Source organism: Stegostoma tigrinum, chromosome 24, assembly GCF_030684315.1.
Source record: "Stegostoma tigrinum isolate sSteTig4 chromosome 24, sSteTig4.hap1, whole genome shotgun sequence".
Lineage (NCBI taxonomy): Eukaryota > Metazoa > Chordata > Chondrichthyes > Orectolobiformes > Stegostomatidae > Stegostoma > Stegostoma tigrinum.
Window position 1 is genome coordinate 20583855 of NC_081377.1, and position 121896 is coordinate 20705750.

General features: G+C 40.0%; 1 protein-coding gene and 1 long non-coding RNA gene across 3 annotated transcripts; one reads left to right on the forward strand and one right to left on the reverse strand.

The window, feature by feature from the left end:
• Positions 1–36524: 36524 nt before the first annotated feature.
• LOC125464858 (uncharacterized) lies at positions 36525–43004 on the reverse strand. The gene is made up of 3 exons (XR_007250108.2): positions 42815–43004; positions 41615–41697; positions 36525–36681 (listed from the first exon to the last, which is right to left on the reverse strand). It is a non-coding gene; the product is annotated as an uncharacterized LOC125464858 (long non-coding RNA).
• LOC125464857 (bone morphogenetic protein 7-like) lies at positions 42232–117995 on the forward strand. Of its 2 annotated transcripts, none has more exons than XM_048557704.2 (7): positions 42232–43021; positions 89034–89226; positions 101189–101337; positions 108572–108769; positions 109822–109901; positions 114986–115096; positions 117347–117995. In XM_048557704.2, the coding sequence occupies exons 1-7, from the start codon at positions 42631–42633 to the stop codon at positions 117494–117496; spliced, it is 1272 nt and encodes a 423-aa protein (XP_048413661.2). In that variant the 5' UTR covers positions 42232–42630; the 3' UTR covers positions 117497–117995. The 2 variants fall into 2 exon arrangements, with proteins under 2 accessions (XP_048413661.2, XP_048413662.2); XM_048557705.2 differs by having other exon boundaries at positions 109825–109901.
• The last annotated feature ends 3901 nt before the right edge of the window (positions 117996–121896 follow it).

Here is a 121896-nt window from a genome sequence, read left to right on the forward strand (position 1 = left end):
TGCCTGCTGAAAGTTACGCAAATAATTATGACAAAAAGTGCACAAGCAAGTTGTAAAAGACGATTGTTATCTTGTAAGCAGTATAAAGGACACTTTAATAGCAGCTGATGATTATGTGGGCCACACCAGCAGTTGCTAGCAAGGCCTTTCTCTCTTTTTTACGCTGCTTTTGTTCATTTGAACTGACCACTGGGGCTACATGAGCAGCCATATTTATATTCTATTGGTATCTAGTCTGACCATGTCGCTGTGTGAATCTTCAACTGAAATTGTACCAATGAGTCAAATGTTCATTTTTTGTATTCAAAAGAAAATGTGCTTTCAGTAACTTAAAAAAATAAGTACTGCTTTTCTTGTCTGACTGGTAATTATTCAAGTGGAAGATTTTCCCTGCTTTGTAGACACCTTTTCTATTAAGTTTGGTGCTTACGACTTCTGATCAATTTCAGTTCCAACCGGTGCAAACTATTTCAACTTGTTGCTACTTGTAACTGTAAATGATTATATAATTGATCCTAGTGTAAACAGCCCCTATTACACGCACAATTTGATTTAAACCCATTTTACGTATCTTTATGAGGTGCAGTTAATGTTTAAAATGATATTACCGAAAAAGAAAATATTCTATAACAGTTGTCATCTCTGAATTGACAACTGCACCACATGTGGAGATGGATTGGGAGAATTGCCTGCAATCCAGTATCACTGACTGGGATTTTACCTTGGTTGTCTGAGATACTAAAAACTTCGCGCCCTCCTTCACGAAGGAGAACTTTGGTGTACTTTAGTTGCAAAGTAGTCTAGGGAATCAAACATAATTCTTATTCATCCTATTCAATATATCATGCCTTCAGCAGGAAGCAGAATAAACAATGTAGATGATGCCTTAAACTGCTGACCAGTTTAATGCAATAGTAAACGGGCCACTAAGTTGTGGCAATAATATTTAATTTTATAATCAATGCAGATTTGACTGTTTTGAAGAAAATAACAAGCAGTCACTCTACAACACTAAATTTCATTACATTGAGTCAGACATAGTTATGACTCAAAGACCATGATTATTGCTTCAATGGTAATTATTCAAGCAAATGAAGATTTTCCCTGATGTGTGTGATGATTTGCTGCTGATTATCCTCACATTCTGTTTAGACTATATTTATTACTTCAGATTGCTCATCTGGAACAAGAAGGGCTCGGAAGTACCTTGGAGTACAAGCATTAAAAATGTAGTTCCACTTGTATAATTCAGCTTCAGACTGGGGAACAACAAGGTAAGAGAGTGTGTTTGGCTCATGCATCAAAATTATATTTTTTTTAATGTTTTTGGAAGTTGGATCAGTTCTGGGTCTGTACATCAAACAAACAAGTTAAACCTCAAATAGCCCAGGACAAATATCCTTCCGGCCACTTTGCTAGTGTTGTGAGAGAGGGTTTAAATTTAACAAAGTGATGAGAACCAAGATGTAGCATTAGAAGAAGAAATAACATGCAAAAACATGAGAGACAGAAGACATCAAAGAAATAAGTTAGTTCTTGAGATCAGACTAAGTGAATCTAATTCAGGTTTGTAAATTATGTAAGTCAAAACATCAAGTTTTTTTTAAAACAGGGAAGGTGATTGGGCAGCCGGTGGAAATATGTACTTGGGAAATAATGCCATGGCAATAAAGGAGACCTCTGGAGTAATGAGATACTGTACATTTCTGGATACCAGATGTTTAGAAATGATGAGGAAAGAAAATAAGGGAGGAGAAGGGTAGTAATACTGATTTTAAGGAGAAGGTGACTGTGTTTAATAGAGAGAATATCCTAGAGGGGCCAAAACAGAATCTAATCGATTAGAGATAGAAACAATTGTTAAGTACCATTACATTATTAAGTATAGTCAATAGCCACCATCTTATGGGAAAGAAGCGGTAAAACAAACTTAAAGCAAAATGAACACAAGCTGACGAAACTCTGCAGGACTGGTAGCATCTGTGGGGAGAGAAACAATTGTTAAGTACCATTACATTATTAAGTATAGTCAATAGCCACCATCTTATGGGAAAGAAGCGGTAAAACAAACTTAAAGCAAAATGAACACAAGCTGACGAAACTCTGCAGGACTGGTAGCATCTGTGGGGAGAGAATCAGTGTTAGTGTCAAGTCTGGTATGACTCTTATTGAATTGAAGTAGCTTTGTTGTGGTTAGTTCGCTTGCTGAGCCGAGCTGGTTCATTGTTCCACAGACGTTTCATTACCCTGATGGATAACGTCATCAGTGCCTCCGACAAAGCGTGGTTGTGTTTACCCACCTGTCACTTAAACAGAGAAAAGACAGGCTTTAAGTGACAGGTGGGTAAACACAACTGCACTTTATCGGAGGCTGCGTTGATGTTACCCAGCAGGGTAATGAAACATCTGAGGAACAACAAACCAGCTCGGCCAGCCAGCCAGCCAACCAATCAACCACAACATCCACAATCTGCTACAAATCTACTGTAAAAAATTTTAGTGAAGTAGCTTTATTGTCACATACGTGGATGAGTACAGTGAAAAGTATATGTCACTACTTTAAAGCTCCATCTTAGGTACAAGGATACCTAGGTATATTTTGTTACAGAATGGAGAAATGAAGAACAAAAGGTTACATTACAGCTATACACAATATAACCATAGGTCAGAAAAACGAGAAGCAAGTTAAAAAGACAAATATCAGTGTCTCTCCAAAGGGTCTCCACAGCAGACCAACACGGAGCCTCTGCGTGATCTGACCACTGGCTGCCACCACGCTCCCCTCCGGCCAGCTGGTCACTAGTGTCCCTGCTTCAAACCTGTAGTGAACTTTGATAGAGATGAAAGAACTATTCGGTCATGGTAATGGGAGACTTGTATTAACCCAATCCATATGAGGTTAATTAGACAATGAAGGGCACAGAAAAAGCTTAATGAGGAAAAAGGTGTTCCTAAGGAATTACAAATGCAATAGCAAAACACAACAAAAAATATTAAAGGGAGGAAGTCAAATGTCTCATTTCCTTGATATTTCCAATGAGTTTATCCACATATTTTGTGTATTTCTGTCAAATTAAAAATTTCACAGCATCTTTGCTGAAGGGGTTTCTGAAACAATCCAAAGAACTCCAGTAGATCTCCTGAAAAAGTGATACTTTCCAGCCTTACATGTATCCTACTGGAACAGTCTGGGTTAGTGTTTTATTTTGCTGTTATTCGCTGGATTTTTGGCACAATTGATGGTTGTTCAAGGAAAGTGATGTTGCTCAGCTCTCCAGTACTGCTGGTAGTAGTGTTATATAATTGAGTGGTTTCTTGAGCCACATCAGAAAGAAGACTCAACAACTTTTGGCATAAGCCCTACTTAGTGAGCCAGGTGAGTTTGCATGACAACCCAGTAGGTTCATGGTTTTCTTCAGTTATTATGGTAACTCACTCTTGTATTGCTGGGCCTGTTATTGGTGACTTCATTGTAATTTGTGCACATATATTTAGGATTTTTAATTTTGTTTTGCATATGTTAGTCCTTGTTTAGTGAAAATAAATTCTTTAGGGAATAACTTTAAATAATCATCCACATGGGCTGCATAGGTGAGTCAGTTAAGATATTTACCCATGGAGATCACCAAACATACAATGTAAATCTGAGTTTTGGCATTATCTTTAAAGACAGTTTCTGTTCACCAAGCACAATTCCAGCATTAGAATCTTAGCACTTTTCACTTCAATCATGGCGCTGGCTTCTATATATTCTAATTCATAGCACTCTTGTACCACTCTTGAGTGTTTCGTATCACAAGACTAAGTTGTGTAATAATTCCTATAATTTCTTAATCTGTGTCACAAATTTGAAATCTTTGTATCACAAAAATGCTTTTGACTTTCTGAAGATTTTGACATGAATGGAAACATTAGGTCTGGAGGTTTGACCTCCCAACTGTAATGTAATGAACATTCAGAGAACAAACACTGCACGCCCTTTTTTCAGTGCCAATGCAGCTATTTCTAATTCCAGGCCTTCCAAAATAAAATGTTTGAATATCCTTGTTGTTGATAAATGGTGGAAGTTCTGACCATAAATGTTTTTTTTTGGGATTTCTAAACATTACCTACTTCCAGAAGTATAAAGTTTGACTCACAGTTTCCCACCTTCCCAATTAGTCATTCTGGGTCTGAAAATGATGAGTGATAGTCCTCTGATGATATAGTTTATTTCTAAGATCCAGACTTTGGTAAGAAATTGATCAGGCTTGGTTATCATTCTTTTTGTCATGTAGAAACAAAGAGCAAGAGTGGACCATTCATCTCTTTGGCAGGGTCAGGGTCAATGCGATCAATGCAATCCCTTTATCTCAGTGCTGAATTCTGCTTTCTCTCCTGACTTTAATATATTGTTTTTAAAAAATCAAACTCTCACCCAGCCTCTGGTGGTAGCAAATTACATAGGTTGACATTGAGTTTTTTTTTAATGCTTTCGCAATGTGGCCACTCCAGTATTTATTGCCCAGAGAGGAATCATGAGTCAAGCATATTGTTGTGGATCTGAAGTCACTTTAGGCTGGACCAGGTGGAGACAGCAGTTTCTGTCCCTAAAGGACATCAGTGAACCAGATGGATTTTTTACAACAGTTTCAATGATTTTATGATCAAGTTAAACTCTTAATTCTACTTTTTATTGAATTTAAATTCCATCATTTGCCATACCAGGATTCAAACCCAGGTTCCCAGAACATTACTTGGATTTTTAAATTAACACTTGGGCTATCACTTTCTTTCCCCCCCGCCCCCCCCCCCAAGAAGTAAAGAAAGGTTTCCTCATCTCGATCCCACATAGCCAACCCATATCCTTGACAGACTCCTGGTTCTAGACTCCAACCAGGGGAAACATTATCCCTGTATTTGCTTTTTAAAAAAAAATTACACATTTCAATTGGATCTGCTCTCATGCCCAATCAAACCAGTCTCTTTGCACAGCAGATCTCCTCGTATCAGCCTAGTGAGCCTTTTGTTGCACTTCCTCTATGGCAAGTTGGGAGAGGAAGATTGCACACAATTCTCTGCATTCTCACCATGGCCTGTATAACTGCAGTAAGACATTCCTATTTAAACTCTTTTTTTTTAATGACAATTTGTCTTCCTAATTGCTTTCTGAAGCTGTCTGTTTATTTTCATTAACTGGTGTAATAGGATAGCCAGATCCCTTTGTACATCCACATTTCTCAATATGTCACTACTTACATAATATTTAGCATAGTTTTTCACTCAAAACTATGTAACTTCACATTTATTCAGATTGAACAGAATCTGGCGTGTGTTTTCTCACACACTTAGTTTGTCACCTAGACCGTGACACGTCATTGCTTTCATTTTTGTACATTTCTAGTTTCTTATTGTATGTTTATCAAGATAAGCAATACCTGATGCACTGAATATTTCTTTCTTTGATCACTGTGTTTTCACAAATGACTAGTTACGTTAGGTACAACTCAAAGGAAGATGGTTGAGGTTATTGGTAGTCAATCATCTCAGTCCCAGAACCTCACCACAGGAGTTCTTTTGGGTTAGTATTCACCATCCCTCTATGATAAAGTCAGAAGTGGAATTGTTCACTGATTATGATTGTACCATGTTCTGCACCATTTGCAATGACTCACACAGTAATGGTCCATGTACATATGCAGCAAGACCTTGACAATTCTCAGGCTTGGACTACTGTGTGGTGTGTCTGACAATGGGTTTCTCTGACAAGATAATGTCCAACCATAACCCCTTGACAATCAATGATATTAACAGCATCAAAACTGCCCATTCACAATATCTTGGAAGTTAATGTGAATCCTAGAGGCTTTTCCTCTAAGTAGAAATGCTAATTGGCTACTTTTCTGAGCCCAACTTGCAATCATCTGGGACCTAAGTATATAATTTAAAGCACAACTGCTTAGAACTCAACACCTCAGGAGCTTTGGATACTCTAAATGCAAATACCTTCTTTCTAGTAAAATGGTCTAAGCTCTCAATGGATTTTTAACGATCAAACTACCTAAGCTTATGGCCCAGTAGATGCTAGAAGAGGTAATGGAACCCCTTCACTTTCTTTAAATGTTAAGACATTTAAATTTTTAAATTTCCCAATTGTAATACCAGGAATTGAACACATTGTTATTGAAACAAACAGAATGCTCAGAAATTAAATTGTTCAAAATCTCAGCTAAAATAACTACCAGACTTAAGCAGCTGATCGTCGTTATCCATCACAAAATATGGAATCTTTCTGAAATTAGACCACAAATGTAATTCTTTTTGCAGATTTAAGAGGACGCTATCTATTTACAAAGTGGTCAGGTGTTATTTTAAAAGGAAAACTGATCCAAAAATACCACTGACAGTACCCCCCCCCCCCCCCCCCAAACTACTTGGTCCTTTTGAAGACAGCTCACTAATTATCTCAAATATCTTGATGTATAAAAGAGAGAAGAAATAGTAGTGGCATAATGGTAATGTTACTGAACTAATGATGCAGAGACCTAGCATTCAGGGGACATGAGTTCATATTCCCACAGGAGCAGATAGTGAATCTTTAATTCACTACTCGTAAATCAGGAATTAGAAAGCTGGTCTAATGATGACTATGCAACCATTGTCAATTGTTGTAAAATAGCAAAATAAGATCTGGCTCACTAATGTCATTTAGGAAAGGAAATCTACCATCTGTACTTGATCTCATCTGTGGGTGACTCCAGGTCCACAATATTTAGCTGACTCTGCAGTACCCTCTGAAATGTCCTTGTGACCCACTGAGTTGTATCAAACCACTACAAAGTCTACAGATGGGAATGAAATTGGATAGAAAACCTGGCATTGACCCAGACACCAGGGCAAATGCAAATCTGACAACCATGCAAAGTTTTCCTTACCAAGAACTGAGTGCCTGCATCAAAAATTAAGCTAGCTGTCACACAAACTTGTCAAACAATAGCTTGACGGTCATACTCAAGAAATAGTACCCTTGTTGCTGAATTAATATTTCTCAATCTTGAACATGTACTGAGGGTGGCCAGACTGCAGATGGTACTCTTGGTAGAGAAGTTCAATATCTATCACCAAAGTGACTTGGTAGCACTATCACTGACTGAGCTGGCTGAGTCCTAAAGGACATAACTGCTGGATTGGAATTACAGCAGTGGTGAGAACATTTGAGAGAAAAATTTACTTGAACTCATCCTCCCTAATCTATCTGTTGTAGAAGCATCTGTCCATAACAATATCAGTAGGAGTAACCATCCCACCTTGTGGGAACAAAGTTCTATCTTGTTGAGGATATCATCCATTGTGGCATGTGGCACTACTATGCTAAATGGGACAGACTTGAGACAAGTCTAGAAATTCAAAGCCAGGCATGGATGAGACACGTTGGGGCATTAGTAGCAGTAGGATTGTACGTAATTACATCTTTCATCTTGCAGCCTTGCCTATATCCTCTACCATCACGCTCAAGCAGAAAATGATCATTCATTGATTCTGATTCAGTTAAGCATGTCAGCAGCACCATGAATATTTAACAAGGTGCTAAACTGGTGAAACTGCATCAGAGGACTATGGGCAAACCAAACAGCAAGAGCAGCATGTAAAAGACATTTAGCCAAGAGATACAAATTTAAGCTGTGCAGTCCTGTGACATCCAGTGATGAATGGTAGTGAACAATTAAACAGCAAGCCGGACCCCGACTCCTCCAATATGCTCATGCTCCCCATTGGCAATCAGTGAAAATTCCCTGCTGATGAAAGTTGTATTTAACACCAAAGGAAGAGGTTGTTGGTCATTTTTCTCAGACTCTGGACACCTTCAGGAGTTCCTCAGAATAGATATTTTGTCATCTGTTCACATATGTCATGACACCCCTGGAGCAAATGGGACTTCCACTTGGGCTCCTGGCTCAGAGGTATGGAAAAAGCCGCTGCACCACAAGACCCCATGAAGTTCCTCACGATACTGCCCTAGGCCCAACCATTTTTCAAATGTTTCCTCTATGATGTTTCACCTTAAATGTGGATGTTTGCTGATGACTTTACAATATTCAGTACTATTCATGATTACTCAGGTACTGAAACATTACATATCCAATGTAGCAAGATTCACGTTGTCATATGCAAAGGAAGCCTTCATAAGGCTCAGGCTTTTTATACATACCACAGTCTTCTTGGAGTCTGCCTGATGAGAGGGAACAGCTGGGGTTCAAAAATTTTCTTTGTGGTTCATTGCAAGGAATGAAGGAAAACTTGTGTTTGGATTATAAAACCAAATTCTTGGGGAGTTGAAACAAGGCTTGAAGAGTCACCCAGTTTGGCTAGATGGATAGTATGTGTGTAAAGGGAATCTCACTGTAAATAGCAATTCTGAGATTGCAAGTTACCAGGCTGCAAAAAGAAAAGAATAGCAATAAAGCTATACTAGCTATGAATCAATGGAGTTATTCTGAGGAAATTGAATGTCTTTGGAAAGGACAGCCTAAACTGTATCCGTGAAGAACAAGAAGATATTCTTTGGTTCAAAGTAGAATTGTCCAAAAAGATAGTGATTAGTTAATGGTCCAGAAATCTTAGAGTCATCCTTTTCAGGGAATAATTGGAAGTTCAAAGTTACTTTTGGATATTCAAGCTATAGTTCTAAATACAAGTTTTGTTTTCATCTATCAAAAGATGAAAGAGGTCACTGTCAAGGCCAGTATTTGCTGTACATTCATAATTGCTCTTGAACAGAGGTAGGTTGTCATATTCCTGTCGGTTCATCTGGAGTCACATAAATCAGACCAGGGAAGGACAGCAGTTTCCTTTTTCTAAAGCTTTTTCCAACATCATCAATAATTTCATCATTTCCATTGTTGAGACTAGTTTTCACTTCCATATTGTTAGATTAAATTCCACTAATTACCGTGTTGGAAATTATGCCCAGGACATTGTCTAGGCCACCAGTTTAACAGTCCAGTGACAATACCACTACACATTGTCACCCTAAAGTTATTGTTCATTTTGTTTTATAAATTCTGTTAGATGGCTGCTTAGAAATCTATTCTATATTATGTTACATCTCACTGGGATGGTGCATTAGAAATCAAGTTCCATTATTCTGGAAATTGTCATAAAAATGAAAAATTTTTAATCAAGGTTTCCAATTTACTCGTCTGATAGATACGGGTTAACAGAAAACATGAACCAGATTTTTGGACCTAACAAAAACAGTTTTACAAATACTGTGCCTGCAAATAGATTCTAACCACCAATAACAAGTTATTGCATTGACAGTTCACAATGTCAGCATGGAACATTGATATTATGGATACAGATTGAAAATACTGGGAAAATATTTCAATGATTCCAGTCCTCAGGATTTAATGGAATGTTCCTTTTATTTTCCTTGTCCTTTCATTCTCTGAGCTTTTCTTTCAGGTGTTTTACTTCTTTGCAGGAGACATACAGCGACTGATTCACAAATTGTAAACACTCTGACATATTGTTTGAAAGCAATAGCTTGCAGCAACTGCTTGGAGAAAACAACTGGCCTCTTTAGCTTCAAGTATTTTACTAGAGAAACAGACACCGATACACTACCTCCTGCTCCAAAGGTCTGCAAGATTATCCCTGTAACATTCACACCCACCAGCTTTTCAGCTACCCGAGAACCAGTCAGAGTGTATTGATCAAGCTGATGACCTTTGGCATCCACAGTTGGTCATAATGCCACAAACTAATCAATTACTGCTCCCAGCAGTATCTATCTTTGTACAAATTCTCCAGTGCTGTGTGTTATTTACACCTTTCCACTGCTCGCAATCCAACAGTGTAAACAATTCTCAGGGTAACTTGCTTTTTAAAAGCTCAATGCCTTTCTTAGTCCTTTATTGTAAAACAGTCCTTTTCCCAGTCCACAATCAAAGCTTTCTCCAGCAATCAGTGTTTACAATACTGTCTCTACATTATCAAATTTTGTCTTTTTTTGTGAACTTTTCAAGGTGAGCATGTCTATACATTGAATATTGGCTAAATAATGTGTTTAAGCCTTACATCAGATCATCCACTTATAAACAAACACAGAATAGCAGCTTTTTTTTATTCTCAATCATCAGATGAGATATTTGAAGCTACAAGCACAGTGCAGCATATTATTTGATAGGTTTAGTGATAGTCCAGTATCTTGTAGTGGTTCTGTTACAGCACAAATTCCATTTCTTCTAAATACCTTGTTTCTACTGCACAAATTTGTATAATTCATTAATTAAAATCTCAGTCTTGCATTCTTCATTTTATACTGTAACATAGATATATAATAACACATTATAATTACTATGGCACATTCATTTCTATTAATCTAAACAGTGAACCTAAATTTTTTGAACTTTTGCAACTTGTCAATTAAATGGCAATACTTTTCCAGTATAAGTCCCCTTATTATCAACTTCTCTCATTAAACTTAAATACATCAGTTTCAGTCACAAAGAAGGTCTCACTACATTTAGATTTATGTTGTCCAGAGCTGTGTATTAATTTTTTTTTGGTAAATTCCATACATATTAAGGGTTGTTTGGCTCAAGTTAAACACAATACACATGCTCAATAAAATTCCCTTTGTGATATTTTGCCAGGTCAACTGTGACCTCAAAAGATAACTATTAACTGCACCATGTGATTTTTTTTTTCCTCCATTTCCTTTAACTGTTCTCCTTGGGTGTGACAGTCATATTTTGTTATTTTATGGCAACTGTATGCTGTAAGCTGGTGACTGCTCAGATCTGAGGATTTCGGATCTAAGGGCCATGCTAGAAAAGAAAATAAATTCTTGACCCCTCAGTCTGAGTTAGTTTCAAACTTCACATAGAAAAATTAGTGTGTGCTCATTCAATTCCTTGTACTATCTCAAATTAATTTATTCACATAACTAATTAAACCTACATTTTATTCCAAGATACATTTTTTAAATCAGATTTATCATAGTTATGCAAACTTGGGTAATTTTTAAAGTTGTGTTGAATTCAAAGATTTGAATTCTAATTATTTCTAACAGCCTGCAGGCAATCTAAAAGAATAAAAATGGCAATGGGTATCCCACTATTGTTACATCTATATAATTAGTAAGTATCTTGCAGTTGTCAAATTTTCTATGAATATCATATCTTTAGTGTTGTGTGCAATATGGCTTTCTTTCAAATTTTTTTTCTTCAGGCATTATGCTTATTCCTACCTTTCATTGTCCAGGGAGGCCATGATGTACCCTGAACTTGGCCAGTAAACCTGAAGCTAATGCATTGTCTTCTTTTTAAGTTAAGATCATATACTATCTTGTACAAATTTCCAGATAAAGACCTGACGGATGTCAACTTTGCAATCTCTTTTCCATGCTGCACTTAATATTGAGTTGATGTGGGGAACAACGTCTGCTGCAGCACTATCAAATGGTAAATGTTTCTTAAACAGGAAGCTGCTTACTTGGATGGCCTGGCTATAATTAACTAATGTTGCTGTTATCTCCCACTCACAGATAATTTTATAGTGTTAGTCAACTTACCCTGAAGAACACTTAATTCTAAATCTAAGTACTGGTGCAAGATACAGGAGTTATTTGCTACAGATGTTGTTACTAAGGATTCTGGCGATTACCAGCATTCGCTTTGACATTAGTTATTTGACACTGTGCAGAGAAGCAAGGGAGAAAATGTTGATTCTTTTCAACTTCTTTCAGTGATTGCATCCTCCCAATAACTTTTAACTTCATGGTTTTTGTTTGGACGCCATATCCAGAAACAGATCCTTTAGTCCAACCAGTCTATGCCAATCATGATTCCAAATTAAACTACTCCCATTTTAATCGGTTTGTTTGCAAATGTTTTGTCACCCTGCTAAGTAACGTGGTCAGTGCACCTCCAGTGAAGCATTGGTGTTCTGTCCTGCTTGTTATTTATATGCTTTGTTTTGCTGGGCTAGTTGGCATCACTTCCAAGTTGTGATTCCAAGAAGTAATGCCAACCACCCCAGCAAACCAAGGCATATAAATAACAAGCGGGACAGAACACTGATACTTTGCTGGAGGGGCACTGACTATGTCACCTAGCAAGGTGACAAACCTTCCAGCTCAGCGAACAAACTCACATCCAGAACTAATTAGTAAATTTAGATCACATGGGATTCAGGGTGGAGCTTGCCAATTGGATACAAAATTGGCTTAACAGCAGCTTACAGTGATTGTGGAGGGTTGTTTTCAAACACACCAGCTTGGCAAGCCAGTTTACTACCTCATCCACAATCAGAGCTACAAATCATCTCAGAAAGCTTTAAACTAGTCCCGCTTGCCTGTGCTTTACCGTATCCCTCCAAACATTCCATGTACTTACCAAAATGCCTTTTAAAAGATGTAAATGTACCTGTATCCACCACTTTCTCTGGAAGTTCATTCCATGCACAAACCACCTTGTGTTTAAAAAAAACATGCTCCTGTCTTTTTTAAATCCTTCTCCTCTTACTGTAAAAATATGCCTCCCATTCTTGAAATTCCCCACCCTAGGAAAAATACTGTCTTGCCATTCATCTTATCTATACCTTTCATGAATCTATAAACTTGTATAAAGCCACACCTCAACCTCTCAAGCTCCAGTGGATAAGTCCCAGCCTATTCAACCTCTCCTTATAACTCAAACACTCCATTCCCAGCAACATCCCAGTAAATCCAGCTTGATAATATCCTTCCTAGGATGCCCAGAACTGAACACAGTACTCCAGAAGAGGTTACACTAATGTCCCCTACAACCTCGACATAATGTCACAACTTCTGTATTCAAAGATGCAGATGTCAAAGAATTATGCACCTGAACCCCTAGGTCTCCTGTTCTACAACACTTCCCAAGGCCCTACTTTTAATTGTATAAGACCCGCCCTTGTTTGTTTTACCAAAATGTAATACCTTACACTTATCCAAATTAAACCCCATCCGCCTCTCTTCAGCCCATTGACCTAATTGATCAAGATCTTTTTATAATCTTAGATAAACTTCTTCACCGTCCATTATACCATCAATCTTGGTGTCACCCACAAACTTACTAACCATGCCTTCTGTATTCTCATCTAAATCATTTATATAAATGACAAGTGGAAAGCTGCTGCTAACAGGTCTGTCCAAAAAACAACCCTCCACAATCACTGTAAGCTGCTGTTAAGCCAATTTTGTATCCAATTGGCAAGCTCCACCCTGAATCCCAAGTGATCTAAATTTACTAATTAGTTCTGGATGTGAGTTTGTTCGCTGAGCTGGAAGCTTAGTTTTCAGACGTTTCATCACCATTCTAGGTAACATCATCAGTGAGCCTCCGACGAAGCACTGGTGTTATGTCCCGCTTTCTATTTATCTGGTTAGGTTTCCTTGGGTTGGTAATGTCATCTCCTGTTCTTTTTCTCAGAGGATGGTAGATTAGCTCCAAATCAATGTGTTTGTTGATGGAGTTCCGGTTGGAATGCCATGCCTCTAGGAATTCTCGTGCATGTCTCTGTTTGGCTTGTCCTAGGATGGATGTGTTGTCCCAATCAAAGTGGTGTCCTTCCTTATCTGTATGTAAGGATACGAGTGATAGTGGGTCATGTCGTTTTGTGGCTAGTTGATGTTCATGTATCCTGGTGGCTAGCTTCCTGCCAGTTTGTCCAATGTAGTGTTTGTCACAGTTCTTGCAAGGTATTTTGTAGATGACGTTCGTTTTATTTGTTGTCTGTATAGGGTCTTTTAAGTTCATTAGCTGCTGTTTTAGTGTGTTGGTGGGTTTGTGGGCTACCCTGATGCCAAGGGGTCCGAGTAGTCTGGCAGTCATTTTGGAAATGTCTTCGATGTAGGGGAGAGTGGTTATGGTCAAACACTAAAATCTTCTCAAAACTCACTCGTATCCTTACATACAGATAAGGAAGGACACCACTTTGATTGGGACAACACGTCCATCCTAGGACAAGCCAAACAGAGACATGCACGAGAATTCCTAGAAGCATGGCATTCCAACCAGAACTCCATCAACAAACACATTGATTTGGAGCCAATCTACCATCCCCTGAGAAAAAGAACAGGAAATGACATCACCAACCCAAGGAAACCTAACCAGATAAATAGAAAGCGGGACATAACACCAGCGCTTCGTCGGAGGCTCACTGAAGATGTTACCTAGAATGGTGACGAAACGTCTGAAAACTAACCTTCCAGCTCAGCGAGCAAACTCACATCCAGAACCTCAACCTGAGCTACAAATCTTCTCAAAACTCGCTTACTAATTAGTCTGCCATGTGGAACGTTGGCAAAGGCATTAGTAAATTCCAAATAAACAAGGTCTAATGCTCTACCCTCATCAAACATCTTAGTTACTTCCTCAAAAAACTCAATCAACTTTGTGATACATGATTTCCCTCACGTAAAACCGTGCTGACTGTCCCTAATCATTCTTTGCCTCTCCAAATGCATATCAATCCTATCTTTCAGAATCCTCTCCAACAACTTGCCCACTATCGAAGTCAGACTCCCAGGTCTATAATTTCCAGGCTTCTGCTTACATCTTTTCTTGAACAAAGGCAAAACATTGGCCACTGCCCAGCCATCTGGCACCTCACCTGTAATTAGATAATATGAATATTTCTATAAGAGGCCCTGCAATTTCCTCCCTGTTGTTTTGAGGTTAAAAGGTTAAGTAGTTGTAAACGCAATGGACAGTGGCACACGCCAACATATTATTCAATACTCCTCGAAGGGAGCCATTGACATCAATGTGGACAACACACTTTGCTAAAGCCAAAGATGAGGCTTTGGATTAAGCAGGTTATCAAATAAGCCTAGTACCAATCCTTACCCTTGCACATTTAGAGCATAGAAATACCAAGTGCCTGCAAACTGTTGCACAAATGGATCCTTCAGCACACGAAAGCAAATATCTGTCATATGCTAATAAGGAAACTGAAGTTTGGAATAATGGCTACAGGAAAGTGGTAATGTGTGATTAGATGTTTGCTACAACATTGATACTTACAAGTCAAAAAGTAAACCCAAAAGCCTGGAAAGGAGATTAGATAGCTGTCATTTTCTAGCCTGTAAAGAAATTACATCAGGTACGAGCAATAAGCTAATAGTGCTTTGAGGTCTTGATGAGCTGATGGCTGATGCAGCTGCAAACATCTGATTCCCATTTGAAGTTGCAACTGAGGTGAGACTGAATTGAATACAAAAGTGGACAACATTTAGCCTGGTACTCTTTCTAATCACAAATATGAAATCTTGAACCAGAAACTTCTGTTTCTGGCCACATAATGTTTCCCTGACAAAAGAGTTAGAGGCTTGTTAAAAATAATTGCAACTTTCTGTAAGAATATGACAACGCCTCCTCCATTGGTTAAATCCAATTTCTACAAAGAAGTCACAAAATGAATAGCAGAACCAGCTTGGTTCAGTGATCTAAATGAAGTGGAACAGTTCTTCACTGAATCTGTTTTTCCCAAACCATTGCCAGCACCATTTCTAAACGCACAGCATCCGGGAGTCTTTCTGTGTCCCTGAAAAGTAGAGTTCCAATCCTCTAATACAGCATTGCTAGAAGGAGCCATGCGAGATTTGAATTGAGTGTTAAATATTTCATATTTTTATCTCTTAATGAAGGATGCTTGTTTATCGATGTTGGATTTTCTTTTTAAACAAAAATGCCAGTACCATTCCTCTCTTTTTTAAAAATAAAATTTCTCAGGATGTGGGCAATGTTGGTCAAGCTGCATTTGTTGCATATTCTTTGTTGCCTTGACAACAGCGTGGCTTCTAGGCCACTTCAGAGAATATTGTGAACTAACCACTTTACTGCAAAATTGGAGGCAAACATAGGCCAGACTCTAGGGTTGGCAGTTCCTTTCTTAGGAGGGCATCAATGAACTATTTGGGGTCTTTGAACATTTGGCTTTTAATGAGTATGCAAACATATTTATACATCGGAAGATCTCAAACATAAAGAGTCAATGCCTAGATTTTAGTTTTTTGATCTTGTTGTGAGCTATATTGCACCAGTCCCTAGACAAATTCCCTGTTCTCTTTCATGAGATTTTTCTTACATCTAAATGCAATAAAGGGATATCAATTTAGCATCTCATCCTAAAAGACAGCCGTCTCCAACAGTGCAGCTTCCCTCGGGTCTCTGCTGAAGTGGGTGGCTAAACTGTATTCAAACAGTGCAGGAAACCTCTGCCTCAGCGCTATGATATTGTGTGGTCATTCCATTCAGTACAACTATGGACAAGACAATAGACATAAAAATTTGAAAGGATGAAAAGAACTTTATACAACATTCTGATTTTGTGAGCATTATTTTTTTATTTAATTGGTCCTAATTTCCCCCTTGGTTCAAACTCACCTACATAGTCATAGACAGAAAATTGCTATCAAGGGCTTCTCCTCCCACTCCCACATCTGGCATCTCCCAAGAATCTGTCCATCCTGCTTCCTGTTTCTCATCTACAGGCGATATCCAAAAACATGTCTGTTTCCACTAGTATGCTGCTGGCACCCATCTCTAAATTGTCAGACTGTTTGTGTTGCTCACCCAGCAGGAATTTCTTTCAATGAAATACTAGGAGTACTGATGTATTGTTTTTAGTTCCCTGCATAAACTCTGTTCCCTATTCTCCAACTACACCCCTCTTCCCTCACATTAGATTAGATTCCCTACAGTGTGGAAACGACCCTTTGGCCCAACAAGTCCACACCACCCCTTGAAGCATTCCACCCAGACCCATCCTGCTGTAACACACACAGCCCTGAACACTACAGACAATTTAGCTTGGCCAATCCACCTAGCCTGCACATCTTTGGACTGTGGGAGGAAACCCACGCAGACACGGGGAGAATGTGCAAACTCCACACAGGCCAAGGCAGAAATCAAACCCGGGTCCCTGGCGCTGTGAGGCTGCAGTGATGCCCCAAATTCTGATTAACTTCTAAATCACCTTTTGTGGTCTCATTCCTTCCCATCTCTGTAACCTTCTACAAGATATCTCTGCTCTTTTTAATTATGGCCTGTTGTGGACCTCTGACTTTAACTGTTTACCATTGGTGACTCTGTCTTTCCCTGCCTGGTTCTAAGCCATAAGATCATAGAAAGTAGGAGTAGGTGTAGACCATTCAGCCCCACAATCCTGCTCCACCATTTTACAAGGGTTTGGCTGACCTGCTACAGTCCTCAACTCCTCTTGTGCCAGCTCATCATAATTCTCAACTCCCCACTGTTTCAAATATATATCTACCTCCACTTCCTTAAATTCTTGCAGTGATCTACCCTCCACAACTCTGAGGTATAGAATGTCAGGCATTCACTACCCTCTGAGAGAGGAAGTTTATTTCTATCTCAGTTTTAAATGAGTGTAACCTTATTCTGGAACTGAGCTTTGGAAATCCCTCCCTAAAGCTTCCACCTCAGTAACTTATGTTCTTTAAAATTCTTGTTAAAACTGAACACTTGGTCCAAACTTTTATCCATTTACCCTCTTATTCTATGGTTCAAGGGCAAGTTTATTTTTTTATTGCTGTAAAATGATACATAAATATAAGATCTTGAACTTATTGTGTCCCTGTGCCACATTCTGTTCCTTTTCAAGTTAGGAAATTGTATGAGAACCTTCCTCCCAGAACTGTGGCAGTGTCAGTATAACTGACACCCAGAAGAAGGACCTGTTATTTATATTGCAACTTCTTTTTGTTCTCAGAATATCCTAAAGTTCTTAATATGCAGTAAAACATTTTGGAGGAATATTTCCTCTACTGTAGAGAGAATATAGCAGTCAATTTGTGTTAGCAGAATGCCATAAATGCTGAAAGCAATGAATTTCCAGTTTGAGTGTAGAGCAGTAAGCACAGAACAACACTTTTCTGCCCATCATGCTCATGCCTGCTCTTTGATAGAACTATCAAATTAACCCCACAGCCTTGCTCTTTTCCTGTAGCCGTGTATGTGTTTTTTTGAAAAATATATATCCAATCTAAATCGAATGCTACAAATGTTTATTTTATTCCACCATCATTTAGGCAGTGAGTTCCTAATCATAACAAAATCCCTAAGCTCTTAGCAAAAATTTGTAGCTCGAATGTGGACACCAGCTGGCTGTAAAAAGACACAACCAATATTCATTTGTCTTGCTACACACAGGCAATAAGGGCCATCGGTTTGCCTGGGACAAGTGAACAATAGGCACGCAATGGAATTTTTGGAAACCTGATTCTCAATACAGGACTCCAATAACAAACATATAGAAATAGACCCCACATAAAGACTACTGCTTAATATCAAATAGAAGTGGAAGTGACAAGATCCATCACACGAGAGGATCATATAAAGTCAGAATGGAGAGAACACCAATGCTTCCATTAGAGGTTGCACTGATGATGCTGCTTGGAATGGTAATGAAGCTTCTGCACACCACCGAACAAGTGGCTCAGCAAGCTAATGAACAACTGTACAAAATCCTGTTTAAATAAAATGCTTCCTCAAGTTGCCATTTTTGACACCTTTCTTAATGTGTCCTTTGGTCATTGTCACTTCGGCCACTGGCAATAGCTTAACTTTTTTATGGGTAAATACAGATAACGATGATTTAAATCTGCTCTATCAGATCATCACTCCTAAGGAGAACATCCCTAGTTTCTCTACATTACTAATGTAGCGACACGGTGGCTCAGTGGTTAGCACTACAGTCTCACAGCACTGGGGGCCTGGGTTCGGTTCCACCCTTGGGTAACTGTCTGTGGAGTTTGCATATTCTCCCCTTGTCTACATGGATTTCCTCTGAGTGCTCTGGATTCTTCCCACGGTCCAAAGATGTGCAGGTTAGGTGGGTTGGCCATGCTAAATTGCCTGTAGTGTTCAGCGATGTGTAGATTTATCTGGGTTATAGGGAAATACGTCTGGATGGTATGCTCTGAGGGCTGGTGTGGACTTGTTGCGCCAAAGAGCCTGTTTCCACACTGTGGGGATGCTAAGATACAGAAGTCGCCCAATCTGCTGTCATTCTCATGAACCTCCTTCACACCGACTCCAAGAACTTGATATTTCTCTGAAAATTTTTAAAACCGCTTTCACTTGTCCTGCCATCTTCAATAATTTGTGTATTTATCCTTCCCAATTTCTGTATTCTAGCACTCCCTTTTATTTAATTTATAATGCTTTTAATTGTGTAGTAAAAGAACAATTACTTTAAGGATAGCTACTGAGCTTTGAATGAGGAATTAGCCAAACTGACAACAGATCACATGGAACTGAAACTTGAGTCTGTAGGATTCCAGAAGATAGTCTTCTGTTGTCTCTCCTGGTGTACATGGGATTACATTTATTTTATTGTCACACGCACCCGAATACAGGAACACGGGTGTAGTGATGTGTACAAAGTCACCATTCTCTGGTGCCATTTTAGCATACAAGACAGGATCATAAACAGAGACAGAAATAAAAGAAATGACCAAAAGAAATGGGAGTCCTTGTTTGTACATTGGTGTTCACTCACCTGATCTCACTAAAGTCATCGTTCTTGTTTCCAAAATCTGTAACTTCTCATTTCTCAATGGTAAGCTGCTTCAGTCACGTGTCTGTCCAATACAGGACTCCATTGACCCCACATAAAATCCACTGCTTAATATAAAACAGAACTGGAAGTGACAAGATCCACCACACCAGAGGGTCATATAAAGCCAGAATGGAGCAGAACACATCAGCGCTTCGACTTGAGGTCACATTGATGATGTTGCTTAGAATGGTAATGAACTGTCCAGTTCATCAGTCTGGTTGTGTTGTTCTAAAGTTTGTCACTATCTCGTTCATTGTTTACTACACTTCCAAGTTTGTGTTCTCTGCAAAATTCGATATTATGCCTTATACATCTAAGGCCAGGTAATGAATATATATCAAAAAGAGCAGTTACCTTAATGCTAGCTCCTGAAGAGCGCCACTGTACAACCTCCACTTTGATAAACTATCATTTGTCGCTACTCTCTGCTTGCTTTCCCTTTAATCCCACAGACTAATTTTGCTAGCAAGTCATTGATATGCTTTTTCTCAAATATGCTTGGAAAATTTGCATTAACAATAACTATCTCCACAACTTCATCAAAGAGCTCAAATAAGTTAGTTATACACTATTTTAACAATCTGTGCTGACTTTCAAATTCTTGCCCATGCTTTTCCAAATGCCAATTAGTTTAGTTCCATATTAGTGTTTTTCAGCTTATCACTTTATAGGGCTGGCTGGCCTGGGGTTGCTAGCTTCGCCCATCTCTTTTTATAAGCAGGAGTGTAATGGTTAAAATCCTCCAATTCTTCAATCCTCTGGCCCCAACCCCTAATTTGTGAATAATTGCACTTCTGTGGCAGAAAATTCACAACTTCTGCCTTTATCTCAATAACCTTAAATGAGGGTTACAGACTACTTTGGTATCCTCATTGTCCAAGGGCCACTCATCATGGCTGTATGAGCCCTTGATATTGTAGAGGGACAAGATGAATATCCAAGCCACAAAATCTATCTCAGCTGCTGAGGGATTGAACTCACATACAGTGCCATTACTAAACATACCCTCTAACCAACTAAGCTATCTGATCTCCTTTACTATTTCCACATTTATAAAGTGCTTTTGAATCCTCTATTATGATAGCCAGTAATCCATGATGATTCCTTTGCTTATCCTCATCTTTTTTGTTCAAATCCACAATACTGCACATCCTATATTCAGCTGGGCTTATTTTGGACCTTAAACATTTATCAGAAGTCTCCTTCTCCTACTTTATGTTAACCTCTTATTTCTTTAGTCACCTGGGATATTCTAGATATAGATGCTAATCCTCTGTCCCTCATAAAAATGTACCTACTCTAAATCATCTCATCTCTGATGTCCACTGTTTTTCCTATCAGTTATTAATTCCAATCAACCAAGGACAGATCCCTTTTCAACTCGTCAAATTTAGCCATCCTTTAGTCAAATATTTTCATGCTTGATTATGCCTTGTGTATTTTTGTAAATACTATAAAACTAATACTAATTTTACTGTTTCTCCAAATCCTCTTTCATTGAAATGTGTTTAACTTGCCCCATTTTATTTGCAGCACTACTGCTACTCCTGGTTGAGGGGGAAAACACTGATCAAGAAAGTGTGCATTTCAGGAATTCCTCTTCTTTGCTCTTTATGCTGCTGCTTTCATTGTCCATACTTTGATAATTCAAGTTCTCCACGCTGCATCTTTCTTCGGTAAGTTTATAAATTAATTCCCCTGTCTCACTCTCACTATTTGTTGGTAACTGAAATCCAAATGGTGTAATACCTCCTTTAGTGCGCCTTAATTCTGACTGAATAGATCTTGTCTTTAGTCCCTTGACTATGCCATCCTTCTCCAGTGTTATAATACATTATTTAATCAATACTGGCAGCAACATCCTTTATTTTCTTTCCATATTCTTAATGTCTCAAAACAAAGACTATTAAGTTCTACTTCTCTCTTTCTTTGAGCCAGATTTCTGTGTCACCATTATGTTATAGTTCCATGTAGTAGCTTGTGTCTGTAGGTTACCAACCTTATTTACTCTGTTCCAAGCATTTATATGCATGCACTTGAAAGCTGCTTTAAGTTGTTTACAATATGTGCCCTTTCTGATATGTCCTATTTTAAACTATTCTTTACTCTAGTGCTACTTGTGTCCCCATTCCAATGCATCTTTTTCTCATTTCTCATGCTTCATCCTTGTGCCCATTTTTCTATTTAATTTAAACTGTCCCAAGCAGGACAAGTTAACCTTTTCACTGGAGAATTGGCTTCAGTTTTGTTTAGTTACAAATTGTCCACTTTGAACCTGTCCATCCCTCCCCCGAGTCTGACTCAATACACGAGGCATCTGAGCTCCTCCCATGTGTCACCATTGTTCAGCCACACATTAACTTGTCTAATCCTGTAATTCTTCCACACATTAGCACTAAACTGGAGATTACTACCTCTGAGGTTCAGTTTTTCATCTTCTTCCTTAGCATCTTCAGCTGCTGGATCTCAAACCTTTTTCTGCCTCACCCTTTAACTCTCATATCATGGTGCACCTTCTCAGTGATGTTCTTCACCCTGGCCAGAGTGGGAATCTTTGATCTGATTTATTACTGTCATGTTCACCAAGCGAAAAGTATTGTCTTACATGCTTTACAGACAGATCATATTATGTAAGTGCACGAGAGTAGCAGAACAGAGTGCAGAATACAATGTCACAGCTGCTGAGAAAGTACAGAGAGACCAACATTAACATTAAAGAGACCCATTCAAAATCTGATAACAGCATGAAGAAACTGATCTTAAACCTGTTGACAAACATTTATATCTTCTGCCAGATGGAAGAGGGTGAAGGAGAGTATAACAAGGCTGGGAGAGGTCTTTGATTATGCTGGTCAATCTCCTGATGCAGCATAAAGTATAAATGATTCTATTAAGGTTTTCAGAAATGCCTGTCTAATCTTCTTGAATCCCACACGACTCCTGTTTCTACACATTGTATATTCTTCTGTGTAGTAACGTGTCTCAGAATTCTGTGGCTCCAGACACCGGACTTCAAGTCCTGCCCTGATTTGCCTTTCCAAATGCAGCACCTCACATTTTCCTAAATTAAACTCCATCTACCACTCCTCAGCCCACTTGATCAAGATCAAGATATTAACATATCCATCATGCTAGTGGTGAACAAAGTCCCCATGAAACATTGAAAAGGCTGAAACATTGCAATATTAAAGAATCAAAAAGAATGTGGCAACTGACCACGGAGTAGATTGAAAGAAAGCATCAGTGTTCGAAGGCAAAAGAAATGGCAGGTTAAAGTATGGAAAAAGTAAAACCATGTAGCAGTAAAGCACCTGTGCATTTTAAAGAATGGGAAGTTGACAGTTTGCTAGAGTGGGAATTTGGTGCAGGAGAGAGACCTTTTTAGTTAAATTATTTACAAAAACCTTCAATTGAAACCTTAATTTTATAAAACCAAGAGAGGCTAAAGATGGCAATGCAGAAGCTTTTCTGTATCTGCAGCACATAGCATTTTGTGGAGAGGCATGTGATCCTAGTTAACCGCATGTTCAGAAAACGCATGCAGCCTCCACTCATTGTTGACAGTTCAATGGATCAAGAAAGGAAAAGATTAGTCTGATGTCTGATCAGGACAGGTTTAATGAATGATCAAGAATGGAAGGCTATGGCTACAAGTCAGACAAGTGAGTGGACTGCATTGTGGAGGCTTCAGCTTGTCCAACTTGCTACTGATGTAGATAGGAACAAAGGCTGTATTGAGATCAATATAAGGACCACAGTGCTGCATTACAGTATGATATTTAAGGGAAGAGCATAAAGAAATATGGTTTTAATAAATAGTGTGGGGAATAACACTGGGATAAATTGTGTTTGCTGCTGGAATTGGGCAAAGCAAAGGCTGTGTTGAATGCCCAGTGTTGGGGTTAAATCAAAGGTTAGAGAAGGAGGAGAGAGTGAATCCAATCATTGCAGCCTAAGTAGGAATCAATGAATTAAGAACAAGGTTATACTGAGGGAATTTGAGGAACTATGGTACAAAGTTAAAAGCAGAATCTCAAATGCGCTTAGTAGAGTTTATATCTTTGCCACAATGTTAATGGTATTACAGTTGCACAGAGGTTTGAGGTTTTTCCCTGAAAGCTAAGAAGGAAATCTTTTTTGTTAAGATCTTCCATCTCACTACGGAAGCCTCAAACCATTCCACATCCAAAACCTGATCTGAAAACTCTACTCACATTTTAACAGCTGCGAAAAATCCCACTACAGCAGCTGTGACTGTCCACAGCATTCTAAAACAACCCACAATATTCTTTTTTTAAAAAACCAATTCATCCTATATCCCAATATTAATGAATCTTTCAAAAATTCTAGGATGTGAGTCTGCAGCTTTGTGAAAAAAATTCCTCCCTGAGCCATAATCAATCTGTTTACCAAGTTTCACTGAAATTCAAAACCATTAGTTTTCAGAGATGTTTATAGACAGAGATAAGCAAAAAAAAACAAGATTAAAAACATAAAAATCGAAAGAACTGCAGAAGCTGTAAATCAGAAACAAAAACAGAATTTGCTGGAAAAGCTCAGCAGTTCTGGCAACATCTGTGAAGAGAAATTGGGTCCAGTGACTCTTCCTCAGAAACATTACCTCTTTCCACATCCAAACAGTGGTGGTACCTGACCCCTGCATAAACTGGTGTAGGAACAAACGGTTTAGAGGCTCAGAAGTGTACAGCTAAGAGATTGATATGTGAAATTGTGGTTTCAATCGTGGAGCACTGGTATCTGTACTAGACAAAGAGGAGGCTGTTCTATTACCACAAACAGGACTTAAGCCAAATTTGTATGAATGCCTTAGTGAATCAAATAACTCAAGTGGTAGATAAGCCTTTAAGGGAATACTAAAGAATGAGGTTTCAGATTCAAGGAAGTTTTTAAGTCTAAGAAAAACCAAGGCTGTAGAACAGAATGTTAGGAAGGGAGAGAGAGTTTAATAATCGTAACAGAATGTGACAAGAGCCACATCAGAAAAAATACTAAGAGCTGAAAATTTAAGGTGCTTTCTCTGAATGCATGAGAAATTTATTACAAGGTAGGTCAATAAATGGCATAAATAGAGCTAAGTAAAGTTTGATCTAGTTCTCATTATCGAAACATTGTTGCTAGTGATTAAGTTGGAAACTTGAGGAAAAGGTGAGAAAAGAAATGGAAAGGAAGTGGTACACACCTGATGATAAAGAGAATAACATAAAATTAGTAAGGAAAGAGGAGCCTACCCCAAAAAACCAAGACATAGAACCATCCCTTCCTCCCACCTCAAGCCGCACCTCCATTTCCTACATACTACCTCATCCCACCTCCTTGACCTGTCCGTCTTCCCTGGATTGACCTATCCCCTCCGTACCTCCCCACCTATACTCTCCTCTCCACCTATCCTCTTTTTTCTCCATCTTAGGTCCGCCTCCCCCCTCTCCCTATTTATTCCAGTTCCCTCTCCCCGTCCCCCTCTCTGATGAACGGTCTAAGCCCTAAATGTCAGCTTTTGTGCTCCTGAGATGCTGCTTGGCCTGCTGTGTTCATCCAGCTCCACACAATAGAGAATAGTCAATAGATGCATGAGGAGGCCATTCGGCCCTTACAGCCAGCACCACCATTCATTATGATCATGACTGATCATCCACAGTAAGTATCCTGTTCCTGCCTTATCCTCATAACCCTTGATTCCACAATCTTTTAAGAGCTCTATCTCACTCTTTCTTGAAACTATCCAGAGACTTGGCCTCCACTGCCTTCTGGGGCAAAGCATTCCATTATATCCACCACTCTCTGGGTGAAGAAGTTTCTCCTCAACTCTGTTCTAAATGGCCTACCCCTTATTTTTAAACTGTATCCTCTGGTTCTGGACTCCCCCGTCAACGGGAACCTACTTCCTGCCTCCAGATTGTCCAATCCCTTAATAATCTTATACGTCTCAATCAGATCCCCTCTCATCCTCCTAACTTTGTTATCCAAGACATAGAACTTGTTGGGTTGAGTTACAAAATATCAAAGGTTAGAAAATGCTATTGGTTGCGCCTTAAAGATCCTATTAGAATGATAATTGCATTGGACAGAGTAAAAACTCAAAAAATTAGAAGAACTTGTATCAAGAGTAATGCAAAAATCCTGAAGGTTTTGAATTTTTGTATAGAATGAGCAAGCAAGTTGGAGAAGAGAGCTTACAGGATGAATCAATAGTATGAATTTTAGACAATCTTCTTAAATCAATGAATCAACCAAGAACTACTTATTTGGGATCTGTTGCTGTGTAATAAGACTGCATTAATTAGTAATCTTAAAGGAAAGAATCCTCCTGGGAAGACTGATCATAATATGATGCATTTCAAAGTAAGCTTAAGAAGGATGTTTTTAAATCTAAAAGTGGGCTTTTAAATTTAAGCAAAACCAGTTATAGAAATCAAAGGGGTGTGTTGGCTGAGGTAGATTCCAAGATTAGATTAAAACATATGACAGTAGATAGCATACGGTTTTTGATAAATAGTTCATAATTCTGAATGAAAATACACTCCAATAAGGGAAGAAAAATTCCCCTGGAAAAGTAAATAATTATGGCTATCTAAGTGGAGGATAGTATTAGATTAAGAGTGGAAGCATATAATTTTACCAAAAAGAGTTGCAAGTCTAAAATCAGCAAAAGATGACCAAGAAATCAATTATCTGGTGGAGATTAGAATACGAGAGTAACAAATTGTAAGAGCTTTTACAAATTTCTAAAAGGTAGAGATTTGTAAAAGTACACATTGCCAGTAAGGGGTCACTGATAACTATTAGTATTCAGGAGGATTTGGACCTGCTTGTGCTTGAACCACAAAATCAACATGCAAATACAGCAAGCAATTAGAAGGTAAATGGTAATTAGTTATTCTTTATTTCAACAGGGTTGGAATCTCAAAGAAAACAAGACAGGCTACAATTATATTGTGCTCTAGTGAAACTACTCCTGGAGTACTATGTGCAGTTTTAGATTCCTTGCCTTAAAAGAGGTGCAACAAAGGCTCGCTGGATCATTTCCTAGAATGATAGATCTGACCTATGAGGAGTGATTGAGTAGAATGAGTGTTCATCCACTATGGTTTTGAAATGTGGAAAAATTAATTGAGGCTTGACATGATAGAGCTAAGGATTCATAGTTTTAGACTGTCTATTTAGCATTGAGATGAAGAGAAATATCTGTACACATTACAAATTTGAGCCTTTGGAATTCTCTGTCCAAAGAGCTTTGAACATGCAGAGACTGACAGGTTTTTGGATCTAATGGAATCAAGGAATATAGGAATAGGTTGCCAAGTGGAGTTTATGTAAAAACTTAGCCACGATCTTGTTTTTTGCTGAAGCACACTTAATGGGCTTGGAGGGCCTTTTAATTTTATTCTTTTTATTCTAAAACTATACTAAAAGAAAAAGATAAGTTAAAGAAATTGAAGCAGAGGGCAGTGAGCAGAAAAGTAGAATTCCTTTAGCTGCAGGAGAGAAGCAGTACCATTTTTCTGTTGTTGACTGTACTAAAAGTGGCATGTATCTTTGCAGTAATTTTACTGAACTCTGTATAAGTAAGTTATTGCCACAAAGTATAGATAACTGAATGACAAAAAATTATTTTTCTTTACCAACCAAAACTGCCAGGCCTGACTCTTTGATCAATACCAAAAATGTCTCATAACTAGCAATGAAGACATCCCCCCATTTCTCCCTCCTTTTTAGAACCTCCTTGAGGCCATATTTTCCACTACTTCACCTCAGACCCCTTTCCTTGTTTCAGTGTCAATTTTTATCTGATATACACTCCTTTCAACAGATTTAAGAGTTAGAGACACAGCCTTCGTTCTAGCTGTCAGCCTCCATACTCAGCTAACTAAATAGCTAATAATTCAATTTCCAGATTCAAATTAACTGAGAACACATTACCTTCAAGTCAGAGCTTTAGTCTGCTATGACAACTCCTATCAAATCAAGAGCCTTACTGATATGCACTAATGCTGCTACTTTCTCATTGAATCCTGAGTGTAAGGAGATAGCCTGCCTCTCTAAACACATATTGGTTTAAATTTAGTGAATGAGAAGTTTGGTTTCTTGTTGAATTTTATAAATGTATTTGGGGTTTATACTTGTAATCTGCAAATTATGCAAGAAAGGAAGATTCCAGAATTTCAAGCAATTGGCCATTATGGTGCTGTGAACCCTCAGAGTGGGCTTAAACTCAAAGTCTCTGAGACATCATGAATCTGTAATTAACTTCAATCTTCAGTTAACATGTTTCAAAAACATGTGTTGGTTATCTGAATGAAGACCACATGGAACTAATGTGGTTAAAGTAAATCTGTTTAGTAACCTTGTTGTCATCAGGAGGCAATATCATAGCGTTTTTTTAGTGGTCATATGGTACCTTGTATTCAGTTTGGATATCAATTTTTATGAATTTGATATCTGAATGCACCTCACTTGATGGGGAATCATCTGCTACTCCTTACCCACACACATAGATGAAGAAATCACTTAAGACTGGTTATAAAACCTATATCAAATGCTATGAGATTTTCCAAAATGTTTCCCAAAAGTGGGAAAATGTTGAGCTTAATTATATCCAATTATACATAATTAGATATAATGAGTAGGAATGAGAATCTTTCGGAACAGAATTACTTGGAACATTGTTTTGCAAAACATGATTTTGTGACTGACTCTGCTTGTTTCAACTTTTGCTAAAGTTGCTTAATCTTTATCTCATCCTAACCAGCACCAAAAGCTTTGTTATTTTAAGTCTCAACTTTTGTGACATTCTCTGTGAAGAACCCAGGTTTAAATTCAGCTCATCTGAAATTCTACCAGTTCACATCACCTCCCTCACTGAATCTTGTTCAACTGTAACCATTGTCCTCACCTGTCTGCAGATGTCTGCATTGTCTCACTTCAAATCTATCTTTCTGAGATATGGTCTGTCACCTCAATGCGATTAAATCCTTCAATAATGTTAATTAAATAATGGCAATGAAAGTGAAAATCTAAATTCTGATGCTGAAAGACTGTAAAACTCTCATCACTCCTATGCCATTCTTCTATCCATTTTTTTGTAGATAACATTGACTTCATTCTGTATTCTTTTGTTAGAAGACTTTTTAGGTGTATTGCTTCTCTGCAGATCATCTTACTTGTATTTTGACCATCTTTATGCATTGAAGGTTTCCTTCTTTCTTTCTTTCTCCCCATCTCAATCTCTCTCTCTCTGTTATTCCCCTTTTTCTGAAAATCATTCAATCACTCAGAAACGGAGAGCTGAATTTTACCAAAAATTGGCTAAGTATTAATTTCAGGGAGCTTCATGGAGGGTTTCTCTCTACGAGTTCAAGTGAATTATGTCACACAAATCTCAGCTGCTTTCCTTGGCATGTATGCATCAAGGCTCTATGGCATCACTCTTGTGCTGTCTTATGCTGCAGAACAAATCGCCACTGCTGGGATTCTCTGGGATTCGTGCTGCCAACATCAATTTAAATCCTAGACATGCATCAGAACAAAATCTACAAGCCAGGAGCTGCAATTCACTGTATGTTGCTGCATAATTCTAAAGGACATGGTTAACAAAGTTAAGTTGGCACCCTGCTTCATCTCAGGACGTTGACAGCATTTGCCAGTATTGCCAGAGACTAGGCACCTGCTCAACCCTGGGTAAGAGAGAAGCCTATGGTGACAGCTTCATCCAAATGCATAAAGAGACACAGAAGCAGTAGGCAGATTTGTTGGAGACACCCACAAAAATATTTTCATGGTGGAGTTCACGACCTGTATCATGCTGCCTGCAGGATGCACATGTCTGACTGTCTGTGTGGACAGGTTGGTGACTGCTGCGTACAGCCAAGTCCAGCGCACAATGTCTGCCTGTCGTACATACATATTTGCACTTCATGATTCAACTCCAATGGCAAGGCAATGGCAGTGCGGGACTTTGACCTCACCCCAGGTGCACTTTACTAACAAGGAGGCAAAGTGGTGCCGGTAGCCACCCAGTGAGAGGATGCACCAAATGCAGCCTCCTCCCCCCAAGAAATCTCTTCTCAGGAATAGTCCAGAAATGACCGGATGTTCTCCTCCACACTGCTTGCAATACCCCTACTCCGGGGCAGTTTAAGCCAAAACTCCAAAACCAATAGACTCCTTTAGAACACAGGGTGCTTCCCCCTCTGTTGGGACCCTGGAACAGCACCCTGATGTGGTGAGAGGACAAGGTAAAAGAAAACCTTATAAGGTACGTAGCTGGCACAGGTGAAACTTCATTGTAAATGCATCATCACAGTTTTGGCTGTGATATGTAGATACTACTACAAGAATAAATGCACAGAGGCTAGCCACCCTTAGCACGGCATTATTTTCTATCTCAGTCCGAACGATCAATATTCTTTCCCTAGCACCCATACTGACCTGAATCTTTGTCATCATTAAATGGGAATGCATCGGAAACTGTGAAGGCGTCCATCGGTTTGCATTCTGAACTTTTACAAAACAACAGAAGTGTTAAAAGATGAAACTAGTGTGTACGTTTGCAATTGGAATTAAACAGGAGATACTGACTTCGGCATCAGAACAATTTACTGTCAAAGTTGGTTTTATTTAAAGTCAGTTCCTTTGAATAAGGTTTACGAACAAAGACCCGAAAAGTCAACTTTCCTGCTTCTCTGATGCTGCTTGCCTGCTGTGTTCATCTAGTCTTTATTGGGGTTATGAGGTTAGCAAAAAGGGCAAAGCAGAAAGGACTGTGAAAGGCAGAGCCTGTGACTCATTTCATGTTTTCTTCCATCCTCATCTAAATCACAAATAGAATGCGTAGGATTTTACGGTACAGAAAGAGGCCATTCAATCCATCCTGCTCATACTAGTTCCCTAAAGAGCTACTCACCTAGTCCCATTGCCCAGCCCTATCTCCATAACCCTCTAAATTCATCACTTCCAAACGTATATCCAGCTCTCTTTGGAAATCTCTTATGGAATCCACCTCCATCATCAGTCTCCCAGGCAATTCATTCCAAATCCTAACAATTCTGATTAAAGAAGTTTCTCCTCATCTCTCTCTCAGCTCTCTTGCTAACAATCTTGAAATTGCAAGCCCTAGTTACTGGCATTCCAACTCATGGAAACGGAATATCCTTCTTTACCCTGTCAAAATTGTTGATAATTTTGAACACCTCAAACAGATCACCTCTTAATCTTAAAAACAGAAATTGTTAGAAAATCTCAGCATCTGCTAGCATATGTGGAACGAAATCAGACTTAACGTTTTGGGTCCTGTGACCCTTCTTCAGAACTTCTGATTTCTCACCACAGATGTTGCCAGACCTGAGATTTTCCAGAAATTTCAGTTTTTCAGCATCCATGGTTCTTTTGTTTTCTTTTCACCTTGCAATTACCTATTCCGTAAGGAAAATAAGCCCAATTTCTCAAATCTTACCTTGTAAGGTATCATTCTCATAAATCTTCTATGCAATCTCTCCAGAGTTTTAACACCCCTCCTTAAATAAGGAGTCCAGAATTAAACACACTTCTCCAAGCATGGTCTGACCAATGATTTGTAGAGGTGTAGCATCATATCTTTGCTTTTATACTCCGTCTTTCTTAACAACTGCTTCAACTTGTGGCGGCATGGTGTGTCAGTGGTTAGCTTTGCTGCCTCACCGCACCAGGGACCGGGTTCCATTCCACCCTTGGGTGACTGTCTGTGTGGAGTTTGCACATGCTCCCTGTTTCTATTTGAATTTCTTCCAGGTGCTTTGGTTTCCTCCCACAGTCCAAAGATGTGCAGGCTAGGTGGATTGGCCATTGAAACATTGCCCGTAGTGTTGATGGATGTGTAGATTAGGTGGGTTATAGGGGGATGGGCCTGGATGAGATGTTCTGTGCATTGGTGTGGACTTGATGGACCAATGGTCCTGTTTCCAAACTGTAAGGATTCTATGAACTTGACTGGCTACCTTTAGAGAATTATGCACTTGAACCCCAAGGTCCCTCCACTACTGACATCCCCTCAGCTGTACCTTGAACCTGTGTGGTCTCTCCGTGTTTCTTCTGCCAAAATGCATTACCTCTCATTTCACTGCATTAAAATTCATCTGTCAGGTGTCTGCCCATTTGGCTAACGTGCCAATGTCCCTCTGAAGTTGCTCAACATCATCCTCACAATTCACTATTCTCCTGAGCTTGGCGTATTCAGCAAGTTTGAGATTTGCCTTCAACTGCTGTTTTCAAATTCTTTATACAAATCAGAAAAAGCAATGGTCCCAATAGCAATCCTTGGGGAGTACCAATTTCACCTCTCCTCCAGTCTGAGGTAATGCCCTTCTATACCTACCCTCTGTTTTCTATCTTTTAGCCAGCTTCTAATCCATGCTGCCAAAGACCCATCAATCTCAAATGTTTCTAATTTGCTAACCTACCTGCCATGTGTCACTGTCAAATGCTTTCTGAAAGTCAAAATATACAACATCTACAGCATTACCCTTATCCATTGTTTGTGTTACCTCATCAAAGAACTCAATCAGATTTGTCAGACATGACCTGCTCTTGACAAAGTCATGTTGACTGTCTACTATTAACTTAGTTTTCTCTAAATGTATATTTATCTCATCATGTATTATGGCCTCCATCAGTTTTCCTATTATTTCCTATTGGTGTCAAACTGGCAGGTCTGTACTTCCCTGTGCTGTCCGTTGACCCTTTTTCTAAATGACATCACTTTTGCAATCTTCCAGTCCCACAAGACTAATCCTGTGTTAAGAGAAGGCTGAAAAATTTCTGTCAACAACTCCACAATTTGCTGCTTTACCCCTCTCGGCAATCTGGGATGTATCCCATATGGGCCTGATGACTTCTGTAACTGGAGTGTTGCCAGCTTTTTTAGCACCTCCTCTTTATCTTTCACTGTGCTGCTTAGTTGCTCAAAGTCCAAATTTCAACAAGGCCATTATTACCATCTTCTAATTTGGTAACGACAGAAGCAAAGTATTCATTCAGTACCTCTGTCATGTCCTTTGCTTCAGTGAGCACCTCACCCTCCTTGTTCCTTATGGGCCCTAGTCCAACATTCACTCATCTCTTACTATTAATACATTTGAAAATCATTTATTTGTTATAATGCAGCCTGCCATCTTTTTCCTCGTGCTTCCTCTTAGCCTTCCTTATTCAAGACTTAGCCTCTCTTCTGCATTTAAGATACTTTTCCTGATTTCTATTGCTATTATTATTCTGGAATGCATCATATCCCAAATTTTTCTTCCCTGTCTTCTCTTTATATCCTTCGTCATCCAGGGTACTCTGGCTTTGGATACCACATATTTATTTCCCATGGGTGTGTACCTAGCTTGCACCTTATCCATCCCACTTTTCAAAGTCTCCCATTTTTCACCCATTATTTTATTACAAATTGTATTTCAAACCAACCTGCTGTAATTCAGATTTTAGGCTGTTAAAATCTGCCCTTTTCCAGTTTAGGATCTTAATCATTTTCATTTTTATCAATTTCCAATTTAACATTGAGCTTTACTGTATTATAATCGCTATTTCCCAAATTCCTCCTGAAATATCTCCACAGAAGACAGTATCCCACCACCAAGTCTCTCTTTACTTAGAGTTTTGTTGACACTGATCCAGCTCCCTCAGTGCCAGCTCTCAAAGTAAGCAGGATGTCTGACACCCTTGTTCTTATCTGTCAGCCAGGATTCCCTGATTGGAGCAGATTAACACCCCTCTTGTTGTGTTAGGTCCATCTGGCTGACTTTGTTACAAACACTACACCCTCACACTCTGACATTTTCCACTTGACCTGCCTCACTTCCTCGGACCAGATCTGGCACAGTTCTAGCTAGAACTGGAAATGTACTTTTCCAGAAAGTTCCCCTTGCATCTCCACACTCTGTACCTTTTTTACCAGTCTACTTGAGGGTAATTGAAATCACCAACTATCACATTCCTACCCATCCTGGACATTTTCATAATCTGCCTACAAATGTTCTCTTCTACTTCCTCCCCACTATTTGAAGGTCTATAATAAACACCGAAAAAAGTCACCACTCCCTTCATATTTCTCACCTGCAACCACACAGATCCTATTCAGGAACTGCATCTCATTCAAGGGATATGATATTATCTTTGACCAAGACTGCTACATCTCCTTCCTTTTTACCTATCCTGTTCCTATCCTTGAATATTAAGTATATCCAGTCCTGTCTGGTTTGAGTCACATTTCTGTCAATGCTGCAATGTCATATACCCCAGAGCAATTTCTCCTTCCAGTCTTCGAATTATCTTCACTCTGCTCCATGCATTTACATACATACAATTTAATCCTGCCCTCCCTCTCTTGCCCATCAGAAGGTGATCATTTCTTTGTTCACTGTCAAAACTCAAGCCTCCCCTCACTTCCTTTTTCCCATTTGCTCTCTTTTTCATCTCACTAGCAGCTCCAAGCCCAGGCCCATTATTCAACCATATCTCTCCAAATCTCCCCACGACTACGTCTGCCCCACCTTACAAGTTTAAATCCACCCCCACTACACTATATACTCTCTTAGCCAGGAGATTAGTTCCATTTCTGCCCAGATGAAGCCCATCTCCTCTGAACAGCTTTCTCCTTTCCCAAAATTGTCCCAAAAATCTATCTCACTGATACGTTTTTTCCTAAAAGGTAAAGCTCATTGTACATAGTATTTCTGAGGTTATTACCCTGGAGATGCTGTGTTCCAAACTGCTCCCCAACTCCTGGAACCAATCCTGCAAGTCATTCAAGCCACCCCTCCCTATGTTGTTGGTTCCCACATGAACCAAACCACTGATTTTTCACCATCCCTTTCCAGAAGTTTATCCAACAGTTCTGTTATGTCCTTAAATCTTTGGACCCTAGAGGCAACATAACAAATGGGACCCATGATCTCAGCTCCACACTCGACTATGAATTGAACAACTGAGTCACCCACTACTACCATTTTTCTAATCTGCATACAGTCTTCCTGTCTCTTCCCACAGGAACCTCAGGGACCATGGTTTTCAATCAAATCATCCATGCCTGACTCAGTTGTGTTGCTCAGTAAATAGGCACCTAAGATTTCAGACCTGTTAGCTCTACAAATGGGTTTTATGGACCTCTTGTCTCCTTTCCTTTCTGCAAATGGTCACCCACTCACCTGCCATCTGTACACACCTCGTTGAATGTGCACAGTGAAGAGCCACTGCTCCAAATCAGCCAAATGTTGCACAAGGACTGCTATCCTCTGACACTTCACACAGATGTAACTGTCCTAGATGTCTTGTGGATCTAAAACCTCCAACATTTTATATGCCACATTCATCACAATCTTTCCAAAGTTCTTGTCATCTTCACTGGTCGCTTCTGAGGTTCTCCTGTTTCTAAGCCACAAATACATTTTCTTACCTGGACCTCTCTTTGACATCGGCTCCTTCACAATTCCCTTTTCCATTGTAGTGAGCAAGCCAACCTCTCCTAGAATCCTCCTGGGTCACTTCTCACCACCGTACGCACATTAAAGTGAGACACAGCTGCTCCCCCACCCACAAAGGACAGTTTCTTTCTGTCTCTCTGAGGGTGCAGACTCAACTTCTGAATGAGGTGAGGGTTAGGGTCAGGGTTAAATCCAAGGGGCAATAGCATGAAAACAGCATCCATATTTTATAGGGTAAAGACATCTGTTATCATATAATTCTGTGTGAGGATCTAGTGCATTGACCGATTATCTCAACTAAATGAGCCCAAATGCACCTTTGTGAGCATTATTGGAAATGAAGCAGCTTTTTAGTAATGTGATCGTTCATCAATTACAGCGCACAGAAAGAGCATTGAGACAATGTCCTCAAAACATTGTGACATTGAGGTCTCTGGCAAGAAGAGTAGTGAAATGCCTCCACAAGGACCTTGCACATTGCCAACTTGATTTGGGAGTATGTTGTACACACAAACACACACACACACACACACACACACACACACACACACACACACACACACACACACACACACACACACACACACACGAACTTCTCTCTGCATCCTCAATCCCCACCTTGCCTAAAAAAAGGCAGCATTGTTTAGAAGATATTAATGAGATCATCTTATAGTCTAAGGTTTGAGGTGAGCAATTCCTGGACCTTGAGCAGGCAAAATATTGAGAATTGTGGAACTTCGGTGAATCTTTACAGATCACCTAAGTTACTTCTGTTTCACAATCATTACTCAGATTAATTCATAATGCTGAATGACATGGTCAAGATTGGTTAAGGCTAGGACACTGCCAAGATAGTTAGCTAACACATGAGATTGTCAGAAGTTGCTGGAAAAGCTCAGCAGGTCTGACAGCATCTGTAAAGAAAAAAGTCAGAGTTAATGTTTCGGGTCCAGTGACCCTTCCTCAGAGCCGGACCCAAAACTTTAACTCCGATATTTTCTTCACAGATGCTGCCAGACCAGCTGAGCTTTTCCAGTAACTTTTGTTTTTGTTCCTGATTTACAGCATGCTCAGTTCTTTCGGTTTTTACGTAAAATTGTCATGCAGGATTATGTGATAACGGATATCTTTAAACTGTACTATGTGAGTGTTTGTCTAATGCAATTGACCAGTGAAGAGCATATCACAATTCATTGTGGTAGTGTGCTGGAAATCAAGCCCAGCTCCACCCAGAATCATTACAAAAATTAAAAACTTTTAAAACGTATGCAAAGTTCCCCAGTTTACCTAATTTTCAAATCCAAGTTAATAAACAGTACAGACCAAGTTTCAGCACTGAACATGAATCATTATTTATTTTAATTAGACTCTGTCTGCAGGTAAACAGTTATAAACCAGTGGCATTTTAAAAACTACTAATTATAACTGTAATTCCCTTATAAACTCTCTATTCCACACAGACAAGCAATCAGATTAAATAGGTTATGGATAGAAGGGAAATATTTGGAAAGAGAGTTGAGTAGTCTTTGTTCTCAGGTCCTGTTGTTGAGATGATCCTTAAGATTGTTTTCCTGGCCAATATGTTGCTTCAGTCATCTTTCTCTAGTTGCACACCCTGGTTAGTAAAAGATACAAGATGCCCAGTTCACTCATGAAAAGTCTCTGACCTATTAATTAAAAGTCACAGTTTACAATAACACTTGCAGGAAAGACAAGCCCTTTTTTTGGGTATACACTATATTTTCTCTGCGGAGAACAGAGACACCACTTACAAGCTGGACAAGAACTGAACACCTCTTTCCTTATAATTTGTTCCCAGCTGCTAGATGTTTATTAGCTGAGAACCGATCATACCATAGTTAGCAGGCAAAATAGGCTGTGCCATTGGCTTATAGACTAATGACCAGTTATCAATCAACTACTTTTTGTCAACAGAAGTTGTACCACGAAGAATCCCTCAGCACCAGATCATCTGAAGCTCAAAACTCAATGACTGTTCAAACAGTTGATTATATGATGCCTGGTATGGGTTACTTCTTTTTAGAAACTGCAATCCCCCTTTTCAAACATTGGATTAAAAACAGCTCTTTCTCATTTCAACCCATAGCTTTTTTGAAAAACAAAATTAAAAATGTCTCACATCATTCACAAGTTGAAACTACTCTGCAAGGGGTAAAAAAAAGTCCTCCACACTCTGTGGGTCTGGCAGCCATATATCATTTTGATTGGGTGCGTGTGACTCACACATGAGGAGGGAGCACTTCACAGAATCATATACCTAGCTTGTCAATCAAGGTAACCTATCCTCAAATATTCATGTTCCTTCCTGCTTTGCCCTCCCAATCAACCCCATTAGCTTTGATCATCCCCATGTTCCCATCCAACTCTTTTTGTTTATCTAATTGCTGATCTCCACACTTTACCTCCGAACCCTAGGCATATAGCTTAGCAATGCAAAGCATAATTATACACTGTCACGCAGCCTTCACCCTGCCCAAAGAGTGACAACGCCCGTCAGACACCCTTTCCCTCAGTACCCATTCCCCTCTCTTTTTCCATCCACCACCTGCCTTGAATTTTAAAAACTGCTGATGCTGGAGCTCCACACTGTGTTTTCCTAGTTTCAGGATTTTTCACATAACCTCCTCTGTATCCCAGCATGCTGCCTGTAATCCCCATAATTGATTTCCCAGTATCTCTATCACAGCAGTGGCCTCTGATAACCCCGTTGACTTTAAGTGAACAGACTCCTCCAGAATTAGCAATTAGAATCACCACCCTGACTGACTGACTCATCATGAACCCCCAGAGTGCTGCACTGAACCTGTAGGACTAACCATGGACTATTCACTGGAGTCTAATGATCAGGACCTCGATTGGTCAAAGATTACAACTGGACCAATGAGATACCCCTGCTTAGACTTTCATGTCGGTAATTTTGCTATCTAGTTTCCCACCACCACATAGGAGAATAGCAAGGATAGCCAAGGAAGGCAACAGCCTAGTGGTATACTCACTGGACTGTTAATTCAGAGGCATTGGAAATATTCTGGGGTCCTGGGTTTGAATCCCACTGTAGCAGATTTGAATTCAATAAAACTCTGGAATTAACGGTCTGATGATGACCATCAATCCACTGTTCGTTATCAGGAAAAACTCATCTGGTTAACTAATGTCCTTTAGGGAAGGAAACTGCCATCCTTACCTGGTCTGACCTACATGTGACTCCAGACCCACAGCAATGTGGTTGACTCTTACCTTGCCTATGGACAATAAATGTTGGCCTTGCTGGTGATGCCCTCATCCCACGAATGAAAATAAGAGTAAGATGTTAATCTTACTGCTCTCGGTGAGATTCTCATTACATTTTTTAAAAACCTTGGATGAAAAATGAACTTGTTTCAATGTCACTCAGAGATAGTAAGAGCTGCTGATGCTGGCGCTCCACACTGTGTTTTCCTAATATCAGGATATTTTCTGCTTTCACCATATTTTCCCAACCAACTTGCCAGTGCCAATGTCATTCAGGGGCCAGAAGATTCCAGCCATAGAAACAAGGACTACAGCTTTTGTTCCAGATGGATTGGGTATAATTGTTTAATGTAATCTGGCCATTCCAAAAATTGAAGAAGCAGAAGCAATTGCTTAAATATAGCACACGTACGTCTAATGAAACACCTTAAAAGACTTCACATACATGATGAATTTCTGTGAAGTATAACTATTAAGTAAAAGTTTATTAACAAAAGTATAATAATAGAAGGAAACAAAACAAGGGACTGAAATTTATTAAAGCCTATCTGCTTTCAGGAAAGTCGTGTGCAGTAGAGGTGAAGGTCTGAGCCTCACCAGCAAAGGCCTTAAGTCTTATCAGTATTTTGCTGATGAAACCAGTTCCCAGTCTGGAGATTAGTTGCTGGTTTGATGAAGATGACATTCCCTGACTGTGCCTTGTTGCCAACAGTGGTCACGTAAATCTGAACAGTTAAGGGCCATCGGGGTCAAGACATTAGGACCCTTATGAAGTTGACCATGAGTCCCAGTATCACTCATTGGTGATTGTCTGAGATAGCTGAACATTGTCAAAGACCACGCGACCAGTGGTCTATTTCAGCTGCTCATGGGGCAAAGGACATAATAATGCCACACTGTACCATTAATCATGTCTATCCAATTTCCCTGCTGACGACTAGTGAAGAAGAAGAAAACTGATGGGTACTCATAACAGAGCCACAGTTTTTAACAATACAGATCTTTATACAACAGTTCCTATCTACCTCCCTACTCCCATTACAGTCATCCACTAAAAGCCTAAATCTTATTTTCCTCTCCACGGTTTAATTGGGATGGACGGAGAAAAGTTGGGAAACAGCAAACCAAATATATTTAATAAATATTCAACTAGTTCCTGGCCAATCACGAGCTTTAATTGTATTGTAAAGTATGGTGTACAATTTTCACCTTAAGGCAGTTTTATGCACCTATGCTTCAGAAATAAATTGTCTTAAAAAATGTTTTATGGTAATTTCAATAAAGTCAATGTTTCCCACCACTCTGTGCTTTGAAATGGGCCCAGTGCACCAGTGAAAAATTGAGTGGAACAACAGAAACACTTGATGTAAACAAGCCGCGTATTTGGCAGAAACTGTGATAGTAACGAGCTCTGAGTCTGTTGCAATATATTTAGTGATTCCACTTTCCAAGGCTTTGAAGAATGAATTCTAGACACTGATGTAGAAACAGAAAATGTTGTAACTACTCACAAGGTCTGGCAACATTTGTGGAGAGAACATTTATGCTTCAAATCAACGACCTTTCATCACAAATGTAACCATTCAGATATGTACTCTCTTTTAAATTATAAACAAGCCCAAAATTCAAAAACAACTTAAAAATATTTGGAAATTAACTACCTTAAAATGAAAAGTGAGCACAAACAAAATAAAACAAATGAAAGGATTAAGCTTATTTTAAACTACGGGATTCGTGGACGCTTGAATTTGGGCGCTGCATAACCTCAAGATTCTGTGAATATGATGCTGTCAGATCTATTGAGTATTTCCAGTATTTTTCTGTTTTTAGGTCAGATTTCCAGTTTACCATGTATTTTGATTTGTCTGAAAATTGAAGTCTTTTTACAAAGTTCCTGTTCCTTCATTTCTTTAGCATTTAAAACAAAACTGTGCGAATTCAGAGACAGCAAGAACGGCTGATGCTGAAGTCAGAGATAACACAGTATGGAGTTTGAGGAACACAGCAGGCCAGGCAGCATTAGAAGAGCAGGAAAGTTAACATTTTGGGCCGGATTTCTGAAGAAGGGTCCCAACTCAAATTGTCAACTGTCCTGCTCCTCTGATACTGCCTGGCCTGCTGTGTTCCTCTAGCTCCACACTGTGTTATGTGTGAATTTAGATCTGATACTGAACTGAAAGAGTAGCCTTCCAATGTCCTTAATGATAGAATCTGGATGGCAAGAGGCCATAGGGCTGGGAATGGGGAAGCTGAGCATAATAAAAAGGCTCCATTTAAATATTATCAAAGTGGCCATTTCAATCAGTTTTACCTTTATGATGATCACAAGCAGCAACAACTTGCATTTATACAGTGCCCTAACATAATAAACTCCCCAAGGTACTTACAGAAGCTTTATCAAATAATAGCATCAAGCTTGATAAGTACGTTTTACAGCAGGTGACCAAAGCTTGCTCAAAAAAGTGGTTTTCCAACAACATTTTAAAGGATGAAAGAAAGGTTGAGATAATTTATTTATGATTTGATTGAACTTTTCAAACTTCTGAAAGGTCTGCACAGAGTAGACAGGGAGAAACTATTCCTGCTCATAAACAGATCATGAATGAAAGGGTACAAATTTAAAATGGTTTGCAAAAGAAATGAATGTGATATAAGAAGGAACTTTTCACACAGTGAATAGTTTGGGTCTGGAATGCACTGCTGGAAAATAAGACGGAGGCAGGTTCAAATTAAACATTCAAGAAGACATTAAATGATCATTGAAATAAAATTAATGCACAGGATTTTGGGGAAAGGGTAGGAGGACGGTTTAAAATCATAACGCTCATTGGAGAGTCAGTGCAGGCATGATGGGCCAAACTGCTGCCTTCTGCAACATTATGATGGTGTAATTTCCTCTGCAGTTTACATCTTCCAAGTGATTAGTTACTAATATGTTGTCTTTTTCCTAGTAACTCCTGCGTCAACACACTATTTCACATAGCTATTTGATTATTTTCTTTATTTTGATCCTGAAGTGGATGGAGTTGACTCGAGATGGATGATTGAAGATCTGTAGCAGAGCTGGCAGCTGAGACAGTCAACCACTACCCAGTGGATTTCTGATGTCTGCCTCACCCATCCTGTCTGATCAACAATCTCAGTCCTAATCTCAACAGTGTCTGGGAGTGTATGTTGTCATTGACATGTAGGGGTTTTCTCTTTGCTGTTGTTAATCACGAAATGCTTCAAATAATTATTTCCAACCTGTGCCGTAAGTACTTGGTCTCCCCTGATATGTGAAGTACCCTTCTTACCTTTTAATACTTTGCATTTCCCAAACATTTGTACACTGTTAACCATCAAGAACGGCAGCAATGCACTTGTACGGAAAAATATCCTGTAAGATAGAGGTGGACAAATATAAAAGTTCCAGCTTATTTACTGGTACAACTAGATATTTAGGTCAAAAGAATCTGTTTCTGGAGCAACCGTAACTGATGTTTACAGTTCCCTCAGTACCTTGTAATTTTGAACATTTGATTAATGTTTTCAGCTACAGGTTCTCTTGAGCTGAAGCTGCTGTGAAACAGTTGAAGTTTAGTTTGAATTTTATAGAACTCATAAAGCAAAATAAACAATCAAATTACAAACAAGCCCAAGATTCAAACGCAACTTAAAAACATTTGGAAATTAACTACCTTAAAATGAAAAATGAGCACAAACAAAATAAAACAAATGAAAGGGTTAAGCTTATTTTAAATGACAGGCTTCATGGACGCTTGAATTTGGGCACTGTGTAACCTCAAGATTCTGTGAATATGCTGTGATTAGTCTATATATAGATGGTATGGCTCAAGTCTGGAGTATGCGGATGCTGTGGTGTTTGAATGGCCTGGGGTTGTACCTATCATCCTACAACAGCCAAACCAGTCAGATAGTAGGAAACCCTGGGGAATCAGCCTGAGTCATTTCAGCAGCTTGAGACTCGATAAATACAGACTCTGGAGGCTTAGGAACTGAAAGTGTAAGTCTGCAACTGAATTCAGCTGTCATATTTTCTGAAGGGATTTAAAGTTCGAGGAACAGTTTTAGCCATGATTATCAAAAAACTGTACTAAAGTTGCAGCACTTCTTCCAAGTTTCTAGCAATTTTTTTCTCCTCTATCAATGTCTGTAATTTATTTGCAGCAGATACAATTCATCTGAGGAATATTAATATCTAATTACATGATTGTGAAGCATTTCGGAAGAATTCTCGATAGGGTTCAAAATACTAAAATTTTCCATCTAAAACAAAAAGTATCAATTGAAAGAAACAAAATTATTGGTTATGGCTGGAATGCGGAGGGGTGACAAGACAGTTTTTCTTCTGATCTGCTTATTGGGACTGTTTCTGGACTTGGTCAATGGCAGCTTGGTGAAACAGCGGTCTCATTCAAGCTTTATCCATCGGAGGCTAAACAGCAGGGAGAGACGAGAAATGCAGAAAGAGATCTTGTCTATTCTGGGCTTACCTCGGCGTCCCAAACCTTTGCTTTCTGTCAAACGCTCATCATCTGCTCCAGTCTTCATGCTGGACCTTTATCGCACCGTGGCCAATGAAGAGTCAGACAGGTGGCAAGGAGCTTCATTGCCTTTTCATGTGTTCCAGAACACTCGGAGACCTCTTGAAGAGACCTTCCTCAGTCAAGCAGATACCGTTATGAGTTTTGTCAACGTAGGTAAGTTTGAAAAGAAAAAACCTTGTGAATTACATGTGTCCAGTTCACATTTTTAATTAATTGAATGCTGACATGGTCATCTGCTAACACTTGTTGTAGGCTACTTACACTGCCAAGTTTGGCTTCTCATTGGTGTGTAATTTGTAGTGTTATCTGAGAATGAAGTCAATTTAATGGTGTTTTACATTTTAGAAAATGTGATGCCAGTTAGTGGAAGTAATCTCAGTGCTTTGGTTTCACAGCGGCTGCAGTTTAACTGCAAACTTAACAGTAATGCAGGGTAGCACAGAACTATTGTCCTGGTGAGGATTTTCTGAATTCATTCAATACAGAGTAGAAGAAATGTTTGCTGTGCGATGTTGTATAGGCGTGGATGTACCTCTCACACTCAATGCTTCCATCTGTACAGTGACCTCAAGTACACATGTATCAGCTAACTTCAGATGGATTGTCATATATCGGTTTGCAGATAATAAAATATTCCGAAAAAAAGGTCAACAATAGTCCTGAAGAGTATTGTGTTAGTTTCTTTTCAACAATATGTAGCTTTTAAGTTGTTAACTATGACTGGGTAGCTGGCTTTCATTTTATTAGATTTTGTGATTCCTATTTTATTGGATTAGAAAATGTTTATTACTATAGTTGTTATTTTGGAATTTCCACATATTTCTTTATGGAAGAAACCTTCAGGTTACCTAAGTGTGTCATATTGGAATCACATGGTTTAATACCAACAGTAGGTTCTTTCCACTAATTCCTAATATAATGACACTGTAACATCAGGTTGTAAATGTTGGATGAATATAAGATGATAATTGTTTGCTTCAGAACTCAATGGAGCTCACTACCAATTTAAGAAAAAATTGTGGGAGTCACAGGGTACCTGTAATTAACTTGGGATGGGGATCTGAATGGTTGTGGTTTTGTCAACACATGATAAAATCCAAGCACAACTTAACACTTGCCCTACCATGAAGTATGAATGTGCAGCACATAGCCTTCTGTAGTTTCCATGGGTTGAATCTTGTGTTTTTTAGCTGTCAGTTTTGTCAGATTTCATGGACAGTTTCTCTCCACGAGGCATTGTACATTTTCTCGCTACATGTCACCTTACGCACCTCATTAACTAGCCACCCCACGCCAATGCAGCCTCCCTCATCTGATTCTAGCACCATTCTACCATTTGCTGTACCTAGAAGAACTCACCACTGCTGCGGTATTCTAGAATGGACCAATATCCCTGGCAGCGGTGCCATCTTTGAGCCAGCTTGCACCCAGACAAACACTGTCAATCCAGGGCTATCCTACATGATTCCTCATGTTTGCCCCAGCCATAGCAGAGAGAGAAAATGCCGTCTTGTTTTGTGATCAGGGACCAGAGGTTCCGCTGGACAGGGATTTGCAGAGGCAGAACATCCTCTTCTCCCAGGAGTAACAAAGGAGCCACAGCAAACTGGCCTGGTCCAAGGTTGTAAGTGCAGTCTCCTCTCCCTGAAGGAATGCCCAAAATGTAGGAAGAAGATTAATGTTCCTGTCCATCTTCTCTCTGATGTGTCACACTCACTCTATCTTTGGTACTGCAACCACCTCCCATCAAGGTTCATGCTCTATCACTCTCAGAATTGCCTGCAACATCTTTCCTCACTCACTGTCACCCACTCCAAACCCCCATTGTCACTAACCCTGTGTACTCAGGATATCTGCACCAAACTTAACAATTTCAGAATCTCCTTCCCCTCCCTCATTTCTGAAGAAGGGTCTAGGCCCGAAACATCGTCTTTCCTGCTCCTATGGTGCTGCTTGGCCTGCTGTGTTCATCCAGCTCTACACCTTGTTATCTCAGATTCTCCAGCATCTGCAGTTCCCGCTATCTCTATAACAACTGTGCCTCCTGCTTTCATGTGTGTCCTTCTCGTTTTAGGAAGAAAACAAAACACAATAGAGCAGATAGAGTCGATATGGGTGGTGGGGTACTTAACATTTATCTCCTTGTGCCTTATGAGGTGAAGATATTGACTCAGACTGCCCTGGCCAGCTGACTGTATGCCTCCAAGCCACTGGAGGCTGCCCCAGACTGACTGTACCAGGACCCTCTGAGTGAAAACTATCACCCTTGACTTGACTAGGGACAACCATGACAAGCTTCCTTTGCCTCTGCAATAAACAACAAGGTAATCCAGCAGAACTGTGAACCTGGCATCTCTGCTTGAAAGGCATGGATGTTATGACCATCCAGGTAGGCTCACTGAGTAAGTAACCAAACAGCCCTGAAATGCAGCCTTTTCCAGTCCATGAGCTGGATACGTGTCCTTCAGCACAAAGTGTCCCTACTGCAATTTTACAACGATGCTGCCATTTCAACCTGAGCTTGCAGCATTGAAGTACAGAAGCATACTATACATGGATCAGCGATATGCCATGAGGATTCTTAGCTGGCACATCAGATGCCAGTGTCAAATGTCAAGGAATGTGGTCTGCACGTATAGGTGCCTATGGAGCATGCAATGATGATGCCCAGTGGAAAATATAGAGGTTCTTTTGGACCGAGGTAAGCTGAAGTCACCAGGAGTCTGCTCTGAATTCTTGACATCTATATTACTCGCAGCGAATGGAAAGATGGTCAGCTGCATATTGATGAGATTAGTTTTATAGCTAATAAGGTTGTAAACAAGCAGTAATTGTTCTTAATAAATAACTCACTGCTGCCTGGAAAGAATCTTGTCAAGACATCCGGAACATAGTTAAGAAGTGCACCAAATTACCCCTGATGTTAAGATTGGCCTTGATAGACATCTTCAGCAATTCTGCCAGATTTCTTGCTCTAGCCACATCTTCAGGCCCCTATAAGATCCAATCCCATGTATTTCTTTGTCTAAGAACATGGAGAGAACTTATAGTCTCCTTAAATTCATTAAACAAAATGTATACTTGGCTTGATTATTCAATCATTGATTTTATTTTTAAAGTTTCAGGAAATACTGAAATTCTAGAGCATGAATTGTATTTCCCCCAAAGTATGTCCAATTCCAAAGGCAGTTTTAAGTTCTTTCACTTCTCCACCTTTGTATCTTTAAAATAAGCATGATGCGCACATCAATGGGCCATACGCAGCTGCCACAGAGCACTTGATGACAGCTGCCTTTAGATTTACCTTTTCCTTCATACCTTACAGTTTCTAATGATTTTTCTGTGCGACAACCTGTTGAAAGTTCAAGCTAATTGCACCACAGTGAGGGGGGGGGTGCAAAATCTGGTCCTATGAGTAAAGGAGGAAAGCAACTGCATTTCCAGAACTAATTAGATTGGAGGATTGTGAAATCCACATTGAATGGTCAGAGATGGAAATGTAAGCTAAAGTGAGTGAATTGATTATCACTTCAGGTACAAGATCAGAAATAGAGAGGGAAAGTAAGATTGGAAAAGAAAAGGAAAAGAGAAAGAAGTTTTTAAAAAATAACCTAAACTCTCACTTTTCAAATTCCAATTAAAACCAGAATCTTTGGATCTCCACACTTGTAATAGTTGATTTTCAGAACTAGTCAGTTTGACAGGTAGTAACTCACACTTAGTATCATTTCATTTTTTTAAACTTATGTACTATCTCAAATTTTAGTCCATGTCTACCATACAATAAGACAACTTCATGAAATTCAATGGAATTTAATAGTCAATTAAATAGCAAAGTACCTTTTTGCAAAACTAAAGACAGACAGACATAATTCAGATAATACTTCTTTGATCTTCAAAGTTAACCCTATAACTGACCTGTCTGAAGTTGCTGTACCACAGAGATAAAAATAATTGCCGGCCTTAATGGCCTCATCATTATTTTGACACAAATTTTGGGCCAATAACTGGGATTGATATTCTACATTTAATGCAGAAAGACATTGCAGAAGCATAATCAGACAAATGCCCTTACCAGTTAAAGGAGGAGGCATGGAAGGTTAACTGAAAGAGGTGTGTATTAAGGAAGCTTTTAACGGAAAAGAGTGGACATAATAGGAGGAAATGTGAAAGCTTCAGGCCTGAAGGAACAGAAGCTAATGGTGGGGAATAGAAATTTACAGAAGCCCAAGAAGTCAATGTTGGAAGAATGTAGAGTTCTTGGAGGATTATAGTTCTGTCAGAGGTTACAAAGTTAGGGAAGGGCAAGTCAAAGTGACTTCCATGCAAGAATGAGAGCTATAGATTTGATGTTTTGGGGATTTGAGAACCAATGTAGATTGACAGCCAGATGTGATGACTGAGGTCAGGTATGATACAGGAATGATAGAGCTGAAGCTAATGGAGGATGAGGTACGCTGGTCTGGAGAGAATTTGAGTAACTAAGTCAGGAGGTTCCATAAGTCCAGCAATAAGCTATCCTACCCCTTCTATCATTTCAGTTGATCTCAACCAAGCTGCCCCTTGACACCATTTATCCACGTTTCTTTCATAGTTCTTGATTTCTTACCTAAATAACCCATTGATCTCAGTCTTGGAAATGGAAATAATCTCTGCATCCACAGAAGTCTGAGAGAGCAAATTCCAAATTTGCACTCGTCTCTTTGAGAAAATGTGCTTCTGAATTTCATTCTATGTGTGACATCTCATCAGATATCTTCTAGATGTCCTTATAACCAATAATGATACACACTCACCTCATTACAATGCTGATGGCTCAGAAAATCCAATTCTATCAGTGAGACCTGAACATGAGGTTTAGTCGAAAAATCTTCAGACAGAAGATTCTGACTAAGGTAGCTACAATTTCTTCACCTATTTCTTTTAATGTTTTGGATGTTAAATAATTAGTTGTAGAAATACGTGTCTCCTAACTCTATTTATTTCCTCATTATCAATACTTTATAGTTATTAAGGGAAGGTAGCTAAGTAATTGTATGACTGGTCCTCTGAAGTCCGACAATAGGGAAACTGCAAATGATAATGGGGAACTGGCAGACATCCTGAACAACTAATTTGCTTCAGTTTTGAATAAAGAAAAGGAGGATAGCTTGCCAAAAGTTCCAAAGAAATTGACAGAGGATCGGGGTAGGCTCTAAATAAAATTACCTTCAGTAAATCATCAAAAATGGGGAAATTAATACAACTGAATGGTGACAAATCCCCAGGACCTGATTGTTTCCATCTACTTCTATTAAAACAGTAAGCTGAGCACATTACTAATACCTTAAATAAAATCTTTCGGAGTTCCCTTCAGGAGTTGCACTTCCGGATTGGAAATTTCTCATATCACTCAGCTCTTTAAGAAGGGTGACAGAGGGAAAACAAAGAAATCACAGACTAGTTAACTTAACATCTGTGGTGGTGAAATTGTTGCAGTCTAGAATAGGGTAGCTGAACACCTCAAAGATATCTGTTAGTCAGGGAGATTCAGCATTGATTCATGAAAGATAAATCATGCCTAACAAACTCAAAGTTGTTTTTGAAGAGGTGACTAGGGTGGTGCACAGAGGTAAGCCAATGGATGTTGCTTTATATGGACTTCCAGAAGGCTTTTGATAAGGTTCCACACAAGAGACTGTTACCTAAGGTGGAAGCCCATGGAATTGAGGAAAAATTGTTGATTTTGTTTAGACAATTGGTTGAATAGCAGGTAACAGAATTGAAATAATGGGTATGTACTCAAATTGGCAGGACATGACCAGTGTCCCACAGGGATCTGTGTTGGGGCCTCAATTATTCACAATGTTCATAAACAACATGGATAATGGTGAAAAAAGTCAAATATCCAAATTTGCTGGCGACACAAAACTGGGCAGCATTGTTGATAGTGTTGTCAACAACATAAAATGACAACAAGATATTGATAGATTAGGTGAATGGACAAGACTGTCGCAGATGAATCTTAACATAAGCAAGTGTGAGGTTATTCATTTTGGACCAAAAATGGTTAGGTCAGGGTATTTTTTAGAAGACACAAAGTTAAATACTTTGGATTGCAATGAGACTTGAGAATTCAGATGCATAACTCTTTTAAAATGTCTTGCGCTGGTGCAGAAAAAAGTCAAAAAGGCTAATGAAATCCTGGCCTTCATGACTAAATTGCAGGAGTATAGAGTAGCAGAAATCATGCTGCAGTGATACAAAATTCTTTGTAGACTCCACTTAGAGTACTATGAGCAGATCTGGACACCGCACCTCAGGAAGGATGTTTTAGCACTGGAGGCAGTTTGACAGAGTTTTAGAACATAGAACATGGAACAGTACAGCACAGAACAGGCCCTTCAGCCCACGATGTTGTGCCGACCATTGATCCTCATGTATGCAACCTCAAATTTCTGTGACCATATGCATGTCCAGCAGTCTCTTAAATGACCCCAATGACCTTGCTTCCACAACTGCTGCTGGCAACGCTTTCCATGCTCTCACAACTCTCTGTGTAAAGAACCCGCCTCTGACATCCCCTCTATACTTTCCTCCAACTAGCTTAAAACTATGACCCCTCGTGTTAGCCATTTCTGCCCTGGGAAATAGTCTCTGGCTATCAACTCTATCTATGCCTCTCATTATCTTGTATACCTCAATTAGGTCCCCTCTCCTCCTCCTTTTCTCCAATGAAAAAAGTCCGAGCTCAGTCAACCTCTCTTCATAAGGTAAGCCCTCCAGTCCAGGCAGCATCCTGGTAAACCTCCTCTGAACCCTCTCCAAAGCATCCACATCTTTCCTATAATAGGGCGACCAGAACTGGACACAGTATTCCAAGTGCGGTCTAACCAAAATTTTATAGAGCTGCAACAAGATCTCACGACTCTTAAACTCAATCCCCCTGTTAATTAAAGCCAAAATACTATATGCTTTCTTAACAACCCTGTCCACTTGGGTGGCCATTTTAAGGGATCTATGTATCTGCACACCAAGATCCCTCTGTTCCTCCACACTGCCAAGAATCCTATCCTTAATCCTGTACTCAGCTTTCAAATTCGACCTTCCAAAATGCATCACCTCGCATTTATCCAGGTTGAACTCCATCTGCCACCTCTCAGCCCATCTCTGCATCCTGTCAATGTCCCGCTGCAGCCTACAACAGCCCTCTATACTGTCAACGACACCTCCAACCTTTGTGTCGTCTGCAAACTTGCTGACCCATCCTTCAATCCCCTCATCCAAGTCATTAATAAAAATTACAAACAGTAGAGGCCCAAGGACAGAGCCCTGTGGGACACCACTCACCACTGACTTCCAGGCAGAATATTTTCCTTCTACTACCACTCGCTGCCTTCTGTTGGCCAGCCAATTCTGTATCCAGACAGCTAAGTTCCCCTGTATCCCATTCCTCCTGACCTTCTGAATGACCCTACCATGGGGAACCTTATCAGTTTTGTAAAGATGATACCTCGATTCCATGGTTTACGTTATGAGAAAAGATTAGACAAATTAGAACCTTTATTCTCTGTAATTTAGAAGGTTAAGGGGTGATCTAATCAAGGTTTTCAAGATATTAACAGGGAAACATAGGGTAAATTAGATTAGACTAGATTCGATTAGATGAGATTAGATTAGATTCCCTACAGTGTGGAAACAGGCCCTTCAGCCCAACAAGTCCACACCGCCCCTTAAAGCATCCCACCCAGACCCATCCCCCTATAACCCACACACCCCTGAACACCATGGGCAATTTAGCATGGCCGATCCACCTAGCCTGCACATCTTTGGACTGTGGGAGGAAACCGGAGCGCAGATCAACTGTTTCCACTGGCTGAAGATTCTAGAACCAGGAGGCATGGTCTAAGGAATTAGAGCCAGGCCATTAAGCAGAAATGTTGAAAAGCATTTCTACATGCAAAGAGAGAGGATGTTTAGAGCACTCTTCCTCAAACAGCAGTTGATGCTAATTCAGTTGTTAAATTTGAGTCTGAAATAGACAAATTTTTATTAAGTAAGGGTATCAGGGGATGTGGGCCCAAGGCAGACACTGGAGTCATGCCACAGATCAGCCTTGAGGTGTTGAATGGTCTACTTCTATTCCTAAGTTCCTCCCCTTGCCACTCTTACTGACAAAGACATTAATGAGGGCTGTATCAGCTGTTAGGGTAGGACAGATGAATGCAATGTTAGGGAAGCAGAATTAGACAGTCTGGGTGATGGAGAGGCATGAGATTGCAAACTTGTTTCAGCATAAAACTAGATGTTGATCTTGCTGTGCACACTCACTATGTGTGGCACCCCTGAATGATTTGAGAAGCAGAGCATCATGATTTTATTTTACCTGTCCATACCATTACTGTTCTAGAAGGCTTATGGCAGCTTTATCCAAGTAGTCAATATCAGGACTTGCTAAAGCATCATACATCACGTGTAGCAGAGCTCCCACTTGGTGTAATTATGGGAGTCAAACTCTTCACTGTGGGAAGAAAATGATGAAGTACTTGTGCAAATTGCCAATGTCAGCAACAAAGGTATTTATCTCCAACTGAGAACTTCTCTAAGTGTCCCTAAACCTGCCATTATCATGAACAGTGGACCTACCAGAGGAGACGTCTGCAAACTCACTTCAAAGATGGGCATTGATGAATCCGAGAATGCAGTTCATATCTACTCTCACCATTGGATAGCCATTGGATTGTGACCAAAGATCATTCCTTACCACCAGGTCCCAATCATCACTGATCAGAGGTCTGGGACTATCTGCAGAAATTTTGGAGCTTAGATCCACCTGAGAGTCATAAAATCTAAAGTTTTGGAGTGGATTTATAGCTCAGATTGTGGGCATTAAGGTTGTCTGGTTCGCTGAGCTGGGTTCTTGTGTTGCAGACATTTCGTTACCATGCTGGGTAACATCCTCAGTGCAGCCTCTGATGAAGCATCGGTGTGTTTTCCCACCTGAGATGCAGACTTCTTAAGAATGAAACCCGAAGGAACCAACACATCACGATTCTACAGGCTGGAAAACACACAGACGCTTCACTGGAGGTTGCACTGACGATGTTACCCAGCATGGTAACGAAACGGCTGCAACACAAGAAACCAGCTCGGCGAGCGAACCAACCTCAACCGTCATAAAATCTGTACACGTCCTCTATTGTCATCATGAAGATGAAAGATGAGAAACTGAGAATCTGTAGTAACTATTGGGCATTCAACATAAAGACTCTCAGTCCTAGGTCGAGGGGTAAGCATCTTTGAGGAAGCATTATAATTTCTGAAAGGGGCTATGTATTCCTATAGATGAGATAGCAGGAACTGCAGATGCTGGAGAATCTGAGATAACAAGGTGTAGAGCTGGATGAACACAGCAGGCCAAGCAGCATCAGGGGAGCGGGAAAGCTGATGTTTCGGGCCTAGACCCTTCTTCTGACCCATATCATTTCTTCCCTGCAGTGAAGAGTTTGACTCCCTGAATTACACCAAGTAGGAGCTCCCAAAACATCAGTCTTCCTGCTCCTCTGATGCTGCTTGGCCTGCTGTGCTCACCCAACTCTACACCTTGTTATCTCATGTATTTCTGTAGCCTTGATTTGACCTTGATTACAATCTGCTATCCTTCACTGAACTGGACAATGAAAAGACAATATTCCAAATGGGCATGGCTGACTTTATGAATGCACAGAAGTGCCATTTAAGCTCTACAATATGTCTACCACCTTTGTGTGTGTGTTGGAAAAGCATTTAGCACCCTTAATTTTCAGCTCCTTCCTTGTTTATCTCAACACTATACTCAGCTTCTGTCGACATTTGAGGAGACCTTTGAAAGACGAGATGCATCTTGGTCAACTTGTCATAGTTTAATTTGAAAGTCATAGAGAAGTGACCTCAACAAGGATATAGTTCCTGCAGCACCTCGTTACCAGTGAAGGCTGGAAAATGGAAAAATCCAAGCACTATTGAAATGGTCCCTAGCAGCATTACTTTCAGTTTGAAAGAGTAGAAGTGGCCCCAGCCCAAGACAGAGAGGGAGCTGCCTGGGTTTCTTGATCAGGCTGATTACTAAAGGAGGTTTTGTAAGTCTATGCACTGTTAGCTTCCCCAAACCCCACAACTAACTGAGCAAATCAAATATCGTTGAAGAAACCAGTGGGAAAAGATGTCCAAGGTGTGATACTCCACGGGTTTTACACGGAGTTAGACCCTAGCATGTACCCCTCAAACGGAAATTTGTTGCATCATCAACTCCCTTTCATACTGGCAACCCCTGTCAGTGTCCTTGGCCTAGGAGCAGTATTATCACACAGTCAAGGGCAAAAAAGACAGGTTATCATTTACACCAGTTGGAGCTTCAAGCCAAAGGAGAGAATTATGCAGAATGACTCCAGTATGAGATTTGAATTTGTCAAAAGTTCAGAGACACTCTGATCATTGGAAAGTTTGAAGCATTTACAGACAATAACCCTCTCAGCTACTTTCAAATATAAGTGCCTTGAAACAACAAAAACCCAACATGGCACCAAGCTTGCTTACTTCGATTCCAGATCAGCTACTACTGGGCAAAAGCAATCCAAGTGCTGATGCCCTTAGTTGGAAGACTGACCACGGGAGGGGCCCAACTTCTGCCCAGTTGGGGGAGGCTGTGGCAGACACTATCCCCACGCCCCAAGTCAAAGGCAACGTTCCAACCCCAATTCCGCATGAATGAAGGGATAGCTGGGCATCTCAACACGCTAAATCAGGCATTTGAGATGACATCCAAGATAACCGAAAGAAAAATGCTGAGAAGAAAAACATTGAAGATCATAAAGCTGTCAGCGCTGGTCTTCCAATTAATGCAAAGATTTTCCTATGAAATTGGCATATCAGGGGTTGGAGTAGGATACAAAATCTTTGGGTCACTTAATCCCACAGAGTCACCATGAGCTGGACAGCTATGTTGATGAGCCAGTAGCTGGAGGGCGTCTTTAGGAAACAGTTCAGAGGGAAATTGCTTGAGGCTAAAAGTCAGGTGGATGATATGGGAGAGAAGCAGCTCGCTCAGTGGTAATATGGAACCTGAAGTATCAGAGTGTGATGCCTCAGGTGAAGTGGAGGCAGGTAGCCATGAGGAATCCTGGAGTGATCTGGATACTGTGAATCCAATTAGTACATCCAGTGTGGGAAGGCTGACTCCCAAGCTGCAAGTTTCTGTTTTTAAAAAAAAGCATAACTTGTTCATTATGTTATGGAGAGGAGTTCAAGCCCCTCTGATAAGTAAATCTAAACACAAGCCCCCAGTTTGTTATGGCAGGAGTGGAGGTTCCTTTCTAATACTTAAACCTGAAACACCCAGAGAAGCATGCCTAACCATTATAATCTGTTAAAAAGAGTAGTTAATTGGAAGAAAATCTCTGATACTCACTTTATAAGGAACACATAACAATATTTATTTAACCCTAGCAGTGAACAAATTAATAGAATTACTAACAAACCAAACAATTCCCCCTTAACTATTAGCTATTCCTTAACTGAACTAAATTCTACTGGTATGCTGTTCCAATAAACACAAGTCCCACTTATATAAACTCAAGTAATAAGAAAATAAATTAAAACATAGTCTCTCATGCCTTTTTTCTGCTGTTCTCAAGTCACAAATACCTTTCTTCCACTGATCTAGCTGCCATGGATATCTTCTCTGTGAAATCTTCCATGAGGACTCTTAGCTAGAAGTGCCATAATACCTTTTATGTATAGATGGTGCTTTTGTAGAGGGCAAAGCGATTTCTTGTGAAAGCTAGATGCTTATTTCTCCAATGGCAGTTCGCTCTCAAACCGATTTTCAAAATCCCAGTTATTATATACCTTGGATGGCATACCAATTTTCATACAATAGTGTTGGTCTGAGGTTGTCAAAACTGTTAGAGTTAAATTTGATTAGCAAGGCTAAGGTTTTCAATCACACAGCCAATTGATACATGTTTCAATTTTAGAACTGGTTGTACTTCTTCACTTGCATACAGACATTTTTTTCTGTATACACCTCTAATCCTAGAAAAGCACTTTGCCTATTAAAGGCACCATGCACACTTCTACCTTATCACTTTTTTTACAAACAAATTCCAGCTTCCTGCTTTCTAATTCACGTTTACTCTAAACAACTTCATAACAAGTGTTAGGAACTTGCGCAGAAAAAGCACCATCCAATGTCAAGCTTTTACTTCAATGAATCAGTGGACAAAGCATGTTACTGATTTTGAAACATTGCTGTATTCTGGACCATCAAAAATACATCAGATACACACAAAGGGCATCAGATCTTCTGTTATAAAATTCATTCTAAACTGGTTACTTTTAAAATAGATTTAAAATCGTTTAAAGAATCACTGTGATAGTTAGACAATCACTTCCTCTGCTGAGCTTTGAATTGGTTTTGATATTCAGAATACAGTAGTCGCATTTTCAACCAAATATTTGGGAAGAATTTGCCATAAAAGATAGTCAGATAAAAATTTTAAATTAAGGTAACAGTAATGAGTTGTTGAATCTGTTCATTGTTTCCAAGAATATAACAAAAATTAACGTTGTAAAAATTGTTTCAGATGAAGCATAAATTGGAAATTTTCAATTTTTCAAGTATTGGTTTGACATGAAAGTTGGGCACAGATTTTGGTGACAACAGCATTTTTGAGGAATGTGAAAAGAAATGGAGGTTAAAGGTAGGATTGTCATTTACAATGACAAACAGGCACTGTGAAGAGGGAGATGGCATTTCAGCTAGCATGGGAACTACAAAGAGAAATGATGTCATGAGAAAAGAATTGAGGTGTTAAAGTGTAACACAGACAAGTCTGTTTTAAATGTCTGTATGACTCTGTTTCTACACAGTAAATGCTAAATTTATTGAGAACATCCATTCTTTCAGTCCAATTAAATATTCATTCCCTCACTTTATGATATATCCAGGTGTTCCAATGGACCTTGAATGTTATTTTAATTGGGCTTATTACTGCACCGGAGTTAACCTCAATTCACAATTATTCCAAAGAATAGGAAGTCTATTTTTCAGTGAAAATCTTACACGTTTGGGGTCAGGATAGATTTAACTCTGGAATTATATTATTTTGTTTGCACGGCCTTGAGACGGAAACATTGGACTCTTTGATTATAGTTGCAGAGCCATTCAAAGAAACTTGATTGAGTTCAGGTATAATGTATGCACTAATATTAGGCAAACCTGTAACAGAGTTGTAAAAGAGAAAATGTGCTTTTTCAGTGTTAAGTATATTTAAGAGAAATATTACTTTAAAATAATATCACTATCTAACTGTCCTCCTAAGAAAATTGAAGCTAGAATGAATTATTTCTAACTGAATAATTTGAACAATTTCTTCTAGTGCTTATTCATTTTCCTCTTAACCTGTTTAAGTGTTCAGCTTAATAGGAACATTTTGGGATAAAGAATTTAGTTTTCAACACATGTCTCATTTAGAAAAAATAAAAAGTTACTATTTTGATACTTTGATTATTTGTCTTTAATGATCGTGACAAAGTTGTGATCTGTCAATGACCAATTGTACTGACTCAGGAAGCCCGACTGCAAAGGAACATCATTTACTGTTAAATAGTACTTCTACCTATGGTATACAAAGACTAGTCCCAGCCCAGGGCAGATTGTTCTGCAGACCCATCCTAAGTCAGTTTTAGAGATAATGGGAACTGCAGATGCTGGAGAATCCAAGATAACAAAGTGTGAAGCTGGATGAACATAGCAGGCCAAGCAGCATCTCAGGAGCTTAAGGTCAGTTTTACTCTTTTATTTCCAGAAGCCCCTTTTTTCCCATCACCAAATCACCTATTTTTTTCACTTTTCAGTCACCACCAATAAATCACCCATATTTCCAATTGCATAATTTATGTGCAGATTAAGTTTAAGGCGATCTGGATCTACTTTATACAATTTTTCTATGGATCAACATTATAAAAACAGCTCAGGTGATGAGTTCCAGCTGGACAGGCCATTGCCTGTTACCAAGGGAACTCATACTCAAAGAGCTCCATTGGGAGATTAATAAGTAATTTCCCCCATGGGCCTTGTAGTTTTTATCACACCATTAGTATTTCCTAATTACATTCTCTATCTATGCAATATATTGGCATGGATCAAGAGTTGATTCATAGACAGGAAACAGAGAATAGGAAGAAATGGCAGTTTTTTACGAGTGACAGTGGGAGTTACTAATGGAATACAACTATTCACAATATTTATAAAATGACCTGGATGGGAAGACCAAATTTCCAAGTGTGTTGATAACACAATGCGAGTTGGGAGTTATGAGGAGGATGCAAAGAGCTTCAAGCTGATTCCAATAAGTTGAATGGGTGGGTAAATATACGGCAAATACAACATGGCTAAATATGATATATTGTGTATACAGTGTTCCAGTGAAGCCTAATGCAAGCTGGAGGAACAACACCTCATTTTCCACTTGGGGACCCTACAGCCCTCCGGACTCAATATTGAGTTCAATAATTTTAGGGCCTAAACTCTCCCATGTCCCAGCCCCCCACCCAACACACCAGGCCTTGTTACCACAAAGCCACCACTACACACCCCCTCTTGTTCATCACGAACAGTCCCCACTAACAACTATTCACCCTCCCAGCCTGATCGTTAGCAACTTCTTTGTCTGTCCAACTGTCTTTCTCTCTCTTCAGGCTCTATCCTATTGTTTACTCCCTACCCCACCCACCTCCCTATTTTCTGCATATACACTGACGTTTTCCCAGCCACCATCAGTTGTGAGGAACGGTCACTGGACCTGAAACGTTAACTTTGCTTTTTTTCTTCACAGATGCTGCCAAACCTGCTGAGCTTTTCCAGCAACTTTGTTTTTATTCTGGTTCTAGTCCTTTTTGAGTTAGTTTATGGACATACACTAATGTCCTCTAAAACTAATTGCAGGACAGAAAGATGTGTTATGCATGTTAGACTATGTCCCGGGTTTCAAGAATGGCTCAGAGGAGCCTACAAGGTAGTTCAAGAACACCTTACACAATAACAAATAACCATGACAGAATAGGTTTATAAACCATGCCAAATCCCAAATATAAGATATTGATTTTATTTCCACTTACAAGGTAAACCAGAAAGGGAGGTCCATAACTAACCTTCCGTCCTTAACCACCTATCATCTTGTTAGCTAATGGGTGGCATGGTCGCTCAGTGATTAGAGCTGCTGCCCCACAGTGCCAGGGACCTGGGTTTGATTCCAACCCTGGTCAACTGTCTGTGTAGAGTTTGCACGTTCTCCCCGTGTCTGTGTGGCTTTCCTCCAGGTGCTCTGGTTTCTCCGTCAGTTCAAAGGTATGCAGTTAGGTGGATTAGCAATGCTAAATTGCCCATAGTATCCAAGGATGTGCAGAATGGGTGGATTATCCATGGGAAAGGCAGGGTTACAGGAATAGAGTAGGGTGGTGGGTCTGGGTGGGATGCTCTTTGATCGGCTGAATGGCCTGCTTCCACACTGCAGCGATTCAATGAATGAACTGTTAGGGAGGTTGGATGCCATGCTTTCCTATTTAGAGATGGAAGAATAAAAATATCTAACAAACCTCCTGACAGAATTTAAGAGTCTGTAGGGACAATCCAGAGTATACGACTTTATCCATGTATGTAGGAGAATCCTGTCCTGTCAAACATCATCCTTTTGCTTAGGTCCAGACGAACAAGTCTAAGTGGAAACAGAAATCCAGCAAATGTCTGAAAACTGCCTAATTTAACCCGTCAAAGGATCTGGAATTCCCCACTTGTTTTAGGGCTTAGGCCTGATGTTTTAACCAGATTCTGCAGGGATCACTGAAAGGTCAATGCAGTAACAAAGGTCAGACGCTGCCTAATTCCTCAATTGAAATTTTGTGTTTGCAGTGCCAGTTTTCTTGTTAAAGGAATGTTGGTAAGTTCCTTTAACACACTGACCTCAAAATAAAAACTGACCTTTGTCACATCATTCAGTCTTTTCCAATTCTGAGTGATACTATTTGGACTAAAAGAAATGCTCCTGCAACATTCTAGAGAATAATGAATCAAGTTGCAATCAGTGGTCCTAATTGTGTAGTTTACCATAATGATATACTACTATAATGGCTCTTGGAAATACTACTCAGAACAGCAAGAAGCTTTGTTCAGGAAATTACAGTTGGCTGATTCGGTGTTAAGCCTTGCCAAAAATAAATTTGCAAAGATGCAAGAAAGCTACCTTGGATAGGGCAAGAACAAGTACTGCCAATGAAAGGTATGAGAATTATTGTGTTCCCTCACCCATCATATTAACTAGAGATAATCACAGAGGCAGAATCTTCATTGTCGATACCTCTGGGGAATATCATACATGTGTGGTGCCGACACAGACTCTTGGTTAGGTCACATATTTGTTCCCATTACAAGAGTATTTTCAAAGATGATAAGATCCCATCCACTGTCCATATTGTATCCATTCAATTTGGCACTATTGAGTACTCAAAGAAATGACTGAAGCTGGTGCTTCTTCAGCACATTTAAAAGGGTCTTCGGTTCCATTCAAAGGAGGCAAAATAGGAAGTGGAGATGCTTTTAGTAAAATGGCTTCTAGGATAATGATACTCAACCTGCCTTCAGGATTCTTAAAGGGAAAAAGAGTGGTCACCCAAGAGCAGCCAAATGATAGCACTTAAAACTTCTGCCGTTCTCGCGCAAATCATGAGCCAGCCATTTGCAAGTCTAGCACAAGAATGAGTGCAACATCAGAGGGATTTCAGATTTGTTGTCAGCAAAATATATTTTGTACAGATGGCTGTGTATTGAATGATTTGGGACAGGGTGGGGAATGCATGGTTAGAGGAACAGCAAAAAACTTTCTAAATGGCAACTGAGAGAGTTGTGGAGAATAATTAAACCAATAACTGAGTTGAACTTGCTGTCAGAGAAAATGAATACTAGAGGAGAGTTCATTTCAAAAGTGGCCTTGGATCTTTGTCAGCGCAAGGATTTTCTTAAGAGCTATGCCGGCAGCTGTCTGGCAGCTGGCGTAACTTAGCTTTTGTTTGGTAAAGTAAGCATATGGTGTCTTTTCAGCCTGACTTCCCTACTGATCCTTGCCTTCCATGTCAAAGCAATCGCTTAAGTCTCAACTTACAATATGGATTTAAAACAATTTTTAAAAATTCTATCGATACATAAATGTAAGTTTGAAAAATAACTTTCAATTTTGAAAATGATTTTAAAAAATTGAAAATAAAGCCAACTTTAAGTATGTATTTTTAAATGTAGGCTACCTTCCAGGTTTCTATAGCTTCAGTTTAGGAGCAGCCTTCCCTACCAAAAGTATCCCCAACGCCACATTCCATTAACTGATGCAATGTTTCCAAAAACAATCCAGATTGTCCTGGAGATAGTGGGATGCTGATGCTGCTTGGCCCGCTGTGTTCATCCAGCTTCACACCATCCTATTCTGGATTGTCCTGGAATTTCCAAAAAGTTCAAGTTTAATCTGTTAGGCGCTACTGTGAGCAATCCTGAAGAAAAATCATAGCAGCATTGAAAGAATATTGTGACTTTTTTCCTTAATTTTCTTTGAGCACTGTCATTTATGAAATTTCAGGGGTGTCAAAAAGTGCCTATAAAAATAGGACACTAAATGGAGGGAAATTATTGCACATTTGTAGAGAATTTTGCAGCTTTTATTTGAAGTTTTTGTATTCTCCTCCAATTTTGTTCATCTCTTTTTATTTCTCTGAGCTATGAGAACGTGTCATGAAAAATCAGAATATACCAAGTCCTGCATTTTAGAGAAGGACAAGAAAAATGTACATTGATTTGTTTTTAATGTATTGTGTGTCTGATTCATTTAAATATGCAACCATATTAAATAGTTTGCAAGTTTATTTAAAGGGGTTGATTTTCATCTGCCTGATCAGGCGCTTTCAAAGTTGCTGCTCTGATTAAAGGGCACAATATACAGGAGCCTTTCTTCTCAATCTTCCTTCTTTGCCCAAGACCATGTCATTTTTTTTTGCGCAGCCCATTCCTTGTAGGCCGAGAATGGGAACCTACTGCGGAGAGACAGAGAGACAACACTATTTTCTGCTTCTCTGGAGTTACACAAATGCGTGACAATCATTTCTCAGCTGAAATACCCAGGGCAGGCATGAATTTCTCTTCCCTCCTTTTTCATTAATTGCAGCTGGAGAGCTTGGCAAGAGCAAAACAAAAGCAGTTCATTATAAGACACAGAAAAGACCATTCTCAGAGTGCCATTGCACCACCTGCCTTGATGAGTTCTCATCTGCATACAGCTGAGCAACTTGACGTGAGCAAGTGCTACGATTTCATATGCAAAATCTCCTCAAATTAGCAGGAGAAAGCTCATCGTTACAGAAGCTGCACAACACTGAACCTGATTTCCATCTTCCAAACTGCTAAGAAAGGTATAAGGAGATACAGGACTGAATTTCACCAAAAATCAGCTAAGTGTCGATTTTCGGGAGCTTCATGAGAGTTTCTGTCTTTGTGCTGTCGCGAGTTATGTCTCACAGTCCACCTCATTATAGATGCACCACACATTCTCTAAGGTGCTGCTCACATGCTTTCTTATGCTCACCGGCAATAGACATACTCACTACTACCAGGATATTCCGGGATTTCCACCACTGGAACCATCAAGAAAGCCATGCTGTGCACCATATCAAACACAGCCAGCCATGAATAGCCCTTCACAGTGCATGTAAGCGTTCTGATGAAGGGTCTCTGGGCTTGAAACTTTAACACTGTTTTTCTCTCCATAGATGCTTCCAGGTTTCCTGAGTTTCTCTTGCACTTTCTGTTTTCGTTTCAGATTTCCAGTACACTCAGTTCTGTGTTTTATTTTTATATATACCAGGATCGGACACTGCCTGAAAAAGTGCAACTCTTTCCCTAATGCCCAGTCTATCATTGTCCAGGACTAACCAACTTGGAATGATAGCCAAAATGATTGGTGAACATACCCAGAGTGTTACATGTGCAGCACTTTGACTGACTTACAGCTAAACCCTGGCTTGGTTGCACTGGATGTGCAGGAATGACCATGGTCCATGTCCCGGCCTGTAAAAATACAAACCTCCTGACTCTGACCATCACAAGTGGCCAACTAACTGTGTTCAACCCCTGGACTGAAATTAGATGCTGCTCTTGAGTTACTGCAGTTATATCCCTGACTATCATTTGTCCCTCAATCTGACTGACTCCCCGATTGACTTTATGACATGGCCATTTGATTCGGCTTTCCACATGAGCTACTGACACATTCTACAGGTGTGACATTGACGTAACAGAATGCCACATAGCAAAGTATCCAACCCCTCATGGCTGGCAAAGATGATTTGTTGCTTGCTATTGTGCTAAGTAGCAAAGCAAAACAGATGTACTGACAGCTTGTAAGTCCTTAATGAGATGGCAAGACATAAAAAAGCAGGGCTAAGCAAGGCTTAGAAAGGATGCTGCGAGCATTGAAAAGGAAAATGAATGAGCATAAAGGAAATGAGCTAAACATCCTGAGACACATTAATTCCACTGTGTTATGCTTTGCTGAGGCAGAACTGCACCCTGTACAAATTGGCCAGAGCTATTTTACAATTGTTTTTAATCCATTCCTGGGACTTGAGCTTTGCTGGCTTGCCAAGCATATAGTACCTGTCCTTAGTTGTCCTTGAGAAGATGGGGGTGAGCTGCATCTTCGAACTGTGTAGTCCATTTACTGTTCATTGACCCACAATGATTCCAATTGTTGGTCCGATCTTCATCTTAGGCCGTTTCACTAGTATTTCTTTCTGTATTAAGATGCACGTGTTGTTCTTATTTCATAAAATATCAAGTTAAAATATTATGTTTCATGGCAAGATATATTTTTGAACTTAACAAAGATTTAGTGAAGTCACACTAAACTTTCTGCTTTTCTTAAAAATATCTACAATTGTTGAGAAGCAACAAAGTTACTACAGTTGTTTTGCTAGTTTAATGTTTTGAAGTTTATTCTGAAGTCATTTGCTGCCTTTATCTCTGAAACCAAGTGAACTTCTTGAGCAATAGTTATGTTATGGTGCGTTGGGTGGGTGTGTGGAGGAACCTTTATTGCTTACTCTGAAGGGTCAGCTAAAGCCATGTATGGTAGCTGAGTTGAAATGTGTACCGGAACTAACATTGTTCCTGTTTGGCCACAAATGGTTTCAATACTTTTGTTTTACTCTAGAAATTTAGTTTTTAAAAACCATAATCATACCTGTGCTGTGATCATGTCATTTTGACTTGACCCAGTGAGTCTATCTTGTGGGTTATTTTATGAGAACTTGTGCCTTTTTTAAGAATTATTTTATAACCTGATATGTAGCCTCTGAGCTAATTCTCATCCCTACGATAATTAAAAGAAAGTGACTGAAAAATACAGATGGAGCTTTTGGAAGTCTGAGATATCAATAGCAATTTCAACCTTTCAAAACAGTCAAGAAAAGCATGGGACCTCAGTTAAAATAGAGAAGCTCGCTCTTCCACTGCTCTGCGATTCTAAGGCACCAGTTTTGGTGATGCTCCTGCTGACTGTCAGGTCACTCATCTTAATAAATGGAAATTGGGTGTCCTATGGTATGCAGATGAAACCCCAATGGCATTTTAGCCTGCTCCTGAACAAATGCCTACTGGATGCAAGCCCGTCAGGTGAAGCTGTTTGGAAGCCGGTTAGTATGTTTAAGGGACACTTGTACCTACAAAAAACATATTTACAATTTGGCCAAGAGGAGAGGGCTGTTCCACTTCACTAGGATCCAAAAGTACGATCCAGATTTCTGTGGTGAGCTCTCTCCCACCATTCCACACACATCATAGGTGTGAGGCACTTGGAAATCCCTCAGTTCCATGAACGCACTATGTCTACCAGCAGCCTTCTGATACTGATCAGTTCCCCCTGCACTACACTGAATGTTCTTCTTTTACAAATTAAGAACAAGTTCCTTTGTGCATTGAAATTTGAACTATACCTTATTCTGTGTAAAGTAAAATTCTGTAGATACCGGAACTCTGAAATAAAAACAGAAAATGCTTGAGAAACCCAACTGGTTTGGCATTCTTATGAAGAGATAAACAGAGTTAAATTTTAAATTCAATGAGACTTTTCTTCAGAGCACATATTCACTCACTAAAGAATGCCCACACCACAATTTCTGATATTAGAGAAGGTACTGTAATTTGGTTCTTGCAGTACGCTGGTAGTATCCCTTCCTCTGGGCCAGAAGGTCCAGGTTCAGGTCTCACCTTCCTCAAAGGTGTGATATAACATGTCTGAATATATTGATGAAAAATAAGTGAAAGATAATATATCACAAGAGCAAAGAATACAATTATTTTTCAGATTCTGTAACATAATGAGCAAAATGAAACAGCACAATATTTAATCAACTAGAATGTGGAATTTCATGAATAAGATCATGGTTCTGAAAGGGTTAATGTTGGACACTGTATCAAGCATCAACTAATCTGATGACTTCATAAAGACTTTGATGGAGAAAGACAAAATACTTTCTGATCTTGTAGAATGACGCCCTATATTCACAGATTCCCCAGTTGTCATAGAAACAGTGTCTGACATACCAATATAACTTGTACCTGATTACTGTTTTGCAACATTCTGCATCCTGTTTAAGACAAAAGCATCTTCTTGTTAAGACTCACTATTGTCTTTTTTTCTCTATCAGTGTCAATCCAGAAGACCATTAAACCCAATTAAGGCAAGTGGATGTTGGCAGTAAACTTCCCCAACCACAAGTTGATGGTGCTTGGCCTCACAACACATACACTATCTTTTGACAAGACATACTGCCTGTGTTCCTCCATTTTGAATCCCAGTGAGGAAGGATAGCTTCCATTTTAACTCCAGCTGTATAAAATAAAAGCACAGAGCCTGGCATTTGGCAGTTCTCCTGGCTTCTTCTTATAATTTCAGTGGGAGACCAACAGAATCCTCCATATAAGTAGTGCAAACAGCTGCTTTCAGCAGATTATATTGTCCTGGGCTTTAACTGGTTCTGCTACAGTTGCAACAAAAAAGTCTGGGAGAAACTCTGGAATTTCAAAACCAGAGCTTGTATTGCTGAAATGTCATGCCTGAAATGTTAATCTTGCTATGTCAGAGGCTGAAGAATCCACACATGTTTCTATATTCTGTTTTATTTGGCAGAAGTTCTTTTTATTACAGTAGTTTTTTATATATAATTGCATTAGATCATCCATGTGTGTGTGACTAAGGTGAAAGTTTGTCTGTAGCACAATACATTTCATTTGACATTTTTTTAAAAAACCTTTTAATCACATCCCCTCTACAGAATTCAGCAAACAGTGGTATTAGTGTAAGTGTTTTATAAACAAGCATTAAATTTACATCATGAATTCATTACCTTTGAAAAGAATTACATTTTGTCTACAGAAGTTGCTGGAAAAGTTCAGAAGGACAAATGTCAGAGGTAAATTCTTTACTCAGAGAGTAGTACGGGTGTGGAATGCCCTGCCTGCAACAGTAGTAGACTCGCCAAGTTTAAGGGCATTTAAATGGTCATTGGATAAACATATGGATGATAATGGAATAGTGTAGGTTAGATGGGCTTCAGATTGGTTTCACAGGTCGTCGCAACATCAAGGGCCGAAGGGCCTGTCCTGAGCTGTAGTGTTCTATGTTCTATGTTCGCATCAATTCTGACGAAGGGTCACCAGAGCCAAAACGTTAACTCTGATTTTTCTTCACAGATGCTGCCAGACCTGCTGAGCTTTTCCAGCAACGTCTGTTTTTGTTCCTGGTTTACAGCATTCACAGTTCTTTCAGTTTTTGCATTTTGTCTATTCTGTATGACTGTATCTTCATTCTTGAGCAGATTTCAGTTGAATTTTCCATCATTATTGTCACTTGTTCCCTGTCATCCTGAAGCTCTGATGACATGCCAGACTGGGTCTAATACAAACTATAGCTACTTGTGGAATGTTGAATAGGGTGGGGTGACCAACGATCCCAAAGTACTACTACATACATTATTTTAATAATAGGCATTCATGCGGCTTGTCAATCATGAGTCTGCCCAAAATGTGGCCAAGACAGTGTAAGAAAATAAATACTTCACCAGACGAGTAGCGAGGAAACGGGTAATTAACAGAAGGGGACAGATTTCAAAAATTATGCCTTGACCAAGACGTAACAATAAGTGTTTAAATTTCTATATATTTGTTGATCTTAGGCCCTGATCAAAACTTTGTGAGTATCTCTTCCTTTATGATTGAGTTTGTGTTTTAACCATTGTTAGAACCACATATTTATTTTGGATCAAAAACTGGAAAACTTGAAGTTTTAGACAACTCCCAGGATGCAGTGAGTCTACTATGTGTCTTTTTGAAACTTGAAGATCAAAAGTGGAACTGTGTCATGCTTTGTTTATTGTTGATAAAAGATCAAGTTGACCTTTGGAAAAGGTTTAGAGAGTGATAAGATGGGTTTGATACTTTTGCTAGACAAATCAATGAAAGGAGCATTGGGATGCAGGTCAGCTAGCAACAGCCTTTGGACTGTTCCTTTCTGTTTTGTCGCAAAAAGTGGAGTGACACAATTGAAAAGAGACCTCCAAAAAGCTTGGAGCAAGGGCAGGTCTCTGTCTATCTCAGATAACAAAGTGTGGAGCTGGATGAACACAACAGGCCAAGCAGAATCTTAGGAGCAGGAAAGCTGACGTTTCAGGCCTAGACCATTCATCAGAAAAAAAATCTCTGTAATCTCTATTATCACTGTCTATCTCTCTTTGTTTATCTCTCTGTCTGACTATCTCTCTCTGTTTATCTTTCTGTCCTCTATCTCTGTCTGTTTGTCTATGTCTCTCTGCCTGTCTATCTCTTTATTTATAGAAGTAAATCTCTCACAGTTGTGAACCTATTTGCAAGAAAGCAATGCTCTCCCTCCACCCCCACCATTCCCTCTTTCTCTCGCCGTCCGTGAGTAAAAGATAATTTGAAAACCTGAACTGTGAACTTTTCAAAAGACCCGGGCCTGACTGACTGGCTACAGAAACTGACGATTGTCCATTACCATGTGGGAGATAACAAAGTGATCTTGTTAATGGAAACTAAAAGAACTGTGAGAAAGTCATGTCATTATGCCCTTGAGGTTTGGAATATTGACACAAAAGATTTGCTTTATTTGGCTATTTTCCATCCACTCATCATATTTCTGCAGAGTTCTTTGTCCTGTATTTGGGTTTAAAGGGAGTATAGTTTAAGTTTGCATTGCAGTATTTAATAACCCATTTTGCCACTTGTTAAAGAATAAGTTAGTTCGTAATAAATAAGCTTCTGTGGTTATCGGTGAAACCTGATGGAAGTCTGGCCTAGAACACAGTAAAATGAAAGCAATTTGACCATCTTGCTGATTCATTTGGACATTTACACTTTTGGGACATCATATAAAGTAATGGGATTTGATTACCAGCACACCCATCCTGTCAGAGTTATAATGCTGTCAAAATTAAAGTCCATGAAATTAAAGGGTCAAGACAGTGGTAAAACATGAGAATTTGACTAAGAGACAGAAAGCAGAGAATAGTGGTGAATTGCTTTATTCAGACTAAAGGCAATGCAGTGGTATTCCCCAGCATTCGGTATTATGGCTACTGCTCTTTTTGATATATTAATCACCTGTATTTTTGAATGCAGTGTGTAATTTCTGAGTTTATGGAGTTGGTATAAAATTCAAAAATATACTTAATAATGAGAAGGATAGGAAGCAGCAAATGTATTTGTCAGAATTATTCAACAAACCCAGCTGAAATTGTAAGCACTGCGCACAAAGTTCAACTATGTTGGCTCCAAGTACACCAACTCTAACCTGGTCCCCATATGATGAGTGAACATTTTGTGGAGGCATTATAAGGCTGCACTACCACATACAATTAAATATAGAAGAGGTGAAGGGGAGGAAAACAGGGAGTAGTAACTTATTATTCATTATCTGAGTTCTACCTAAGAGCCAAGCTGTACCTACCCTGTCTGCTCCAAGGAAATGTTGTTTTGACAGTGTTGAGAACAGCAGCAGTATGTGTGTTTGCAGACTGTAGGCTCAAACAGTGGAACCTGGTCACCAGTAGGCTTGGACATCATAGCCAGTGGAAAAGACCTTGCTCGGCCAAGCCTGTGTGGTATCTGTGTACAGAGGCTGCCCCACATTAAAATAATTCACACACAGGTATCTTCCTCCCTCAATGTGAAGTGTGGAACCTGGAATGTCAGGATCTCATAGACAGCCTCGACAGTAACAGACCGGAACAGGATATTGCTATCATTGCCTGACGCAGACATTTTGATATTGACATCATCGCCCTAGGTGAGACCCAGTGGACAGGAAAGGCCAGCTCAAGTAACATGGTGGTGGTTACACCTTCTTCTGAAAAGTGAATCAAAAGAACAGTCCTGCCTTCACAGGGCTAGCTTCAGACTATTTGTCTATCTCAGAGATGCTCTTTGCAGAAAGGACATGGGTGAGGAATTCATTGGCTAGCTCTTCCAAACAGTTAATAGAGGTGTGATGGACCAAATGATCTTTTTCTGTGCAATACTTTTCTATTATTCTGTGGTTAACATTCTGTGCATGTATTTAACATCATAACTCAAGCTTTAGAAAGATTTAAAAAAAGCAGTTTATCAACAGCACAGAAATACATTAGTGAAGGCCGGGTTAATGGAGCTGTTCCTTTTATGCGTTTCTGTGAATAGTGAACAAATGTTTGTGCCTTTGGTTAATAATGATTTAACTGCTGGGATAATCAGTAATGATTGACCTAGCTTCAATCTAATGGTAGCAAGGTTGGTTTCAAACTCAGGTTAGGGGAAATTAATACAAACAATTTTGAGTCTTGAGCTCAAATCGTGGATTTGATTACTGACAAGGATAGGAACAGAAGCAAGCTATTCAGCCCATCAATATATGATGGTTGATCGAAAACTTCAATTTCTTTTACCACCACCATCCTCATGTTTCTATATGCCACTGGTAATCACAAATTTATCAGTCCCTGTTTTAAACATACTAAAAGACTTAGCTTCTGCAGCCCCCTATGTTAGGGAATTCCATGAGTAACCTCATTTCTCCTCATCTCAAGTCTAAATGGCATCGCTCTTATTTGTAAATTGTGTTCCCTGATTCTAGACTCAATTAGAGGAAACAGATTCCCTGCACTGTCCTGTATATTGCTTTAAGTATTTATTAGGTTTTAAGGAGATCACATCTCACTTTTTTGAATCTCTAGCCCAGTTGCTCGATATTTCCTCATAGGAGAGTTTCTCCATCCAGGGAGCAAGTCTGGTGAAAATTCACTGTACTCAGTCTCAGGCAATAATATCTTTACTGAGGTAAGGAAACCATAACTTCCAGTTATGGCCTAACCAAGCTCCTATAAAATTCAAATAAGATGTCACTGCTCTTGCGCTCAAATTCTTTTGCGATAAAGGCAATCATTCTATTAGCCTTCCAAATAGCTTGTTATACCTGCATGTAGTTTTCATTGATTTATCAGCAAAGACACCGAGGTCCCTTCATATGTACACATTTTCCAACATTTTACCACTTAAGAAATACTCAGCACGTGTTTCTCCTACGAAAGTGGATAACCTCATATTTTTCCACATTATATTCCGCCTACAATATTCTAACCTGTTTTCTAATTCTGTCCAAATCCTCCTGAAGCCACTCTACATCATCTTCACAATATATAGTCCCATGTTGCTTTGTATTATCTGCAAATTTGGAAATATTGCACTAGGTCCCCAACTCCAAATCATTGATATATATTGTCAACCGCTGGAGATCCAAGGCCTGATCCTTGCAGTACACCAACAGCCTGCCAAAGTGAGACTGACACTTTTATTCCTAAAAAGCTGAATAACTGCAAATTTTGGAAGTCAGAAACAGAAACATTTATTCACCCTCTGTTTTCTGTCTATTAGCCAATCTTAATCCATGCCAGTGCATTCCCTCCATCCTATATTCTCGCATTTTTCTAACTGAACTCCTGTGGAGGACTTTCTCAAAAGCCTTCCGAAGTGAAAGTCTTACCCTTTCTGCACACTGGTCATAAATCCATTTGAAATGGTTAGGTTGATATAATTTGGCTCCCGATGTGGATTTTTCCTCCAGCAGAACATTTCAACTGATGTGGCAATGCTTTTGTTATCCATCATAACATAAGAAACTGGGCATAGGGAACGTGGTATTGAAAGATCCAACTGATATTTATTTCATGAGGCTATTATATACAGTTATTATATTCACAGACTCATAAGTATCTGGGCTTGCAGTTGGCTGTTCTGTTACAACAGAAGAACATTGTTGCTTGTGCCATGTCATGCTTCAAGTGATCCCCAGTAAGATGGTGGCAGAGAGATTTATACCCTCAGGTAACATGTTGTAATACTGCATAATATCATCAGTATGTGTCTTAATGATATTCTGTCCATTTATACTGACTGGGTTTATAAGTATACTGACATACTAACAGAGATATAGAATCTTGTGAATACAAATCATAATGTAAATATGCCTTTAAATTGATAACTTTCATACCACATTTGACTTTTGATTCAATGAGGTCTCAACACAAATAGAATAATGCAATGGATCTATTCCAATGTTGTGGTTAAAATATCATTTTGAAACCATGTCAAGGAAGATTTACTCAGTATTTATTCTGCATGGTGTTGAGAAAGGGGCCCTTGAAAATAATTGGGCACACAATGAATACTCCATTCTCCAATATTGGCACCTCTCAGTGGGAGTAACCTCTCACTCCCTATATATAAAGTCTCAGATCTAGGGTTACTTCAGGTATGTGATATTCCTTAATCTTCAAACAACCTTTATAATGATGTACAAGGAGATAACTCCCAAAACATGAGCCCACAGAAAGGCAGCTAATCACGCGAATAGCCTGTGAAGGGAGAAGGTAATAGAGTATGAAAAGATAAAAATTCATTTCAAGCAGTAGCATCATACAAACAGTATCACATTGATTCCCTGTTATATATTTATGTATGAAATTCTACGCAAAACAACAAAAATGGATTTTGGGGCTGGAAATAAAATAGGCAGTCAGTAATAAGCACCTGATTCTTCTCAACATCCATGAGAAATTTCTGCTGCATTTTATCTTCCAAGAGTGAAAATTCAGCATATTATACCTTGAATATCTCCCCAAAGTTTGTGCTTTGATGAATAGGTCAGGAATGCTTTGGAATTCTGTCCACTTGCCTGGATGAGTGCAACTCCAACACACTTGAAAAGCTCAACACCGTGCAGGACAAAGCAGCTACTGGAGTGGCATCCCATCCATTACCTAAAGCATTCACTTTGCTGGCACTGTATGTCTGTGGTAGACAGTGTGTACTATTCATAGGATGTACTGTAGCAATTCATCAAGTCACCTCCACAGTACCTTTCAAAAGTGTGACCTCTATTACTTAGAAGAAAGAAAGGCAGCTGATATATGGGAACACCACCAAATGTAGAGCCCCCTGCAAGCCACACACCATCTAGACTTGGAGATATATTGCGGCTATTTCACCATTGCTGGGTTGAAAACTGGAACTCACTTCCAATACTACTGTAGACATACCTACGTCACATGGCAGTGGCTCACTACCACCTTCTTGAAGACAATCACAGATGGGCAACAAATGCTGGCCTTCCCAGTGATACTCAGATCCCAGGAGCAAATTTTAGAAATAAGCATTTGGATAAGTTGGTCTTGTAGAAGCCTGTTTTAAGTTCACTCTGTGGTTTACCAGGCTGAATGTTGTCTTTGGTGTGGTTCCTGCATTAGCACGATGAGGCTGCCAAATGGCCAGCCTTCAGTGTGGCTTCCTCCAATTCACAAGGACAGGAATCAACATATTCATATTAAGATCTCTGTTGGGTTAGGACTGAAGCACCAACCACACCATTACACCAGAATCTCAACCTGCTCCCATGGCTCACTCAACATTCAAACAGTCATAATTCAGCCTTTATCCTGGAAAAATCATTAACACTTACCAATAGTTGGACAAAGAAAGGTCACACAAAATAGTTCAGAAAGGAAGTAATGGAAAAAGGAAAAAAATTCAATGGATTCAAACAGCTCACTTTGTGCTGAGGTCCCTCACACAGCAATTTATAAATGTTGTGACATTATCAAGCACTCATTTCAACTGCTACTACCTGCATTGAGCGAGTCTGTGACACAGAATAGGTGTTTAGGAATCCACATCACCCAATACAGGAGTTATCAAAGTAACTGTTGTTATTTTTCAACTTAAAAAGTGTCTGCTGAATGAAACTCTGGATGTTTACTGTCTCAAAGGTGCTATATAAATGCATATTGTGTTTTTTATTGGGTCTCCACAGACGGGGAAAGTGTACAGAGTCTGTACGCAGAACTCCATTCTTTAAACCCTTCAATTTGGCCTCTCCCCCATGACATAGCACCAATGTCACATTGACATCCTATGATTGTGGCCAAGGTAAATGATCCCTCCTTGTCCTCCTCAGTTTGTTTGCAGCCTTTGTTTCATATTTGATGTTAAGAGTGATATCATTCACCTTAAACATCACTTCGCATGCCCACCCACCATCTCAGCTCTTTTGCTTCTTAAATCTTCATTCACAACTCTGTTACCTCTATGTTTGACTATTTTAATACACAGTTAGTGGATCCCCCATATTCTATCTCTGATAAACTTGAGATAATTTGAAACTCAATCATCAGTGTCTTAATTGACACCGACTTTCTCTAAATTAGTCAAAGTCCTTCACAAATGAGTTTATGTTCTCTTTTGAGTCCTGGAGGCATCTGCTGAATTTAGCACATTCTGTTTAATGTTGGTACTCATGAAAAGAATTCAGTACATGGTCTTTTATTGCTGGTTCCTCAACAATTCCTTGTTTTTTCAATACATCGTCGGTGTAATTTCCCATCAAATATTTTCTAATAGTAGAGTCTTTTCTTCAACAAGGTTACTCCCAGTATATTTTGCCAGAAGTTGGGTGAAACTTTCACCAGTTTTTTTTTCATACCTTTTGAGATCATTTATCATGATTTCTGCCATTTTCACTAACAATGCCTACAGTCTGTTCCAGGATCTGATTGCCCTTCCAGATGGAGACTGTGTGCTCCAAGTCATGCTGGTTTGCTTAATGCTGGAGCCCTGCCTGTTACAGTATTTTGCTTAATTTTGAGGTCTTCTTCTCTGTGTTTTCCAGTTCTTGTCATGCTTTGTCAGTCTGGATTGTTGCCTGGAAATGCCTGCTCTGATCTCTGCCAGTCACATTGACTTCCTTTGTCTAAATGCTGTTTGTTCTCGGTCCTGCTTCAGTATCAAAATGTAGTTTCCTTTGCTGCTTGCCTTTGTTTTAAGTTGTTGTGCCATGCCGGACACTGCTGTGTACTGTTCTCGTTGTCCAGAGGAGTGGTTTTCCAGTTCTACCATTGCCACCATGTTGTAAGCATGTTTGGAGATGGACAGGGAACAAGACTTTGTAGCCAGACCTTTTATTGTCCTGCATACAAGATATAGAGAGCAGGGAGAGGACCTGGTCCAACTACATTAGAACAAGATCTTCAACACATGACCTGACATTACATCACTGTTAGTTATCAACAGTCAACGTATTGTTAGCTCCTTCTCTTTCTTATACTGCAGTTTCTGTACCTTCAGTCGCCTATGTCTCAAGCCCTGCAATACCTTCTCCAGGCCACTCCCCATCCCTACCTCACTGTCATCTTTAACACGCTCCTTAAGACCTTAAAATCCTTAAAACCTGAACTTATTCCTTTTTGACCAAGCTTTTGGTCATCTGATTAGCGTGGCTCAAAGTCGTATTTTGTTCTCTTTTGTTTTCTAATGTTCCCGTGAAACCCCGAGGGATGTTTTATTATGCTAGTTGCAGTATATGAATGTAAGTTGTTGGCATTTCCTTTCTGAGGTGGTTGATTTGTTAAATGATTTATTCATCATTTTACTACGAGTGAATTAACTCAAATTGAAACTATTTTCCCAAGGCCTCACTTTCTCCTCTAATTGAAAAGATGCTCAGCTCGTTCACCAACCAGTCTCTATCTCTTCTCTATCTGATTTTTTTTGCCCTCCCTATAGATGGAACCACTCCCTAACCAATAGGAAGTGTGAACAGCTCTTTGTCAAGGTTGCTACCAGACAGTGTTTTGAGTAGCTATTTTTCAACTGAAAACCAAACACAGCACATCTGTTTTTTTTTTCAAAATAATGATCCAATTTTAGATTTAATTCAGGACAAGCCATGTTGCATTACTTATCAACAGTGTTAAGGGATTCATCATCAGCAAAGCTCCAGTTATGATCCCATTTCCTCCACCACTTTTGGATTTGCTGCCAATCTTAGTATAAAAGGTGTGTTGAGTAATTCATCCCTGGATTTCCCTTGTTTGCCCTGGGAGAAGCATCTTTCCTCATCTCGATATCCCTTCAGCAAGGACTCAAGCTTGCAATGGGGAATCAAGAAGAAAATCGATATCTTGTATGACAGTAATACAACCTGCTGTTATCTTGAGCAGTAACAGTGCTCTGTATTAGGTGGTTTACACACGTCTGTACTTGTCTAGAATGAAGTATAGTGGCAGAGGCAGGAATGAGCTTTTGCAGGTATCTACGACTCATGTGGGCTGAAGAATGAGAACCTGAGCTGCACTGTCGCAATTTTCCAGCAAGTATTGAAATAGTGGACATGTAGTTTATTCACAATTCTCTATTACATGTAAAACACACGTGGTGGGCTGAACCTTTAGACAGATCTACTATTCCTGTCACCCATGGTGAAAGCAAGTGGCATGGTGCTGACAGTGGCTGCACCTTCAGGAGGGGGATGAAATGGTGGGGTGCTGTCAAATAGCAGTAAGTTTCAAGGAGGAAGCAGAGCTCAGACAGGAAAGGACCAACAATCGCTAGGGCACTCACTCTGGGCCCACGCCCTACCCCAGCAATTTTCTGAGTAGCTTTCAAGCAAAAGAGTGAAGTGATAAATCCTGTTTTAAAAATCAAATATCTTGGGTGCTGGCTTCAATGGATTCCTCAGAGTAAATAGGAAAAGGTAGTTTGTTGTCTTGATTCCACAGCTGTCAAGAACCTTAAGGGAGCTTTCCATTAGCTGGATACAGTGGCTGTCTGGCTCAGATATTTTGGTCCCCTTCAAGCACAAACCAATGTCCTATAATGTTCACTTTAATGTTGAAAATTGGCACGTATCATTTTTTGTCTGCAGCACCCAGCTTTGTGTGTAACCATGAACACAGCACAGAAAATCAACGACAGATGAACAAAAGGAGAGAAATTATAAGTAATAGGTTTTTCAAATGTTTTTCTGTTGAGTCAAGAGATGGCGTGCTTATCCAGGATCCAAAAGAATAGTGCAGACCCTTCCACTCTCAAACCCTTCAACTCCTGCCCTCTAACTTTCTTGCCAACCAGGTAAGCTTTTACATAAAATGTTTATGGGACAGCAGGAGACCATTTTTCCTGTTGTGCGCATGTTGACTCTCTGTAAGAGCAATTCAACTTGTTCCACTCTCCCGCTCTTTCTTCATAGCCCTGAAAATTCTTTCTTTTCATGTGCTTATCCAATTACTTTTTGATTCTGCCTCCGTTATATTTTAGATCCTCACCATCTGCTGGGTGAAAAGAGTTCTCTCTCTTGTCACTGTAGATTCTTTTTCTACTCAACTCAACACAATGTCCTCTGGTTTTCAATCCTTCCACCAACAGGAAAAATTTCATTCTATCTACTCTGTATAGACTCTTCATCATTTTGAATATCCCTTTTAAATCATCCTTCTCTAAGAAGATCAACACCAGCTCACCTAATCTGTTCTGGTAATTGAAGTCTCTCATCAATGGAAACATTCATAAACCTCCTAAAGTGCACTGCCCAGAATTGTAAACAATGCTCCAGTTGATGTCAATATGGTGTTTTGCAAAGGTTCAGCACAGTTTCCTTCATTTTTTAACTCTGTGAATTTATTTATGAAGTCCAGGATTCTATGCTTTTGTATTTGCTTCATATGGCACAATATTGGGCTTGCTGAAAGCTGGTGACTGTGTTAGGTTCCCTACACACCTGCATTCCGCATGGAGATGGCCTCAAGGCCCTCCGCTTCTTCCTGTCCCGCAGGCCCGACCAGTCCCCCTCCACCGAAACTCTCATCCGCCTAGCTGAACTCGTCCTCACACTCAACAACTTCTCTTTTGACTCCTCCCACTTCCTACAGACTAAGGGGGTGGCCATGGGCACCCGCATGGGCCCCAGCTATGCCTGCCTCTTTGTAGGTTACGTGGAACAGTCCCTCTTCCGCACCTACACAGGCCCCAAACCCCACCTCTTCCTCCGGTACATTGATGACTGTATCGGCGCCGCCTCTTGCTCCCCAGAGGAGCTCGAACAGTTCATCCACTTCACCAACACCTTCCACCCCAACCTTCAGTTCACCTGGGCCATCTCCAGCACATCCCTCACCTTCCTGGACCTCTCAGTCTCCATCTCAGGCAACCAGCTTGTAACTGATGTCCATTTCAAGCCCACCGACTCCCACAGCTACCTAGAATACACCTCCTCCCACCCACCCTCCTGCAAAAATTCCATCCCCTATTCCCAATTCCTCCGCCTCCACCGCATCTGCTCCCACGATAAGACATTCCACTCCCGCACATCCCAGATGTCCAAGTTCTTTAAGGACCGCAACTTTCCCCCCACAGTGATCGAGAACGCCCTTGACCGCGTCCGCCACAACCGCCCCAAGAGGATCTCCCTTGTTCTCACACACCACCCTTACAACCTCCGGATACAACGCATTATCCTCCGACACTTCCGCTATTTACAATCCGACCCCACCACCCAAGACATTTTTCTATCCCCACCCCTGTCTGCTTTCCGGAGAGACCACTCTCTCCGTGACTCCCTTGTTCGCTCCGCACTGCCCTCCAACCCCACCACACCCGGCACCTTCCCCTGCAACCGCAGGAAATGCTACACTTGTCCCCACACCTCCTCCCTCACCCCCATCCCAGGCCCCAAGATGACATTCCACATTAAGCAGAGGTTCACTTGCACATCTGCCAATGTGGTATACTGCATCCACTGTACCCGGTGCGGCTTCCTCTACATTGGGGAAACCAAGCGGAGGCTTGGTGACCGCTTTGCAGAACACCTCCGCTCAGTTCGCAACAAACAACTGCACCTCCCAGTCGCAAACCATTTCCACTCCCCCTCCCATTCTCTAGATGACATGTCCATCATGGGCCTCCTGCAGTGCCACAATGATGCCACCCGAAGGTTGCAGGAACAGCAACTCATATTCCGCCTGGGAACCCTGCAGCCATATGGTATCAATGTGGACTTCACCAGTTTCAAAATCTCCCCTTCCCCTACTGCATCCCTAAAACAGCCCAGTACGTCCCCTCCCCCCACTGCACCACACAACCAGCCCAGCTCTTCCCCCCCACCCACTGCATCCCAAAACCAGTCCAACCTGTCTCTGCCTCCCTAACCGGTTCTTCCTCTCACCCATCCCTTCCTCCCACCCCAAGCCGCACCCCCATCTACCTACTAACCTCATCCCACCTCCTTGACCTGTCCGTCTTCCCTGGACTGACCTATCCCCTCCCTACCTCCCCACCTACACTCTCTCCACCTATCTTCTTTACTCTCCATCTTCGGTCCGCCTCCCCCTCTCTCCCTATTTATTCCAGTTCCCTCTCCCCATCCCCCTCTCTGATGAAGGGTCTAGGCCCGAAACGTCAGCTTTTGTGCTCCTGAGATGCTGCTTGGCCTGCTGTGTTCATCCAGCCTCACATTTTATTATCTTGGAATTCTCCAGCATCTGCAGTTCCCATTATCTCTGACTGTGTTAGGTTACCCATTTGGTAGTGAATATTCATTGGCAATAACCTGGCCATTTGCATGGACCAATCCTCACCCTGGCAGCATCAGACATCTGCTCCACCTGAAACTACCCTGGCAGTGTCTGTTTTTTTGCTTAAGATTTACCCATCTTGAATATTCTCAGCCCAAAAAAATTGGGTTGTCTGCCGTTGTAATCCTGCATACAACAGTATTTTCCAATAGAAACAGCTCCTTTACATCAACGACTAGATTTACAGATAATGACTTTGCATATTTATATCTGGTCTGTGTTTATTCCTGCTTTTGATTATAATTAAAGTCTTAAGCATAAAATCTAGTGTGAGTTAAGGAAGCACTTCATTCAAGCTGTTTTTCGCCAAGGTTTCCAGGAGGGCTGTTCCACTGGGGTGGGAACCTATCCCTGTGCGTGATTGTCATACACTTCTGATTAGATGATCTCAGAAGATACTTTAAGTAAATAAGGATGAAAAGCAATGTAATTGTAAGTTCATTTCTTTTAATGTGGTGAGTACTCCATCACGGTCCCTGGAGATGAGAGGCTGTCACGCAGATGGCAAATATTATTGTTCCCTTCACCCATGAGCAGCTCCTTTCCACAATCTAGATGGGCTGAGCCTGAGATTTTCCTCTTCCCAGGAACATCTTGAATGGTGGGAATCCTGCCCTTGTAATGTTGTTAAATTTTTTAATTAAAATTTATGATTAGATGTTTTATTAAACTTAGCTGTTTTACATTTCAGTACTTTTCTTTGTTTGGTGAAACTCTCTTGTTCTGTTTTTCCTGCAGTGTCCTTGAAGACACTGATAACTTTGAAGTTCCATTTCCACTGGTCTCAGGCCCTCTGCTGTCCCTCACCCATTGACCCATTATCTTTGTGGTCTTAGATTTTGTGCAGTCCTGGTCACCACATTACCAAAAGGATGTGGATGCTTTGGAGAGGATACAGAAAAGGTTTACCAGGTTACCCTGGTTTAGGGGATTTTAGCTATGAAGAAAGGATGGATAGGTTTGTTTTCACTGGAATGCAGGAGATTGAAGGGCCACCTGATTTATAAGATTATGAATGGCATGAATAGAGTGCAAGGAATGAGGCCATTTCCCATGGTGCAGGGATCAAATACTAGGGGACACAGGTTCAAGGTGGGTGTTGGGGGTGGGTTTGGGGGGCAGTGACTGAGGTTTAAAAGAGATGTGCGAAGCAAGTTTTTCATACAAAAACAGTGGTAAGTGCCTGGAATCCGCTGCCGAAGGAAGTAGTGGAAGCAGGCAGAATAGCAGCATTCACAAAGCACCTGGATGAATACATGAATAGGAAGGGAATAGAGGGATACAGATCCTGTAAGTGAAGACAGTTTAAACTATGGAAGGGCAAAATATGTCGCTGCAGGCTTAGAGGGCCGAGGAGCTGTGCTGTATTGTTCTTTGCTCTAGACTGTAAAGTGTCAGTAATGCAACAGAAGGAGGCTCTTATTATCAGACCCTCAGAGTTCAGGGTTCTCTCTTTGTTCGATGTGGGATTGAAGTCCTGCTAGCATCAAACTTCGCACACAATTCAGTTGAAACATTCAGCCACCATGGGGCATGAAGTAGTCATTGGCAATCACTTGCTAACAATTACGATTGTCTACCTAGAAAGTTCTGTGTGATTAGTTCTGGGTTCTGTGGGCCCTTGTGTGGATGGATGAGCCTGATCATAGAGCTGCATCTCTGACCACAAATTTGGAATTAGTCCTTGGCCTTGAGATCTTGGCATTAATTCCCAGGTTCCTTTTCTGTGCTTCCTATTGTCGGTGAGCGTTCATAAAGAATTGTATCCATTCATGAAAGAGCTTCTTCCAAATCAGTTTGTCTGAAAAAGAGTCTCTCATGTGTTAACATCTCTGTTGCATTTCTTGAAGGAAGCCTTCAGGAATTCTTTGAAATGTTTCCTTTGTCCTCACTTCATTCTAGTACCTTCCCTAGCCCGGGCAAAGACGATTTGGTTTGGAACTAGGAACTCAAGCATTCTAAGCACCGAGCTGTCCCAGTACAGTGGGTTTCAGATCATCAAGGCTTCTATGCTGTGCCATTAGTCGCTTCAAGGACACTGACGTTAGTATACCTGTCGTCCCAACCAATGTAGAGAATCCATCTCAAAAAGCACTCATGGTACTGCCTTGAGGTGGTGTCTATTCACAGTCCATATTTCAGATCCATATGAAATAGTAAGGAGGATGAATGTCTTACACACAGGGATCTTAGTATCAGCACTGATGTCACAATTGTCAAAGATTTTCAACCTGAGGTGTCTCAAGGCATTGTTTGCAGATTGGATGTTGAATCTCCACACCAGTGTTAGCCTTAGAGGGGAGGTAGCTTCCCAGGTCAAAGAAATATTCCACATTTGGGGTGATGGACCAGAACCTGAATCAGGACAGGTTGGTAAAGGATTTAAGTCTTCTTGAGGTTGAAGATGAGAAAATTCCTCCATATGCTTACACAAAGGCATTAAACAAGGCTTAAAGATTCTGTTCTGAGAGTGCAGAGATGATGTGATCATCCAAGCACTGAAGTTTCATGAGCAAGTTCAGTGTTGCACTGGATAGGTGACCTCGTATAGACATTCCTGACTCTCCTTCCAATGGGAAATAATAGTCATTGTGAAAGGATCTCACGGGAAACAATGGTCACTTTTTGCTGCAACTTGCAGCAAAGATGACATAGTGAAATTGAACAGCATAGTGCCACCGACATTAATTGATCACACGGTGATTAAATTTAACCGGATTTGGAACTGAATTGTAACAACAGTACAATGTATTTACATATTATGATAAAGTTGCTATTGTTTTCCCAGACCATAGAGTTCTCATTAGAGAGAGAAAGGCAACTGGTGATGATTTAACCTGAAGGTGACTTCATAGTAACCTCAGTAGGAATTGAACTTATGCTGTCGGTGCAGCACAAACCAACCATTCAGCCAACTGAGCTAAACTGACCCGAACAAATGTGTCACATAAAATATCTCATGATTCTTTAGAAGACAACCGTATGAAGCATTAGAACAGCTGATCAAACGCTTGGTCAAAGAAGTGAGTTTTACAGAGCACATTAAAGGAAGAAAATGAGATGGAGAGGCAGGAACATATAGGGAGGGGATTCCAGAGTTGTGGACCTAGCCAGCAGGAAGCACAGTTGCCAATACGAAGCAATTAAAATCATGGGGTGCTGAAGAAACTGGAATTAGCTGAGCTCTGAGATCAAAAACCTAAAACAGGTTTTGAATATTAAATGGATAAAAATAAGATACTAGCCAAGATTTCAGAGGAACACAGATGGAGTAAATGTGTTGGTAACGTTGATGGAACAAATGCAAGCCCAATATTAGCAGTGGATTAACAGAGAGTTAAAAGTGAAGTAAAACTGGAAAATTATCTCTATAAATTCCACAGAAAGAAAGAAGTTGGTCACAGGGATGACAAATGATGCAGGCACTCAATACAGTGCATACGTCTTCCAGTCGCTTTTAATTCAACATTGTTCCAAATACATAAAATAGCCAATGCTCTAACTACAAATCTGAAAAAGATCATTAATCTTTATTAAAACCTTTGATTTCACTGAGGAGGCTTCTAGCCAATCCATATCCAACAACGCCTTCTGAAACCCTTCTGCTCACATTTTAACAACTGTGATTAATTGTAACACAGCAGTTCAGACAGTCCACAACATTTGAAAATAGTCAGCAAAATTCTACTTTAAAAAGACATTGTTACGGATTCCCTTATTTACAATGTTAAAAATAATGTCAACTTGCCTATCTCCCAATGTTAATGGATATTTCAACAGAATTTCAGCATTCAAACCCAAGTCTTCAATAACTAATCAATGCTTCCCTCAACCTTACCTTTAGCATATTTAATATTTCATTGAAATCTGTTATTTACCTTTCCAAACATACTATTTATAGACAAACCAGGTTGAAAACATTACTGACTCCCAGCTTCAATAGGGAAGAGATAATGGGAACTGCAGATGCTGGAGAATCCAAGATAACAAAGTGTGAAGCTGGAAGAACACAGCAGGCCCGGCAGCATCTCAGGAGCACAAAAGCTGACGTTTCGGGCCCGAAACGTCAGCTTTTGTGCTTTTGTGCTCCTGAGATGCTGCCGGGCCTGCTGTGTTCTTCCAGCTTCACACTTTGTTATCTTCAATAGGGAAGGTGACAAGTATAAAGGGCAATTTCTGGATCATAAAGATTTATCACACTATGTTAACCTAACATTTCTACAACTATACAGCTCTTCCTCCAGGTGTTTCCTTGCCCTGGTTGATATTCTATTCCTGTAGTACTGTAAAAATAAATATTTTTATTTATGAGTTTCCACCTTGCTTTGGAGGCAAGCCACATCTAACAATCTGCTCTGAAATCTCTATTCACAGTTGCAACAACTTACTGCACAGCAGCTGAGACAATCAACAAGTTTCTAAACCAAACATGACATGCTAAATTAATACATGTACAGAAATTTTTAAAGGGAAGTAAACTTGCTTTAACTCCCAATGATAATGGATCCTTTAAATAATTTTCAGCATTTGGTATGGATCCATATCTTCATCGACAACTGTTCAGTTCTTCTTTGGGACATACCCTTTCTGTATACCATATTTTGTTGAAATCTATCCTTTTTTTTTTAAGTATGTTGTTTACAAGCAAACAGCCTAACAATTGGGATGGAATCATTGCCTTCACCATTTATCAGTGGCAGAGGAGTGCCAGGGAAGAAATTGGAATTAATAAATAAATTAGGAATTAGAGTATTTCAAGATGCAAAATAAGTTTAGCGGGAGAGTAAATATTTTTAATGATTACATCCTCCAGCCAATAATGGGACAATTAGCAGTATGGGGAGAGGTAAGTATGTTGGGTAATAACATTTGGCCAGTTGAACCAACTGGTCTGTTTCTTTGCAGTAGATTCTATACTACGAACTCAGATGGGCTAAATGTCCACCCTCAAGCCAAAGTATCTTGCGATTGTACATGCTTGGTCTTTAGTGCATTAAAATATATTTTTTCTAAGAATATTTCAATAATCAGGAAATACTTTAGTGCTGGGAATGTTTATGTTCTTTTTCTCTCACTGAGCTGTGAGGTTGTAAATTCTGTAAAGACTGCAGTAAACCTGCATTCCTGGCTCTGTCGGTTTTAACTCGATATTTATTCTCACCTCTGACAAGTTAGGAAAAATATAATACTGTTTGGATAAAATCAACCCATGAATAGCAATGTATGGACTCTTACAGTCTCTGCCAAGTCACTCTCCACTGATTCAGCCTTTCACCATGTGTCTGCGGCTGAAAAAATTCCCTTCCATTTCCGTCTCCAATTCAGCTGCTCCACTCACACACTCAGAAGGCTGCATGAAAGAAACAGTATTCCTGCCCAGCCGCCACCAACCCCCACCCCCAACCTCCACACACACACCCTCGGAGCAAACTTGCTGACATAATAAAGTTTGAAAACCTGAGCAAAGTACTGATCTCCACAAACACGTGTCAATGCTGTAATTTTGTGCTGTCATCTTAAAAATGGAGCAGGAGAATTAATATTATAATTTTGCAAGATGTTTTAGAGGTGTTCTGCATATCAGTAACTATAAGCCAAATTTTCCTTTTTTATTTAAGTGTGGGGATGGCACGTTAGCTGGTGACTAATATCACACCCCCGCTATCAAGAAAACATGGTCAATTGCCTGCCAATCGGTCAATTAAGAGCTGACTGGCAAGTTTCTCAGCAAATCATAGGCCATGATACTGGGGATGTGGGTCACGAGAAGCTGCCTCCCTATCAAAGGCCAAATTCTTTTGGCTCCTGAAGACTGCTGGTTCATGCCATGTGCTCAAACAATACAGCGCAAAAGGCTAAGTGCTTTCTATACTAGTTTTGAAGGGTGAATTCACAGGGACATGGATGGCTGTGTTGGGTTAGAAGCAAAAATGGATTGTATCTTTCAAAAGCCAACTCCTTGCCTCAGTCCATTAATCTGTTTTCACCTTAGCCTCAGGCAATTCAAGGACCGCAACCTGCCAGCCAAGTCAACATGGTTTCCCGTTAACGTTTCTCACCCACAGGGAAGGCAGATGACTGTGGATGTGGAAAGTTGAAGCATTTAAGTGGCTGACAATTAACAATTATGGATTTTAATAGGTGGCCCATGGACCTTCTCATTCAGAACTCGCCCAAGTATTTTCCCATCCTGCCACCTCAAAGAGGTGAAAATTACTCCTATTTACCGGCATCATGTTTTGATTCCATTCTTTTATTTCCTCTTCTTCGCTGTTAAGTATGATGTGCAACAGAGTATATATTGGTTAAAGCTTGCACTTGTATATCAATCAATTCTGATGAAATCTCTTACCTATGAGATGAATAAACATTTTGGTTATAGCATGCATTTGAATTTTGCAAGTCACATTTTAATTGTTGACTGGCATAATTGGGATGCTGATTTACTGAAATATGGAAAGATTTAGGAAAAGCTAACATAGCAATCAAAAATAAAGAAACCCCATTCCAATTTTTAATTTATTTGTCTTCAAATCCAGCCTTATTTTCTCATAGCGCTATCTCCTATTCTTGTATTTTCTGGCCCAGCTGAGTCTAAGTAATATATAGAACATATTATGATAATGGTTAACTTGGACTGTTGATATTCAGCTCCATCATCTGATTTTAATGCTTGAAATCTTCACAGACTAAAAATGGTTTAAAGAAGAACAATAATGGTTGCTGTGGTTACCTGTCCAAATTGGGGCAAGCTCAAGAAGCCATTAGTAAATAAGAATCAGTCAGAAATAAAATTAACATTCCTATAAAATGACACTGAAGCTCAGATCTGCATCTTCTTGTTGATTCATATAATTCTGGAAGTTACATATTGAAACAAGAAAGGATTAGCTGCCAGGTAGCAAGCTTATGATGACAATGGAGCTAGTTCCTAAAACACACAACAAATTATGTTAACAGTTGCTTCTAACCAACAAAGCAAAGACAAGAAAAACATGCGATAACAAGGTGTAGAGCTGGATGAACACAGCAGGCCAAGCAGCATCAGAGGAGCAGGAAAGCTGACATTTTGGGCCCAGACCCTTCTCCAGAGTCAAGGCCCAAAACGCCAGCTTTCCTGCTCTTCTGATGCTGCTTGGCCTGCTGTGTTCATCCAGCTCTCCACCTTGTTATCTCAGATTCTCCAGCATCTGCAGTTCCTACTATCTCTGAAACAAGAAAAACATGGATATGCAAGCAAGAACACAACACAACGCAACACAAGCTAAACTAAATCAGCTTCACCATCACTAGATTCACAACACTGTGAAATTAAAACATTCAATGGCCTTACAAACTGCCTAAAGTGTTTCTAACCAGACTTTATGAGTAAGAGATCTTGGCTGCCAAGTTTATAACTTGAATAAAAGACAACAATTTTACGTTAATAATGTAAATGTAGTAGAATACAGATAAACAACGAAGTAATCTAATTAATATCTATGATGTAAATCCCAATCTCCTTTAATCATAACCCCACAGACAGACACAGCTAAGGGATAACTTCTGAAAGAAATTTTAAAAAGCGTAATTTGCAGTTCAATAAAGTTTCCAATGATTGAAAGTAGGCTTTTGTGAAATCTTTGGATAGTGGGTTGTTCACAGGCAAGTAGAATGTATATCTTTCTTGAATTGTGAAGTCATTGATTAATGCAAACGGTTTCAGCAGACTCCTCACAATATTTACTTATTTCCTACAGATTGGGATTCTTTTCCCAGAACTTTCACATTTTGATAACTGGAGAGTAAAGTCACACAACACCATCTCTGGAAGCCTTGAAAAAATCTCACTGCCTCCTGCCAAAATCCAGTCAGAACGCATTGTCCCTTGATTGACTAATTCCACATCCATCCAGCTGCCATGCCTGGCCCAGCAATAATATGGTGCTAATTCATATTCTGTGTCGTGTTCTTAGATCAGTAATTAAGTTGCATTATCTTTCTAGATCAATTGCCATCTGTTCTTTGCTCTCTTACCTTTTAAAATAACCTGCTGTTCAAAGTTAATTCTTAACTTCAACTCACAGTTCCAAACCAAAACAAAGCGGGTCTTTTTGCAGCAATATTCAAACCAAAAATGTTGTGACTGTCCAAGAGGAGGTTAAAAGAAGAGCTGATTACCTCTCCTTACCTGGTCACAACAATATACAGAAATCTAAATAATTCTGAAAAATGTGAAGGTGGAAATGTCATATTTACTGAAAATGCTTGTTTTCCCCAAGGACCCCGTCTTTGACCCAGTGTAGGTTTTGTGTTAAAGGTACCCTCACAGTAGTTTTAAATGGGGAATTGAAGGATATTGAGGAATAATTGTATCCTGTCAATTGTGTATACTCCAGCTAAAAGATCTCTGATACAAAATAACAGGGTGCTTAGTCCAGCAGCAGAGTTCAAGCAAACAGCTCTGTTCTGGATAGCATAGAGTTTCCTGCGTGTTGTGCTGTTCTAGGCAAATGGTGAGTATGCATCTCACTTATGAATTGAGTGTGATCACAGGTTTTGAGATGTAAGGGAGTAAACCTTATTTCACAATGCCCAGACTCTACCCTATTCTTGTAGCATGGAGTAGTCCAATGGTATATCATGGTGTTTGATCCAATATAACTCCGAATCAATGGTGACTTGGTGAAAGCCATAGCTTTGAAGATCAAGGGGAGAAAGTAGGGTTTATTATAGTTAATACCTGATAACTAGGTGACACAAATGTTACCTGCAACTTTTAAGTTCACATTCCAGTGCTTTCCATTAAGGTGGTCCACTTCCAGGTTGTGATATATTTCGAAGCCTTTGTCTGGCTCTGTCACTCAAAACTGGACATAGTTAAATATCACAACCAGAAATGTTTCAACTCTCAGCATTCTTGCGTAAATACTGCAGTAGGTCAACCAGTGAAAGAAAAGAGCTGAATGTACAATCTACTATAAATAATCCAGAATACCATATTTGTTAAAATTCAATTTCAATCTAACTTGTTTAGGCTTATGAGCTAGGTAATATTGTGAATCCCAGAACCAACGCTTAAGTAATGTCTGGGTGCTGAAGGTAATGTGACCATGAGAGGATATATGCTCATACACATGGATTCATACCAACATATGTATGTAATTAAGTTTTAATTTATACAATGGAAAGAAAGAAAATCTGCACAAAGATCTGCAGAATTTGTTCTCAATGTCAAAAAGTTCAAATGTGACAAAACCCAGTCAGTATTATCAAATCTTGCAAGCATTCAATGTTAATTCCTAGCAAGGAAACATACCAACACAAAATATCAGGGAAAATTTTAAGTACTGAAGGTATATGTACGTTTACATAAAAATGCTTTTTTTTTAGAAAAATGAAGAATTATTTAGAACAGTTAGTTTTGGGAGAAGTTTGGGATCCAGATTTGACAATCGTCAGTTGAGCTCAAAATTATGTTTTTCTTTCTGAAGTGAAGTTACATTTTCAGCTTTTGCTCAAAAAATATTTGCATAACTACAAACATCAAATCTTTCCAGAAACAAGACAATTAAACAGCCTATTGGAATGTCTTTGTTTATCTTCTTTTGCATTAAAAATATTCTTAGATTTTTTTTAAATGGTGACTTGGTGCTATTTTATTCAGACAGCTGAAAATGAGTTTATTATGACAAAAACAGTTTTAATAAGAATGGCTGGTTCAGCCACTTGGTGTGAGTAACTTAATATTAAGTACCTGAAAATTAATCTTTGAAAAGAAACCTTTGCTAGTTTCACTGATCCACACTAGTCAGTTTCTTCTTATAATAAACTTTTCAATTTTTAACAAATTTTGAAAGGTGTTGACAAGTGGACTTGCACCAAAGGCTCTAAGCAAGATCAGTTGACAGAAATGTGCCATGCTGATTAACTTTACAGGGGTGTAGCCAGTTTTGTGGGCAGGGTTGGTTTCCTGCACAATGTTTTTCAAACCACCATAAATGATCAAGGGAACTCAATTTGCATTGGACAAGATGCTTGACATTCCTTGATCTTCCATTGGTTTTGTCGATGGATCTGAGTGGAAACTTTATCCCATATCTACTTCGAGGAAGCAGAACCAAGAGCAGTCACATCAAAGGAAGTTCAAAATATCTTTCTGGATGGAAGATTCCTGCTTCTGCCAGTCACATCATCTTGGCTTTGGAGTAAGACCAGTTTAAAATGTCTGACAGTTTCAGAGGGATGTCGTTTTGAAAAACATAACATCTTCAGCAACCTTTTTATTTCTGAAACACACCCTTTTTTTGCCCTTTAATTAATTCCTTCTCTTTGGGAGTTTATTTTTAAAAGCTGAACATTCCTATAATTATGTCTCTGGGTTTCGTTTTGGTTTATGAAACCACTACCCTTCCTTTGCTTTATATGAAGAAAATCAAATCAGTGCAAAGTGCAGATTCTGTCATTCAACAAAGTGACTCTTAAAGCACAGCAAAATAGAACTATTAAGAAGTTTCAATTTTAATTAATAACTTCTCACTTCAGCCACGATACAATGCCGAGTCACAGTGAATTCCTTGTATGGGATATGCATTGAGAGGTTGGGAGAGTCAAATAACTCCTGAAAACATGACTTATATATCAGGGATGGCACTGCAGTGTATCACTGATGAACATTTGGCAAAGTAATTTGTTCTATATTGAAATCTCTTTATAGGGGAAAGGGAGAATAAGGGGGAAAATTACCAAAGAAGCGATATGTTCCCTTCAAAATCCTTTGCTAGTTAGCATTTGAAAATACTTTGTTCAGCAAGAATTAACCCTATATCAATGGTGAAAGCATTTCTATCCTTAAATTTGATCTTTGAATAGATTGTCTCTCTACTTCTTGTAGGTATAGACAATTAATAATAAAATTGAGCTCCAGTGCAAGGTTGTATTAGTGTAGGATACATAATTACATTCACAGTTTTCTAAGTCTATACAGTTTCCTAGTTCAGGCAGAAGTAGAACCCTACTGGAGTCCTCTCCCATTCTACTGAGCGTACAATTATAGAGTAGCGTCCAATATGATTGGAGACTGTACCAGTTTAACCAATGGCTCTTTTTGTTGTTGTTTTGACAGTGGAGCACAATGAAGATGTTTTTCACCATAAGGGACAATGGAAAGAATTTAAGTTCGATTTAACTCAGATTCCTCGTGGTGAAATGGTAACTGCTGCAGAGTTTAGGATCTACAAAGGAACCAATGGCAATTTCCATGGGAATATGACCCTACATATCTCCATTTACCAAGTGTTGCAGGTGCTCCAGGAGAGGTTAGTGTATATTATTCATTATTCGTGGAGTCATCTAACCTGTAGTTTACAGCTATGGGAGTATTTTCTCCTTCCCAGTACTAAAGAATGCTGCATTCACTGATCACATTTTTATGAAATGCTTTGCTAACTAGTTTTGCCTCTATCTTTCCTGAAGGCATTGGCCACTCCTGAAGTACATTCTATTGACTGCCTTGCTATAGTGTACAACTCCCAACAATAAACGGGAGTTTAGAAAAATAAAAGGGGATCTCATTGAAACATTTAAAATTTGGAAAGCTGCACAGTCTGGATGCAGGAATGATGTTTCTCCTGGTTAATTATTGGGGGCTTGGGTGTGGTGTGTGTTCAGAACAGGGTGCCACAATCTTAGGATATGTGGTAGACCATTTCAATCTGAGATGAAGAGAAATGTCTTCACTCAGTTGGTGGTCAGCCTGATGAATTCATTCCCACAGAGATTGGTGGAAGCCAGACCACTGAATATATTTAGGTAAAAAATAGATTTTTTTTTAAGCTAAAGCTGTGAAAGGTTTGAGGAGAGAACAGGAATGTGATGTTGAGGTACACAGTCACTAGGGCTGGAATCAAAATTAGGTCCATGGTGCTGTGAGGCAGCAGTGATAGCCACTGAGCCACCTTGCTGACTAATAGTGAGATAGACTGTAACACCTGATTTCATCCTTAATCATGATCATCTAACTCCGAATGCATTGGGTATTGAATCTGTCACCTTTCTGGTACTGAAGCTAATGCACATTTGAGCTAAGCCACTTTTCAAAACTTTTAAAAATTCTTGGGATGGGGACATTGCTGGCTAGGTCAGCACTTAATATCTTTCCCCAATTTCTGTTGAGAAGATGATTAGCCACTTTCTCCATGTGGTGTATGTACATCTGCAGTGTTGTTCAGAAGGGAATTCCAGGAATTTGATTACTGACAGTGAAGGAATGGTGTGGATCACCATAGGTACAGAAAGTAACAAGGCAGCCAGAGATATATATTTAGAAGTGTTTGTAGATAAATAGCTGCTGAGAGTTTGATGGAGGGTAACATTTGTTTGAGGCTTTTAAGGGTTTAAAAAACTCATATTGAATATAGACATAATTTAGTGCTGCATGGACATAGAGGAGACATGAGTCATTTAGCTCCATAAAGAGAAGTGACCACAATAATGTACATAAAAGTAGAACCCCATTAAAATTACATAGAGGTAATTTCTATAACTGGGAATCTGGCTGCACTTGCAAGGGACGTGATCACTGAACACAGACAGCATTCCAGTGCATCTGCTGCCCTTATCCTTCTAGCTGGTAGAGTCAAAGGTAATCCTTCAGTGAGTAAGTTTTACAAAATAACATTTTGCTGTTACCACTGATCTAGCCCAAGATGATATTTTTAGATGGCTGTTGCTCTCTTAAAGGACCATTGGGTAGATCAATGCACAAGAACACTGAGCAATAGACGTGAGTCATTAGTAAGCACAGAAAAATATGCTTATTCATAGGCATAGAGTCAAAGAATGATGTCAACCTAATCCAGCATTAAGCATGTTTTTTTTTCCTGGGGATTCCACATTTGGAAACACCATCACCTACAAGTTCCCCTCCAAGCCACACGTCATCCTGACTTGGAACTGCATCACCAGTTGAGTGATAGTTGGTGGATTGAGCAGAGGGGGTCAAAATTCTGCAACTCCCTTCCCAGTAGCACTGTGAATGACCTAACATCCCAAGGACTGTAGCAGTTTAAGAAGGCAGCTAATCACTCCCATCTCAAGGGCAATTAGGGAAAGGCAATAAATGCATCCCTTGAATGAATTTAAAAATGTCAGTGGAGCGGATACTAAAAGTCAAAACTGAATATATTTAGCAAAACAACTGGGTTGAAAAGTCACTTAACACCATGGTAACCTTTAAGTGATATGAACAGTGCTAATTTTTCAAAAAATAAAAGCATGGACAGCTCAAAATACATGGTAAGCATCTGAAAGAAAAAGCTTGATTAACATTTTGGGTGGGACTCGTGTTCAGAGCTGTTATTTGCATTTCTGTTCCTTTTTATAACTGTTATTTCCGTAAGTTGCTACCACCTCTCATGAGACCCAACAAAACATTTATTGAAAATAGCATTTCCTGGGTAGAATAAGCAGTAGAGATAAAATCATGGGATCAAAGGACTTTATGTGAGGCAGTCTAGTCATTCGTGCCGAGAGCTGGTCTGGCAGGCAGACAGTCAAGAGTTCAAGTCCCAGGGCTATGCCTGGATAAGTTTTTAGGCTATTTTGTTGTCAAGCTTGCTGCCCTATTCACGACGTAGCATGGAGGTGTCAACCCATAAGAGAGGAATAAACTTATCCCAATGGTATTGCTGGTTGTCATACCAGCTGTGCAAAGTAGCAAGAGTAGAGACTTTATGGATGAAGTGAATTCAAATATAATTATTTGTAAAATATAAAACAAACCACAATTTCATATTTGGTGTTCCTTATTAGATTTCCATTTTCAAGCTGGACTCCCACACACAAAAAGACATTGCATGACAATGGATGAAATCAGCTGTTCTGACTATGGTCAGTTGCTTCCCTCACCAATCCTTCTAAAATGTGATTAGTATTTTGCAGTGTGGTGAAGGATTCTGTGTCACCAAATGCTTGCTCATTCCCCCACCCCCCAACCACCACCCCCTCCTTTAACTCAGCAAACTTTTCTCAAATTTGTCATCTGGGGAACTTTGAATCCAAATAACAATTAAAACACTGATTGAAACTCTGGTATTAGAGTCAGGAAGCAATATCCAACAGACTGAATATAGTAGCCATGGTACTTGAAGTCTCCAGGATACATTTCCACATTTACATCCTAGAAGAAAGCCTTATTCGTTGGATGTGCACACTGGGGAATCTCATAAAGGCTCGGGTATGCTATCAACAGAAAATCAGGGCAGCCTGTGTCTCATTTCCTGATATAAAACTCCCAGAAAAATGAAGTTTCACACTAAGAATGTAAAGTGGGATCTTATCCTTATTTGCTAGAATTACCCTCCTATTGAGTAGTTTCAGATCTGGTTACTTGCACTAAACACCATTGCCTGTATGTTGTGGTCTGAATCTTTCCCTATATGTTAGGCCATTTAACATAGATTGTGGAGAGTGTTTAAAGAAGCCTTGGTGATTTTCTACAATGCATCATGTAGATGGTACGCTCTGCTGCTAGTGTGCATACGTGATGGAGAGAGTGCATGTTTGTCAATGTGATGCCATTTAAGCAAGCTACTTTGTCCTGTATAGTGACAATGGGAACTGCAGATGCTGGAGAATCCAAGATAATAAAATGTGAGGCTTGCTGTGTTCATCCAGCCTCACATTTTATTGTCCTGTATAGTGTCAGATTTCTTGTGTTGTTGGAGCTGCAGTCATTCAGGCATGTAAGGACTATTCCATCACACTCCTGAACTTGTCCCTTATATATTGAGGATAGACTTTGTCAGGTCAGGAGATAAGCTATTATTGCAGTATTCCAAGCCTTTGATCTGCCTCAGTATTTATATGCCTAGTCCAGTCAATTTCTTGTCAATAGCAACCCCCAGAATATTGATAGTGGAGGTTTCAGTGATGGTAATGCTATTCAATATCAATGGACAATGGTTAGATTCTCTCAGGTTGGCATTGCTCATTGTTTGACACTCATCTGTTGCAAATGTTACTTATCAGCCTAAGCCAGAATATTGTCCAACCTTGGTATATTTGGACATGGATTTCTTAAGTATCTGAGGAGTCGTGAATGGTGTTGTACATTGTGCAATCATCAGCGAATATCCCCACTTTTGACCTTGCAGCAGCTGAAGGTGATTGATCATAGAATACCACCCTAAGGAACGCCTTCAGAGATATCCTGGTACTAACATGAATGACCTCTAATGACTACACACATCTACTTTTGCATCAGTATGACTCCAGCGAATGGGAACTTTTTCCCAATTGCCTTAATTTTATGAAAATGCTTTGATGCAATGCTCAGTTAAGTATAGTTTTGATGTCAAGAGCAGTCACTTTAACCTCACCTCTGGAATTCAGTTCTTTTGTCCATATTTAAACCAAGATTGCAAAATTCTCAGGAGATGAGTGGCCCTGGAGTACACTGCTCATCAGTGAGCAGGTTTATTGCTAACCAAGTGCTTCTTGTTAGTGCTGTTGATGACCTGTTCCCTCACTGTGTTGATGGTTGAGAGTAGATTAATGGGGCAATAATTATCTGATTTTGGTTTGTCCTGGTTTTAATGCGCAAGACTAGCAAATTTCCATATTTCCTGATGGATATCAATGTTGCAGCTGTACAGCAGACATTTTGCAATTTATGAACAACACAAACTACTCACAATGTTATAAGAACTCACACTTATACGTAGTCTGGCTTCTATGTTTACTAATGTTACAACTGATTACATGAATGTCACTGAAAGTAACTGACAGTAATGACGACATAGTGCACTGATTCCAGACACTGTGACTACTGAAATGATGTAAGGACCTTTATACTGGAACATCACATGACATAATGTCACCTAACAATTTAAAAGGTATTCTCCTTCCTAGAATCCAATAATACAATGTTCCTATTTTTCCTTTGAAGAATGGGAAACGTATCCCAATACAGTTGTATAAGAATGAACATGGATATGTCATCTCTACACAATAAAATATGCTTTAACAGACAGGCGGCACAACTGGATCCAGTGCTTATACATTTGTAACAACTTGCCTCTTTGTTGTGCTTCCTGTTATCCTGGGTGGATGCGTATCATTTGTTTTGATTGTGTGGTGTTGTCATGAAGGATACTTTCAGTATCTTGGTGATTTTGAGATGGGTAGTTAATCATACAATGCTTGATTATGTTATCTATTTCTTCACAGGATTCAACTATTGTTTTTAAAACATCACATGATGTACAATCCTTTCACAAACTCAAGCGTTGACCTGAAAATCTCCAAATTTTATCTTTGTCCTGGCTCAGTTTGGGGCAAATGTTCATGCTCATTGCTCTGCTCTTGTACCATTTTCTCCCTTGTTTCCAACAATGGGCCGTGCAATATATGTTTTGGGTGCTGAGAATTTGGAATGGAAAAAATATGTGGATTTGATTTCTAAACCTGAGAGCTGCCAGTGAAGTTGAACCATTGTCTTGAAAAGTGTTACATAGATTTAACATAGTTAACCAAATATCTTGGCAGGCTGCTTTGCACTTAACTATTTTGGATTTTACCATACACACAATGCATTCTGCAAAACCATTAGGTTGGGGTTAGTATGAGGAGGTAACATGTTGAAAATACCACTTCCAACATGACTTGTAGAGATAGACTAGGGTACCGTCACCAAAACGTAATCTCGTCCTTGGACATTGGAAAACATCAATCAAAGTGACTCAGAAGGAATTTTGTATGAAATGAAATGTTGTATTGACAGTTGAATTTGATGGACTTGATATGTTTCACATGACTTAATCAGTTGATCAAAGTCATTATTAATACCAGGCCAGTAACGAACCCATGTGCCAATGTCTGTTATTTGTTTGGAACCCATGTGACCTTTTTTTTTGGTTTTACACATCCCCTCATTGAGATTGTAGAATAATCACTTCTTTACCTGGATTGCTGGAGAAGAATAGTCATCTCTGTATGACCAGAAAGAATGTACTAGATCAGGGTCCTGTTGAATGTGATCAGGCTGACCAGTGATGATAATCATTTGTCCTGTTGCAGCTGGTCTCATTGGACATAGCTTGCTGAATCTACTCTCCTTGAGTATGACCAAAATGAGTGAGATTGATGTGGGGACAATTTTCAAAGCCAGTTCTGAACGTATTTACTTGTAGGGCTAAACGAGTACATTGTTCTTGTAATGATTTGGAAGTTGGCCAAAAGCATCAGAAAATAATCATCTGTGAACCTAGTTCGTATTGTCTTACCAAATTGTATCCTTGGATCTTCACCAGTAGTTGTTAGAGTCATGAAGGGACGCTTGTGAGAGGCGTCCGAAATAATTTCTAACATTTTATAGTGGTATGAACAATAAAATACTGCTAAAAAAGTTTGTAAGAAACCATTGCATTCTGAAAAACAGACCAAGAGTTTGTTTTTCAATGACGTGAAGGTGCCGTTATTGGATTGGGGTGGACAAAGTCAGAAATCACATTACGCCAGGTTATAGTCCAACAGGTTTATTTGAAAACACAAGCTTTCGGAGCCTCAGTCCTTAGTCTTCCTTCAGGCATTCTAAAGAAGGACTGAGGCTCTGAAAGCTTGTGTTTCCAGATAAACTTGTTGGACTATAATCTGGTGTCATGTGATTTCTGACTTTATTTTTCAATGTAGGAGAAGTTTTCCTGAGCTGTTTAGAAGGAACCTCGAACCAAATTCAATTGGCTTGTCAACCTGTAGTAGACATGCATTGAGGCCTGCCTGGGATGCATCTACTTCCAACACGGTGAGTGTGGCAGGATCATAATATTGAAGAACATATGCTGGATGCTAGAGCATTTTTGATAGATTGAAAAATATGGCGGTGCTCTTCCTGTTATGTGTATGATGTATCTTGGCAGCTGAGATTGTCAACAGTAGAGACTTTTGTGGAAATATTTAGAATATATGGGGATGAAAAGTTGAAGAAACTAAGACACTTTTGTAAGTCACTTTGTTTTGTGATATGAGCAACTTCTATTTTGGTAGGATCTTGTCCAAGAGCATTTGACTAATAAATTGATCTGATAAAATTTATATGGCTCATGTTGACATGATACGACTTGTTGGAAATGGGGATATGTTTCCTTGCTGTTGGCATGAACTGATTGAAATTTCTGTCATGCTCATGTTTAGTTCTTCTGAGAACTGCAATGTCACCTGCGATACAGAGACAACCCAACAGATTCTCAATTGTACAATCCCCATGTTGCTGAAATATGTCCTGGCTGACAGATAATCCACATGGTAACCTGAGGAAACAATCTCTACTGAAAGATGGTCTTAAAGTTGTGAATCTTGTGACTCTAGGGAAAGATATCTGGATCAATATCCATTTTTGGGATCAATATATCGCTGCATCACCTTCAAAATTGTCAATACAGTCAAACCTGTCTGGGTGGAGGTCAGTCAGGTCATGGATAAAATTGGTGTTGAGGGCTAGAATCTTTGGTGTTGCCACTGACAGATTTGTTACCTCAGGGATCATACTTATATATCGATCTGTGTATGTTGGTTGACCAATAATAGCTGATTCAGCTATCTCAATAATGTAAAATGTTTCAGGGGTCCATTCCAATAAGCCATATTGACACTGAAGATAGAAAATGTCAATGCTTGACATTACTTAGCATGCATGAACTGCACCACGTTGTACCAGTTACCTGAGTATATTTCATGTAAGATGTATAAGGGGATGGTATTCAAACTTGCATCAATGTCAATCTTGGCTTTTAGCGCATGTTGTCCATTCATTTCAGGGTATATCATTTGAGTGGACATAAAGGCTTCAGCTTTTCTGATTATTATCCATATGGTGTGTGAAGTTGACCATATGAACTATTTGACTGGGATCTGCAAGCAAGAACATTGCAGACACCTCTTGGTCTTCATTGACATGCTTGTGTATGTGAATGAGAATGTGGAAACATTCCTGGCATTATTCCTTGCTTGATTTTTCTTGACATGCCCCTGTGCAATGTGTTGCACTTTGGGTTTCTCTGGGCACTTGAGTTCTTACACATTTTAATGTAATGTCCTCTTGTAAAACATAGCTTGCATAGATCATAAATGTTGAACTCTGTTTTGGTGTGAACCAAGCCGCATATCTTGCAAGATTTGAATGTTTTTATCACCCTGTTAATGGCTACAATTCTTGTTGCAGAATCAAGTTCTTTTAGAAGTTTTTGACCATCTAAAATTATTCAGGCATGCTAGCAGTGATTTTGATAATATGTTCATTAGGTTTGACTAGAAGTACCTTTTAAAAGAATTTGATGAATGCAGAGGCGATACCCATTTCCATAAAACTAAGTTGATTTTGGTGAAAGCAAATTTCTTATCTTTGCATTGACATCTACCTTGAAATTGATTGTTTCAGCTAGCTAATGCCAGAATGACATGAACTCAAGTCTGAAAGTTCTGAAATTGATTCAAATATTAAGCTGATGCCCTTAAAAATATTAGAAACTGTTCTGAATCTTTGCAGTCATCATTAGAAATACCTGAGAATGTTATTCTTCTTAACCTTTTGTTTTCCAATGTTTGACTCACTTAGTTTTATCAGCTATTTATTGATCTGTGAAGTCAAGGTTTATCCTTTCTTTAAATAATTGAAATTCCGACAGAATGTCGATGAAGCTCCAATCCATGTGCAATGTTTGCTTTCCATCTTTACTGTGCGGTTTTGTGCTCATTAAAAATGTCTAGACGCAAAGGATCTACATTGCAATGTAATGCTTTGTTTTTTATTGTTGTTGGTCTCTCTGCTTTTGTATCTTTCTTATTACTGCTGCTTTAATAGTTGCAGCTTTAAAAATATTTGAGCAGTGATTGTACACGGCATTGTCTCCAAAAGAGATATCGGGATAATACCACACGTGTACCTTTTGTGGTTTTCATGCCATTTCTGAAAAAATGATCAGTGGAATCATCCAACATCTGGAAGCAGATAAGGTCTTACTAATAAATAGAATATTTCTTATGAGCGCATTTTTTTCTGCATTTTTTCTGAAGATCACTTTGCTAGATCAGAGCTATGCTAGCCTCCTGCAAATCAAAATTTTTATGAAACAGGCACACTTTGGCCTCGTATTTTTTTAAAGAGGGAGAGAATACTCATAAAAGTTTCTCCTCCGTTGAATTTGTTATGCTCCAGTGCAGGTTGTCATCTTGGTTTTAAGTTGTAAACTTCTTCTCTGAATTCAGAGTGCTGTTTAGAAAACAGAGCTCTTCACGTTGCCACACTACTATCACCTTTACAGTCTTTAGTGCCAACTGGCTTCCACCAGTACTTAGTTTCTATCACTGCAACCATGATGAGTCAAACCATCATTTCCAGCCTGATATAATTTGAGTGTTTACCTATGTTAGCTCATGTAATACATTCAAGGAAGATCAGATTCTGGTCAAATCAGATGACATGAAGTCTATTAATAACATTAATTATTTATATTGTTACAAGAACTCAGATTTATACATAGTCTAGCTTCTATTCTTACTGAGGCTGTGGTTATGCTACATGACTGCAACACTATAAAAGGCTGACTACAATACACATGTTCTATTGCAGGCAGCTTTATCAATTAGTCAAATAAAATAAAAAGACAACCTTATTGGATTTTAGTTCATCTCAATATGTTGCTCCACTGCTCAAGGGGTTAATCAAGAAAGGACAATTGGAAACTGTAAGGTTAAGATAATAACAATGGAATGTGCTATTTGTAAAACAAAAGCGATAAGTTTAAAAATAGTTGGGAGAGAATGCTTTGCAGAAATTCAAGGAGGTGTCCACTTCTTAACACAGATTTTTTGGAGGTGTGAGGATGAAACACATACAGAATGGAAATAAAGGAGAGGTTCAGAGGATTGGGGTTTGAGTTTGCCACTTTGGAGAAATTTGGCAAGATTGTAGCAGCTAGAGTCTGGGCGGCTGTTTTGAGAGCTGTACCTTTGGGGAAGCAGGTTTAATCTTTTCTAAACCAAATAATATATTTAGATCACGACTACGAAGGATAGCATCAAAAGTTGAGGTAAGAAAAGAAACTTACTTTCCCTTCTGCTGCACCCCCTCCCAAAACTTTAGTAACTGCTAAGTACAGTTTATGAAATAGATTTGTCAATGTTAATGAGAACAACCTGAAACTGCATGACTCCACATACTGTAGGTCAGTAAAGCTACAACTTGAGACAGTAACTGCATGTGTCCCTGAAATATTGCTGGATTCATCTCAGTCTTCAGTTGACAGCTTGTTTTAAATATATGACAGATTCCATTCACTTGCTGATCTATGCAGTGTTCCTTCACACTAAGATAAAGAATGCTTTAATCTGAGGTGCCACACTCATCATATGCTTACTTCATCATATCAGTACTTGAACCTGGAACTCGGCAAATGATAGTATTCAGAAACCATCAGTTTATTCTGCCCACATGTGCAGTTGTTTGAGGCTCTTTCTCAAAAGGATTTGATGAATAATGTTCCCCTGACGGAATATTGCCTTAAAAGCATGTTGAAATAGTCAAGAACACCCTATAGAAGCATTTTTGTGACTGCAATCTCCAAACTTTCCATTAACATTCAACAGTCCACTGGTCTGCCTTTTAAATCATGTTTTTCCTAATGCTTACCAAATGCATTACAACAGGTGCTAACTTCCATCCTCTCTAACAACAACTACCTGCATTTAGATAGCATTTTGACTGTAGTAAAACATTACAAGACGTTTCATGGAAGGGTTATCAAAAATGCTTGACATTTAACCAGTCAAGGAAATACAAATGAAGATGTAGGTTTTAAGGAATGTCTTCAGACAAGGAAGAGACAGAGAAAGGACATTGAAGAGGTTTAAGAAAGAATTCATTTTCTCAGGGTTGCAACAAGTGAAAGCATATCTGTCAGTGTTAGAGATTAAAGTCAGGGAGGCACCATAGGTCAGAATTGAAGAACACAGAGATTCCAGTCATTTGTGAAGGTTATAGAGAGCTTACAGAGATGGGGATAAAGGAGCCATGGCAAAACCTGAAAATAAGGATGACAATCTTAAAATTGAGGCATTGATAAACTGGGAGTCGATATATCTCAGCAACCATAGGGTAAAGGATGTAGGACTTGGCCATATCCACTTAGGATATGGCCAAAATGTTTTGGCTGAATATACATTTAAGGTGGAAACTGAGAAGGCAGCCATAGACCACTGGAATATTCCAGTCCAGGGATAACAACAATCTGGATGTTGATTTCAGCAGCAAGGGAGCTGAGACACAGTGGAGACAGGTGATATGCAAGTAAGTGGTCTTAATGGTAAAGTGGATATATGGTTTGAAGTTTATCCCAAGGTGCAATAAGACATCAATGTGGCCAAGGGTCTAGTTAAGCCCTAGACAATCATCAAGGAGAGGGATGGGGTAGCTGGCTTGGAAATTGCAGATAATGACTCTGGTTATCCCAATATTTAGTTGGAGAAAGATTTTTCTGGTTGGACAAGCAGCATGACAAATCGGTAACAGCAGAGAGGTCAAGAGAGATGACAGGGTGACAGATTTGGGTGTAATCAGCATAGATGTGCAGCTAGACCTTGTGGTGATGATACTCAAGGGCAGCATGTAGATAAGAAGTAATAGCAAGCCAAGGATGCATCCTTAGGGAGCCCCAGAGATAATGGCACAGGAGCAAGCAGAGAAGGCATTGTAGGGTAGGTAGATTAGCCACACTAAATTTCCCCATAGCGTCCAGGGATGTGCAGGCTACGTGTGGTAGCCATGGGAAATGCAGGATTTTGGGTATAGGGTGGGGCGACATCTGGGTGGGATGCTCTTCAGAGCGTTGATATAGACCCAATGGTCCAAATAGCCTTAATCTGGGCTGTAAAGATTGTATGATTCCATGAAATTGAACAGAATAATCTGTATTATGTTTTCAGGGAAACTATCTCAAAAATGGAAGTTTTATCTAATTTTGATGCTGTTATTATATTTCAGTTGCCTTGGAGCTATACTATACAACAATCTCCCTACGTTGTTCTACCTGGCCTTTAAAAGGTTTAAAATCTATAGATGATCATCTGACCTTCTGCTTCTTTTTATGACTCGGTGTTATATCTTGCGTTATAATTTTCCTGCAGTATTCGTTTGGGGTTTCTGTGTAGATTGTTGATATGTATAAGGTCACAGATCGAGTCCCTATCCATCAGTTCAAATTGATTGCCTAGTTTTTCTACTTTTAGAGAACCAGAGCTCCTCCTACTGGACAATCAAGAAATATGGCCCACTGAAGAAGGGTGGCTGGAATTTGACATCACAGCAACAAGTAACGATTGGTTGATGAATCCTCATTATAATCTGGGTCTGCGGCTTTGTGTGGAGACTGAGGAAGGTATTGTACTTAACGGTCACATATTTATGTTCCAAGATTAAAATAAGACACTCTATGTTGCAATTACTTCATTATTTTCGAGGATTTTTGTAAAAAGATTTCACTCCAACCCCTGGCCCCGACAACTAAAGTTTATGGTTCAAGATTTGTATAGGTCTTTTCCTAAAGCATGCCTTCAATGGAAATATTAACCAAAAGTGGATGTTTTGTTCTGTCATTGATTCAATTCTCACTTATTCCAACATGAAAATTTCATGGTTTGTAAGGCAATTTTAAGATGTGCATAGTTCTTAAGCAACTGTGCATCTGGTTTATTAGCACATGTAACTATATCAGGTTATCTTCCTTACCTCATTAACAATATAGCTCTGAGCATTTGGAGGAAGCGTACTGTTCTTCACACAGCATTGAAGGGTGGAAACGTGGCTGAAACACCGACTGCCAGTTCTGCCTCCTTTTCCTTATTAATTTTATTTGCTGTCACCTCCAAATGAGTTTTTTTCTAATTGCATTTTCAAAACTCACCAAACAAAATCAGTAGATGTGTTTTTTAAAATAGAAATTTAACTTTCTTTCACCCATTTTTAACATCATTATAGTAGGCATGAATAGCAAAACCCTGAACAGGATCTTGCTTTGTGAGTTCACCACTCACCCCTTGACACTGACCTATTGTTTAGATGAGCACTGGAGAGAGGAGTAAAATCTGACAGTGTCCATGTATACTCGCTGCTACATATTCAATATTTTAATTTTGCCATTGTAAACCTTGTAAAGACTTTCCATTTAAATTATTTTAAGTCAAAAAAGATCGCCAAAAGATCATAGAACTTAGAACAGTACAGCACAGGAACAGGCCCTTTGGCCCACCATGTCTGTCCTGACCACGATGCCATTCTAAAATAATCCTCTCTGCCAGCACATGGTCCATATCCCGCTATTCCCTGCCTGTTCATTTCTCTGTCTAAATGCATCTTAAACTTTGCTAACATATCTGCTTCTACTACCTCCCCCAGCAACGAATTCCAGGCACATACCACCCGCGGTGTAAAAAACTTTCCTCGCACATCTCTTATAAACTTTCCCCCTTTCATCTTACGCCTATCTTTTAAGTATTTGACATTTCCCCCTTGGGAAAAAAGTTTCAACCATCCACCCTGTTATTGTTTTCATAATTTTATATACTTTTATCTGGTCACTCTCAGCCTATGACACTCCAGCGAAAACAGTCCAAGTTTGTCTCACCTCTCCTTATAGCTAATACACTCCAATCCAGGCAATATCCTGGTAACCCCCTTTTTACCCTCTCCAGAGCCTCCACATCCTTCCAGAACTGTACATAATATGTGAATGTGGCCTAACTAAAGTTTTTATTCATCTGCAATATGACTTGCCAACTTTTATACTCGATGCCCCGAACAATGAAGGCAAGCATGCCATATGTCTACTTTACCACCTTATCCATTTGTGTTGCCATTTTTAGGGAGCTATGAATTTACAACCCAAGATTCCTCTGTATGTCAATGTTTGTAAGGGTCCTGTCATTTGCCATGTGCTTTTCTCTTGTATTAGACCAACAAAAATGCATCACATCACATTCGTCCACATTAAACTCCATCTGCCATTTCTGCGCCAAACTTCCCAACTTATCTACATCCTGCCATATCCTGTGACAACCTTCCTTACTATCCATAACTCCACCAATTTTCACATTCTCTGCAAATTTACTAATCAGATTACAAAATTTTCATGCAAATCATTTATATATTATTTCAAATAAAACAGGTCCCAACACCACTCCTTGCAGAACACCATTGGCCACAGAACTCCAGTCAGAGAAACACCCCACAACAACTAACCTCGGTCTCCTATGGCCAGGCCAATTTTGTATCCAATTGCCAACTTACCATGGATCCAGCCTAACACAAGGGAACTTCTCAAATGCTTTAGTAAAGTTCTCGTTGTCAACATCTACAGTCCTACCCGCATCAATCATCTTTATCACTTCATCAAAAAATTCAATCATGTTTATGAGAAAAGATCTCCCCCAAAAAAAGCCATGCTGATTCTCCATAATAAGTCCATTGTTTTCCAAATGCAAGTAAATCCTGTCCCTAAGAATCTTCTCCAATAATTAACAGATGTAAGGTTCACTGGCCTATAATTTCCTGGATTAACCCTGTTGCTCTTCTCAAACAAAGGAACAACTTTGGCTATTCTCCAGTCTTCTCGGGCCTTGCCTGTGGCTAAAGAAAACACAAAGGTCTCAGTGAAGGCCCCAGCAATCTTCCCCCTTGCCTCATTCAGTATCCCGGGATAGATTCCATCAGGTCCTCAGGGACTTATCTACCTTAATGTCTTTCAAGACCCCACATCCCCTCCTTTTTTAATATTGTCATGTCCCAAAATATCAACATACCTCTCCCTAAACTTACCATCATCCATGTCCTTCTCCTTGGTGAATATCAATCCTAAGTACTCATTAAGGACCTCACCCACTTCCTCAGGCTCTATCCATAAATTCCCTCTTTTGTACTTGAGTGGACCTACCCTTTCCCCTGGTACTCTCTTGCTCCAAATTAGCCTTCCCTCAATTTAGTACTTACACCCAAGGACTAGTCTTATCCTTATCCATAACTATCTTAAAACTTATGGAATTACGATTACTGTTCCCAAATGCTCCCCCACTGAAACTTCGATCATCATTCCCCAATACACAGCCTAGCAGCACCCTTTCCCTAGTTGGACTATCTACATATTGTTTCAAGAACCCTTCAGGATGCATCTCACAAATTCTTCCCCATCTGTGTCCCTGGCACTGAAGGAGTCCCAGTCAATGCTGGGGAAGTCAAAATCAGACACTAAAAACAACCTTTTTTTATATATCTCTCCTTGATTTGCCTTCATGTCTGTTCCTCAATCTCCCACTGGCCGCTGGAAGGCCGATAGTATAACCCCATCATAATGATTACGTCTTTCTCATTCCTGAGTTCTACCCACGTGACCATATGTGTCATCCAAGATGTCCTTTCTGAGTACATCTGTGACATTCTCCTTAATCAAACTTCCCTGCCTTTTTTACATGCTTCTCTATCTCACCTGAAGAACACAAGTAATAAAAATTCACTGCATTTCTGCAGCGTATCAAAAGTAGGTCAATTATTTTTTTCCTATCTATAGTCTGCTCGTGCCCTGTGCCTGGTTCAAAGAGCTGACAACTACAGCTTGAGATTTCTGATGAAGGGTCTAGGCCCGAAACGTCAGCTTTTGTGCTCCTGAGATACTGCTGGGCCTGCTGTGTTCATCCAGCCTCACATTTTATTGTCTTGAACTACAGCTTGATGGCTGCTAATGCAATTCTCAAACCATCCACAACATGGGGGGGGGCTACTGCAGTGGTCTTGCAAAATGGTTCCTCTGAACTTCCCTCCCAGATTTTGGGGAAATTGACTGTGCTCTTTACAGAGGTACAGCTGAGACTAGGAACATATCATATAGTAATTTAGAGATGAAATTATGTAGCCTGCTACTCTAAGGTACAGTAGCATAAGGCACGCAAATGCTGGGCTGCTATGAATCCCAATTTTATATATTTTAATGGCTGTATGTTAGCAGGAGGTTCTGGCTGCAGGATTTAATGCTGCAGAAGCTAATTATGTGCTAAAACATGAACATCCAGCATAACAAAACTGAAGATTGTGGAGAACAAATCCAACTCAGTGAGGGCAGGAAATTCAGCCACTCATTTTGCAGAACCATAGCCTTTTGGTTTCAGAGTGACATCAAACAGAAGTCTGCCTGCTCATTCTCGGAACTAGCTGTGGGGCCTGGCTTGGACTGGTAAAGACAGAAAGAAAAATATATAAAGATATAGCATGTTCTGGCAACACAAATTGACTTTAACGTGGTTGACAAATAGGGGACAGCTATTTCTAAAACGTGAGTTAGTGTTGGCTATAATGCAATTCCATGGAGTAGGCATCTTGGTGTCAGGAGCCCTTTGCTAATGACACCTACAGTATTTTTGTACAATGCTGTGATTATGAGAGTCCCAGAGAAATTCTCCCTGTCAGCCTTCACTAAAACTGAAAGTAAAAGCCAGCAGGTCTGTTATCAGGAAAATCAGGGTGTAAAAGAGAGTGAGAAACAGCACATCTAATTTACCTTTGAAGGAAACCCTGTTAGGCACAGGACCTGGGTACAATAGGAGGCTCCAACAGCCTATTTAAGTAACTAGCCAGGTCCCCATGGTTGACTTGTGTTTCAACGTGATTTTCCCATCTTTGCTCCGTATCCCTGGATCCCCTTGTGGCCTGGTGATAAGAGTGCTGAAGGAGTCTGAGTTGCTAGGGCAACAAATGCATATGTATAGGTTGCAGTCTGGAGCTATGGATTGTGGCAGTAGAATCTCCAATGTTCTTTTAGTCACATGGCTGACCCGGAGTCTCTCCCAATCTTACAGTCTGCCACTGTGTTGGAAGAATTTGCCAATTGATAATCTTTTTAGTCACTTTGTGAATGCACCTTCCCTGGCCAATGAGCTCTGAGGCAGGATTTGAACCTAGATCTACAAAGGCTTACACCTTTCATAATGTCAGGATGTTACAACGAGCTTGACAGCCACTGAAGTATTTTTGAAGTGCAGTCATAGTAGAAAATACAGCAGCTAATTTTCACACATCACTGTCCCACAAGCAACAATGTGACAATGACCAGACGATCTGGCATTGTGTTGCTGACTAAGGGATAAGTATTGATCAGAACACCTGGGTAACTGTATCAGAGATAATAGGAACTGCAGATGTTGGAAAATCCAAGATAACAAGGTGTGGAGCCAAATGAACACAGCAGGCCAAGCAGCATCTTAGGAGCCGGAAAGCTGACATTTTGGGCCTAGACCCAGGTCTAGGCCCAAAATGTCAGCTTTCCGGCTCCTAGGATTGTCTCAGCCTGTTCCTGCCCCACCGAAAGCCCTGGTTGACCCATTGTCTCAGCCTGTTCCTGCCCCACTGAAAACTCATCTCCACCTATCTGGACTCCATTTTCTCCCCTTTGGTCCAGGAGCTCCCCACCCACGTCCGTGACACCACCCATGCCCTCCACTTCCTCCAGGACTTCCAATTCCCTGGCCCCCAACACCTCATTTTCACCATGGACGTCCAGTCCCTTTACACCTGTATTCCTCATGCAGATGGCCTCAAGGCCCTCCGCTTCTTCCTGTCCCACGCCCGACCAATCCCCCTCCACCGATACCCTCATCCGCCTGGCCAAACTCATCCTCACCCTCTACAACTTCTCTTTCATTCCTCCCACTTCCTACAGACAAAGGGGGTGGCCATGGGTAACCGCATGGGCCCCAGCTATGCCTGCCTCCTTGTAGGTTACGTGGAACAGTCCCTCTTCCGCACCTACACAGGCCCCAAACCCCACCTCTTCCTCCATTACATTGATGACTGTATCGGCGCCACCTCTTGCTCCCCAGAGGAGCTCGAACAGTTCATCCACTTTACCAACACCTTCCACCCCAACCTCAAGTTCACCTGGGCCATCTCCAACACATCCCTCACCTTCCTGGACCTCTCAGTCACCATCTCAGGTAACCAGCTAGAAACCGACGTCCATTTCAAGCCCACTGACTCCCACAGCTACCTAGAATACACCTCCTCCCACCCACCCTCCTGCAAAAATTCCTCCGCCTCTGCTGCATCTGCTCCCAGGATGAGGCATTCCACTCCCGCACATCCCAGATGTCCACGTTCTTCAAGGACCGCAACTTTCCCCCCGCAGTGATCGAGAACGCCCTTGACCGCGTCTCCCGCATTTCCGGCAACACATCCCTCACACCCCGCCCCCGCCACAACTGCCCCCAGAGGACCCCCTTGTTCTCACATACCACCCCACCAACCTCTGGATACAACGTATCATCCTCCGACACTTCCGCCATCTACAGTCTGACCCCACCACCCAAGCTATTTTTCCATCCCCACCCTTGTCTGCCTTCCAGAGAGACACTCTCTCCGCGACTCCCTTGTCCGCTCCACACTCCCCTCCAACCCCACCACACCTGGCACCTTCCCCTGCAACCGCAGGAAGTGCTACACTTGCACCCACACCTCCTCCCTCACCCCCGTCTCAGGCCCCAAGATGACCTTCCATATCAAGCAGATGTTCACCTGCACATCTGCCAATGTGGTATACTGCATCCATTGCGCCCGGTGTGACTTCCTCTACATTGGGAAAACCAAGCGGAGGCTTGGGCATCGCTTTGCAGAAAACCTCCAGTCGGTTCGCAACAGACAACTGCACCTCCCAGTCGCAAACCATTTCAACTCCCCCTTCGATTCCTCAGATGACATGTCCATCATGGGCCTCCTGCAGTGCCACAATGATGCCACCCGAAGGGTGCAGCAACAGCAACTCATATTCCGCTTGGGAACCCTGCAGCCCAATGGTATCAATGTGGACTTCACCAGCTTCAAAATCTCCCCTTCCCCTACTGCATCCCAAAACCAGTCCAACCTGTCTCTGCCTCCCTAACCTGTTCTTCCTCTCGCCCATCCCTTCCTCCCACCTCAAGCCGCACCTCCATTTCCTACCTACCACCTCATCCTGCCTCCTTGACCTGTCCATCTTCCCTGGACTGACCTATCCCCTCCCTATCTCCTCACCTATAGTCTCCTCTCCACCTATCTTGTTTTCTCTCCATCTTCGGTCCACCTCCCCCTCTCTCCCTATTTATTCCAGTTCCCTCTACCCATCCCCCTCTCTGATGAAGGGTCTACGCCCGAAACGTCAGCTTTTGTGCTCCTGAGATGCTGCTTGGCCTGCTGTGTTCATCCACCTCCACACTTTGTTATGCTGCTTGACCTGCTGTGTTCATTCAGCTCAACACCTTGTTATCTCTGGGTAACTGTATTGCACTTTTTGGAAATAGTGAGGACAGTTGTGTCAATCCGAGAAGGAGCTGCGAAGCTGCTGCCTCAGTCAGACCAACCCGTGTGAGCAGTGACAGTTGTGTTATCTGATATGTTACACGTTTTTTGGTGGTCTGCCCCTAACCCCACTTTTCCCTTCAGTCAAGTTATTTCTATAGCGCAATTTTCTAGAACAACTGGAACCCAACTATCGTGTTATAGCAGAAACCTCTGTGTCCTACTTTTTGTGTTTTAAAAATCCATGTGATATTTTGTGTAATATTGAATAATTTCCTAATTATTTACTACTCTATGTTAAGCTCCTGGACGCAGTCTAGACCCTGACTCTGTTGGGCTGATAGGACGACGAGGGCCCCGTTCAAAGCAGCCATTCATGGTAACCTTTTTCAGAGCAAGTCCAGCACCTATTCGTACAACCCGGACTACAAAACCACGGAGAGGACGTAAGAAGCACAACCAGTCACAGGAATCCTGTGAGAGACTACCTAGCACAACAGGTAACACCGTCAATATGTGTCCGTAACAAAAATCGTTCAGATTAAATTTGTGCTAAAAATGAGTCTAATTTTTCCTTAGTTGTTATCCTCAGGTCATGAAAGACATACTATTGTCCATTAGCCCGCTGAGTTAGAATAAATATTTCAAGTTGTAATGTAATTCACTTTTGATTTCGGTGCAAAAACATTGTGATTTACTCAAAACACTGCATAAATTATTGGCAATAGGTTGGGTAACGTTACTGTGCTTAAGGAATTCACAGCAGAGAGAGCAAGGATAGAACAGCTCATGTGGAGAACGTGTAAATTATAAACAGAAATTAAAAATCTTAAAAAGCTTCTTTTAAATAATCAGGCATAATTAGAAATCTGACAAGAAAAGAGGGTGAAATTTAACTCCCCCTGCCAGAAGTAATTTTGGAGGTGATGGTGGCAGTTAATTGGACAAGACTGCTAGGTTGGAACCCTGTTGCTTTCCAACTTCTGCCCAGTTAAGTCCAGGCCAGGAAGAGTTGCAGATGGCTTTCCCATCCAGAAGTCCTTGCGTGGACTTGATTTGAACCAAAGATGAGTGGTGAAGTTGGTACCTGGGATGCACAAAGGCTTCCGGGAAAGTCACTCATTCAAAGCCACTTTGTGCTGGGAGAGTTGGTATCAGAGAGGGCATCCTAAAAATCCAGTCCCCTACCCTTGCCTCTGATCCTCAACCCCCACTGTTCCCAGTGGCATTGATAGCAACGGACAGCTGCCAGCTTCTGATTGGCCAGCTACTCTCATAGGCAGGATTTCCACACCTGTAGCATTGATTCCAGAGTGTGCCCATCACCTGTGCCTTAGCCAGTATCTAATATGATTGGCCTTCATTAAAAGCTCATGGCCTGGATTAATTCTGCCCATTGTGTTCACTCCATCACCCATGAAACAAAGAATCTCCTGTGAGGCTGGTCTGGAACTTGTTTCCACATTGCTTATTTAAACTCAAAGACAAGTGGGTTAGTTACCACAATATGATTTTTTTTTGTTTTTGTTTTTTTTAAATTATGTATATTAAGCAGCCCGTTATTCTGGAGATCACAGGCGAGTATGTAAGAGACATGATCTGTATGTTAGCTTCCGCGACCTCGGCTGGCAGGTAAGGTGTCTCTATTTCTGTGATGTGCAGAAAATGTGTGTAGGTGTCTTTATTGTGTAACCTTGTGAGTGAATTGGTGACTGCAGCCCTCCCAGTTTTCAAATATGGGTTTTGTGTATTTGCATTAGTGATTTGCTTGTTCTTAAACAATTCATTAATTTTTGACTTCACCAGTAATTGTTAACTAACAGACGACTGTTTCCACCAGTACCATTTGGATATATTTCCTATTTCAAAATTGTTATTTGAGTACACCCATTTCTTTCTGTGAGTACAACCTATTGATCACATGCATCATGGTGTGCTTTCTGTCAAATTTATACTTGGCAGCAAATGGTCAACATGCATGTACCTGCCCTCACATTCACTGTCACACTTTTTAAAAAGTTCATTAAATTCTTGCATTGTATTGCTTTTGTAAAGGCCACAAACACAACTATCTTCTCAGGAGATCAGAATACACAGGCTATGGCTTCTTACCATAGCTCCAAATTTCCAGAAGCTCTCATAGTTCTCAACAACATACATAACATCATACAGATAGATTTTGGTAGGCCCAATGAAAGCAGGATCTCCCAAGATGCTAAATATAGGAGCCTCTTCGTACTAATGAAGGAATATAAGTACCAGTCACTACTTCAGTCATCGGGAACCTACAATCAGGAATAACAGCAATTCACAGCTTGCAGCTTCTCACAAACTAACAAGTGGTAATCATGCTCCATATTCATACTAAGAAGGTGTATATGGACTTAAATTTTTCACTTGCATGCGGACGTGACAATATAGTTGCAATCTGTAGTTTCATTTGTGCATTTTATGGTTTTCTTGAAAAATGCCAGAATTTTCAGTGCACACATTTCAACTACTGTTTGAGTACCCCCAAAAATTTGGACTGCCTTGAGCATTAGTACATTTTATTTCCAATCAAAGCAGAGATTAGGGAATGGAGTCATCAACTATATAACAGACCCAGCTGCCAGATTATCCCAAAATCTGTCTTGTGTTGTGACAGTGCTGTCATTGACATGAATTTAAACCATGTCGTGTCTGTGAAAAACCACAAATTTTCTTCTCCAACTGCCTGACCTGCTAACATTAAAAAATATGGGTGATACATATTGAATTTTTGATTTCAGGAAGATACAAATATAAGTTTATTAGTTAAGAAGACAAATGCTTCATTATTGGGAAGTACCTGAGAAGTCGAAGCAGTCAACCAACATCTTAGGTGTTGGTGCCAATTAATGCAGTCACATACTGTTTAGATCTAGATTCAAGTTCTAATGCTTGATATACTAGATTCATCAAGAATACAATTACATCTCATTTAACTTCTGTTTACAAATATAGTAAAATATCTAAACTTAAACTTTTCATAAGTTATAAGGAGTGAGGAAAGGCAGGCCAGCTCAGTCTGTCACGCAAGTTATACGTCAAGATCTAATCTATGGATATCCAATGCTCATACTTTCACCATTAACACTAATCCTGTTTGATTCAGAACAAAGTGTAAACACCAGAGCATAACTAAGACGTATGTATAGGAAGTAATTATTGCACCAAACACTCAACTCTTTTTATTTTTATCCTAAAACCGAATTATCTTGGATTATAAAATGAGGCTGGATGAACACAGCAGGCCAAGCAGCATCTCGGGAGCACAAAAGCTGACGTTTCAGGCCTAGACCCTTCATCAGATCTGATGAAGGGTCTAGGCCTGAAACGTCAGCTTTTGTGCTCCTGAGATGCTGCTTGGCCTGCGGTGTTCATCCAGCCTCACATTTTATTATCTTGGAATTCTCCAGCATCTGCAGTTCCCATTATCTCTTATCTTGGATTATGTTCCTTTAATATTTAACATCTTGGCCATAACATCGCTATATAAACATGCTTTATCATTCTACTAACTCTTTCAATATGAAATCAAAGATATAATGGAAAAGGATACTATATCATAGACAGATGAGCATACAAGTAATTCTAAATGTTACATGTAATGTAAAGCAGTCTCTTTTATACCAGAGCAGACATAAAAACGTATCAGTGGCAACTAAAATATTTTCAGCTTTCGTGTACTAACTTTTTTCTTTTTTATGTAGGAGGATCTTAAAAAATAATTATGTAACAATTGTCTATAGGTGAGAATGAAATAAATATATGCATAAGGCTGCAAAAAATTGCTTCATTCAGAAAATAAAATTAATATTTTACATGCAAAGGATGAGCATTATTACTCAATTCAATTCTTTGTTTTTTTTACTGAGCACAGCCAAATGAGCTACATTCATTTGAATCAATTGTGTAGAATCCATATGGGTGGAAGTAAGAAAAATCAAGGGAAGAAGACACTGGTGAAAGTCATCTGTAGGCCCCCTAACATTAGCTGATCTGTAGGATAGATAATAACCCAAAGCATAATAAGGGCATTTTTTTAAAGGGAATACATCAAAAATGGGTGGCTTTAATCTTCATATAGATTAGGAAAGTCAAATTGGTAAAGGTAGCCATGAGGAAGAATTAATAGAAGAATGTATTTCTGACAATTGCCTGGAACAAAATCTGGTGGATCCAACCAGGGCTCAAGCTATTTTAGATCTGGCAATATGTAATTTGACAGTTTTAATAAACAATCTCAAAGTTATGCTATGGAAAAGTGACTGTTACATGTTAGAATTTAGCATTCAATTGTACTGAACATAAGTAAGAGTAATTACGTAGGAATGAGGGCTGAGTTGGCTAGAGTAAACAACAAAAGATAATTGGCAGAAAGGCTAGCTGAGGAGCAATAGCAGATCTTTGAGAAAATAGTTCCTGGCTTATGGCAAAGATATAGCCCAGAGGAAGAGGGATTCTAGGACGAGGATAAACCAACCATGGTTAACCGAGGAAGTTAAGGATACTACCAAAGTGAAAGAGACAACATACAATATTTTAAAGATTAGTGGTAAACCAGAGGATTGGGAAAGTTTTCAAATCCTACAAAAGATGATGGAAAAAAAATGGGAGAAATTAAATTGAGGGCAAGCTGGTAGGTAGTATGAAAATGGACAATAAGAGTTTCTCTAAAATGTAAAAAAGAAAGAGGCCAAAGTATACATTAGACCCCTTAAAGAATGAGACTGAGGAAATAATAATAAAAAAACAAGTGGCAGAGAAGTTTAATCAATACTTTGTAGCAAACTTCTAAGTTTGCTAAATAATCAAAGGGCCCAAGGGAGGAAATACATACAGTAATTGTCACCAAGGAACAAGTACTAAGGAAACTGACGGAGCTCAAAGCTATTACATCCCTGGACCTAATAGATTGCATCCTAAGATGTTAAAAAATATAGCTACAGAGATAATGGAAGAATTGAAGTAATCTTCCAAGAATCCTTAAATTTGGGAAATGTTTCAGAGGGTTGGCCAAGTGGGGAAATGCTACAATCCATTATAAGGGATGTAATAGCAAAGCATTTAGAAATACATAATAAGTACCATCAAATAGAGTCAGCATAATTTCAAGAAAGTGAAATCATTTCTGAGAAATTTATTACAGTTCTTTGAGAAGGCAACAAGCTGAATGGATAAAGGGAAACAAGTAGATCTAATACACCTAGATTTCCAAAGGTGTTTGAGGTACCACAGATAAAGCTACAGAATAAATGAGAGCCCATGCTGTTAAGGATTGTAAAGTAGAAAGGATGGGGTTTAGCTTCCTTTTAGAAGACAGAGTTGGGATAAAGGGAATATTTTCAAGATGGCAACCTGTACTAGTAAAGGCCAAAGGGATCACTGCTGGGGCCACAATTATTTATATATTAATGACTTAGATGTCGGAAGTAAATGTAGTATTGCCAAGCTATTGTGGATGATACAAAATTAGCTGGGAAGGGAAGTAATGAGGATGACACAATGAGTCTACATAGGGATAGAAACAGATTAAGTGAAGATAAACATTTTGCAGATGGAATGTAATATGGGAAAATGAAGTGGTGCACTTTGCAGGAAGAATAGGCGAGCTGAATATTATTGAACTGGGGAAACTGCAGAACGCTGCGCCACAGAGGACCCCAGTGCATGAATCACAATCTGTGTTCAATAAGTAATAAAGCAAATGGACTACTAGTCTTTATTTCAAAGGGACTGGAGTATAAAAGTAAGGAGGCCTTGCTAAGACTATATAAGGCAATAGTCAGATCACATCTGGAATACTCATAACAATTTTAAGTTTTTTGGTCCCTTTTTCTAAAAAGAGATATACTGTTTTTGGTGGCAATGTAGAGAAGATTCATTAGGTTGATTCTAATATGGAGAGATTTTCTTATGATGAGAAGTTGAATATATTTGATGTCCATTCATTGGAGTTTAGAAGAATGAGAGGCAACCTTACTGAAACATATAAGATTCTTAGGGGACAGAATAGCTGGAAAGTTGTTTCGCCTTGTGGGAGAGCCGAGGACCACAGGGCAGAATCTCAGGATAAGGGGTTGCATATTTAAGACAGAGATGAGAAGGAATTCCTTATCACAGAATTCTTTACCTTTAGAGGGCTGTTAAGACTGGGTGTTTAAGTATATTCAAGCGTGAGATAGTTGGATTTTTAATCAGTAAGGGTGTTAAGGATTATGGGGTAAGGAAGGAAATGGAGTCAAAGATTATAAAATCTGTCATGATCTTATTGAATGATGTAGCAGAATCAATGGGCTAAATAGCCTACTTCTACTCCTATGTCTTATGGCCATTCACTAGGGGAAGTACCCAAGTGTCTATATGAGAGTGGTTCTTAAATGTATCTGTACCTCCTTGGCAACTTAGGGAAATAAGAAAGGATGTGATAATTAAGCTAAGATTTTTTTAAAAAAAACGTTAATACAAAAAGGAATGTAAAAGACAGAAGGAAAATAAGAAAAATGAAAGCATTTGAAGAGAGGGGTATCTTTGCCTGAATTAAATTCTGCTGATGAGTTCAAATTCCTTTTAATTGGATAGGCGCTGTGACATGGTTAAACATTTTCGAAGAAATGTCTCATCAAAGTCAAACTGACCACATGGGGAGCTTGCTGGTCTGTGGGATTAACATTTTCTGTCTACCAATGTAGGATTGGATAATTGCACCAGAGAGCTACGCAGCATTTTATTGTGATGGAGAATGTTCATTTCCACTAGACTCCCACATGAATGCAACCAACCATGCAGTTGTTCAGACATTGGTAAGTGTATGAGCCCCCTTTACCAGGAGCAGACTGTTTCTGAATTGCTGCAACACGTTTAACTTGGATATCAGCTTGTAATTGTGACTTACAAATGAAATGTATCAAATATGATTAAGTCTGCACTTGCTGAAAAGTATTGAAGAAAAGATTGAAACTAAATTAAGGGAACATTGGTCTATGTAGGTAGAATATTAAAGGTGAAAAAATGTTTAAATGGCATATATTATGACTCTTCAGAAATCCCTGGTGCTTCACAGCCAGTGGACCACTTTGAATGGCATTGGCTGTCTTCTGTACAAAGACTCGCAGCTGTTCAGTGCACAGAGCAAGCCAATAAAAAGTAAAGCCATTTAATCCTAAACACACCACTGCTGAATGATTTATATTATACTCACACAGTATTGCAGAAAGAAGTTGGTCTATATCACATAGTCAAATTATGGAATATAGTTGAAATCCTAACTAGAAGATAGGAAGCTTGAGAAGTCCCATTAGTCCTTTGCGCTATCAGAAGTGTATAAGTGCATGATCTCTGCCTGATAGCCTGCCCTAAAGCTGATCCTGTCCCAAATCCCAGGGTGGGAGTCCTATTCCAGCAGAATCTCAAGGACGCTACATGCTGACGACTTCCAGATGGTCTTGTGGTCAGAGATGTTTTCCTTTACAAATTTTTGAGGGACAGGTGATATGGAACTCTGCAATTTCTTGGAGTGTTCCATGATACCAAGGCCAGGCCCACCCTTTGTAACACTGGGGTGAAGTGGAACCTCAGTACATAGTGACATGTGGTGTTTGTGCACTGACAGTCTACACACAGCTTGATACAGCCACACACAAACGTGGTCATTAGGAACAAGGCAACAATGGATATATCCTTCAACCCTCTTCCCCCCCTTTACCCAGAACTTTGCACACGGTGTTCCTGTGGACAGAGTCCATCTTTGACCACCACATGGAGTGAAAGATGGCTTGGGTGTCTGCAGTGGCACAGATTCAGGGAATAGGCCAGATCTGCGCCACAATTTTGAGAGTATCTCTCAACTGATGACCAGGTTTCTGTCCACAATGAAGAGGGAGCAGTGCTCCCATAAGCCCAGTTTCTGTCTCAACTTGGCGATACGCTCCTCCCAAGTTTTGGCATACGCCCCGGCCTCTCCAAACCATATTCCCAGCACCTTCAGATAATCTGACCTGATGGTGAAGGGGATAAGGAATTGCTCAGCCCAATTCCCAAAGAGCATGGCCTCGTTCTTGCCTTGAATTACCTGTCTCCCAAGGCCAGTTCGTAGTGGCTGCGGATGCTCATGAGTCTGCACTTTGTCAGCAGATTAGATTCAGATTAGATTAGACTCCCTACAGGTTGGAAACAGGCCCTTCAGCCCAACCAGTCCACACCGCCCCTTGTAGCATCCCACCCAGACCCATCCCCCTATAACCCACACACACCCCTGCATAAAACAGCCCCATCATCCATGTAGGGCAGCCTTGACCGTTCGCAGGCATTTGCTGCCTGAAGAGGTCACCTCTTTCAGGCTCTCAGCCTTCCTGATCGACCGGGAAAAAGGGTTTTACACAACACACAAACAAGCCATGCCTAACTCCAAATCTGATCAGGAGACTTTGATTCCTGCCTGTTGTTTCAGACTGTACTACTAGTGTTGGTGTAGAGCAGTTGGATTCCCTCCACAAAGCCCATTTTGGAGAGCACATCCCTCATGTAGATGTGAGATATCCTCTCAAAAGCCTTCTCATAGTCTAGGCTGTTAAGGCTTCCCCTGCCAACAATTCCCCCCCCCCCAAACTTCAATCCAGGTCCCTGTCTTGCCTATAGGTGATCATATCCCTGAGGAGTGCAAGGCTTTCAGCGATCTTCCTGTCCGGTTCAGCATAGGTTTGGTTGAGGTGAATCAACGATGCCAGAGCAGACCTGACCAAGTTGGCAATCACCTTAGACAATATTGTAATCCACATTCAACAGTAGAATTGGTCACCGATTTTTAATTTCCTCCCTCTCCCCCTTCCGCTTGTAGATGAAGGTGATGATACCCTTCCACATGGGTTTGCACATGCTACCTGCCAGAATCATACTGAAGTATTGTTTGTAGTATTGATTAATGTCCCACTATTTGGAAACTGGAAATTAGTTTTGATGTACAAAACCAATCATGGAGAAGAAAATTGTGTAAGTAATGGATTGGAGAAAACAAACTGAAGAACCAAATTTAAGATATTTTCTTCTCTTAAAAGGCTCATCTGTTGAAGCCGGAAGCAGTTCCGAAGCCGTGCTGTGCACCAACTAAACTCAGTGCCACCTCCGTTCTCTACTTTGATGAGAAATACAATGTGATATTAAAAAAGTACCGGAACATGGTGGCAAAATCGTGTGGCTGTCAATAAACTATTCCAAGCGTGTTGCAATTGTGCTTCGTTAAATATTCAAGGAAGAATACCATCCAGAAAAGAGCAAATGAATAAAGCACCACAGTCTCCTTTACGTTGCTGAGTGTTAATATTTAATATGTCACAATTTGATTTAGATCTGTAAAATAGAACCTCATTATAAAGCCTTTAGATATATTATAAATGGTCCAAGATAATTTTATCTAAGTATACCAAAGCACTTGCACTTCAACACTGAAGAAAAGAAAAATGTTTAAATAATGTTTGTGATAATACTGTACCAGATTACATTTTTTTGCCCTTGTATAAACAAAACTGACAATTTGGAGAAAATGACATTGATTTATCCTGCTGGAGACTAAGACTGTATAATCCACAGATAAAGAAGACTACACACCCTCCTTCTCCACATTTCATACATTCTCTTTCTACAAAGGACATTACTGTGTATTATGTTGATTGACACAGCACTACTGATTGAAAAAAAATAACTTAAAGTAGCTTTTTAATAAATGTAATTCTTACATTGTGTTTTCATTTTTGCCTGTATGGTAAACAGGATGAATCCTAAAGTATCATCTCGGTATTGACTCTACTGCGAACTGTTTAACTCTTCAGTGAGCAGACCTTCATTGCTGAAAGACTCACTGTTTTATTTAAATATTTCCACACTTACATAACCATATGGATTTTGACACCTCAAACAATGGCCAGTGAGTAAATGAGATTTTGTGTAATCAACTTAATCATTTGATGACTTGCAGCAAGGAATGTAAATAAGTAGAATTTTGTAAACAGATAATCAGAAAATCCCTACCCATGAGCATCCCAGTGTGCATTCCAGGAAAGAGTCAAGTAAATGATTTGATCTCCCTCTCTTATCCCCCTCCAAATTTCCTTACATTAATATATGACTGGCTGAGACCAAAACTGATTAAATTGGGAATTAAAAAGATGAATCACTCGTGGTTCATTTTTAGATAACAAGGTGTAGAGCTAGATGAACACAGCAGGCCAAGCAGCATCAAAGGAGCAAGAAAGCTGATGTTTTGGGTCTAGACTCTTCTTCAGAAATGAAGACCCTTCTGAAGGGTCTAGACTCGAAATGTCAGCTTTCCTGCTCCTCTATTACTGCTTGGCCTGCTGTGTTCATCCAGCTCCACACCTTTTTATCTCAGATTCTCCAGCATCGGCAGTTCCTACTATCTCTGGTTCATTTATAGTCTTGGTTTAAACAATCTACAGCAGCTGCAAGATACAGATCAGACTCCCACACTTTATCGCATGTTCAAAAACATTGTGCAAAAATAACTCATTTTAAAAGAGATATCTGTTATTTCACAATTCATAGTATGGTGTCTTTGCAGACCATTTGTTGGGTCTTTGTTTTGCTTGTGTTCACACTGACTTTGCCAATCAGCAGAATTCCATAGATATAAACCGAGCCATTTTGATGACGTGCCTCATGATATTAAACAATTCCTGTTGTGACAAGGAAGAATTATCAAGCAGCATTCAGTGGCTTCTTGCATGATGCATGTTTCTGCTCTGTTGTAATGATAGAAGATATGGAGTATTTCAAGCTTTATTCTGAGTTTCCATGAGATCAAAAGGCAGTAAAGAGATGCATGTGGCAAGGGGAATAGTATGATAACAGGGGTAATGTGCATTTTGTGAGTCAATGGGCAAAATCTTTCCAGTCCCCAGAGGATGTGGGCATTGGCAAGTCATTTGGAAAAGAAGAGTGAGATCAACAGAAGTTAGATTATTGACGGTAAGAGTTAAAATGAGATTACATGACTGAGTTTTAAAGTGAGGTGAGAATCTTACTTATGAATAGCGAGAGAACTATTTGCATCCATTTGCACACCTTAGCTTGCAATTATTACCTAATCCCACCTCATTGGTATGTAGTTTCCCATTCTCCCACCCACCAGGTTGAAACTAAATAGTACAATGCCAGACATTAAAGTCTGAGGGGATACCTGGCAACTCCAACTCATTGCCTGCTCCTGCAGGCCTCCATCTTGGGCAGCAGTCATCAACATCTCAAGACATGCTCCATGAGCAGTGACTGCCCCATAAACAGCAACCTTGAAGGTTGGCATCAGATGTGTATCAATCTTTCTGCATCCTCATGGCACACTCCTGACTCACTTACAATTTAGTTCGGCACATCCGGTCTGCAGTTTGGAGCGCACCAGCATCTTTCATTATAATGCTGCTGCCATGATACTCTGTGTGCAGGGACAGACTCATGGTTTGGACCAGAGTACATCTCAGTGTTGCTCACTTGCTCTCTTAGCACTCACTCACTTTGCATCTGCTTAGATGCTGATAGTATCTGTGCCTTGCCTTTTTGGGCTGTGCCCCCTCAGCCAGAGCTGGAGGACTCACAGTACCTCTGCCTTGCCTAGCTGCTTACCACAGGCATAAAGCCAGGCAGTTTGTCATGGTTGTTAGCAGTGATCAGTCAAGGGAGCACACATTTTGCTCTACAGCACTGTAACAAGTCAATCTCACACCTGCACCATACTCCACCAGTTTATGCAGCAAACACACAGCATGTGTTTAAGGCAAATGGCCATGTCTCTCAGTCTAAGAGGAGTAGTCCAAAGTGAAGAAAGGGGAGACAGCTTTCAGAGAGGTGGTCTCAGCATAGTAAGCCAAGGATGGAGACTGACATCAGTCCACAGCTCACCTGTGACCATGGCAAATATTATCAATCTATGATGACCATTGACATGGTGAGGATTACATCTGACCAGGATTTGCATCCACACGTTTTGCTTACAGGGTACTTTGATTACAAATAAATTCATCCTGTACTGTGAAAGTACCTGATTAATGAAATTGATCCTTGAAGGGCGACACATAGCTCACAAAGTACAGTCCGAACATTCAGACAGTAAAAGAAACACTTCTGCTGCCCACTCCAGCTTTGGAAGCAGCCATTTTACATTTCAGTTTGCACTGAGATGTACCCTGGTTCCATTAATCTGTGGAACTCATTGACACATAGGGCTGTGGAGACCAAGTCCTGGAGTGTATTTAAGGCAGAGATAGATGGATTCTACACACACACACACACACACACACACACACACACACACACACACACACACACACACACACACACACACACACACACACACACAGGAAGGGCCATCAGACCCAAAACATTAACTTTGTTTTTTCCTTCACAGATGCTGCCAGAACTGCTGGGCGTTTCCAGCAACTTTGTTTTTGTTCCTGATTTACAGCATCTGCAGTTCTTCAGTTGTTTTTTATAGATTCTTGCTTAGTAAGGGGATAAAGGTTACAGGGAGAAGGCAGGAAAGTGGGGTTCAGAAACTTACCAGCCATGATTGAATGGTGAAGCAGAATCCATGGGGAAAATAGTCTAATTCTGTTCCTATATCTAATGGACCCCTGACTGATCTCTATGTAGTTCCCCAACTGACTTACTGCAACTCCCCAGACTAATTGCACTAAAGTTACAGGAATGACTATGGCCAACTCCCTAGATTGTAGTGAAATGGACCCCCTAGATGCACTAAACCTACTTCACTGACCATGCCCAGACTGAAGATATCCCAGGACACTGTTACAGAATTAGCCAACTGCTGGAGTGGGACCTGTGCCATGAAAGAATGGCAGGTCACCCTATCCCGACTGCCATCAAGGTGATGGCTACACTCAATTTTTGTGCTATGGTCACTTCCAATGATCTACTGGGGACCTGTGTAGGATCATACAACCCTTGACCCACAAATGTATCAAGACTGTTACCAATACCTTTTGTGCGAGATCACATTGCTTCATCATGTTTCCCTGTGGCAGAGTCAGTGTTTCAGCCCAGGTTATAGGCTTTGCTGACAAAACTGACTTCCCCCAAGTGCATGGACAGTGTGCATGATATATTGATAGTTCCATGTGATAACACAGCTGACTTCATCAACAGGAAAGTCTTCCATTCCACCAATGTGCAAGTCATCTATGATCACTGGTTTGACATCTCAGAAGACTGTGCCAGGTACTCTGGAAACTGCTATGCTGCCTATATCCAAGGAAATTCTAATGTTCCTGTTTCATTTTGAAGCAGAATATCTTACAAGGATGGTAACTGCGGGAGCATGGCCTACCCACTGCAACCATAGCTGACTTGCAACTGCTCATAAGGAAAGCAGTCCCTGTCTGTTCCCAAAGGCTTTTGTTTCTTCACTTTTGCTGTTGCTGAATAAAAGTGAATATTTTCAACTGTTTGAAGATTTTCCAGCACATGATAGTCTCAAAATGGAATAACAATCAGAAAATATTAGGCTACACTGGGTGTTGGGGAAAGTGTAACTTGCCATTCAGCAGGGTTCTAAAATTGAATGATGCTGAGGACAGTA

Excerpts from the sequence above, each read along its gene's own strand:
- LOC125464857 (XM_048557704.2), top strand. The coding sequence starts at position 42,631 with ATGGCTGGAATGCGGAGGGGTGACAAGACAGTTTTTCTTCTGATCTGC. Across the intron at positions 108,770-109,821 it reads GAGACTACCTAGCACAACAG|CAGCCCGTTATTCTGGAGAT; the intron begins GTAACACCGTCA and ends ATGTATATTAAG. Across the intron at positions 109,902-114,985 it reads TCCGCGACCTCGGCTGGCAG|GATTGGATAATTGCACCAGA; the intron begins GTAAGGTGTCTC and ends CTACCAATGTAG.